Below are 144179 nucleotides of genomic sequence, written 5' to 3' on the forward strand. Positions count from 1 at the left end.
CAGCCTTCATGCCTCACGCAAAAGCCTGGAAAAAGAGATTCTGTCCATTCTTTTCAGGTTCTTTTACTATTCCCATCACCCTGGTACTGGAGTGCCATTCAGAAGTGCATTAACTGATGTGACTAGGATCTGTCACCTGTTCTTCTTTCTTTTCCCTTTTTCTCCCTAGGAGGAAAATTATGAGAATTTTAAAGTTATTTTTTATTTTATGTCTAATGTGTTACATGTTTTATTGTTGAAGACCAAGTCATAGAAATGCACCTAACAGTATAAACAGAATGCAACAAGATCTTTGGTGGTTCTTAGTTCCTGTAGGAGCTCCTGTGGGAGTTTACTCTTGGACCAGCACTGACTTAACTCTGTCTCTGGCATACATGATCTTTTCCCTAGAGTAAGCTCCACAATGCTTGAGAAGCGGAGTTGTTGATCATGGTCATTGTCCTTGATCTTTAGGCAATCTTTTAGGGAACTTGGGTTTGGGCCATTAACAGCCTTAAAGATAAAGGCTGGGGCCTTAAATTTGACTTGATATTCTCTGGGAAGTGAATGTAGTGAATGGAGGACAGGTTTGATGTGCTCATGGTAACCATGCTGCACAATTATATACTAGTTGGTATTTTCTAAGGGATGATGGCTTCACTACCAGGTGGCTAGTATTCCTGCTGTCCAGCTGGAAGCTGATGAAAACATGTATAATTTAGACCAGATAGAATAGTTACTTTGTGAGAGCTCAGCATCAACAGAGCATCCAATAGTACTTCTAGACTACTGACTCAACTGCCCAGTTGTGGATATGTATTCTCAACCAAAAGAGACTACACTGTAGCTGCAGACTCCTCCACTAACACAACCTCAATCATGCTTGGGTTCAGATCTGACTAGTCGTGCTCCATCTACGCATTGGTCTTAGCCAAGCACTGGGTGAGCTTGACGACAGGGAATCTGATCATGACATTAACACTTGATAAGCAAGTACTATGTCCCCCTTTTATGGTGTTTTTATTTTTTTTTTCATGGATGGGGAGTGAGACAGGGCCAAGTTCATTCCTGGTGTAATTTAATTGCAGTAGAACTACAGCAGAGATGAACAGAGTCAAGAACAAATTCATCTTTGATGTAACCCCACTGGCTTTAGTGGAATTGCGCTAGGGATGAATTTGGCCAGTGAATTTAACGAAGGTGAGGAAACAGTTTGTGAACATGTCTATTCTGCAATCTCATAGGAATGACTGTGAACACATAGTTCATTAAATACCATACACAAAATACAATACAAAGAACAAGTCCTCGAGGAACATCCTTTCTAACAGTCCAGTGATGTCAACCAAAAGTCCTCTTTCAAATTGTTATTATTTATAGAGAGTACCTAGGCCATTGCTTTGAGGAGCTTACACACTAGACAAAACAAAAATGAAAACAAACAAAAACCCACATGATATTAACTTCAAATGAAAATAAGGAGTATGGAGACATCACTGATTAGATCACCTACAGAAAATATTGCAAAAGAATTTGACTACTAAAGTGCATCTGAGGGAGTAAGCCCAGCAGTCTTCAACATGTAGAGGTTGACATGAAAAAAGGCACAAAGCCAAAAGTGAGGGGAGAGGACTTCACTCTTTGTCATTTCGCCAATGAAGTCAATGGCAAAACTTCCATTGACTTTAATGGGCCAGGATTTCATCCATAGGGAGCAGAAAGGAGCAAGAATATGGAGAAGTTTAAGGAGAAAGAGAAGTAGTTAATTCTGATCATCCTAGGACAATACAATGATCGTAATACCAAACGTAACTTTCAAATATCCAATTTTGGAAAGAGTAGTCCATGGATGATTTTGGGTTCCATTCCTGCAACCCTCATTCAGATGTTTAAGGGCTGCAGGAGCAGGGCTTTATGTTGCTGTCACTGTGCCTCAGAGCTGAGGATGCCAAATTCAGGACAAACTGCTGAGAAATAAGGCAGACACACTCCAAACTGGTGGATATTCTTCCATAAAATATTCCAAGCCAGCAACACTGGTAACATACTGGTTACCAAGAAATCCAAACTGCAATCTCCTTAGGCATCCCAGCCCTTGTTTCACCACCCAGACACTAGCCTTTTGATGAGTGTTTATTTAAAACCAATTTTAATCAAATATAAGGTCCTTCTAATCCCAAGAGATCAGCCACCACCAGGTCAATATATAACTCAGATATTACCCAATAATTATACTATTGCTAATCCTTTAGTCTCTACTATCTAAAGGTTTATTTATAAAAGAAAAGAATAAGGAGAGAGTTAAAATGGTTAAGTATCAGAGGAGTAGCCATGTTAGTCTGGATCTGAAAAAGCAGCAGTCTCCCACAGAAGCTCATGCTCCAATAACATCTGTTAGTCTATAAGGTGCCACAGGACTCTTTGATGCTTTTACAAAATGGTTACGGAAATCATATACAGCGATCCGAACAGGAAAGAGGCAAAATGGGGATGCTTCCAGGGCCCTTTATATCTTTACCCATGTGGAGGGGACTCTCTCAGTCTTAGTTTGTGGAAAATTATATGCAGAAGATGGAGTCTAAGGTCACATGAGCTAGTCACATGCCTTTGTATGTTTTGATAACTCATAGAAGCATCAATTTCTCATATTCTGGCTAAAAAGTCCATAGGAAGGCTAACAGGGAGCGGACAAGTTTCGTCTATGGTCCATTGTGTTCTTCAATAGGCCATCAGCTTGAATGGTCCATTCACAGTGTGCTAGCTAGACTGGATGTAAATGACCTTGTGGATGTTACTCCACGAGCAAACACATTTGAAATAGTGGTATATAGTCAATATTCATAACTTTAGAAGATACATGCATATGAACAAGATAATCATATTTGATAGATTTCAACTTTTCCATTGTTACCTTACATGACATACTTTGTACAAGCTTTGTTGCAATTGTCTAGCAGTGGCAATATTAATGATATAAACAGGGCCGGCTCCAGGCACCAGCCGACCAAACATGTGCTTGGGGCGGCACCTTGGGGCGGGGCGATGCGACGCTTTGGGTTTTTTTTTTTGGTTCAGCCAGGCGGCGCTAGGAGTGGGGATGGGCTTCGGCGGCATGGCGCTTGGGGAGGGGCAAGGGGCTTTGGCAGTGCGGCACTCGGGGGGAGGGGAGTGGGGATTTGAGCGGTGCAGCGCTCACGGGGGGCGAGGCCTTGGGCAGCATAGCGTGGGGCTCGGCGGGTGGGGCCTTGGGGTGGCAGCTCTCAGGGGGGAGGGGCCTTGGGCAGCAGTGAGGCACTTGGAGGGGGCGGGGGGTGTTACGGCAGGGCGGCTCTCTTTTTTTTTTTTTCTTGAGGCAGCAAAAAGTTAGAGTCGGCCCTGGGGATAAATGGTCATATTTCAATCATATAGCATCGCAGTTGCTGTTTATTGTTCTATTCTTTTTCTGTATAATGCACAGAACTGAACCACTGTATAGTTCTGTAGCTTAGGAGTTGATTCTGTCATTTTATTTACATAAAATAGTTCTTTACTCCATCAGTAATTTCATTAAATTTGATGGGGATAGTCACACAATAAAATATTATTCTGTTAGTGTAAGGTAGGTAGAATATGGCCTTTAGTGAGCAAATTGTCGGCTACATAGAATGTACAGAATGGATTACACTTCAGAAATGCAACAGCTAAATGTGATAGTTTGAAAGCTCTGTATGATAAATCTTGTAAAAGAAAAAACAGGCTTGCCATAGTCAAAGACACACAGTGAATCTTTTTTCAACAGTGCAAAGGAGTCACATAGGTTATGTTTTTAATTTTGTTTAGGGAAGTCTTTATAAAGAAGTTTCATCGTTGTTAATGTTTATAACCTGTTATATGAAAATAATTGATTGGCAAAGAGTAGAGAAGATTACTGGCTCCACATGGAGTGTAGATAAGGATATATGAACATTGTTATAACTCTGATTTCAGGCCCCTAATTTCTGTCCTGGATTCAATGGGCTTAGGAGAGATGGCCAGTCACAGGATTTTAATTGCTCACAAATCCACAGTAGATGACTTTTTGTAGAAGCATACCTCTGGTAGTATAAGAAGTTACAAAAAACAATCACTCAACAGTTGGAGGATTTGATATATTTTCCTTTATGTATTTAAAACAAAACAAAAATCACAATGGTTGTCAATATGTATGTCTTGGAAAATCAGAACCATACTGAGTTAATTAAAAATCTGTAGTTTAAATTCAAAGTACAATAGCCCAGAATTGAAAGGGTTAATAACACATAGTAAAAGGCACCTTATTGTAATAGTTTAACGTCAATAACACTGCTCTACAAGTGTGTATTCTCTAGTCCTTACAGTATAACCTCCTTATAACAAAACTACAAACATTTGAAAATAAAACTATCATATGATAAAAGTGAGAATTTTCTATTTCTACTGTCATCATGCAAGCCGTTCATTAAAAACACCATCCCATTTTAAACTTTATGAGGATACTTCCAGTTCTGCAATATTGTCTCCTCCAACCACCAGTTTTGCCTAAAATATACTTTGTTATAATACGATGGAGGATGACTTCCAGATTTTTTTAAAATACCTCACTGCTACCTTGCCTTTGAAAAACACGTAAATAAACCCAGCAAGCATTATTACATCACCAACAATGAACAATGTTTGATCTCCCTCTGCTGGCTCTGGAGCAGCAGCTCACTAAGCAAACACTTTCCAGAGCTGTACTGGTATCACGAATGGGGCCTGTGCATAAATCAGAAAATACACATAAAAGGCCATGTTTATTTCAACTCTATTATAAATAAAGGGAAAAAAATAAAAGCTATATCAAATAAAAAGTGATAAAATGGCTTAAAAAATTACAAGCTTTGTTGAAGATATTTCAAACACCTGAAAGTAAAAGAATATAACAAAGTGGATCATAAATTAAATTTTAAATATTTTTGTATCATATCCAATGTAATGATTCTTAACAATTTTGAATGAACGTAACACAAGAACTAGAAGTTACCCAATGTAATTAACAGGCAGCAGGTTTAAAACAAACAAAAGGAAATACTTCTTCATGCAATGCACAGTTAACCTGTGGAATTTTTTGCCAGCGGATGTTATGAAGGCTAAAACTACTACAGAGTTCGAAAAAGAACTAGATACGTTCATGGAGGATAGGTCCATCAATCCCTATTAGCTAAGATGGAAAGCGATACATCACCATGATCTGAGTGTCCCTAGTCTCTGTTTGGCAGAAGCTGGGAGTGGATAATATGGGATGGAACACTCGATAATTACCCCATTCTGTTCATTCCCTCTGAAGCATCTTGTATTATCCACTGTTGGAAGACAGAATACTGGGCTAGATGGACCATTGGTCTGACCCAGTATGGCCGTTCTTATGTAAAAATTAATTGCAATAATAAAAATGTTTAGTACAGAAATTCCTCAAGAGAACGACCACTCAAGAAAGCAACAAAGAGAGCACGACCTTTGAAAATAATGTATTTTAAAAATCTTGGCCTCCTAGGAAATGTATATTTATATCAGTTTCCCAGTCACAAATCTAACATTCTGGAGCAAAGTCACTAAACATAGTCTAAGAAACAAATATTCCTTTAACATGCTCCCTCACTTCTCCCTCCACCACATCCCACTCATAGTAGTTGTCCTTGAGACCCAGAGTTCAGAGATGCTTTCATGTGAGTTCACCTTCCACCCTGGAGGGTGAAGGGGAAAAGGCATCTTGCTTGTTCCTCCAGCCACTCACCACTCACTCCGGTTGCTCGCTCACTCTGGCTGCTGTTGTTTGACATGCCACCATTCATTCCACTGTTCTGTTGTTGATGGCCCTGCGCCATCATCTTCTGCAGCCACCTACCACTGTGACCTCTGAGAATCAGTCTCTTGACGTTCCACCCAGCTGTCAGTGATTTCAGATCTCAGGAGGAAAACCTCACTGCTAGTGCATGCTGAGCTGTCTCTTCCACAGAAACACTATCCCGCATTTGACGCTGCACCCCATATTATTCAGTGATATTATTATATGATTATGATGTAAAGTGTAAAGCAAAATGAGAGGAAAACTCCTCATAAGCAGCAGAATTCTCACTACTCCTGGATGTCTGAAAGCTTGAGGAGGCATTCTGACTCCTAGGACCTGAATGCCTCTCAGTGATACCGTAATGCAGTGCAGCTACACATTACCCCTTACTTGACTGCCTCAAAGTCAAATCTAGCTGTGTGTGTATGTGCATTCCCATGCTTCTCTTTCTCTGGCTGTACATCTTGGCACCTATGTGTAAGTCACTTGGCCAGAACCACCTAGCTCAAGTTGTTGGGCTAGATGCAGTTATCACTCACTGGGTGAAATCTGTGGTCTCTATTATGCAGGAGGTCAGACCAGGTGATCCCTTCTGGCCTTAAAAATCTATTAATCTATGAATCCTCAATTGTGGTGCAGTTAAGGGATGTTAACTGCAGCAAGGGTGATTCGATTCCCAAGCAGTGTTGGACACAGGGGATTCTGTGCTATTTACGCTCTCTACTGCTGGAGTAAAAGAAGAAAGGTGCATGGCTGGAGAAATAGGGGTGTGGTCAGAATGCTTCTTTGCCAGGCTGATATCAGGCTGCAATTCAGCTCCTGTGAGGCATACTTAAAGGGACCTTTCTCTTCCTACCCCTCTATGGGACCCAAGCACATATGTGTTCCCTGAGATAGCCCCAGCAAATGGGGGAGAGTGGGGTAGAAAGGAGGTGAACCACGACCCTGCCCCTATCCCATAGGTAAGGGGCTGGCTTTCAGCACCCCCACTATTAAAAATGTTCCAGCACCACTGCCCATACTCCTCTGTGCAGTCTGTCTTTGACACAAGTGACAGCAATTGAGGGAGAGCACTCTCTACAAGGCTGTTATACCCCAAACCAGCCAGATAAAAGTGCCAGGCTGGGGAGTGGGCAAGGCCTGGATTCTGCCTTCCCTCTCTCCCATCCAAAATGCCATCATACCAGCTGAGCTGGTGCAGAGGGAGAAATCTTTAAAAGGTGGGTGATGCAGATTATGTCCCCCTAGAAACAAGAGGGATACTCTGAGTTACAGTATGGTCCCTGGTCTGCTTCTGCGACATCGCAACTATGTAAAGCCATAATCTAGCCCCATTAAAACAAACAAACAAAAATCCAGGAGCTATCACAAACTGTACTTTGTTCATTTATTTCAAAGTTATTATGTTACTTTTAAATATTGATTTTGTAAGTAATTGTTTAGTTGAAATGCAATACAGAGAAATCAGCAATCTTAAGTGACCAATCAGAAGAACAACATAAATCACTTACTAGTGGATGCAACCAAGATATCCTACTATAGATGGAGGAGAACTATACCCAATACATTTAGGGATACTTTGGAAGGTTCTCCATACCAGTCAAGATTTTATAGACCTCAGTCATATTCCCTCTAATTTTCTCTTTTCCAAGCTGAAAAGTCCCAGTCCTTTTAATACCTTCTTATCTGTTCCATACTCCTAATCGTTTTAGATATCCTTCTCTGTACCTTTCCCATTTCCAATATATCTGATTTCAGTTGGGGTGACCAGAACTGCATGCAGTATTCAAGATGTGGGCATACTATGGATTTATATAGTAAAACTGGAGGAAACTGGTTTGCCAGACCAATCAGCAAAGCCAATGATGACAACCTATGTGAAAAGGCTGCAAAACACCAAGCCTCTGAACTGCACTGACATGCAGAAAGCCTTATAAGACAGTCACTGTCAAAGCCAATTTTAGAAGTACTTAATGAGACTATTAAGAATGCTGAAAACACAACAGAGTTTATGGAACAAACATGGCTGTGGCATCATACTGTCTATTTAAGCAAGAGATATCATACACTACAAGCTGGAGGCCAATGTTAAGTCCATTGTCACTTGTTAATCCTGAAGTTCAACATTGGTTCCCAACAAGACCAACAAATGCTCGCTATCTTTCTGCAAGAAACTTAGCTAACTGATTAGAAGCATGCAGTGCAACAGTAAAGGACTCAGCAGTTGAAAAAGTGAAGAACTCTCTCATCACATTAAAAAAAATGTGCCTACCTGGACTGATGAATGCATCGATGCAAATGGACATCCAGTATTAACTCATTGTGTACATTATCTTAATGTCAGTGGCAGGCCAGAAGATGCATTTCTAGATGTTCAGGTATTAGAAAACATATCAGAAGCATCTGTAACAACTCACATCATAGAACAGTTAAATGCTTGTAAACTTGACCCCAAAGAGGGCTACCTGTGCATTTGATGGAGCTGCAAACTTCTCTAGAAGACCTAGTAGAGTACAAGCTTTGCTCAGAGAAAAGTGTAACCCTAATCTCTCCTATACACACCACAGAAGCCAACTACACCAACTAGCACTAGTATGAGCTGCAGAATCTTCAAAAGACATTAAAAAAGCCATAGATTTATCATCTTTGTTACACTTTTTTTTTCCAGCAAGAGTCCTAAGGAACTAAAAGTCTTGGAAAAAAATAGACGATACACTGGCAAGTTCAAATTAGTCCAACTTGCCAAAACGTGCTGGCTTTTTCATGAGTGACCCTTGATTGTTGTCTTAAAATTACTGCAACCATTATTACTGGCTTTGCAAAGTATCTATCAAGATGGGACGGATCTAAGTAGTGAGGCTGGTGGACTACTTTTGCTACTAAGTTCAGAGAAGACTGTCACCATTCTGCCTCTTGTAACTCTACTGTTGAAACCACTTGCGTCATTAAACAATGCATCTGCTACAACAGTAGTAGATCTTTCTCCAGCAATAGAAACCAACACTTGGATCAATCAAAGAGATGTCCATTGAAAATATATTGAAAGATGCAATGACTTGGTTCAGAAGTTGATTAAGTAAGGCTCTTATATTGACTCCTTAAGTGAAGAGAAAAAGAAGTGTTTGTTAAGCCATTGGAAAAGGCAAACATACTTGATTCTTCCAAATCTACAACAGCAGCTTCTGGATTCTATTCGACCTCTACATAGCTTTTACAGATGACGGTCATAAAACACGGCTACCCCTCTTAAACTTACAAAACATTGACAGTTGAGCAGAGTGAGGGCTCCTATGTGATCAGGGTAGAATAGAGAATTTGAACATAGAATGGAATATCATATGAGGAACAAATGAAGATTTGACTTCACCAACTTCTTTATCATCACTAGTGGGTGGACCCAATCTTTGTGCTATGTTTCCTGGGATGAAAGATGTAGGGATTAATCTCTTGCTACTTCCCATCACAACAGCTACAGTAGAGTGCTCTTTGTCCTCACTGAATATTATTTCATATTCTGAAAAAAGTCACTTTCTGCCTGATCATGAGCATGTCATGAAAGACTTGAAACATCGGCGACCCGAGAAGCCACCAAAGATGAAGGCACTGCACCTGTGAAGTTCGTTAACAAAGTTGTGCAAAATTACAAGAAGAAACCAAGAAGGATGTAGCTGTAGTGCTTCACAACAGTCTGCTCGAGTAGACAATTTCAATTCATGTGATGGTTTTAAAACATGAACTAAAACTAATAAAACGGCCGCAAAACATACCAGGGAGCTACACGGCTCCCCTTCACCCTGATGAGCTCACCCCTCCTTGGCCCTCACCCCTCTGTATATTCACCCCCGCCCCATTTCAATCGCTGGAGGGTCCCACCAAGACCCAGTCCCCCCCAGAGCCTAAGAACAACGCTCCGCCAGCAGCAGCATCTGGGGCTGGGCAGCGAGACCCCAGCGGCAGCGCATAACACCAATGAAATTCAGCCCCCCGGCAGCCGCTCTCGCTCCACTTGTCTCCCTCACTCTCACCCCGCCCCTCTGCAATCCCAGCTCCCTCTCCTTCCTCGCGAGGTTTTTATATTCTCGCGACATTTCAGGGCCGCCATCTTACCTGTTCGTGTTGCGGCTACGGGGGAGGGGCGGGGGCCGCGCGTTTGAGATTCACGATCTGCGCTCGGGTCCTTCGTTTGTCCGGGATTTTCCCCGTGTGGTCGGGATCTTCGGGGCTGTTGCGCCGGGCTCCCCGGGGAGGCTGCGGCGAGAGCGGGGGTCCGCAGAGCGCGGCCGTCGGGTTCCGAGCCCTCCGCGGCGTCGGGCCCCTGTCCCGTCCCCGGGGATCTAGACAGAGCCGGGCAGGCAGCTCGGGCAACGGGCGCGGAGGAGCCGGGACCCGGCCTGCGGGCGGGGCGGAACCGCCGCTGCTGCTGCCAGGGAGGCGCGGGGCCCGGGCCGCTCTGGATGGTGGCGAAAATGATCATAGAAAACTTCGAGGCGCTGAAATCCTGGCTCAGCAAAACCTTGGAGCCCATGTGAGTAACCGGGGTGACACCGCTCCCCCCAGTAGAGTCCGTGTGGGTAACTGAGGTAACCCTCTTCTCTCCCCTCTCCCCACCCGGGACCCCGCTCCCTGTCTAGAGCCTGTATGAGTAACCGGGGTACCCCCCGGGGTAATACTCTGCCTTTCTCCTCAGAGCCTATGTGAGTAACCAGGCTGACATCTCCTCTGTTACAGCCTGTGGGAGTAACTGGGTAAACCCGCATCTCTCGCCTGTGGGAATTACTGGGATAAACCTCCCAAAACACTCTCATCACCTTCTCTGTGCTTTTACAAATGGGCAGCTGGTTTTACGAATTCTAAGTATAAGAGATGTGGGCTGAAAGCTTTTAGATGGAGGATAGTTCTTTAGTAGGACATGTAGTTGTGTACCACAGGCAGCAACTTAAGCATAGAAAAAAATTAGAAACATATCACTGTGGTTAAGATTTGTTATTTTTATTTCTGAGTTACGTTTTTCAAGAAGCTTAATTTTTAATTTAGGATTGGTTAAAAACTAGCTTTGAGTTATTTTATGAGTGAACATTTCTAAAAAGGAGGCAAAAGGCTTTGCTGGAGGAATGGTGCATAATTATATTATAAGGCGCTGTATTATATTTCCTATATGCACATAGAAGGAATTGCTGGAAGTCCTCTGAGGACTAGTGGCACTCAAGTGGGGCTACTCTATGTCCACAACACAAATGTAGTCGTGGGAGCAGCTGCTGAATTGTGCTACTTCAAGCTTTAGCTTGTACTCACTGACAAACCCTCCAACCGGAACTGAAATCACCACCACATGGTAAGTAAGAGGTGGTGTATGGAAAGGACTCAAGTTAAAGGCAATCAAGTTATAATTCAAGTTAATGGCAATCAAGTTATAATTCAAGTTAATTTTGCGATGAAGACACTCTCTTAGACCTACAGGACTATCTAGTTATGCCAAAACTGTGGACCTGCCTGGAATTCAGATGGTGCAAATAAGTTTTTAGAGTCATACCAGCCCAAAAAAACCAAACTCATCCCTCATAGTCCTGTGCTGTGTTGTAGGCAATATGAAGGTGGAACTCTTAGGACATGTCTACACTACAGACTTATGTTGGTATAACTATGCTGCTCAGGTGTGTGAAAAATCCACACTCACTTCTTCCGTCAACATAGCTACCACTTCTCATGGTGGTGGATCAACTGCATTTACAGGAGAAGCTGTCCATCAGGGTAGCACATCTTCACTTAAACACTGCCCATACGAGTGAAAGTGACCCAATAAAATAAATATTAAAGCTAATTTTAAAATCATATAATGCACAGGTTGAGAAAAGAGTGTCTGTGCATCTGGATATAGTGCTTGGTTTATCCACAAATACAAAGGACTTCCAGCAATTCCCTCTTTGTGCCCAGAAAGGGCAGAAGTTCTCCCACAAGTCACTGGGGAAGAATTCATGGAGCATCTCGGCTTATTACAGTGCAAAAAATGTACCATGGAATATCCTCCTAGAAGTCTTAGTGCCACACATGAATGAGTGCTGTGCCAGTGTGGACACAGCAGCTCGTGTTGTTTCCTGGTGTGGCTGCTCTCACTCAAACTGGACTAATGAAGGGATTAACTTGGACATAGATAAATGGAGCTAACTGTAGTGCAGACATGCCCTGTGATTAATGTAACCTGTCTCCACCTGCTTATGAACTACAGCACCTCCTGTTCTCTGTAATGGAAATACTGTGTCCTGGTCCCTGGCATATCTCCTACACAGGGCTTGCAAAGCTGCCTTCAGAAGATAACCTTAGGTCAGACATTTGCAGTTCCTGTGGTTAGAGAGTCTCTTCCCTGACCATATCTCTGGCTTTTAGAGCACCTTTTTGCCACTCAAAACTATTCATTTTTTGTGAAGGGACTGAAGTGCGGGTGAGGATCTCATCATTAGTGTTTAACATCCACTAGAACCAAGTTCTGGTTTAGCAAACGTCTAAGCAATTTTTATAGCATAAATATGTCCTGTTTTAATTACCTTCTTGTAAATCAAAATTAATTAAAAACTTCTGTTGGCACATTGACTTTCCTCCATACATGGTTTAAGACTCCCAGGTATTTAGTTTTTTTTTTTTTTTGGTTTTGGATCTTTTTGCAGGCTTATTTGGTTTGCTAATTCAGATTTATAGAAAAAGTTTATGGTTCAAAATGTGAATTAAAGTAGAGTTTATATGCCATAAGGGCATAGCCTCATAAAAATGGAAAGTGTTCCTTTCACTGTGCTATGGAATTTTGGTATTGTAACTACTTACTACAGAGAGAATAAAAAACAAATTGTTTAAACACCGTTTCTGACTAATATATATAATATTTTTATTTACATTTCATGGCAAAGAATCTGTCAAAGCACTCTGACCATTATTAGTCTCTAAACAGTCTTTCCTTCTTTCCATCATTTTACTCTCGTCCAATTTTATACTGTTAGCTTTTCTCAATTAACTGGACTCAAATTCTTGCTCAGTCCTAACTCTTTTCTAAATTTATAAATTAGGTGAGTGCTGTGGTCTGCCCTACTCTGTTCCTTAATAGAATTGGCAAGCCAACTGTTTAGTAACCGTTAAAGTTGTGGCAGGATACCACCCAAAACATTAAACGATTGGACAATCTTAAAATGAAAGACTTGTGCATCCTTTCTACCTTTGTATTACTTACTATGCTATTAATTAACACTATCAACTGACTGAAGAATGCCACAAAGCTTTCATTTCAATCTCTAATAGATACCAGAAAGCGATATGTACCCCATTTTCATCAAACTTACATTCTAACACGAGTCAGCAACCTTTCAGAGGTGGTGTGCCGAGTCTTCATTTGTTCACTCTAATTTAAGGTTTCACGTGCCAGTAACATTTTTAGAAGGTCTCTTTCGATAAACCTATAATATATAACTAAACTTTTGTTGTATGTACTGTAAATAAGGTTTTAAAAATGTTTAAGAAGGTTCATTTAAAATTAAATTAAAATGCAGAGCCCCCGCACACCGGTGGCCAGGACCTGGGCGGGCAGTGTGAGAGCCACTGAAAATCAGCATGTGTGCCATAGGTTGCCTACCCCTGTTCTAATGTAAACAGTGAATTTATATCAATACTAGCAACAGATCAGCACATCTGACTGTCTCAGGACTTGTTTATACTTGCTTCTGTAGTGCTTCAGTGTAGGTAATCCACCTGCCCAAGAGGCGGTCATCAGACAGGCAGAGAAATTTGTCTGTCGACCTAATGCTGGCACAGGGCCTTAGATTGTCTTAACTACATTGTTCAGGAGTGTGGATTTTTCACGCTGCTGAGTGATGTAGCAGGGTTGAGCTAACTTTTTAGTGTAGACCAGGCCTCATACCCTGTAATGTTGGAAAATTACTGTACATGAACACTGTTGAGGTAACTAGACATTACTGGAGTATGTCATGCTGCAATCTTAATTTCCATTAAACATAGTTTTTGTTGGCTAAATTCCTGGTTTTATATATCTCTTTTGTGCACCTCAATGGACAGCTCTCTAGAATCAGGAAAAAGGGAGCTGTACCTACTTGGGGATCAGGGAGAAACTGCTGCTGCTACTGCTAGTTTCCCCATTCTCTCACCAAGAGTGAGAGTGCCTGTGAAGTGATTTAGTAAATTCTTTGTTTATAACACTTTATCCCCATTTAAAAGTTTACTGAAAGTGAGTGCAACAAGAACAGCCCTGCACTTGAGCATTGACAACATATCTTGTCAGTTGGAGGGAACCTTTGTGAAGGAATCTATCATTGCTCTTATACCAAAACACACTCATGGATATCTTGAAATTGGATACAACGAAAAGTGGTTGCAGTAGCAGGTTGGGTGGTCCTGCATTACATCAGCAGGTCTACCAATATGCTGCAGCCCTCACACTTTTCCAATATGATGCATACCTCTCTTACATTCCAAAGTACCAGTGTGGGTCATCTGCAAGGGTCATCTTGGCTGAAACTGGGGCTTGAAACCATGATCGCCAAAAATAAAAGCATGCATCTTTACACTGTGTTAGAGCCAGACTCTTAAGCTGAAAGCCACCGCAGGAGTCTCATCCTCAGTGGACTAGGCACAGAGTGGTATGCATAACGCATACTCTGACAAGTGAGCCACTTTGTAGACCAGCCACTGTGGGAAGATTGACACACTTTCCCAGTGTGTTGCACACATATTTAGCAGTTAGCAGTAGAATATTGCTGGTCAGGAACTCCAGATTCTATCATGGGCTCTGGGAAAGTGTAGGACTTACAGTGGTTATAGAGGTGGGTTAACTGAAACTGCTTCAGTGACTTTGAAAGAAAATCTAGTGCACTGGGATAAAATTGGCTTTTTCATGTTAGGGGCCTGGGTTCTTATGTAACCTCTTTGATGGAGTATGAATCACCCATCAGTTCCTGGCCTGGGCCGCGGAAACTAATGATCCATCCAACAGACCAGTCCTGATCATGGGCCATCTTGAGGCACGTTGCGCCTACACTGAGAAGACTAATTTAAAACATAATGGGAACTGTTCAGTAGCTGTTCCTTTTGTTCCTGAGTTGAGGTTCTTGACCTTAGTCAATAATAAAGATAGTGAATTGCATTGGAATTTTTAAAAAGTTACCTCTAGAGTTCAGGGGTATTTGGTGAAGGAATCTGTCGGTCTCTTCCCCTACTTTTCTAAGTGAATGACTGTTCATGCTGTCTTGTCAAAAGAAAATTAGGTTCAGTTTGCAGATGTTTTCCATGATGGCTAAAAAGTTATAAAATATTTTGTAAACAAACATTACTTATGTATAACTAATTCTAGGAGTCGGCACAAGGAGCAACAGTTTTGCCAGATGCGCAGGTCCCAGAATATTAGATTTCTTGCAGAAGAGTACAAGAAAAGTGAGATAATCCAGTGAAAAATTGCCCCAAGAGGTGGCTTTCAAAGTCCTATTATTCTTGCTGTATCAGTTTGTTTTTGATCAAAACATCATAAATTCAAACAGTGTCCCAAATTTATATTCTGGTTTTAGTTTTTGCCATTTCCATGAGATCTTAACAAAATAAAGGTTGAGAGCGTCTGTTAAAAATGAACTTTGTACCAGCTACTGCTACACCTTAATAACAGGTTTCCCGAAGTGCTGCAAGAACAAAATCAGGTAGATGAAGTTAAGGGGAAAATGAGACTATGGAAATTTTGACCAACAGATGAAAACTATTGATCTTCATATATTCAAATTTTGGGCAAATGTGAGATTATATTAGGTATGAATAATTTAATGAAGTGATGCTCTCTAGTGCACACAGGCCGTGGAATTCAGAGGTGTTGACAGTTCTGTGATGATAAAGGCTGATGGTGACCCATTCCCCCTCTCCTTTACAGGTAGCAGCTGCAGTCTGAGATGGAAACTGAGAAAACATTCTTTCCACCTAAATGTTTCAGGCTTTTCTTCATGTAATGACTTAAATAGTAGCTTAAATGTTTCAGCTTGATACGTACATTGTCAGTGTCTGCGTCCGTGCCTCTCTCCAGTCCTTGCCAGGTTAGAAAAAATTTGCTTGAGAAATAAAATTACAAAGGAATTAGAACAGTGCATTGTTCATTCTGCGCAAGTACAGAATTCATCTCCCCTGCATAAAATAGATTCTGCTGTGGAGGTGCTGCAATTTACACCTTTCACCCATGAGGGGTTTCTGTGGCACCAGAAGAAAGGGGGTAGCAGGCTAAGAGTTGGAGCAGGCAGCTATGAAAAGGGAGGGGGCAGATGCTGCTTCCTCACAGCACCTTGTTTGCAGGACCAGGTGAGGATATGTGTGTGTGGAGGGGAATGGACAGAGTGGGACACATGGGGCTTCTGGAATGTGTGTGTCACATAGACTGGGGTTCAGAAGGGCTAGTGGGACGGGACAGAGAGGGGCAGAGGAGCTAGTGGGGTGACAGCTTTGTGCCAGGGGCTGAATGGGAGTGCAAAGACACATAGGGAGGGGAGAAGGAGGGGTGTAGGGACGCACAGGGACAGGAGCAGATGTTCCTGACTGAATGGGAGAGGCTAGGGGGTCTGCCAGGATCTGCATGAGGAGGGTCTCCAGCTCCCTAACAACCCCTGCTCAATCCTCCCTCCCCCCACCAAAAAAAAAGAACCCTAAACAAACAAACCTGTTCTATACTTCCGACCCACACTCAACCACCTTCCAGGTACACTCCCAGGCTCCTTCCAAACAATTACTTCCCTCTCCCTCAGCTCCTCCTTTACCCCTGACTCCCCCAAGCCTTTGCACTGCCGAGTGGTGCAGTAAATACTTTTCTGTATTGTAGTTTAAATGTATTATTACTCAGAGTTGTGTATTAATATGCTTAGTAAGGAATCTGTTTGTCAAGAATCATTTGTATGAATTCTTTTTGTAGTCTGTATTGTTACAGAGATACTTGCTGAAAGCTGTTTTGAAATAAATTATCAAAATAATTGAAACTAGTGTGATTATGTTGTATTAGTTTGACAAAATATGCAGAATTTTAAAATATTATGCACAATTTTAAAAATATTTTGGCAGTGAATTCCTCCAGGAATAGTTATTGTCTGTAACAACCTTAAACGTTCATCAACTGTATCCCCTTTTGTTGTAATAGTATAATCTAGACTTGGCACAACTGTTTTAATGGATGCATGTTCACAGAATTATAGAAATGTGGGGCTGGAAGGGACCTCAAGAGGTCATTATTCCAGCCACCTTCATTGAGGCAGGACCAAGTATACCTAGAACATCCCTGGCAGGTGTCCAACTTGTTCTTAAAAAACTCCAATGATGGAATTCTATAGCCTCCCTTATAAGCCTATTCCAGTGCTCTTTGTGGTTAGAAAGTTTTTCCTAATATCTAACCTAAATCTCTCTTGCTGCAGATTAAAGTGATTACTTCTTGTCCTATCATCTGTGGATGTGGAGAACAGTTGATCGCCGTCTTCTTTATAACAGTCCTTAATATATTTGAAGACTCTTATTAGTCTCACCTCAGTTTTCTTTTTTCAAGACTAAACATGCCCATATTTATTAAATGAATCTCTATAACAGAACCTTTTATTGCTCTTGACCCTTCCTGTGTCCTGGCCAGTCCTCTCTCATTCCCTGAATTGCTTCCCTCACTCCTTGCTCTAAGAATGCATCAACAGTCTGGTGGTCTTCCTATGGGGACTTGGTGTCTACATATTCATAGTTAGTTTGCTGTGGGGCTTAGATTCCTGAAAGTTAGCAGTTTGCTGTATCCAGTCCAACAGAGGATGCCAGACATGCTGGTCCCTTTCTGAGGTAAATCAAGATTAGATATCTTTATAAAAGTTTTATTTTAGTTCAGTGTTTCTCAACCTTTTTAGGGTTGATAGAGGGTTGTAAGAGTTTAACCGGTTAACCGATAAGCTTGATGCTTATTGGTTTCTGGTAACGGTTAAACTCCACCCAGGGTCTCCCACCTCCAGTTGCCAGTTATGATTTGAGAAACGATGGTCTAGTTTAGGGGTCGGCAACCTCTGGCACGCGGCTCGCCAGGGCACCCTGGTGGGCCCGGCCAGTTTGTTTATATGCCGCGTCAGCAGGTTCGGTGTACCAGGGCTCCCACTGGCCGCGGTTTGCCGTCCCAGGCCAATGGGGGCGGCGAGAGGTGCTGACTGCTGCTTCCTGCCACCCCCATTGGCCTGGGACAGCGAACTGCGGCCTGTGGGAGCCGCGATCGGCCGGACCTGCGGACGGGGCAGGTAAACAAACCAGCCCAGCCCGCCAGGGGCTTTACACAAGTGGTGTCCCAAGTTTGGGAAACACTGGACTAGATGATCATAATGCTCCCTTCTGGCCTTGAAATTTTTATATTTGAGAACCTGTATTTTTGTTTTGGTGAACTAAGGCAGGATCATTTGAATCCTGTGGCATGTTGAATCCAAATTTTGTGGTAAGAGTCTGGATTCCATAACAGTTTGTTAAAAATTGAGTATTAGTGAAAGTAATATGAAAATGAATAATGCAGTCCAGCGTCCTGTATTTTGGTAACTGAATGTATTTCACATTTTCCCCAAATTTTTAGTTGTTGGTATGCTGCAGCAAGTTCTGTACTAGTAGTGTTTAACTGCAATGTAGGAACTATCAGAGGAAACCTGGAGATTTTGGTAAATGAGTAAGGGACAGGTGAGGCTTTTGTCACCTGGAAGGACAGAGGAAGTATTTTGGTGTTGTGGTTAAACATGTTACTTGGATGCTTCTGAATTGATTAGCAGTGAAATAGTTAAGTGCTGACATGAAATAGTCTTTTTTTTAGGTTTCAGAGTTAACAGTCCAGTGAAATCAATGGAACAGTTACATCTTTTAGAGCTATTGCTCCATGCTGTCTGCAGACTTGGGGAGAGATTACTGCATGGTTTATGCTTGGTTCAGATTTTCATAGTAACTTAGCTTTGTACCCATAAGGGCTAGAAATATAATTAAAAAAAAATTAGGCCTGGGTGATTCCTGAAACTTTTGCCAGTATAGCAGTGTTGGTTAGGGGTGGTGGTGGTTTGGCGACATTTCTATACAGGTAAAAACCCTTAGTGTAGATGCGGTAATACTAACATAAAAGTGCTTTCACTGGTATAATTTATTTCACTTGCTGAGCTGGTATATGTTCTGGCAAAAGAACTTGCTTGCTGGAGTAAGCTTTCTCTCCGCTAGGAAGGTTGGCTGGTTGTCTGACAGGGTGGACCCGCACCTGAAACAGGAAGCGAGGTCCAGGGCACCTGTAACGGATTACCTGCTGGCTATTTCATGTCTTGAACAGTACTGCCAAAACCAAGTATTCAAAAACAGTGCGTCTCGTCCCCAAAAATCGTGACTAAATTAAAATATTTTTAAACCTTGGGCTTTTTATTTACCTTTGGTTTCTGAGTCTTTAGGGTACACTTGAGACACATTTTTCAGCTTTTCACTGCCACTATGAGAGCTAGAAAGTTACTTTAAAAAAAAAAAATTGAAGCTGAGGTGCTCACATTATGTCTTTGCTCCAGAAGTTGGAGCTTTAAGAAAAAAAATCTCAAGACTTACGATAAAATTTGCAGGAAGTCAGAGACAGCAGAGCTTTTAAGCCTATTAGACTGAACATAAGAATGGCCATACTGGGCCAAACCAAAGTTCCATCCATCCCAGTATCCAGTCTACCGACAGTGACCAATACCAGGTGTCCCAAAGGAAGTGAACTTAACAGGTAATGATCAAGTGATCTTTCTCCTGCCAACCATATCCACCCTCTGACAAACAGAGGAATGGAATTCCTAGCCCATCTTGGCTAACAGCCATTAATGGACTTAACCTCCATGAATTTATTTCTCTTTTAAATCCTGTTATGGTCCTAGCCTTCGTAACCTCTACAGGCAAGGAGTTCCAAAGGTTGTCTGTGCGCTGAACTTCCTTTTATTTGTTTTAAACCTGCTGCCCGTGGATTTCATTTCATGGCCCCTGGTTCTTATATTATGGGAACAAGTAAATAACTTTTCCTTATTCACTTTCTCCACACCACTCGTGATTTTATATACCTCTATCATATCCCCCCTTAGTCTCCTCTTTTCCAAGCAGAAAAATCCTAGCTTCTTTAATCTCTCCTCATATGGAACCCATTCCAAACCCCTAATCATTTTAGTTGCCCTTTTCTGAACCTTTTCTAATGCCAGTATATCTTTTTTGAGATGAGACCACATCTGTACGCACTATTCAAGATATGAGCGTACCATGGATTTATATACGGGCAATAAAATATTCTCCATCTTATTCTCTATCCCTTTTTAATAATTTCTCACCTCCTGTTTTGCTTTTTTTGACTGCCGCTGCACACTGCGTGGACGTCTTCAGAGAACTATCCACAATGACTCCAAGATCTCTTTCCTTAGTAGTTGTAGCTAAATTAGCCCCCATCATATTATATTTATACTTGGGGTTATTTTTCCACTGTGCATTGCTTTACATTTATCCACATTAAATTTCATTTGCCATTCTGTTGCCCAATCTCTTAGTTTTGTGCAATCTTTTTGAAGTTCTTCACAGTCTGCTTTGATCTTAACTATCTTGAACAGTTTAGTATCATCTGCAAACTTTGCCACCTTACTGTTTACCCCTTTTTCCAGATCATCTATGAGTAAGTTGAATAGGTTTGGTCCTAGGACTGACCCTTGGGGAACACCACCTGTTGCCCCTCTCCACTCTGAAAATTTACCATTTATTCCTACCCTTTGTTCCCTGTCTTTTAACCAGTTCTCAATCCATGAAAGGATCTTCCCTCTTATCTCATGACAAGTTACATAAGAGCCTTTGGTGAGAGATCTTGTCAAAGGCTTTCTGGAAATCTAAGTACACTATGTCCACTGGATACCCCTTGTCCCCATGTTTGTTGACCCTTTCAAAAAACTCTTAACGGATTAGTAAGACATGATTTCCCTTTGCAGAAATCATGTTGACTTTTGCCCAACAGGTTACGTTTTTCTGTGTGTCTGACAATTTTATTCTTTACTATTGTTTCAACTGATTTGCTCGGTGCTGACATTAGACTTACTGGTCTGTAACTGCTGGGATCACCTCTAGAGCCCTTTTTAAATATTGGCGTTACATTAGCTATCTTCCAGTCATTGGGTGCAGAATCTGATTTAAATGACAGAGTACAAACCATAGTTAATAGTTCCACAGTTTCACATTTGTGTTTTCTTTCAAAACTCTTGGGTGAATGCCATCTGATCCCGGTGACTTGTTACTGTTAAGTTTATCAATTAATTCTAAAACCTCCTCTAGTGACACTTCAAACTGTGACAATTCCTCAGGTTTGTCTCCTACAAAGGATGGCTCGGGTTTGGGAATCTCCGTAACATTCTCAGCCTTGAAGACTGAAGCAAAGAATTCATTTAGCTTCTCTGCAATGACTTTATCGTCTTTAAGTGCTCCTTTTGTATCTCGATTGTCCCGGGGCCCCGCTGGTTATTTAGCAGGCTTCCTGCTTCTGATGTACTTAAAAAACACTGAGTTTCTAGTTTTGCTGTATTCCCCTTTAAGCTTCTTCTTTTGGTGCATGTGTATTTTATTTATTTAAATAAAACCAAGAAAATTTAATAAACAAAACTAATAAAAAAGTTAGTTGCGTAGTGAAACACTGAAGTCAGCAATATAACAGTTAATTGGGACTGTAGTCGTAACGCTCCTCATGTATGTACAGTGCATTACATTCTGTACATTCTAATTATGTGATCATATACTATTTCTCATAGGTTGTTTTGCATCCTAAAACATATTCTTGTATTTTAAAAAAAGTATGTAAGAATTGCCATACTGGGTCAGACAGGTAGCCTAATATCCTATCTTCCAGCAGTGTCCGGTACCAGATGGTTCAGAGGGAATGAACAGAATGGCAGTTATTGAGTGAGCCACCTCTTGCATCCAGTCCCAGCTTCTGGCATTCAAGAAGGGACATCCAGACTATGGGGTTGCGTCCCTGACCATCTTGACTAATAGCCATTGATGGACCCATCTTCTATGAACTTATCTAACTCTTTTTCAAACCCAGTTATATTTTTGGCCTTCACAGCATTCCCTGGCTATTAGTTCCATAGGCTGACTGTATGTTGTGTGAAGAAGTACTTCCTTATGTTTGTTTTAAACCTGTTGCCTATTAATTTCATTGGAGACCTGTTTTTTGTGTGTTTTGTGAAGAGGTAAATAGCACGTTCCTATTCACTTTCTTCACACCATGATTGTCTAAGGTTTTCTGGAAGCCCAAGTACCCTATGTTGACTGGGTCACCCTTGTCCATATGCTTGTTGACACCTTCAGAGGATTGTAATAGATTAGTGAGGCATGATTTCCCTTTACAAAAGCTGTGTTGATTCTTTCACAACCTACTCTGATAATTCTCCTCTTTACTATTGTTTCAACTTGTTGCCTGGTGCAGAAGTTAGGCATACCAGCTTGTACTTACCAGGATCGCCTCTGGAGACTTTTTAAAAAAATCAGTGTTACATTGAGTATCCACCAGTCATCTGGTACAGAGGCTGTTTTAAAGAACAGGTTACATACCACTGTCAGTAGTTTTGCAATTTCATATTTGAGTTCCTTCAGAACTTTTAGGTGAATAACATCTGGTCTGGGTGACTTATTACTGATTAATTTATCAGTTTGTTCCAGAACCACCTCTATTGACACCTCAGTCTGGGACAGTTCCTCAGCTCTATCTCCTAAAAAGAATGGCTCGGGTCTGGGAATCTCCCTCACATCCTCTACAGTGGATGTGAGGATCCAAAGAATTAATTAACTTCTCCACAGTGTTCTTGTTTTCCTTGAGTGGTCCTGTCATAAGCAGATTGTTAAGGGTTAATGTCTCTTGTACCTGTAAAGGGTTATAAGCAGGGAACTGGACACCTGACCAGAAGACCAATCAGAAGACGACACTTTTAAATTTGGGCGGAGGGAAACTTTTGTGTGTGTTCTTTGTGTGTTGTGTGTTCTTCTCTCAGAGGGTCTGAGAGAGACCAGACCTTACTACAGGCTCTCTAAGTTTCTTTTCATATAGTAAGTAAAAACAGGCGGTTTAGGCTTTTTGATTGTTTTTACTCTATTTGCAATTGTGGATCTGGCTGGTTAACTTTTATATGTGTAGTTGCTGGGAATATTCTGATTTGATTGGTACTGGTGGGAAAATCTCTTTCTGGTGTCTGAAAGCTATAGGACCCTGTAAGATTTACATCTTGAAGTTACAAAGATAATTCTTTACTTTTTCCTTCCTTTTATTAAAATATTTCTTTTTTATTTTAGAGAACCTGATTGATTTTTTTCTTCCTTGTTTCCCTTGTGTTATTCCAGGGGATTGGGATAACTCACTAGGACGGGTGGGGGGGGAGATGGGAGGGGGAGAGATAGAATCTCTCTTTGTTTTGCTTGAATCTGTTTGCCTCTTTGTGGAAGGGAAGGGAGGTGCTTCTCTGTATGGTAATTTAGAGGTTAGATCAGTATCTCTCAGGATAGCCCAGGGAGGGAAATTCTGAGAGGGGGAAAGGTGGGGGGAATGGTTTATTTCTCCTTGTTCTAAGAACCGAAGGGATCTGGGTTCTTGGGGTCCCCAAGGAAGGTTGGGTAGGTCAGAGTGGCCCAAAACACTATATTTTTGGGTGGTGGCAGTGCTATCAGATCTAAGCTGGTAATTAAGCTTAGAGGATTCAGGTGCTAGTATCTCATTTTCTGAACTCTAAGGTTCAGATCTGAGAAGGAATGCTATGATAGGTCCTTTAGCAACTCAGTTGTTCAGTGGCCCCACTGATTGTTTGGCAAGCTTTCTGTGCTGTTGTTTTTTGTGTCTTTTGCTAGTTGCTCTTCAAATTTTAATTGCTAAGTCACTCAATTTATATGCCATTTTTGGAAAAATGTCTGTCTTGTAAAACTAAAAATATAAACATTAAAGCTATTTCATCTTCTCTAATTCTATGTAAAAATTGTTGTAACTTTATTAAGACTAGTGAGGATAGGTACTGTTTTTAAAAAAATATATTGTGGTGTGTTCCATATAATTGCTAGACAGTTATTTCTCTTAGGAGTAAGTGCTATACACCTTTTGAAGAGGGAAGGACAAGAATCTTGCTTATATGTGAAGTGACATTATAATTAAAATTGCATTAAGGAGCATTAAAATATTAATCTTGCAAAGTCAAGCACTCCAAAGGTAGGAAGTACTAGAATTAAGATTGCTTAGGGAAACCACATCTCTACCACTAGACTCCTCATTTGTGTAGGCCCACAAAGATCAGTTCTCCCTTTGGCCCTGTTCTACATATGGATGCAGCCACTAGGTGAATTGGTCAGGTGATGTGGACTCAAGTGTCAGCAATGTGCAAATGAGATACAGCTCTACTTATTTCTCACCGTTACTCCTGAGAGCCCTGCCTCTCCATGCCAGGTTTGTGCAAGCAGGCGCAGCAAAGCAGGATCCAAATGTGGGGAGAATCCAGATGTGGGTTGAGAGGGTTCTGTGTGGGGCAGTCTGGGTGTAGGCAGTTCAGTGGGAGATTTGGGCACGGGGGGATCTAGATGCACAGGGGCTTGTTGGGGAGGTTCTGGGTGCAACGGTAATGGAACTCTGCGGGGGGGGTCCACGTGAAGGTTGTTAGAGCTCAGCGAGGGGGTCTGAGTGTGGGTGGGGATAGAGCTCAGCAGGGGGGTCTGGATGTGGGGAGTTCAGTGGGGGGTCCAGATGGCGGGGGGGCGGAGCTCACTAGGGTTGGGATCCAGGTGCAGCTGTTTGGGCCTCAGTAGGGTGGGGATCTGGGTGTGGGTTGCTCATCGGGGTGGTGCAGTGGGAGGGGGGCTTGTCAGGGGGTACACCATGCCACTACAACCAAGCTGGCCCAATGCTTGGATCAGATCTGCTTATGAATGAAGAAGAGCTGGTTGAAGCTGAATTGAAGCAAGATAGAAGTGATGCTGGTGCACAGGGTTGAAATTTGCAGCTACTATGCAGTTTCCTTTGGCTGAAGGTACATAGCCACAATTAGTCAATTCAGTCTGTAGTTTGGGAATGATCTGATTTCTCGCTGACACACGTTCTTAAGTATTAATATCCTTCAGTAATACTTTCTGCCATCTTTGGCTTTTCAGGAGACTGTCCCGTCCTGGGAGACCATGATCTGGTCTCAGTTTTTCATTCCTTTGTTGCCTGAGGGCTGGACTACAGCAATACAGTGTACCTAGGCATGAAGCCTTCAGCCCTTAGGAAGCTCCAACTAGCATATAACACTGAAGCATGTCTTTTGAGCAACACAGGTTACTGTGAACACATCAGACCTGTCCTCCGCTCCCTACACTGGCTTCCTATATAATACTGAGTCAAGTTCAAGGACTTGGTCCTTATTTTGAAGGCACTCAGTGCCCCGGGCCCAGCATATCTAAAAGTTTGCCTGATGCCTCAGGATGAAGACTGGAGTTGACATCTTCCTCTTCTGGCACAATGAGGGTAAGCTTATTCTGTGTGGGAGAAAGAATTTTCTTGTGGGGAAGCGTGAAACAGTGAAACAAACTCCCCCAGTAACTAAGGACCACTACAAATCTCTCCATTATCCACTGCAAGTGCAAGGCACATTTTTTTTGACCTTGCCTTCTAAAATATGAGTAAAGAGAAATGTTTTTTCTCATATGTAAACAAAAAAACAAACAAACCCAAAAATCCAACAGCAACAAAATACAGTGCTCCACTGCAGTGGTTTTCAACCTGTGGTCTGCAGACCCCTGGGAGTCTGTAGATGATGACTAAGGAGTCTGTGAAAGTTGGTCATTACCATAGAACAGTGGTTTTCAGTCTGTGGACCCATCGGGGTTTGCAGACTGTGTCTGATTTCCAGAGGTGTTTGCACCGCTGTTAGAAACTTTTTAGGTGTCTGCAAATGAAAAGAGGTTGAAAACCACTGCTTTACTGTATACGTGTTTCCCCTTGGTGAAAGGATGAGAGAGCAAACAATAAATCACAGATGTTGGTCAACTCACTTAATACAATACTAGACAATGCTCATATCCTACAGTGATGTGTGGTGTAAGAATCTACATATCTTAGAGTCTTAATTCAGCCCCATTTTACATATGCATTATGATAGCTTTACCCAACATCATATAGAAAGTCTATGGACAGGCCTGGAAAACGATTAAACTCTCCCAAATGCCAAGCCAGATGTTTAACACAAGAGTATCTCTTCTTAATCACTGTCTATCCATTGAATGAAGACGAGTTTTGTAGGACAAATAGTATGTGATAATGTAAATAAAGACTGCATCGTTATGCATATGCATTGAGAGTACTGAATTAAATTTGCAGGAGCATCTTTAATTTTTGCATTTCCCAATTTTTGAGTGCTTGATCATGCAACTATAGCATCATTTTAGCTTAAGCTTTATTTATTTCCTTGGTTTTTTAAAAAATTAAAAAACAGAACACAGATTTCATCATGTGGAACCATATTGACATCTCTTCTTCCACAGGTCATCCCTCTTGCCAAATTTCAAATCCTTGCTCTAAAACATGGGGGCGCTAGAACATCTCAAAGAAACAGCTGAAATACATTTGTAATACAATTTATTTTTCTCTAACTTCCTTCTTGGAAACAGATTAGCTCCCCCCCCCCCCCCCCCGAGTCTTTAAAATATGTATATAAAATCCACCTGATGTAGAGACTTGTCTGGGCTGGACATTGTGATCAGATATCACAAGCTGGGAGGAGCAAGCCAGCAACCAACCACACTGGCACCACATCCTCCCATGAGGCAATGGCCCGCTGTGAGGAGAAGTGTCCTGCCCTCGAAGCTGAAAAGAGAGAAGGAAGGAAAAAGAAACAACTTTCTCCCAGCAGGCAGCTGGCGGACCAGGAAATGTCTGTACCTACGGTGGGCGGATCTGTTTTTTCCAGGATTGGACTCCTGAGTCGTCTCAGGACCCATATGTAAATCTGTGGTAGAGATCATCCTCAAACTGAGGGATCGTTGCTACTGCTGATCTACCTTGGAGTTTAGGTCGGCTTACCAACATTGCTCGGGGTATGAATCTTTCAACGTAGCTGTGTCAATCTAACATATTTAGTATAGACCTGGCCTTTGAGTGCTTTGCTTGAAGGCCTGAGCTTTTATCCTTTGTAGCCTTTGCATTAATGTTTTTGATTATTTTTGCCTCAGTGCTTCAATGCTTTTCCTTGAAATCTCCTCCCCTCCCGCCACCACGCGGCATTTTGAGCTTTCATTGAAACTTGAACACACTTGAACAAACTTCAACACCTCATTTCTCCCATGTGTTGGTGCACTTGCCTTTATGTAGTAATGATGTATGAAAGCTGTTTCCAGGGGTTTTGAAAAGAGATTTTTAGCCAACTCAATGTTACCAAATACATGACAAAATAAGACTAGTTAAAGTGCTAGTAAATATAGAGTAGGGGTTCTCAAATTTATTTATAATGTAGATAATTTTAATACCATCTTGTGGTGCCCCATTCTACCCATTTGTGATTATGCAGATCATCTCTCTTCCCATTCACTATTTGATTTTCCGTGTGGCAACTCCAGGAATTCCTACATGAAAAAGTAGGGAAGTTTATTGTGTTTTTAGTTTCTTTTAAGGCCATTTAGCAGCTGGAAACAAAGATCTGATACAATGTTAACTGACTAACTCTGCACATTGCTACCAAAAGCTTTGTGGTCTACAGTTTGAGAATCTCTGCTCTAGGAAATCCTCCTTTGGCAATGTGATGAAACTCAAGGATGTTAGAATACAGAGAATCTCTCCTGCTTTACACGTGCTACTCAAGACAACATTTCTGTCTTCCTTACATTTGAAGAGGAGTGAATAGAACTTTTTTCACAGTGCCACTACTTAACTGACGCAAGGTCTCAGTTGGGTAGGAGGTGTTCTCTCTGGTATAGGGATCAAGAAGAGGATACTAGATATCAAGAGTGAAATCCTGTCACTATTGACGTCAATGGCAAAATTTCCTATAACTTCAATAGCATCCATATTTCACCCCAAAATTAACCTTTACTTGTCATTACAATTCATGTTGCCTTCCTAATTATGCATAAGTTTTTCACTTTAGTAACGCTTCAACACTGATGTCTAGATGGCAACAGGTCGAAAATAATGTTTGTGGTCAATGCTGAGGGGCAGTCTATGTTTTGTAGAGCAGGTAGAAATAGCAGCTATTGTTCATATCAGCATACTTCAGAAAAGATTACACTAACCAGGTGTAAATTATTATCCCCTGCTGTAATCTTATGTTTTGAGATGAACTACAACATGGTGGTTAATGTGTTATCTACTGTGCATCAGTACAAGCGTGGCAGAGATGTAATATACATTCACTTCATTTTTCTGTGAAGGAGGTTAAATGACATTATCTTCTTGTGTAACATAGGTAGATGAAGATGAATTGCTAATATCCAAAAGGTTAGATATTTTAACATGACTTTGGGGTTTTTTGGTGGCCCAATCTTATCATTTCCTATTGAAATTGATTGGAAGTTTAATTGACTTTAACAGCAGGAGAATTGAGCCCTAGACGTGTGTATTGTGCCAGATTCAGGCAGTCTTGAGCTTTTCATTACTGAATTCTGTATTTTTATCAATTATTTACAGATGTGATGCAGATCCATCAGCCCTAGCTAAATACGTTCTTGCTCTGGTAAAGAAGGATAAAAGTGAGAAAGAGCTGAAAGCATTATGTGTTGATCAGCTGGATGTATTTCTTCAAAAGGGTAAGAAGTCTTTGCTGTGACTATAAAACTTCAATGATTTGCTTTGCTTATTAATGTTCGTGTACTCAGCTTAATTTAGGATTAACTGCTATTTATCTTTTTTATGAGCCTTCGTTAAGTGCAGTTAATTCAATTGCGTGAAGAAAATAATTTATGAAATTTAACAAAAAACAGCGGTATTGTACGATATCAGGATAATATATATCCTGGGTACAGCTTAAATTTCCACCAACAATGTAAATAAGGACACTGAAGTTTTTTATTATAATAGATATACTGGAACTGAGTACATATTTGGGAGTGTGAAATATATGTCCCTTTACCTTCCCCCAAAAATTAAACTTGAGATAAGATTGAGAGCATACATCACTAATTTTAGGGTAAATTGAGGTAAGGTTGTAGTAATTAAAACAGTTTGGAAATACAAGAAAGTCATTAAGTTTAAATTTAAAAGGAACACAAACTTTTTTTGATTATGGCAGGGCCGTTATAAGACATGCCAATAACCTTCATTCTGTTCTTTCTTAGGACATGACTGCAGAGGGCAACTCTGAGACAGTCTTATCCACTCATTTCAGTTTTTTTAATTTGTCCAAGTTTTCATCCTTTGTACTGCTTATGTGCCAACCTTTTAGCCTCCGTTAAAGTCTCTCCTTAAACCAGACTTCCGTTTACTCATTCTTTTGTCAGTATGCTGTATGAGTTAGAAGGTAAAATCTTTGGGGCAGGGACTACGTCTTCCTCTTCAGTATACAATATGAGGGCATATTGTACTTACTGTACAATAAACAATAAGCCTTCAATTATTGCTTCCAAGTAGGCTCTTTGATCACTAAGATTACATCATTTTGGGGATCATATTTGCATTGTGTGTTTGGCAGCGTAAGCACACTGCTGACTCCCACTCTTATTAAAATACTTCTGATTTGGGAAAAAAAATAGCAGGAATACAAGGCTAGCTGTGTTAGTTGACAAGTCATCTTTAAAACCCCATTCCAAAAGGTGTGTACCATGGGCCATCTTACATGGAGATGGACTTGCTAACTTTTGGTAATAATTTAACCATGTTGACTCATAAACTTCAATGTTATGATCACCTAGTCTGATGACCTGCACATTGCAGGCCACAGAACCTCACTCACTTCTGAAATGAACTCCTAACCTCAGGCTGAGTTACTGAAGTCCTCAAATCATGGTTTAAAGACTCCAAGTTACAGAGAATTCACCATTTACACTAGTTTAAACCTTCAAGTTTGATCTGTGCCCCGTGCTGCAGAGGAAGGCAAAAAAACACCAGGGTCTCTTCTAATCTGACCTTGGGGAAAATTTCTTCCTGACCCCAAATATAGCTGTCAGTTAGAATCTGAGCATGTGAGCAAGACCTGCCAGACACATATCTGGGAAAGAATTCTCTGAAGTAACTCAGAGCCCTTCACATCTGATATTCCGTCTCCAGCAGTTCGGGATTTTTGTTACTGACAGTCAGCAGTGGACCACATGCCACTGTAGACAATCTCGTCATTCCCCTCCATAAATTTATCAAGCTGAGTCTTGAAGCCAGTTAAGTTTTTTGCCCCCACTGCTCCAGAACTTCATTCCTCTGATGGCTTGTCTAATTTCAAGCCTAAACTTGTTGAAGGCCAGTTTATAGAAGTTAGTTCTTGTGTCCACATTGTCATCTAACTGAAATAACTCCTCTCCCTCCCTGGTATTTATCCCTCTGATGTATTTATAGAGAGCAATCATATCTACCCATAGCCTTTTTTTGGTTGGGCTAAACAAGCCAAGCTCTTTGAGTCTCCTTTTGTAAGGTAGGTTTTCCATTCCTTGGATCATCCTAGTAGTCCTTCTCTGTGCCTGTTCCAGTTTGAATTCATCTTTCTTAAACATGGGAGATCATAGCTGCACACAGTATTCCAGATGAGGTCTCATCAGTGCCTTGTGTAACGGTACTAACACTTCCCTGTCTCTACTGGAAATACCTCACCAGACGCATCCTCAGACCATATTAGCCTTTTTCATAGCCTTGTCACTTTGACGGTTTATAGTCATCCTGTGATGAACCAATATACCTCCTCCTCTCTTACTTCCAACTGATAAGTTCCTAGCTTATAGCAAAAATTCCTGTTAGTCCATAAATGCACTTTGCATTATTAAACTTCATCCCATTTCTATTATGCCAGTTTACAAGATCATCCAGATCTCCTTGTAAGATATTCCAGTCCTCCTCTTCATTGGCTATACCTCCCAGTTTTGTCTCATCCACAAATTTTATTTGCACACTCACTTTTTGTGCGAAGATCAGTAATAAAAATGCTAAATAAGATTGGTCCCAAGACTGATCTCTGAGGAACTCCACCAGTAACCTCCCTCCAGCCTGACAGTTCATTTTTCTGTATGACTCTTTGTAGTTGCCCCTTTAACCATTTCCTTACCCACTTTTCAGTTCTCATAGTTATGACCCTACCAAATTCACGGTCCATTTTGGTTAATTTCACAGTCATAGTATCAGAGGGGTAGCCATGTTAGTCTGGATCTGTAAAAGCAGCAAAGAGTCCTGTGGCACCTTATAGACTAACAGATGTTTTGGAGCATGAGCTTTCGTGGGTGAATACCCACTTCGTCAGATGCATGTAGTGGAAATTTCCAGGGGCAGGTATATATATATATATGCAGGCAAGCTAGAAATAATGAGGTAGTTCAATCAGGGAGGATGAGGCCCTGTTCTAGCAATTGAGGTGTGAAAACCAAGGGAGGAGAAACTGGGTGTAATTGGCAAGCCATTCACAGTCTTTGTTTAATCCTGAGCTGATGGTGTCAAATTTGCAGATGAACTGAAGCTCAGCAGTTTCTCTTTGAAGTCTGGTCCTGAAGTTTTTTTGCTGCAGGATGGCCACTTTAAGGTCTGCTATAGTGTGGCCTGGGAGGTTGAAGTGTTCTCCTACAGGTTTTTGTATATTGCCATTCCTAATATCTGATTTGTGTCTGTTTTATCCTTTTCCGTAGCGACTGTCCAGTTTGGCCGATGTACATAGCAGAGGCGCACTGCTGGCATATGATGGCATATATTACATTGGTGGACGTGCAGGTGAATGAACCGCTGATGGTGTGGCTGATCTGGTTAGGTCCTGTGATGGTGTCGCTGGTGTAGATATGTGGGCAGAGTTGGCATCGAGGTTTGTTGCATGGATTGGTTCCTGAGCTAGAGTTCCTATGGTGCGGTGTGCAGTTACTGGTGAGAATATGTTTCAGGTTGGCAGGTTGCCTGTGGGCGAGGACTGACCTGCCACCCAAGGCCTGTGAAAGTGTGGGATCATTGTCCAGGATGGGTTGTAGATCACTGATGCGTTGGAGAGGTTTTATCTGGGGACTGTATGTGATGGCCAGTGGAGTCCTTTTGGTTTCTTTCTTGGGTTTGTCTTGCAGTAGGAGGCTTCTGGGTACACGTCTGGCTCTGTTGATCTGTTTCCTTATTTCCTCGTGCGGGTATTGTAATTTTGAGAATGCTTGGTGGAGATTTTATAGGTGTTGGTCTCTGTCTGAGGGGTTAGAGCAAATGCAGTTGTACCTCAGTGCTTGGCTGTAGACAATGGATCGTGTGATGTGCCCAGGATGGAAGCTGGAGGCATGAAGGTAGGCATAGCGGTCGGTAGGTTTTCGGTATAGGGTGGTGTTAATGTGACCATCACTTATTTGCACCGTGGTGTCTAGGAAGTGGACCTCCTGTGTAGATTGGTCCAGGCTGAGGTTGATGGTGGGGTGGCAGCTGTTGAAATCGTGGTGGAATTTTTCCAGAGTCTCCTTCCAGTGGGTCCAGGTGATGAAGATGTCATCAATGTAGCGTAGGTAGAGAAGGGGCGTGAGTGGACGAGAGCTGAGGAAGCGTTGTTCCAGGTCGGCCATAAAAATATTGGCATATTGTGGGGTCATGTGGGTGCCCATAGTGGTACCACTGATCTGGAGATATATATTGTCATTAAATTTGAAATAGTTGTGCGTGAGGATAAAGGCACAGAGCTCAGCAGCCAGTTGTGCTGTAGCATCATCAGGAATACGGTTCCTGACAGCTTGTATTCCACCTATGTGTGGGATGTTTGTGTAGAGAGCCTCTACATCCATAGTGGCTAGGGGGTGTTTTCTGGGAGGTCACCAATGCATTGTAGTTTCCTCAGGAAATCAGTGGTGTCACGAAGATAGCTGGGAGTGCTGGTTGCAAAAGGTCTGAGTAGAGAGTCCACATATCCAGACAGTCCTTCAGTGAGAGTGCCAATGCCTGAGATGATGGGGCGTCCAGGATTTCTGGGTTTGTGTATCTTGGATAGTAGATAGAATAACCCTGGTCGGGGCTCTGAGGGTATGTTGATTTGTTCTGGTGTTAGCGCAGGGAGTGTCCTGAGTAGATGTTGCAGTTTCTTAGGACAGTCGCTACGGAAAAGGATAAACGGACACAAATCAGATATTAGGAATGGCAATATACAAAAACCTGTAGGAGAACACTTCAACCTCCCTGGCCACACTATAGCAAATCTTAAGGTGGCCATGCTGCAGCAAAAAAACTTCAGGACCAGACTTCAAAGAGAAACTGCTGAGCTTCAGTTCATCTGCAAATTTGACACCATCAGCTCAGGATTAAACAAAGACTGTGAATGGCTTGCCAATTACAGAACCAGTTTCTCCTCCCTTGGTTTTCACACCTCAACTGCTAGAACAGGGCCTCATCCTCCCTGATTGAACTACCTCATTATTTCTAGCTTGCCTGCATATATATATACCTGCCCCTGGAAATTTCCACTACATGCATCTGACGAAGTTGGTATTCACCCACGAAAGCTCATGCTCCAAAACATCTGTTAGTCTATAAGGTGCCACAGGACTCTTTGCTGCTTTCACGGTCATAGGATTTTAAAAATCGTAAATTTTCATTATTTCAGCTATTTAAGTCTGAAATTCCATAATGGTGTAATTGTGGTGGTCCTGACCTAAAAAGGATTGTGTGGGGGGGGAGGGGAAGAGGAGGAGAATTTGCAGTACAGCAATACTTACTTCTGCGCAGCCGCTGCTCGCAGCACTGCCTTCAGAGCAGGGCAGCTGGAGTGTGGCACCTGCTAGCTGGAAGCCCAGCTCTGAAGGCAGAGCTGCCACCAGCAGCAGCACAGATATAAGGATGGCACTGCTGCCTGCAGAGCTGTGCCCTCAGTTAGCAGCTACCACTTTCTGGCCACCCAACTCTGAAGGCGGCAGTGCAGAAGTAAGTGTGGCATGGTATGGTATTGTCACCCTTACTTCTGTGCTGCTGCTGTTGGGGCGGTGCCTTCAGAGCTGGGCGTCTGGCCAATAACTGCTGCTCTCCAGCCTCCCTTCCCCCTCAAGCTCTGATGGCAGTGCAGAAGTAAGAGTGGCAGTAGCGTGACTCTCTCTCTCTTAAAATAACCTTGTGACCACCTTCAACTCCCTATTGGGTCAGGACCCCCAATTTGAGAAACGCTTGTCTCGCCTGTAAAATCTCTATAGTATAGGGTAAAAGCACACAAAAGACCAGATTTCACGGTCTGTGATGTGTTTTTTCATGGCTGTGAATTTGATCGGACTCTCTGCTCATAGAAATCCCCATCTTCTCCAATTTTATAATTTCCCATGTGGAACTGTATCAGATGCCATACTGAAATCCAGGTAGATTAGCTCTACTGTATTTCTTTTGTCTAAAAAATCAGTTATCTTCTTAAAGAAGGAGATCAGGTTGGTCTGGCATGATCTACCTTTTGTAAAACCATGTTATATTTTATCCGAATTACCTTTCACCTCTGTGTCCTTAAATACTTACTTTCTCTTTAAAAATTTGTTCCAAGACCTTGCATACAATTGAGGTCAAAGTAACAGGCCTGTAATTTTCTATATAACCTTTTTTTTTCCTTTCTTAAAAATAGGAACTGTACTAGTAATTCTCCAGTCATAAGTTATGATCCCTGAGTTTACAGATTCATGAAAAATCTTTGCTATTATGTTTACAATTTCATGTGCCAGTTCCTTTAATATTCTAGAACGGAGATTATCTGTGCCCCCTGATTTAGACCCATTAAACTGTGGTAATTTCTAACTCCATATCCTTGTTGCCATTAGCTGCAATGCCACTAATCCTAAACTCTTCATTAGCCTCATTAAAAACTAAGGCAAAGTATTGGTTTAGATGTTGGGCCATCCTCAGTGGTTAGTGGTCCCACTTCTTCTTTCCTTGATTTCTTCGTAGTTATATGGCAATAGAACTTTTTGCAATTGGTTTTAATTCCCTTTGCCAGAACGCACTTTGCTTGGCTTTTGGCAATTCTCACTTTATCCCTACATTTTCAGACCTCCAAGAAATAGCTTTCTTTGCTGATCCCTCCCATTTTCCAGTCCTTGTAGGCTCTTTGCTTTCACCTGTTTGAGATGCTTGCTCATCCAGCTTGGTCTGCAACCCTTCCCTGTTAATTTTTTTCCTCTTGCTTGGCATGAAGGCTTCACGTACCTTCTGCATCTTTGACTTACAGTAATGCTAAGCCTCCTTCACGTTCAGATCCTTGAGTTCTTCAGTCTACTTTCCTAAACATTTCCTTAATTTTTTCAAGTTAGCTCTTTTGAAATCAAGGAGCCTTGCTGCAGATCTATTTTTGTTTATCCTTGCGTATTGTTTAAACTGAATTAACTCATGATCACTCAAACCAAGGTTGTCCTCTACTCACCAATACCACATCTAAAAAGGCATCACCTCTTGTTGCTTCAGCACTAGTTTGTGGAAGAAATCTGTTAACTATCACTTCCAGGAAAATCTGGGCCTTGCTATTATTAGAAGCACTTGTCCAGTCTATATCTAAGAAGTTAAAGTGTCCCATAATCACATAATTCCCAGTAGTATTTATTTCATTCAGAATGTTGGAGGTGTCTCTGTCCTTATCCAAATCAGATCCTGCTGGTCTGTAACACTCCTGTATCAGGGGAACCTTTAGTAGCTTTCTTCCCCAAAGTGATTTTGGCCGAAACAGACTCCATTATCCATTCCACCACTTCTGATTTCTTTATTGTCAACCTCATTGTTAATATACAATGCTGCTCCAGCACCTTTGCCTTTATTTCTGTCATTCCTGAACAGCACATACCCTTCAATACCTGCACTCCAGTCATGACTACTATTCCACCATATTTTTGTTGTCTCTGTAATATATGGTTTCACTTCTTGCAGGAGTAGTTCTAGTTCCTCCATTTTATTACCCAGGCTCTTTTCACTGGTGTACAAATATCTTAACTGTTTCTGCTTGGCTTCTCTCATGTTCCTCACCCAACTGGGTGCAGTCATTCTACTGCCAGTATTGCCTATCTGACTGGTATCAGCACTATCCTTCTTCTTAATGTCCATTTTCATACCCACTGCTGTTCCTTTCTCCATTGCTGCATCCATTCTTACTTGATTTTCCTCCCGTTCAGTGTTAAAATTGGGTGTGGAGATTACATGAGCCTCTCCCAACAGTCTCCTCTGAGTTCCTAGTGTAAAGCTCTTTGCATGAATTGTGCCAACCTCCATCCCAGAAGTCCATTTCCCTCCCTACTTATATGGAGTCCATCCCACGAGTACCGTCCTCTATCCATGAATGCCTCCTGGTGGTCAAACATCCAAAAGCCCTCCTTAGAGCATAACTGCCCGAGCCATCTGTTGATCATCATAATCTTGTCTCACCTTCGTTTTCCTCCTCTAGGGACAGGCAGAATCTCACTGAAGATTATGTGAGCCTCCATTTCCTTAAGCGTCTTCCCCAGCCTGGCATAGTCTCACATGAAGGGTAATCAGTGGATTCTTTCCTATTCCTGTTAGGCTTCTCTTCGTCCTCAGGTCCATATCCGGAATCTAAGCTCCTGGTAGACAGCGTACCCTTTTGTTCTTTGGATCAGCTCTGGTGACAAGCCTGTCTGTTCTTAGTAGGGAGTCCGCAATCACATACACCGGGGATTGGCAGCCTTTGGCATGCGGCCCTTCAGGAAAATCCGCTCGCAGGCCGGGACAGTTTGTTTACCTGCAGCGTCTGCTGGTTCGGCCAGTCGCAGCTCCCATTGGCCATGGTTCTCCATTCGGCGCGGGCTCAGGGATGTGCCGCTTCTTGCAGCCCCCATTGGCCTGGAATGGCGAACCATGACCAGTGAGAGCTGCGATTGGCCGAACCTGCGGACACTGCAGGTAAACAAAACGTCCTGGCCCACCAGCACATTTCCCTGATAGGCCATGTGCCAGAGGTTGCCAATCCCTGACATAGTGATGGTATGATTTGCTGGCCTTCCTCCTGTTCTTTGTGTCTGCAAGTCTTCTTGTCTTTTATTCTCCCTTGTAATCTTCTGCAAGTCATCCTGTATCGTCCTGCGGCTCTGAACTCTGGGTATCTCCACTCAATACATCCAGGCAATCAGAGCAAAGGATTCAAACATCAAGCAACATTTTTCCCTTTGTTACCTTGACCTATGGAATCGTAACATACAAAATGTAGTTGACAGCTCAAGCAAAGATTCGGAAAAGAGGCTCAACCATTGATGCCTTGTTGCTACAATTCCAAAAGCTGTTCAAAGACTTTTTCTGTAGTACTTGGCCAAATATGCAAGAAATTCATAATTGTAGAAAGAGGTACATGAAAACTGAAAACATGCTCCCCTCCCTCCCCTCGATCATTAAGTTTGGCTCTTCCCTTCTTCTCACAGGACTAGCTGTTCTACTCTTTTTCCTTGCCCTCCTTCCTTCAGTTGCAACCTGCTGTGCTGCTCCTTCATTATCCAACTCAGCAAATCTGTTCCTGAGCTCTTTTGCTCCTTCACTAACCTTTTCCTCTGTCTGGTTCTTGTAGCCACATGCTTCCACTGTCCAATTTCCTCACCCAGTAGTCTCCCCTCTGAGTTCTTCAGTCCAGTTTGCATCTGCTAGTCTTTACTTTTCCTCTTGCCTTTGCTCCATCGTTACTCAAAACTCTTTCAAAACTCAGCCATGCTTTCCACCTGCATCTCCAAGCCTTGAGTCTTCTCTTCCATGAGCTCTATCAAGCAGCGCTTCATACAAACTAAGCTTTTTTCAGGTACCTGCTCTAGGATCGTGTACATCCTCCAGCTTCCGCATCCAGTCGTATTCATTGTCTCTTCCATGGCTTCAGTCACTACCACTGCTGCCACTGTACCTTTCATAGTCTTCCTTACTAAATTCCTGCAATGGGGGAAAAATAAAAACCCCCAAAGACCAGAACAAAACCAGAACACCACATACACCTCATTCCCAAACTCCCACTCAGAGTCCCCTGTTTACAGATCTGTTTGCTGCTCCTGAGCCACTGGCTGACTATTTGGTTGCCTTTGTAAGGCCCCTAACCATAGAAGCCTTGCCCCCTAATCAGGGCTCTGCTTCTCTCACAGCACACTGGCTCCTACCAGCCTCTATAAAATGAAGAGGAGGAGGAGAGGAAGCCACCCACACAAAGCAGAAAAAGACACACTACACCCAGAAAAAACTCACTCACTGCCCCTAAAGACCAGAAGCTTGTTTCCTCCCTTCTCCAACAGAACTACCATTCAAACTCCCCTGTTTATAGCTCTGTTTGCTATACCTGTGCCACTGCTCTTAAACCAGTTGTATTTAAGATGCACTTTTTAAAGTCTTTAATTGGAGTAAATGCCCTGATGCAAAAATCCATCTCTAAATGTTTTGCAGTGGCTTATTTAAAGTACCATGTGTATCTATGGTTCTATTAAAACCATATTTATGATCTTGATTCTATTTTCCTTGCCCCTTAGTTGTCCAGGAATGGAAGATATCCAAAACTGATCTTTAAATACATTTGCACTGCCTAAATTGTTCAGAATTTTAGAGTAATATGTTCTCTAGCAATTAAATACAGGGGAGAAAAGCTGTCTGCTACATAATTATCTTCATTTAAGTTAAATAACTTTCAACAATGCAGTTTATACTGTTATGAAAGAATTCCTGGTGAGTTATATATTTGGAAGATTATTCAGTATCCATTGTTTTCATTGCCAATAAAAGCATAATATTTTTAAGTAGTATTCAGTGGTTTGTAAATGTAAGCAAAGGGGAAAAGTTGCATTATATTTAAACGGACTGCAGAGGTTTGAAATAGCCAGATATTAGAGGAATTCATTCATGAATTCTTGGTATCTTTGATTTCCCTTAATGTTTAGAGACCCAGATATTTGTTGAAAAACTTTTTGATGCTGTGAATACAAAGAGCTATCTACCTCCGCCAGAGCAGCCATCATCAGGAAACCTAAAAGTTGAGTTTTTTCAACACCAAGAAAGAGACACAAAAAAGGAAGAGGTAAGAATTTAAATCATACTTTGCAGTGCAGTCTCTATCTCTGAACCTGTAGCAGTTTTACAGGATACGCCACTCTACACTGCTTCTCCTCATCAGTTTCTTATCAACAACTTCCCCTTATCAGTACTAATTGGTGCTGTAGGCAGAGGAGCCTGAGCAGTAGCGTTGTGACATCAAAGTTAGGTCAGTCCTCACTAGAGCTGTGTTAATTGGTTTTTTGGTCTGCTGTTAATTCCGTAATGAAACCAAAATTCATTTTGGGTTGACCTGAAAATGAACTTTTACAAATTATAGCAAGTCAAAAGGGGACGGGGACACACTCACACACACACACACACACGTGTGTTTTGACCTGGAACACAACCTTAAGCTCTAACACTCCTGCCTGCCTTGCTGTCTCTCCCTTAGACAGTACCCATTTTATAACAGTTTTGAGTAGGCAAAACTTTGCTACTCCTGAGTCAGACATACTGTGGACACAGTCAAAGGGCAGATCTCCTAAACCTGTTCAATATAAGCATCTGATCTGAAGCAGTTCCTGCTATTCCAGTCCCAAACCCTGTGCCTCCCAGCTCTGTCCAACCACCTCAGTCCCCTGACCTGCAGTGTTATTTCCGGACTCATTTCAAGCAATGGGATTAAAATATGCAGATAAACTGGAGGGAGTGTCACATTGTTCCGCTAAATGACCATTGTGGGAGTCAGGCTTTTCTGTTGATTTTCCAGTTTTCAGCTGTTATCAAAATAATAGAGTTCTCCTATTGATGCTCAGAATAGTCCCTGAAATTTTTGGAATTGGTCGGGCACAGTCTTAAAAAGTTACCATGTTTCAGAGATGCCATCAAGTTGAGTGTTAGGCCTCGCTTCACTTAGCCAAAACTGAATTTCAGATTCTTTTATTCTAGTTATGTCTGTTTAAAAAAGCCTTGTGTGTTGTGCTTATCTTTGATTTGCTGTTTACACTTTAAAATCCAGATAATTAAAGAGGAAGAGCGAGAAAAAAAGTTTTCTAGAAGACTAAATCACAGTCCTCCTCAGTCAAGCTCTCGGTACCGAGAAACTAGGTAATTATAAACTTAGTTTGACTCTTGCATTATATCAAGAACCAATTATATTGGCTTAAATTTTGAAAGGTTTTTTTCTTTTGCAGTGTGACATATCAAATGTTTCATTCTTCTGTAGTGATATGCTTCTAAATGTTAACAGAGTACTTGTGAAGCAAGCTCTTTTGTGGATTGCTTTTTTATACGCAATCTTGAGATAAGTACAGTTTACAAGCAACAATGAAGACTGTTCAGATTTTTATTAACTAAAAATAATCAGAACTCAATTTAAGAAATGTTTACAAAGCAGATTTGAGTGTAAATGATTGGTTATATTACAACACAAAACCCGTCTAATTTTGAAATTTAATCTGAATGCTTTGTTTAATACAGCACTATCATTCTCTTCAGTAACTCTCAGTTTTTGTGATGCTGTTACCTTGGTGAAAATGCCCTACTGGGAAAATAAGTCCTGGCACAAAAGCAATATTTTACCCACATTTTCTTGATATGGTGGTAGGCTTTTATACAACAAAAAATTACACAATCAGATGATTGAACAGGTTTTTTTGGAGGAAAGGAGGACTGATACTTAAAGATTTCATACTCTGTTAGAGGCATGCATTCAGAATGAATCAGAACTGCACAAAAGTCAATAACAAACATAGCATCAGCTTCAGATGTGTATGTGCCAGTATTCTCTAGGAACAGGGCTTTTCAATACCTGCACTTATTACAAGTTTACGTTACAGTGCAGAAAATTTCAATGTTTCATTTTCCTGTTTTAAGCACTTACAAATACTGGAAAAATTTTGTTCTTCGAGTATGATTTTGATGAGATTTTAGTAGCCATTACAAGGTTTGAGTTTACATTTTAAGTTATCTTTTCAAATTGTTCTTATTTTTAAATAACGATTAACTTCCCAAACATTTAGAAGCCGCGAGGAAAGAAAAAAAGATGAACGTTCTCGCAAGAGAGATTATGACCGTAACCCCCCTAGACGGGATTCATATAGAGACAGGTACAACAGAAGAAGAGGACGGAGTCGGAGCTACAGCAGGAGTCGAAGCAGAAGTTGGAGTAAGGAGCGATTGCGGGACCGGGATAGGGACAGGACAAGGAGCAGAAGTAGAAGCAGAACACGAAGCAGAGGTAGGTGTTTGTTAGTCTTTAAAAATATGGGTTGATGATCTATATGAAAAACAATATTTATCTTGAAGTACAACAGCTTTTTACTGAATAAACTTATCTACAAGACTGTAGGTCAAAATGTTAAAACTTGGGTGCCTAAAGTTAGGTTTAATAATCCTTATTTTAGACACGAAATATCCTGATTTTTTTCAGAGCTCTGATGTACTTCAGCAAATACACTATAAGTGAATGAGAGCTAGAGGTGTTCAGCACCTTTGAAATTCAAGTTTCTTTTATTTATGTGCTTAAATGGATTTAGGAACCTAATTTTTATGCACTAGGTTTGGGAATTTTGGCCAGAGCACAGGCATCCATTTTTCTGGGAGCCCCTAAATTGGCCAGGGCCTCTGCGTTTATCTATCAGGGGACTAGCAGCTAGGAGCCTCCAGCTGAGGTGCTTCCAGCATCTTGGACCCACCTCCATCTCTGGGAACTTCCTATAGCTTCAAGAAGCTTGGTGGCTGCTGCCTTCAGACCTGGGTTCTGAAGGCAGCACAGAATTGAGGGTAGCAATCCTGTGTCATCCCCTCACCCCCCCAACAACAACTTTCAGTTCCCCTCACCCATTATCCCATTTTGGGTTGGGACCCCCACAGTTATAACACTCTGAAATTTCAGATGTAAACATCTGAAATTGTGAAACTGACGAATTTTAAAACCCTCTGGGCGTGAAATTGACCAAAATAATCCGTGAATTTGTTAGAGCCCTACACTTTATAAAGCTCTACGTGAAGTTCTGCCTTACAGTATTTGTGCACAAAACTCCTACTCCAACTGACAATTAAATTTTCCATTTAATGGTGTGTATCCTCATCACTTTATATAATGATCTTAGATCTAAAGCACCCTAACAAGGTACTTTGATAACTTTAAAAATTTTTCTGATTGATAATTCTTTGAAAGTACTATGTAGTTACCTTCCATATTTATTTTCTCTAGCATCATATACAGGTTAGAGTTGCTCATGAGTGCTGGACTGTTGGTGGTGCATTTATTCCCTGACTACGAAAGTACATTGAGATTGTTCCTTCCTCTTTCTTCCTCTTCTCCCCCTCACCTCAAGGGTAGGGAAGAAAAAAACAGTATATAAAGAATTGTATATATTTTAGGACTGGTCTGCACTGGGGGGGTGGGGGGGGGAAGAGGGGAGGGATCGATCTAAGATACGCAACTTTAGCTATGAGAATAGCATAGCTGAAGTCGACATCTGTTACATCAACTTACTTCACGTCCTCGCGGCGTGGGCTTGACGGCCGCCGCTCCCCCATCAACTTCGCTTCTGCCTCTCACCTTGGTGGAATTCCGGAGTTGACGGGGAGCGTGTTTGGGGATCAATGTGTCGTGTCTAGACGAGACATGATACATCCATCCCCAATGGATCGATCACTACCTGCCGATCCGCTGGGTTGTGTAGACATACCCTTACAAACACATACAAATCCAACAGTTGGTCTAATTTTGGAGCTTACAATCTTTGACACATTTTTACCTTTTAAACAAGTATATTATTTTCTTACAGAAAGAGATTTGGGAAAGCCAAAATATGATTTGGATAGAACAGATCCATTAGAAAACAATTATACTCCAGTTCCGTCTGTAACAAACATTTCATCTGGCCATTACCCTGTCCCCACACTGAGTAGCACTATTACAGTTATTGCTCCTACTCATCATGGTAATAACACTACTGAAAGTTGGTCAGAGTTCCATGAAGAACAGTTGGACCACAACTCATATGGAAGACCTCCACTGCCAAAGAAACGCTGCAGAGACTATGATGGTAAGTTCAGGTACTTAAACATATATGTAACAATGGTGTCCAGTCACTGATGTAATTTTGCCCTTCCAAGCTACACTGTCCCCTTCTTTTAGCACTCCCACCCCAAAAGCAGTCTCCTTCTATATCTCATTTTCAATCTTTTTTTCTAGCAAAATTCTTAAAAGCTAAACTTGCCTTTATAATCACTTATCTTTAACCAACCTCATTGATTGTTTCTGTCCCTGTCATATTTCTGGCATTGCTCTTTTACATGAACTTATTGGTGGTGATCTCTTGTTTTACCTTATTTCTCTTACTCCGTATCACCCTCAAACCCAGTTCTATATTTAATAGTTTTGAGTAGAATCACCACCTTATGGTATGATCCTGTTCAGGGAACTCTTGTACATTTATTCTCTTGGTTTTACTCTTACCTATCTGCTTAATTTTTTCACTGGCAGTGACCTTGAACCTCACATTTTAGGCTCTTCTTCTCGGTGCACCACTTTACTGTCTTTTTTTTTCTAAAACTTACTAAGTGCTGTGTTTATACAGGCAATACTTGAAATCTTCTACACTATTGAATCATTTTGCACACTTCCTGCCTGTATCAAACCATGTTTCTGCCACAGTTGGCATTTGTCTCAGTGAGTCAGATTGATCCAAAGCAGATACCCTCTTAACCAGTAAGAACTGCATTTTTAGCCAGAGTTCCACTAGTCCCAGCTATTTTCTCATGTCAGATCTCATACTGGCAGTAGCTGTTGAGGATGTAGGTCAGGTTTACACTTAAATCTTTTCCCAATATAGTAGTGTCTGTTATAGGTGCGAGTCTTTTTTGCAACTTTTTTTATATTGGCAAAAGCCTTAGTGTAGATGCAGTTATGGCAAAGAATTGCTTTTGTAACTCTAAGCTGCTTCTAAACTAGGAGGGTTTGTCAGTGTAGCTGTTTTCTAGTGTGGACTATGCCCTAGAAGTTTGATTTGATCCCCTACTCAACATCCACATTTCTCAGGTGCATGAAATTTTGTACTTTTATTTCTGAAGTATTTTCATGAGTTGCGATTGCTGAAACCTGATTTTTTCTCTTTTCTTTTTCTATGGTCACCTAGATAACACTTTACAAAGTTCAGTCTTCTGAAAATATAGTAGATAGTAGCCTAATCATTGTCTGAAAACTATTCTTAAAATCATCCTGTATTTTGTCCATTTCAAAACCTGATACTAAGATCTCTGTCTTCAGAATCTTCCTTGGAGTTGTCTCCCTCTCTGTTCTAATGCTTGTTACCTACATTTCTCTCTCCTCCTTCAGTTGTTAGATTGTTCTGCTGTACTGTCCTTACCACCTGGAGCAGCTTTTCTGCCTCTTTGAATCTAATTGACACCCTTATTAACTTTTCCAGACACATTTCTTCTCCCTAAACTACTTCAGTAAAACAGTGAAATCCTACTAACTTAGTTTTCCAGTTTCTGTTCTATCATTCTCCCTAAAGCTAGGCTTGGCCACTGTATCCTTTTCTACCCTTATCTGGAAATGGTAAAGAATGAGAAGAATTAAAGCTTGTATCTCTTATTTTACCTGTGGATATTAACTGTTTTAGCAGGTGTTCTTATAGTACTTATGGAGAATATTGCTAGACCCAGTAACATTGTACCTCCTAGTAAAAAGAGAAGAAAATTGCTTTAACTGTACTATTTAAAACAAAAACAAACCAAACTTTTATTACTCTCTAGCATGTACACTGGAAAGTGCAACAAAGAATGTTGATACTTTTGGATAAATATTGCAATACAGAAATATTTTTATACTTGGACTATTGACTAGTGCTGAGTAGTGAATGATTAGATACTAAATGTTTTCAAAAGGAGATGTTTTGTCAGTACCAGTTGCTTCTGCACTTAGCTTAAAAAAAAAACAAACCCACTATGTTTGCATTTTACTTGCTGATCATGGAAAAATCCATGATTATACTTCAAAAATCTAGAACTTGCTCATTCCTGACACAATTTTATAACATCCAGGTTCCCCTCTTTTGCCTCTTTGTTAGAAATAGGCTGTGTTGGAGAAAGAGCCAATTTGTAAATAGAGTAGGTAGAAGTGCTAAATGACCAGATGTTCACTTCCTAATTTTTAAGTAATTTATATTGTTATACAAAGGTCTTACCTTTCTAACTGTTACGTTATGTGCAGGATATTTAGTATCTGCTTAAAGATCAAACATCAGCTGTTAAATGCTGGTAATATTTAATTATGCTTTTCATTTCTCAGAAAAGGGTTTCTGTATGAGAGGAGACATGTGTCCCTTTGATCATGGAAGTGACCCAGTTGTTGTAGAAGATGTGAATATTCCTGGCATCCTGCCTTTTCCAGCACAGCCCCCTGTTGTTGAAGGACCACCTCCGCCTGGACTTCCTCCCCCACCACCAATTTTAAGTCCTCCACCAGTTAATCTTAGACCGCCAGTGCCACCTCCAGGCCCTTTACCACCTAGTCTTCCACCTGTTACAGGTAAAATAAATAAATATATAAAATTTCTTAAGGATTTCAAATACCTTTATGATGCTTGAATTGTATTCAGTATTGAATAGATTAAAATGGCCTTCAGTAGCTTTTTTTTTTTTTTTTTTTTTCCCCCTAAAATGCTTTTAGGACTCTGGTTTGCACATCTTAACCTGTGAGTCCTGCAGTATATGTGTGTTAATATTGGTAAAATGGATTCTCTTAATGGCAAATTGTTTTAATCTCAAAATGTCTCTAGTGATACTATCTCTGAAACATTTGATCTCCAAAGCTCAAGTGGCCAACTTCTGAGAAAACATTTAAATCCACAACACGTGGAGCTAACTCCTTTGAACTATCAAAGTTAAAGGAACACAGGCAACTTCAAAAATTAAACTTCTGTCTGAAAAACTTTGAACCTGTATTTTGTAGGGATGCCCAACATTATAGAATGGGAAAGGGAGTAGGGAGGAGGTGTGCATTTGGAAGTGCTTTGGCTGAGATTTTCAAAGCTGCCTAAGATTTTGACGCTTGTTTGTCTTTAATTTTAGTGGGAATTGGATGTCCAAAGTATTTAGGCAGCTTTGAAATATTCAGCTTTGGCTTATTGTTGGTTTTGTGACTTGCCCTCTGTTGATGAATAAGAAAAAAACAGAACGAAGTACAAATCACAGTAATTTGGTAGAACTATTCAAGAACAATTAGTACCTGAAATTATTTTAAACTCTTAAAATGTCTCAATTTTAAATTGATGGTGTAATTTTTAATGATAAATAAGCTTACTATTCTACTTTTTTTCAGATACCTTTTTTGGTGAATGTCTCTTTGCCAGATCCAATTTTTAATACTAAAAGTGTATGGATGGGCCAACATCATGTTACAACCATCCTCATTGGCGCCTTAAACTGTTAGAATCCACCTAGCAGAGAAAAGAATGTGAATAGTTTAATAAACTTTCAAATTTTGTTCCTCTGCATGTGTTCATAAGCCCAAACATTCATTGCCAACCCAGTATTACTTCATGTACTGAATCTTCCTAACATTATGTTGTATAAAATAGGGGAAAGACAAGTTAGATATTACAAATTCAGTAAAATAAAGCTTCTGTAGTCTGTATGGAACATAACAATTTGACTGGTCAAAAATTATTTTGACAGATATGAGGTACTGATTACAGTTTAGGTTACTACATGCAATTTAATAGAATGTTTGAACTTTTCTTAACCCCTTCTTCGAAACACATTTCTTTGCAGATGTAGTTGTGATCTTGGATAGCTAAGTCCATTGTCAAGCACATAAAAATATTAATGCAATATTTTTCTTTATTTCTGGTTTGACAGGACCACCTCCTCCACTTCCACCTTTACAGCCTGCTGGCATGGATGCTCCTCCAAACTCAGCAACCAGTTCCGTTCCCACTGTTGTTACAACTGGTATTCATCACCAGCCACCTCCTGCTCCACCATCACTGTTTGCAGCAGGTGTAGTACTGATACTTCGCCCACAATCAGAAATAACTTTGTAAATTTACTGCATTCAGTGTTTGCAAAATAGAATAACGTTCATTGTTAATATAATCGTATGGTGATGCTAGATATTATACTTTTGTTTGGGAGGATAGGTTCTTACCTCTGAAGGTCATGTGACATCAATTTGAACCCCCTGCTTTTTATGTTAATTCTGTCCTGAAACTTTGCATTCAGGTTGTCAGGGTGGGAAGGATTTTTTTAAATCTATTTTACAAAATTTTGACTTGGGTATTTGCTGGAGTGCTATAATTATACAATTGACTGTTCCATTTCTCATATTAATCTTAGCAAGCAGTAAGCCATTGAGAACTTGGATTTTTATATCTGCAGGTAATTTTAACTAAACAATTTCTTTATTACCAGAAACATATGACACAGATGCCTATAATCCTGAAGCTCCAAGTATAACGAACACTTCAAGGCCCATGTACAGGCACAGAGTGCATGCCCAAAGGCCTAATTTGATAGGACTTACATCAGGTGATATGGATCTGCCCCCCAGAGGTATTGCAAAAGATTTTCTTACTAGTGTTCTTGGTATTCTTGTGTTACTACAAATAGTGATCACTAAATAGAGTTATAATGTTAGAAATCATAGCAATATTATAAAGCTCTTCCTGTTTTTCTACTAAAAAACAGTTTATAAATAGGTCAACAGTGGATAATCTAGACTTCAGTATTACTAATCCATTATTCTGAAGGTTCAAGAAAGCTAGTACAGTGAAACCTATTAAGATAATGTAGAGGTTTAACGTCTTTTGGCTGTTTATAAGTGTTCGCTTAATAAATGATGAGACACATTCAGATAATTTTCTGGCATTTTACAACAAAAACAAACAAATAAACTGTTACGTACCTGGCCACACATAGGAATGCACAGTTCTGGCCCTAAAGATCTTACAGTTCAGTAACACAAGGGAATACAAAGAATGGGAGGTGATGGATACAATCCAAATTTAGATCTGTACATTTGGGGTGGGGTTTAGGTTGGGGCTTCCCAGTCTGGCTCCTCTTCCATAGTCGCAAGTTCCACTCCCTTGGTAGTGCCTAGTTTTTTGGTGCTCAGTAGTGCCCCATTCACCATTAGCCCCTTCTCCAATCATCTGCTATCTCATGGTGTAATGTAGGCTTCTGCAGAAATAGTGGCAGGATCAGAGCAGTACACAGAATGCTGTGAACAGGATGGGTCCTGTCTGTGCCAGATGCCTTCTGCGTCACTTAGCCTTCATACAAAAATGTCTCTAATAGTGGCGATATAGATGAGATTAGGTTCCTTATGATACAGTGATAAACTGAGATTAGGAGGAAACTTCCTGTATGGGCAGGATGAAATCTTTCTTTAATTGTCAGTATGGAAATTAAACAGAATGCTGGATTAGTTGAGATCACTAGTTAGAACAAATACAGCATTTATGATGTTCTAAAAATCAAAAGGCATCTTGTAATATCAAGGTGAAGTCAAGTAATAGTTAGGAACAGCAAAAATCTTACTATAACAAAATGCACAGAAAATATAAATGAAAAATTAATTCAGTCTCCCATTTGCATACAGAAAAACCTCCAAATAAAAATAGTATGAGGATAGTGGTGGATTCTGAGTCCAGGAAAAGATCAATTGGCGCAGGCGATGGAGGAATTCCTGCAAAGAAGGCTTGGTTTGAAAAGTGAGTGCTCGTCATTAATACTATGTTTAGTTTAATAATTCTGTTGGACTTTAGGGGTGTTCTTGTTTCCTGTTCTGAAATGAACTGCTTGGAATGTTCTTGGGCCTCTGAGGTAGCCATGTACTCAGTAGGCCCTCGAACTTGTACGGGTGGTGTAGAGGGTCAAAAAATGAGGTGATCTAACGTGACTCATGTTAGGGCTGGTCTACACTACAGGGGAAAATCGATCTCAGATACGCAACTTCAGCTACGTGAATAACGTAGCTGAAGTCGAAGTATCTAAGATCGAATTACTCACCGTCCTCACGGCGCGGGATCGATGTCGGCAGCTCCCCGTGTCGATTCCGCAACTCTGTTCGGGTTGCTGGAGTTCCGGAATCGATATAAGCGCGTTCGGGGATCGATATATTGCGTCTAGATGAGACGCGATATATCGGTCCCCGAGCAATCGATTGCTACCCGCCGATACGGCGAGTAGTGAAGACGTAGCCTTAGAGGCATGAGACGCTAAGTGTGATAACCCAGCATGAGTTTTCATTTTATTTCCTTTAAGAATAACTGGCCTTTTAAAGGTGAGATAAAGTTGAGAGGTCTGAAAAGTGGGATGCTCTTATTTACATATGTGATTTACATATCTAATTGATTATTGTTGTTTTGACTTCAATATTGACTTGGGATGACAGGAGTGTAATAGTGTGAGATTCTTCATACATCAGTAAGGATTTTGATTTTACAAACTTGGGAGTTAAAGAATTAGACTAAAATATTTTGCATCTAGCCAATGATTCAAATTTTTTTAAACCATTTGTTGCTTAAAAGTCTATAAAATGTCTTGAATTCTGGCTGACTTGATTTTTAATTTTATTGCAGGCAAAACTTCAACAGAACAAACAATCCTGGTTTTCAAAAGAAGGTGCAGTTTGGAAATGAGAATACGAAGCTTGAATTGAGGAAAGTTCCACCAGAACTTAACAATATCAGCAAACTTAACGAACACTTCAGCAAATTTGGAAACTTAGTCAATTTACAGGTAAAAGCCACAAAATTCAGTGTTCTTTGATCTCTTCTTGTATTAAAGGGACTCACAAATGGGAAAAAAAGTAAGTACGGGCTCTTTTTTGCTGCTTTATAATTAATGAAGGCCTGAAAGCTTTTGCATTTTTTTCTGCCTATTTTTTTTTTTTACTTTCAAATTATTATTAATATAAAATCTTGTCTTTTGTTTTTGATGGAAATCTCCTTGAAAGTTCACAGATCTGAAATGAGAGCTTTCTCAGTCCTTAAATGAAGGTTTCAGGGATTAATGTTTTAACTAAGATCTTCCCCACAGCTATTTTGTCTGGCACTTACGATAAATAATTTAGAACTCTGTAAATCAATCTGACCAAACATTTCCTTCCCTCCTCAACTGTTCAAGTTTCATACATGTTGTAATCCAGCTATTTTTCCAACCTTCCACAGTTATTCAGGATAAACAGCGAGTATACAAGACCTGGATTTCTCAACTTCCATTATTAAGTTATGGTTTCTTCTTGACATTGGCACGTACAGAGGACTGGTAGACTTTTTAGCCAACCATATTTAAAAATTGAAAATATGAACCGTGGAGTTTAGATATGTGATGAATATTCAAGTACTGTCACATCAATTGCTGCTTAGAAATATATATGTGAAGTTCAATCTTAACTTTGCTCTTGTACCCAATCTCAAAAGCTAGATCAGAGATGTGCTTACTGTTGCCCTCCATCGTGTTTGACTGCACATCCAATGCATGGTAAACAGACAATCCTCCAGTTAACCTGAGTTGCCAGATCTTTGTATGTACAGACACGCCCTTGCCCCAACTTCACATTGTGAAGAGACCACAGCATACTCTATCTTTTTATATATTAGTACCATTTAGAAAAAATAGTTTGCATCTATCTGTCTGCTATGAGGACAGCCTAGTCTACCCTCTCTATCCTTCCAGTACGTACAGGAAACTCCACTGTAACATGCAGCTGCCTTTACCCTAACCCTCTCTTCCTTACATCTTATACATCAGAGTACCATAGTTTAAGCAAGTAGTATGATTCAGCAAGATGAATAACCAAAGTCTTTCTGGCTGCCCATGTTACTCTTGAAGGCTTTGGCTTTTATTCTTCAAGGTGTGCAAAATGTATTTATTACTAAGAACTAAAATCAAACTGGTCTTACCTAGCCAGACATCAAAACCAGGTAAAGAGATTAAGTTTCCACAAAATTCTTGTAATGACTGTGTATAGACTCATAGACTCATAGGACTGGAAGGGACCTCGAGAGGTCCTCGAGTCCAGTCCCCTGCCCTCATGGCAGGACCAAATACTGTCTAGACCATCCCAGAGAGACATTTATCTAACCTACTCTTAAATATCTCCAGAGATGGAGATTCCACAACTTCCCTAGACAATCTATTCCAGTGTTTAACTACCCTGACAGTTAGGAACTTTTTCCTAATGTCCAACCTAAATCTCCCTTGCTGCAGTTTAAGCCCATTGCTTCTTGTTTTATCATTGGAGGCTAAGGTGAACAAGTTTTCTCCCTCTTCCTGATGACACCCTTTTAGATACCTGAAAACTGCTATCATGTCCCCTCTCAGTCTTCTCTTTTCCAAACTAAACAAACCCAATTCCTTCAGCCTTCCTTCATAGGTCATGTTCTCAAGACCTTTAATCATTCTTGTTGCTCTTCTCTGGACCCTCTCCAATTTTTCCACATCTTTCTTGAAATGCGGTGCCCAGAACTGGACACAATACTCCAGCTGAGGCCTGACCAGTGCAGAGTAAAGCGGAAGAATGACCTCTCATGTCTTGTTTACAACACACCTGTTAATGCATCCCAGAATCACGTTTGCTTTTTTTGCAACAGTATCACACTGTTGACTCATATTAAGCTTGTGGTCTACTATGACCCCTAGATCTCTTTCTGCCATACTCCTTCCTAGACAGTCTCTTCCCATTCTGTATGTGTGAAACTGATTGTTCCTTCCTAAGTGGAGCACTTTGCATTTATCTTTATTGAACTTCATCCTGTTTACCGCAGACCATTTCTCCAATTTGTCCAGATCATTTTGAATTTTCACCCTGTCCTCCAAAGCAGTTGCAATCCCTCCCAGTTTGGTATCGTCCGCAAACTTAATAAGCGTACTTTCTATGCCAACATCTAAATCGTTGATGAAGATATTGAACAGAACCGGTCCCAGAACAGACCCCTGCGGAACCCCACTTGTTATACCTTTCCAGCAGGATTGGGAGCCATTAACAACTACTCTCTGAGTACGGTTATCCAGCCAGTTATGCACCCACCTTATAGTAGCCCCATCTAAATTGTACTTTCCTAGTTTATCTATAAGAATATCATGCGAGACTGTATCAAATGCCTTACTACAGAATCTTCCTTACTCTGACATAACCTCCCCGCAGCCTTTCCAGTGGCTATGCTTTGTTTTGTACATTTATTTCAAACTGTGTGAAATATTAGGATATTTGACTATTTAGCAACCTTCTCTGTTTTGTTCAGTTTTTTTTTTAAACAGTCTGTGATATGCATACATTTACTTCAGCTTTCAGGTAAAGTTGCTTTTTGACATTAAGGATGTTTATCTGTTGATTTCCTTTTGGCTTTCAAAACATTGTGCTGGAGTAGAGTTCTGAACTTCTGCAGTGTCCACATCTGTCCTTGGCCTGAAGTATGTAGGAGCTCTGAATAGTTGCTGGGTCCCCACACTTCTCCTTTCCACGGGATGCTTAGAAACTCTTATGTACATGCTTTGCTGGCTTTGTCTGGCCTCTGGAAGCTTGTACAGTTCTTCAGGTTTTCTCAGGAGCCTGAATTCCACCATCATTACAAGGATTCCACTTCTCCTTGCCCTGTATAGTATTTATAAAATATAGCTAGGCCTAATGCACATCATTATGCTGGTCAAGGCAGACTTTTAAAACGTTTGTTTGTTAAAATTGGCGTATGCATTACATTTTAACTGTGTTTAGTTGTATACATTTTTCCAAATAAGCTGTTTTTAGCTAGACAGCAAAAACTTCTAACATTTCAAAATGTAACTTTAAACTAACTAATGTAAATTGTTTGAGCTGTTAATTGCTTTCTTATTTTAGTGACTTAGACTTATAAAATCTCCTGTGCCTAGTGGCACATAAGGCAACCCAGTATTCCCACTCCTGTCTGTCCAGCGCAAGATGTTTGATTCCATCGTAAGCTATCTCCATGATGTCAGCATCATTTCTGATTTGTCCTGTATTAGTCATTCTTTGTCCTGCATGCTCTCTCTTCCATCCAGGTGGAATCCAATGTAAGACTTGCGTTGTATTTCTGCCACAAAGTAGCCTGATGACATAGCTGTCTAAGTATTCAGAAGGCAGCCTACTGACATATGCAGCACAGCACTTCCACTTTGGTTTCACAGTCTCTCCAATAAATTCCCAAGATTCTTCTTAAATGAAGCTGATGGAATATATTAAGCTTTCTGTTGTGTACTTTCACTATCTGCCATGTTTTTGAGGCATACTGTAGTGTCAAAAGGACAGTAACTTTGTACAATATCATTTTAATGTGTAGATGTATCATCTTACTCTCCAGATCTTTGACAGATGAGAAGATGATCCAGTACTTTACCAGTTCTTGCCTTTGCTTCTTTACTGAGCTGGCCATTAGCAGATATTGTACTTCCAGGATAGACAAAAGTCATCAACTCTTTTGTAGTCTTCTCCATCAGTCACATATCCACCAGCGCTGACAGTGTTCTCTCTTATCTTTGTGGTCTTGGTCTTCTGCATACTGAATGAAGTCCCACTTTAGCAGCTTCTGCTTTTATGCTCATTAACAATTCTTTTTATTCCATCCAAGTTTGTATCCAATTTGACTCTATAATCTGTAAAACCTGAGTCTTGCAGTTTATCTCTCATCCAAACAATACCAGTGTGCTTGGTAGCAGCTGTTGTTCTTTTCATCGCTAAGTCTATGACAGTGCACAGTAGAAACAGGGATAGTATGCAGCCTTGCTATCAGTAACAAATTTAAACTGTTCTGTCTCCATTTGTCACACAAAGGTTTTACTGAATTAATGATCTTTGCTGAAATTCCTTAGTGTGTCAGTGTGCTCTAGAGGGCTTTTCTATGGACATTATCAAATGCTTTCGTAAAATCAAAAGTTTAAAATCTTCTGGTATTCTAAATCTTTCTCAGTAGCTCTTCTCAAGGTGAAAATCTGGTCTGAACTCAACCTACCAGATTGAAATCTAGCCTGTCCCTGAGTACTTTTCAACGGCAGTTTTCATCGTATTCAAAATGGTAGTGCAAAACAATTCTTCGGATGCTGGTAGGACTGTCATCTCACCACAGTTACCAAAAATAAGCTAGTCCCCCTTTTAAAGGATTTTATAGATGACATATCTTCTCCAGTCTTCAGGACACATCTCCTTTTCCCAGACTATTCTATACAACCTATACATGTAATTCACCATAATTTTCTTGCCTGCTTTTAACATTTGATCATCTATCTTATCATAACCTGATGTTTTACCACTCTTCAGCTGGTTTATGACCTCAGTTACTTCCTCAAAGGCAATTCTAGTGATATAAGTAAGGCCTTGGCTACACTGGTGCTTTATAGCTCTGCAACTTTCTCTTTCAAGGGTTTGAAAAAATCACCCCTCTGAGCGCTGCAAGATACAGCGCTGTAAAGCGCCAGTGTAAACAGTGCCCCGGTGCTGGGAGCACGGCTCCCAGCGCTGTAAGCTAATCCCCATGAGGAGGTGGAGTATGTGCAGCGCTGGGAGAGCTCTCTCCCAACGCTGGCACTGCGACCACACTCACACTTCAAAGCGCTGCCGCGGCAGCGCTCCTGCGGCAGCGCTTTGAAGTTTCGAGTGTAGCCAAGCCCTCAGTCTGCTATTTCTTCACGTCTCTGAGTGTGTTAATGGTTCTACCTGGGTGGGCACAAACTGGAAATATTCTATTCAATGGGTTCACAGTCCTTCTGCTCCAGTTAAAATTGTACCATCTCAAGCTTTCATGATGCCACAACAGTTTGAGAATTGTGATGTTGGCTGTTTATCTATTAGAAAAAGATTTTTAGAATACCCTAAAATATTCTATTTTTATACCACCTTGGCTTCTTTTGCTTCATTTTCCATCCATTTTCTTCTCTGTTCTGGCTGATCTTTTAACTTTCTTGTCTTCATCTGCATGCTTTTATTTCAGCATAGCACTTTTACTGCTGTCTCATTTGTGTTGAATTCTCTTCTTTAGTTCTTTCATCTCTTAAACTAGCCTCCATGTGTTTGGTTGGAGCCATTCTGCTTTCTTCGATCTTCTCATCTCCACTGTAGTCGAGACTGCATCCGCACTTGATTTTTTGAAAATTTGCCTGTATAGTTTTCCACACACAGTTTTCTGTTTATAACCATAATTATGAAGTTGCTACTGAATAAACTCTATTATGCCAGAAGAGGGAATAATTAATAATTTCTCTCAGCTGTTTGGAAGATATAGGATTTTTTCTAAGTGTCTGCTCACTGGTCTACATGTTTCTGTAGTCTGTGACCAATATATTAGTTTACTTTTATATTGCGATGTTGTGTATATATCTTGGGCATTACTAAGCTATATATACCATAGAAACTTGGAATATTTCAATTTAATGTGCTGGATATTTCAATTTAAAATACAAAAAATCAATCTTGGGAGACGTGATGCTGCTGAAATTTAAAGATACATTGGGAAGATACTAATAAAATTTCTCTTAGACTTGATTTGTTGCACATAGGTTTGTAATTGACTGAAATGAGAACAGGCTTGTTATCTCTGGGTGTCCACACATACAAATATGTATACAGAAACCACATTAAATTAGAGTTCTGATCTATATGAACCCCATACTATTGTGTCCCATAAGTTTAGTTTGTACTTTTTTTGAAAAAAAAAAATATTTCAATAGCAAGAAGCACTAATTTTCAGTAAGGACTATTTATATATAAAGGTGTCTGCTTTAAAACTGGTGTTTTAATTTACAGGAATATAAGTGATCTCATCTTTTTTTTGTCTCCCTATTTTTAATAATAGCCAAATTGACATCTGAAAACTGTAATATTAAAAATAAATCTTTTTCGTTTAAAGTCACAAATACCAAATACCTAACTGATAGTACATTTAAATTGGAAGCTTTTGAGTTCCTGAAAATAGTAGTTTAATGTTTATAGCGACTGACATGTCAGCTTGAGTATGTGTTGTAGGAACTGCTGTGTAAGTTTGACTTTTCAATATGAAATCTTAGGTTGCATATCATGGTGATCCAGAAGGTGCCCTTATCCAGTTTTCCACCCACGAAGAAGCAAAGAAAGCTATATCAAGCACAGAAGCAGTATTAAATAATCGCTTTATTAAAGTCTATTGGCATCGAGAAGGCAGTGCTCCACAAATGTCAGCTCCCATGCAGAAGGTAAAGGAGTTAAGTCTGTGTACTGGAATTTTATCTAAAAGTTGTTAAAATTGGTCATTGTAATTAAATTTACTGGAATATAGACAAGTCAGTTTAATAGTATAAATTTTAAAAGAACAATAACTAATACTAGTTGTAACTGATTTTATTCAGAAGTTTTATAATAGAGCCTTGCTTTCGTGTCTCAGGTATAAGGTTCAAGAGCTGATTAGCAAAATATGAATAAAGGCTCACATGATGGTTTTACCCAAGTGCTATTATGTGACTTGCTGGAGGGTAGGGATAGCTCAGTGGTTTGAGCATTGGCCTGCTAAACCCAGGGTTGTGAGTTCAATCCTTCAGGGGGCCATTTAGGGATCTGGTGCAAAAATCTGTCTGGGGATTGGTCCTGCTTTGAGCAGGAGGTTGGACTAGATGACTTCCTGAGGTCCCTTCCAACCCTGATAGTCTATCATTCTATGCTGCTTTTGGTAGCAAGGATAACATTTTATAATGGTAGAAAGGAAATAGAATAAATTTAAAAGGAGACAATAACAGTTTCATTGTACCTTTATTAGTCTACAAAGGCAGCAGTCCCCTATTGTTAGTATGTTAGTGTCTTTGTTTTAAACATTTTTTTTCTTCTTTTGAAGGTAATACAGCCTTTAGTTCAGCAACCCAGTTTACCAGTAGTGAAGCAGTCGGTCAAAGAGCGATTAGGTCCTGTACCAGCAAGTAATATTGAGCCTGCAGAGGCTCAGAGTGCTAGTACAGAAGTTGCTCAGGTATGTATAGCTTGACTAGAGAAATATCTGTGATAAATAATTTAAAATAATAATATCTTTCCTCATGATATGTTTGTAATGTTTTCATAGCTCAAAAATGTATGCATAGAGATAATGTAGTTGTGGAGAACGCCATATAAAAATGTGCATTTATCACATGAATGTATCTGTCATTTTGTACGAGTAACATTTCTGGAGAGTCTTTCTAAATCTAATGATATTTGGCTAGTTCTATTGTTTGGGTTTGCAACACTGCAAAGGAATAGTTCCTAGCTTTTCAATTAAATTTTCAAAAAACTTGAAAATATTTCTATCCATGTTAAATCTTTAATAAAGAAACTAGTTTTTTCAGCTTTTTGAAATTAGCTTTTATTTTTTTGATAAAAACCTAACTCTCTCTCTTGCATCACCCTGAGTGGTTGGTATGGCGGTGCCTCTGAACTCATTTTGAAGATCACTTTTTAGATGCTGAATGCCTAATTTTTGTTATATGTTGCTATGTTGGACAGAGTAAATCTTGTCACAGTTCTGGGGCATGGATTAAATTTATTGAGCTATTTGTACCTTCCCATTGCTAAAGCACTCAGGCACATCATGAAAAATAATCTTTCACAGAATAATAAAATAATAATATAAAGATTCCTCAACAGAATAGTTCGCATATTATCAGGAAAACCCCTCTACTTCTGTTAAAATAGGTTAACCAAAAGCTTGACCCAATAAAGCTGTCACCTTTAAATTTCTAATGTTTTGGAGCAAACATAGGTCATCCAATTGATATCCTTTTATTTTGTTGCATGTAATCCTGTTCTGATTGTACAAATATTTTAATATTTGCATTAAATTGTGAAACAGTTAATACTTGCACAGTGTAGCATTTATTAAGAAGTGTCACTTTAAACACTTTTACTTCAATAGTCACTAATTTATTTTAGATGTCAAAATATGTGTTAGAAATCAAGATAAATAGGAAACCAAATTTACTTGTCCAGTCCATCTCCTAAATGTCAGTCCACTGCAGTAAAAACTGTGGAAACTATTGAATTCCATTTCTTGGAATTCATTGTACCTTCATAGAGCCCCGTTGACTTGCAGGGTTGGAGCCGAACTGTTTGCATGAGCAAAATTTTAAAAATATTAGTAAGGCTATGTCTACACTATACAAGTGCGGTTTAGGATGACTTTACTGTGTTGCATGGGACATGAAATTTTTCACAGCCCTGAGTTAAATAGTTAGCCTGATCTAATTTTCAAGTGTTGAACGGGTCTGGGACAGCTACTTTCTCATTAAATAAGAGAACACAGTCTTTTGAACCACATACATGGTACTCATACCTGTGCAGGTTGGAAAAGGATGGGGCATCTAAATGTAAGATCTTTGTTCCCTAATTTGAGTGATAATGCAGAATATTCTTAGCGGAGAAAGCTTTCCTAATGAAGATGGACTATTAGTGTTGCCAACTTTCTTCAGTAACCATTATCTTTGATTTTAACTGTCTCCTCCTTCTGAAGTCACATACTTAGATTCTTGATGATGATGGTTGTCAGTAATTGCGCCTGTTGAACCTGCATTGTAAGTGGTCTGAGGCGCTATCCTGCGATGTGTTTTGTCCTGTCTACCTTCACAGTTACTGTTTGGAGCACTGTTTCAGGGGACCAGTCATTAAGAGGTGGCAAAAATAGGTCAGATCCTAGTTCATATGATGCTTAACTTGTCTGCAGAAGCAGTTAGAATCTTCACCTGCCAAAAATCAACAGATCTTTAATAGATGTTTCAGGCTTTTGACAGCTCTGCCAGCTCACCAGCAGCATTATGAACAGATGGTCAGCTTGTGGTTTGGAAAGGTTTCCAAGAATTTTGCCTCACTCCTTAATACAAGGAGGCAAAGCACCATAGTGCACACTATGATTCCTGAGAGATTTCAAGAGGAATTTCTACCTTTAAATACTCTTCAGGTATTGAATCATGTCTATAAGTAGACATTTTCAGATTCGGACAATTACTTTAACCCTCTGGGTACTCCAAAAGAGGAAGAAAACCTGAGTTTAGAATTCACAAAATGCATAAGTCCTGAAAGTGCCTCTTTTGCAATTGATATCTGGAATCTGCAGCTTATAATGTTCTGTCTTTAGCGGGATTTCCTTTTAAATTGTGATTTATTTGTAAATAGTACAGAGATACTCCTTGGTCTGCTAGTGTGAAACATACTTTTTCCACAATAAGGCCTCTGATGCTACAGTTGGATGTGTTTGGGCAGATCTTCATGCCATGTCAATTCAATTTTGGAATCAGTGCCTATCTTACAAGACAGCTCTTATATTCAAGCATCTGATACCATTTTACCTAGATTGTCACACTTAAAATCTGGTAATTTTTAGATCTTAAAAAAAAAAATCCTCCAGACTTTGCTGACCCCTTTTGTTATAGTCTGCATTCAGCATTTTACAGTTAAAACTTTAGTACTTAGTTTTAATCTTATACAATTACACAGGATTAGAAAAGAACTAATTTTTTCTTCTTGTTGTTAGAATGTGACTAAATTATCTGTGAAAGATAGGCTGGGTTTTGTGTCAAAACTGCCTGCTCCAGCAACAGAGAAGGTAAGAAAATGCATGTCACTTTATTCCTTCTGCTCACATTTGTGTATCAGCCGTATCCTTGATACAAAATTAATTTTGTTTGGACTTTTCCCTTATCATAAACATCTAATTGAAATCACAATTTACTGCCAAAAATAGTCTCAGAGAAAGTATACAGCAAGTATACTTTGCTTAATGAATGGTTAAATTGCAATAGGAGTAAAATGCAATGGGGCATGTATTACTATTTCACATTTTGAACTTCAGATATTGGGTTGTATGCTTTCTACCACCAAAAATTTGTCTGAACTGAAATGCTTTTAGAGGATCTATTCTAGAGCCTAAATTGTTAGCACATTGCTAGATTGAACTTTTATTGCAAATACATTTTAAGTAATATTTAAGTAGTTTAGCTGATTTCTCCTTTATTGTTAAATGGCTGCTGATTTATCTTTTTTTCTGTGTATCATGGCAGTAGTAGCCAGAAACTTCAGGAGATAAGACTGTATTTAAGGCGAATATCAACATTTTCTTTTCTTTCATGGGTTTCCTGCCTGTTTATGAAGCACACTGTCCTGAAGGCATTTGTAGAAGGACAGTTTAGAGGAGTGTGGAATTTTTAGTAATTTGTTAAAGCAACATTTCAGCTCATCTCTAATTAGCCCACTAAGGCACTTCTTATGGGCTTTTACAATTTGACATTGATAATAACACTTGGATTTTTTTCTACTCTCAACTCATCCACTCTAGAAAATACTCTTCTAGAGGAAGGAGTAGAGGTAATAGTAGAATAAAGTTGTAAAGCCCTTTTTGTGATACATTTCAATTGTAAATCCCTCTTTGTAAGGGATTCATTCTAATTCATTTCTTTCTGCGGTTTCCTTCCTGTCACTTTTCTCTTGGTATCATTTTTTTATGGAGTACATGGCTGACCAGTGGATTCACCAGCAAGCTGCATGCAGCTTTTAATTTTAACTTTCTCCTAAGTTATATTGAAGCTATTTAAATGCCCATTATAGAAATGCAGTGGCCTCCTAATGAGGCAAGTAAGGTCATATCTTGATTTTTGTGCTATTTATTTAAACATGAGTGTGACAATCCAAAGTAGCCTAACAGGCTAAAGCAGATAGTTGATGTAATGCTGCATTTTTCTTTATCGTTTAACTCCAAGCTACTCCAAACTTGTTTGTTACTTTAATTTTGATAGGGTAATGAATTATACTCAAAGAAGGCAAAAGGTGTCTATATTGTTGTGACAGTGCTGCCCGTGGGAGCCAGCTGAGGTCACTCAATCAGGGTGAACTGCAAACAAAACGGGGCAGACAAACCCCAAACGCTGGTGGTTATTTCAATACTTAGATTTACCAAGCCAGCACAAAACAGCTTCTACAGTACCTCACTGGTTACTTAGAAGTCCAGACCATGCAGTTCCCTTAAAGTGCCCAGCCTCAGGCCTCCATCCAGGTACACCTGTCAGATATGATGATGATTCCTGAAAATCTTATCTCATCATATAAAAGAAAAGGTTCTTCCAGTCCCGAAGGACCAGCCCCATACCCAGGTTCAATTATAACTTAGATCTTACCCAAAATACATGCTATAGCCAATTCTTATTAACTAAGCTAAAATTTATTAGAAAAGAAAAGAGAGTGTTGGTTAAAAGATCAGTACACATACAGACTTGAATTCAATTCTTCAGGTTTAGATACATAGTAGAGGTGAGCTTGTAGTAGCCAAAAGTCCTTTTAGAAATAGTCCATAGGTTATAGTTCAATGTTTATATTCAGGGTGGCTCCAATCAAATACTGGGGATCTCAGTCCTTGTGGCTTAAGGTTTCCCCCTCTTGAAGCAGATCTGAGATGAAGAAGGATCGTGTCCCAGGCTTCTTATAGGTTTCCAGCCTGAGAAAACAATAGGCTTAACTCCTTCTCCCAAACATCCTGGCAATTAGCACAGAGTAATTTATCCATTAAACAGTTCAGATACAGGTTACCACAACCTTCAAAGAGACACATAGACAATAATACTATTTTACTCAAGTATCATCTTAAATGCTAATATTCCTTTTTTGATCTTTGAATTAAAACTATAGCAATAGACAAGACTTGTTTGCTTACATCACAAGACCTGAGCAAACACCTCCCCTTCTACCTGTAACAATGCAGACTTGCATTTCAAAGCTCTATTCATTTACATATCTTGCTAACCAGTTCTTAAGTTTCACCCATGGGTCAGGTGAGTCGATGAGGTGAGTTAATTAACTCTTTCTGGCCCTGTCACCTTTCAATGAGATATTATACTATACTCATAACATCACAATTGTGGAAAAGCCAATGCATTTTGAAGCACTCTTGCTGAAAAAAATCTAAAAACTGATATAATAAAATGGTTTCCTCTTATAGGTATTGTCCACGTCTACTGGCTTGACAAAAACTGTATACAATCCTGCTGCTTTGAAGGCAGCACAGAAATCTTTGCCTGTTGTTTCCACTTCCAGTCTAGATTCCAGTGAAGCACAGAAGAAAAAACAGGTAAAGTAAATATGCTTCTTTATAAAATGGGTATAGTACATTTAGGAGTTCTGTGTTTGATAGAGACAGTGTCAACATATTTCCTCAGAACAGCATAGATGGAACAAGTTAATCAAATTATCCTCACTAATAACAGTGTAGTTGGGATTGAAAGGACAAAAAAATGCTTTCAGAATTTGTTCCCACTGTTAACTTTTTTCAGTTTGTTTTCTAACAATATAAGTATATGGTTGACTTAAGATCCTATAGGAACTCAAAATCTGAAGCATCTTCATGGAAATAGAATCTCCAGTTTGAGACACAAATTGTCTCTTGGATAATTGTGAGAAGGGAGTACAGAACAACCCCAACTTTATTTTCCAAACCGTTTAGAACTGACTTGTGTTTTTGCTACATTCTGGATTCTTAATGACCAAGTATATTCTCAACAGAAAACTGTCCTGCTGTTCGTCCTACAGTTTCTTGACTGCACTTCAGTCCAGAATCTTTTTTATTTTTAAATCAAACTGAATTTTTTATGGTCCTCATAATTTTACTTTGAGATTATGGAAAATAAAGCAAAAAAGCATGCTGATCTCTGAATGGGTCAGACCATCTCAGCTAAAGTTAGGCTTAAAAAACGCTTTTGGTTCCTGTAGTTAACTTTTCTAATTTATGTCAACTAGATGTAGAATAAATGTTGTTCTTCAAGTGGTTGCTCATGTCCATTTAACTTAGGCGTGTGTGGTCACCACATGCACTGGTGCCGAAAGTTTTTTCCCTCAGCAGTATGTGTAGGGGACTGGCTCCAGCACCCCCTGGAGTGGTGCGCACATGCTGCGGTATAAAGTGCGCTGCCGGCTCCGCCCCACCCTCACTTCCTTCTTGCCCTCACTGACAGTGCTGGAACTGTTGCTGCTTGAGCTAGCACTGTTGCTTTCTCGTTCGTGTTATAGTGTATATAGTTTTCTGTTAGTGTTAGTAAATCCCTTAGCTATAGTTAGAGACTTCATAGGTCCTGAACGGGACTTAGCCTTGGGATGGGATATGCCCTGGCCCCCCGGCTTTAAGCCCTGTGATGGCTGTAAGAGACCTAGGCCCATTATTGATCAACCAAGCAGCCATCTATGTTGCTTGGGCGAAGGGCACATTAATGAAAAGTGCAAGATTTGGTAGACACTCAAGCCAAGAACTAAGAAGGAGTGCGATATTCGTTTAATAATGCTTGTTATGGAGTTGGGCCTCACCCCGGCACCGGAGTAACACTCTGACTCAGCGCCTAGCGCCGAGACCTTGGTACATTGGCTGGCACCGGTCCCCATCTGTGGCTCCGACCAAGAAGACAGTGCGAGGTTGGTCTTTAGCTTCCCACAAGGGAAAGGATAAGACGGCGTGTGAGCACGGTCCTGCGCTGGGCAACTCTTCACCCCTGTCAGTATCTCAGGCCCACTCTCTGGTTGAGTGGTTTAGCTCAACCTGCTCCCCACCGGCCAACCCGGATAGTATTCTCACATCGCCATCTTCAAGGGACACAGATGCTTCCTCGGGTTTACTGTAGGCCCAAACCACTATCAGTTTGCGGTCCTCCCGTTTGACCTAGCAACAGCACTGCTGATATTTACCAAGTGCATGTTGGTGGTGGCTGCTTACCTCAGACGTTGGGGTGTCCAGATCTACCTGTACCATTGGCTAGTCAAAGGCGGCTCCAGGTCCCAGGTCCAAAGAGATGTTGCGATGCTGTTAGCCACTTGCAGTCACCTCAGCCTGTTGGTAAATGACAAAAAACCCACATTAGTTCTGGTACAGAAGATAGAGTTCATCAAAGTGGTGCTCGACTTTACCTGTGCCAGGGTGTTTCTGCCACTGGAGAGATTCAGGGTATTGACGGACCTCGTCACGGAAGTCTCAGTGTTTCCCCTGACCACAGCCAAGGTTTGCCTGAGCCTCCTAGGTCACATGGCCGCGTGTACATATGCAGTGCGCCACACCAGGCTCCAGATGTGACCCCTGCAGCAGTCTATCTACTCCCAGTCCAGGGACCACCTGGAAATGTTACCATCCCCGCAACGGTGCTTACTTCGCTGGAATAGTGGACCAACTCCAGGAAAGTCCTGGAAGGAGTTCCCTTCGTCAGCACTCCTCACTCAGTCGAGTTGGTTTTGGACATCTTGGGGGGGAGCGGGCACCTCAGCACTCTCCAGACCCAGGATATATGATCCCCAGAGGAAATGATGCTACACATAAATGTCAAAGAGCTCAGGGCAGTGCGCAGTCTTCCTACCTCACCTGTCAGGCAGAGTGGTCAGAGTCTTGACAGACAACACAGCTTCAGTGTTCTACATCAACAGACAAGGGGGAGCATGATCCTCGACCCTCTGCCAAGAAGTACTCCATCTCTGGGACTTCTGCATCAACCATGGAATCCACCTAGAAGTGTTTCACCTTCCGGGTGCCAAGAACACTCTAGCAAATCCCCTAAGCAGGGACTTCTCCTCTTACCACAAGTGGGTGCTCCACCCAGAGCTGCGAAACTCACCAAGTGGATTTGATCGCCCCTAGGCAGAACAGGAGTGCCACAGGTTTTGCTCCAGATGGGGTCTGGGCAAGGGCTCCCTCTCTGATGCCTTCCTCTCCAAGGTGGTGTCTACTTTCCATATGAGTCAGGACATCTTCCTTCTGATCTTCTGCCCCAAGCCCCATGAGACTAGTGAAGAGAGGCACCTTCACGCTTTGGACGTAAGCAAGGCCCTGGCTTTCTTACTAGTTTGGATAAAGCCTTTCCATAAGTCGACTCAGCTTTTCATTTCTACAGCTGATAGGATGAAGGGCCTCCCGGTGTCCACACAGAAGATTTCTAAGTGGATCACCTCTTGCATTCGGACTTGCTATGAGTTGGCTGGAGTCCCTCGACTGCCAGTCGTCGGAGCCCACTCGACAGAGTGCAGGCATCCTTGGTGAACTTCCTGGCACACTTCCAGATCCAGGACATCTGTCACACTGCAACATGGTCTTTGGTGCACACGTTCTCAGCCTGTTAAGCCATCACTCAGCAGGCCAGAGACAGCGCTGGGTTTGGCAGAGCTGTGTTGCAGTCTACATGTCTGTGAACTCCTACCCACCTCCACGGAGTACTGCTTAGGAATCACCTAAGTTGAATGGACATGAGCAAGCACTCAAGCCAGAGCTGGTTCCCTACCGATACTGCTGAGGGAAAAAATTCCAGTACCAGTGCATGTGGCGAGTGTACACACCTAAGCTAAATGGACATGAGCAGCACATCTTGAAGAACACCAGTTACGGAAAAAGGTAACTGTCTTTTTTCAGTTTATAACAAATTAGTTGACTCCATCCAATTTAGGTTCATAAAAAAACATTGAGGATGACATAACTTCTGTATATAGGGTTTAAGCTGTTAAATACTAGCTATAGAGATCTTCAAATTTAACACATACGCCTTTAACTGCATGTCACCTGTAATATGGGGTCAGATTTTCAAGTAGCCTCCAACATTATACAGCTATAACCTGATTTTTCAGAAGGCTTGAGCACCTGTAGCTTCCAGTGACTTCAGACTTATTGAATAAGTCTTAAAGAGAAACAAGAAGTTTTGCCCTGTCGCTGGTTCATTTTTTCTGCTGCTCTTTGCTGTCAGAAGAGATGTATACTTATTATAATACAATACCTGTGAGAAATTCATGGCTTGTTGGGACTGATGTCAAATGTAGCTCCCCTCTCCTCCTCCTGTTTTCCTTTTAGTTTTCCCTATCTCCCTTTCCTCTCCTCATTCCCCTGTGTTTATAATCCTCTGTGGACTGCAGCCACTGGAGAATAGGATCACACACTATAGCAAATCAGATATTCTGAGCAGGCAGAAGTCAGGTTGATGTTTGGGAGGAGAGAGAAACAACGTAGCTTAATAGTAACATTAGTGTTTTGTAGCTGTTGACATATTTGCATTCTGCATAAGGTAATTCGCTTTGCAGTCTGAGCCCAGCTGTTGGCTGACTTGGAAATACTGACTCAGAAATGCAGATAGATTTTTATGTTCCTTTTTCCCCCTCATCAACTATGTTTATATAAAATCCCTAAGCTCTTCTTGAAAAATATGCTGCATCATGAGCTTCTGCTCCCATTCTGTGCCTTAGAGCAGGAAGTGATTGTTTTCTTTCCAGCAGCAGAAGCTGAATAGAAGCTCTGGTATCTCTTCCGCTCCCTCCTCCAAGTATTTTAGAAATACAGTAATACAATTTTGAAATGGACAAATTTACATTTCATACTTCTGTATTCACAAATATGTGGCAAGATTCCACTTTTAAAACTTTGAGTTATGTTTCTTATAAGTTATTCTAGCCAGTCATCATAAGGTTACTTTCCAGGTAGCAAGCTTTTGGTGATGTTATAAAAGTTTTTTAAAAACTTCTATGAACTTCTGATTTTTGTGGCCTGAGACTGTACTATGAAATATAGCTAATCAATTGTAGGACTCAACATGTGGTTGCTTCTAGGATACTTCCTTTACATGTCTGAACTTGTACAATAAAATCATGATTGCATTATAAAGAATACCAAAATTCCTCTGGTAATGTGGTAATAAAATAGTCTGCTTTTCACACTGGAGTAGTGATCTGTAAAATGATTACCCTAGTCCTAGGGATAACAAAGTGTGAAGCTTTCCTGACATCTGTTTGAGTCTGGTATCAGATTTATCACTGACCCTGATGTTTGATGATACATCCCTAAGGATAGCTTTGATGACCCTCTTTTTGTACATCAGGTGAGCTTATTTCTATTACTAGAATTTATTTTTGTCAGAATTTAATTTTGTAATCACTTACTACAGTAGGCAAACTGATTATTCTAGTTTATTCAGTGACAGAAAATTCTCTTGATGAATTCTTCATTCAAAAATCTTAGGAACTTTCTGTAATTTAATTTTATGCCCGTAGGAAACACTAAGACTTCAACAAGATGTAAGAAAGAAAAAACAGGAGATCTTAGAAAAGCACATTGAAACACAAAAGGTAAAGTATTTAGATGCTCCCTGATTGGAGCTTTCTACAGCAATAATAAAAGTAACAGTTGACATTATGAGTTGTAAAATCATTACTATAGTTTGTCATAATCATAAATTGCAGTTATTGGTATGTACATATATAATAATACTGTGCTTTTCATCCATAAATCTCAGTGCAAAAGAGGTTAGTATCACACAGTGTTCTGGCTGCTGGTTCTCATGCTTCCCTCATTAGACACTGTGGGATTCTTTTATCTCTAAGATTTTTTGTTAGTGGGGGCCAGTGTTTGAGCTTCGCATGTTTTCCCTATCGTGCGCTGCTGATCCCTCAGTCTCTAGAACCATCTAACCAGTTCCTTCTTGATTGTGTTCAGCAAAGGAGCCACATGTGGACTTCCAGCTGTTGCTGCTTCTCACCATCTTGCCAGCCTAGTTCTCTAGGTATCTTATTCCTGGTGTCCTTCCTTGCAGTCAGCGCTGTAAAGAGAGAGAGGAAGAAATGCTGTTGTGCTTTTATTGTTGCTCTGGTTTACTTGTTTTTGAAGTGCCAAGTCTACTCTTTTTTGGGGTGGGGGTGGGGTGGGGGAGGTGTCTCCAGAGTTGTTTTGGCATTTTGTTCCAGTTGCTCAGTATATTGGAGTTCTGTATTTTATATGCTAAGTTTTTCTTTTTGGCACTTCCATGTTTCCTACTGCCTTGGTGCATTTTTGTTGGTACTCAAGTGCCCTGGCACTGCTCCTCAGCATTTTGGCACATTTTTCTAATGGTGTATTTTTGTTCAAGAAGGATCATTTTCTTTGCTTCCTTTCTTCAGCTTTGGAAATTTTAGGATAGTGATTCTGAGATACATGCTTGGGGCAAAAAGTTCTAATACGGTTTAACCTGATTGCTGCATCTTTTACCTCACAATTGATCATGGCATGCAAGGATGTCAAGTATGCCTGGAAACTTCACCCAGAGCAGTCTACTTTTGTACAGGCCTCATCAAATACCCCCTACAGGCACTCATGGGAAACATAAATTCGGCCAGCACCAGGCTTGGAATGCTTTAAAATGAAAGCCTGAGTACAGTCATTTTTCTGAGCCCTGGGACTTGGTGTTGACACCTCCTGCATCATCACACCATTTTCCATTGCTGTTGGGAAGGCTGAAAGGGAGTCTGTTTGTAAACCAGGGGTACATCTTTTTTTTTGTTTGTTTTTTAGCTATATTTACTGCAGACTAGACACTAGTGATCAAAGTTAAACTTGTTTTTATCTAAAATAGTTGTTTTCAAACACACAGAATCAGTAGATACAAACATGAGCTCTTGAGGTTACAATTTAAGGTGGTAGAAACTGGCATGTTCATTATAGATAGACCCTTGATCTACAGGAAAACTGAAGTAATAGGATATGTAATCTAAACCCTGATATTCACTAGTGATGTGCATGGCACTACATAGAAACCTATTTAACCCTTGTCTTCAGTATGAATAAAAGGTGTGTTCTTAACTTGAGTTAGCTAAGTCACGTTACAATCCTGGTAAAAATCTAAGTAGTTCATAGTTTTTACACGGGTTAGCTGGTTGAGTTAGATTAGTCTTCCCCATAGTCTTTAACTTGACCTACTATCTCATTTGCAAACTGTCTTGTCTTCACTAGGATTTTAACTTGAGTTAGATAACTCAAGTTAAGAAAACACCTATTTTTGTGCTAATGGCATGGCCAAAGACAGTTCCTGCCCCTAAGAGCTGTTGAGATGAGCTGTCAAGGCAGAATCCCCACTCCAAGTGCAGAAGTGGGGGCCTACAAGGATTGTAAAAATTAATACTTGCACTCCAGGCTTGTATTACACTCACAAGGTAACAACTTTTCTCTGACCTTGGCTTGGTAAATGCTGCCACCACCCAAATGCAAAAACCCCCCTTTGAACCCAGGAAGTAGCACTTGGGAACTCCTTCCTGTGGGTACCCACAAGCCATTTCACACACTCCTCCGGGAAGAGCTGAGAAAGCCACAGCTAATTTCCTTAGTTTTCTATCAGTTAATCAAACAACATGCACAAACCTCTTAGAACACCAAAAATCAATCCAATGGCTCTTTTGATCAGGTGCCCACTTGTTTTTCTTTACCCTGGGGGATTTTTTAACCCCTTACAGGTAAAGCAAGTAAAGAACAGCTACGAAGAGGGATTTTACAGCTAACTGTCTGGCTGGTGTCCATCAAAGGGAGCTATCCCCCCACTTTATTTATCACATGAGCACAAGAAAAGATACATAGAACAGTTGGGGTAGAAGGTGAAAGGCAAAATCATAATTTAGGTTGGGTAGAATGCCTGAAAAACTTTCTGGTCTGTTGAACTCTCTATTGCAGAATTTGAATTCCCTCTTAATAAGATTCTCTTTAATCAAAAGAGTAATAGTTAAATAGAGCCATTTACCTGAATATAAACTATATAAGCAACCATGTTGATCTTGAAAGCAAAGTCCGTTTTCTCTGTTATAGCATTTTAATCAACATGTCTAGAAAAATCCACAATTACATCTAGAATATTAGATACATTAATCCTCCCACCTTTAATAAAACATTTTTGAATTGGACAGATGCTGATTTCAAAGCTGGAGAGGAATAAACCCATGATGAAGTCAGAAGACAAAGCAGAAATAATGAAAACTCTGGAGACTTTGACTAATAGCATTACCAAGTTAAAGGATGAATTAAAAGGTGTCTCATCTGGAGGTGCTCCTCTGAAAAGCTTGAAAACTAAAGCTCAGGTACTCAATTTCTGTTTGTTTTTATTAATAAGTTATATAATTGCATCATATGCTGATGCCACTTAGCTAAAAAAAATCCCACCACTTTGAGTCTACCAGTAAGTAAGATTATTTTGTTTCCCTCACTTTAAAGGGATGCATTCAATTTAAAATCCAGGTAGCTGTCTGAAATTGCTTTTTACCTTGTATTGTTACTTGTATACCTAAATTTAGTACATCTGAAATATATCAGAAGAAAAATATTTTTCACTTTTTTTTCTTTTCTCTTACCTTTGACAACACTTCGTTAGTTTCACTGCTTCTCTTGAATAATCAATCATGTTCTCCTTTTCATTGTGGGTCTTTCAAACAGCAGGAGGGGGGGATTAATATTTTTTTAAACAAAAGGATCCTCACACTGTGAGGGTTGGATTTAGAATAAGAAACAACTACTTAAACTCACTAGATTTAAGTTGGTGTCCCCTCATGTTTTGATTGTGTTATACAGTGCTATCAACTGAATTGTCATTTGGGTGGACCATTATAGTACTGCATTGATCTCTCACTGTGAACTTGTCTCATATGCCATACTTTTTAGGTTGGAGACTATGTCAGTGTATTTATTGTCAGTCTTTTGAATTCACTGGTCGTAATAAGGTTTTTGCTGGGAGAGAAGTTTCTCTTCAGTGGTTTCTCTTTTTGCTGCTACAGAAGGCTAATTATTCCCTTTGGTTGTTTCCAGAATTAGACTTGATCTGTAAACCTTTGCTTTCTGACCCAATTACATGATCTTTTTATGACCCTGATATTTTGTTGTCTCTAGGACGATCTTCAGCCCCAGATTGGAGTGAATGAACAATTTTAAAAGCCCTGGAAAAGTAACAACATTAAGGAATTAAAATGATCCTCTAAACATGTCATTCTAAACAAATAAGTCACACATTTTCTGTTCTACCCTACTAACAGACACAAAAACATAAAAAAAAAAAAATCCCAGGGAAGGTTTTTTTTTAAAAAAAATACCTTGGTGAAGTGCAGAGTGTTTTACCAGATACTTCTCTGGAAGATCACAGCTAGTCTTTATCTGTTCCAGTTTATGTTCAGAATGCCAGTCCCTTCGAATGTTTATTTCTCCCTTCTGAAGTTTTAGTTTTGGGATGTTACTTCAAAGACTTCATGACTTCACCTCAGACCGAATTTTAGGAAGGATCATCAGCTTTAAATTTGCAATCATGTTTGAGAAAATACAAGGCAGCCTTACTTAATAGGCAGATTATAATGAAAAATAGTAACTATAAAATAATACACCGCTACCCCCAATATAACGCCACCTGATATAACACGAATTTGGATATAATGCAGTAAAGCAGTGCTTCAGGGGGGGAGGGGGGCTGTGCACTCCAGTGGATCAAAGCAAGTTCAATATAACACTGTTTCACCTGTAACGCGGTAAGATTTTTTGGCTCCCAAGGACAGCCTTATATCGAGGTAGAGGTGTAATTGGAACTGGCAGTTGGACTTATGCTTCTGTGTGACTACTTCTAAAACACATCTTAGTTCTCACTCTGAGTTCTATTAAACTCCTGAGATTGCTATATTAAGAAAAGGATTAATTAGTGCCTCTAGTTCTTGGATAGAAATTGTAGAACAGGGTTTTCTTAATCTTTTTCGAGCTGATAACCCCTTTCAGATCAAGAAATGTTTTATGACCTCTCTCCCCTAAAACCTCCTACCCCAACCATAGGATGAACTTTTTCATACCAGAAATAACTAAGGTTTTGGACAGTGATCTCAGTTATGGAGATAAATTACAAGAATATTTGTCAGATTGAATTGTATTGCTGATGAAAGATGTTCAATGAAGTTGAATTGCAGAAATAGTCTTGAATATTTTTTGTTGTGGTTGATACAGGTAAGTATGCCCAGTGGTCTGTGATGGGATGTTAGATGGGATAGGATCTCAGTTACTACAGAGAATTCTTTCCTGGGTGCTGGCTGGTGAGTCTTGCCCCACATGCTCAGGGTTTAGCTGATCGCCGTATTTGGGGTCGGGAAGGATTTTCCTCCAGGACAGATTGGCAGAGGCCCTGGAAGTTTTTTGCCTTCCTCTGCAGCATGGGGCACGGGTCACTTGCTGGAGGATTCTCTGCAGCTTGAGGTCTTCAAACCACAATTTGAGGACTTCAATAACTCAAACATAGATTAGGGGTTTGTTATGGAAGTGGATGGGTGAGATTCTGTGTCCTGCATTGTGCAGGAGGTCAGACTAGATGATCATAATGGTCCCTTCTGACAAAGTCTGTGAGTCTATACCAGCACTGCTGGGGATTTTTTTTGTTACTGCAACTGAAAAATAATTTGACTAAACCTTTAGAAAACAGCCAAAATCTGCTGAATTCCTGGCTATAAAATATCCTGTAAAATTATAATATACTATAGTGTAATAACTATATACTATCATATAACTTATTGTAATATCATAATATACTTTACTATATTACTGTAATCTGACAGGAGAACTGTTAGTTTTTCTTGCATTGATTCAGTGAGTTCTGCAAGGAGTTAAGAAGCTAGTCTTGCAATAGCGGGGAGGGGTAGCTCAGTGGTTTGAGCATTGGCCTGCCAAACCTAGGGTTGTGAGTTTAATCCTCGAGGGGGCCATTTTGGGAACTGAGATGTAAAAAACAAATGAACAAAAAAACAACACTGTCTTGGGATTTGTCCTGCTTTGAGCAGGAGGTTGGACTAGATGATCTCCTGAGGTCCCTTCCAACCCTAATATTCTATGAAGTAGGTCTGAAATAAGATTGGATACTGAATTATCAGTTTCTGATAGTGCTTGACTGGCTCCTCATTTCCCTTGAAGACTAAAATAAGATGAAGCAGCTCAAGAAGACTTATTTCCAAGTTTTTTGCTGAATGTTTTTACTCTGCTTTGCATGGAGAGAACATTCGTATTCCACACCTGAAGAGAGTAGTTCAGTTTGTTAGGTGCCCAAAGATGTCTGCGAGGTAGGTTAAGCTTTGTCACACAAGACAATTATTGAAGAAGTTAGCAAGGAGAGACTGCATCTTGAAGGAAAATGTGCACTTCCACTCTTCTGTCAGAGAGAGAAGTTAGCAGTCTGCCTTGTAAGAATGCTATAATGTGAACAAGATGGTGAAAGAAACCTGTTATCTGAGTGATTGGAGGTGGGGCGAAGGGAGAACCAGCATTCATTGTGTAGTCTTATGTGAAGTTAACTACTTTGGCTGCTTCATGAGGTCCTGGCCACAGGTTTTTAGGCATTTTTTGAACAATTAAAGCTTGGTAATATATGAAGTCCTGAAAGCATAATGCATCGCATATATGTGACCAGGCCATTAGTTTTACTTGTTCTTGCCTTGGTGCAATCTAAGCAGATTATAATACACTACTCCCATTGAAATCTTTGTCTCCTGATATGTCGAGTAATAATTTTCTTCTTGAGGAAGTTGCACAGCTTTACAAAAGAATCTTCAATAGAAGCATCAGCAATATACCTAAGAAACTCCAGAAGTTATGAAACACCAGAGTTTCTGACTAAGGAATATGAATTGCTAAATAATCACTTTTCATGAGTTTTGAAAGCAGTTGTTTTCAGACATCCACAGCCATGTTGCTGATACACCTGCAAAACAATATTTATCAAAAGCACTGCTTTTCAATTTGGTAATCACTGCATGACATTTAACTTTGGAAACTATTTTAATTATTTGTGCATTTTATTTTTTCTTTGAGGCATGATTTGGAACATGTGGGTATGGTCCTCTTCACAAAACCAGTCCATGTTTCAAAATCACCCCTTAATCAGAACCAAACTCCAGTGAAGATTGACGTATGCAACGTGATCATATGAAGCTCAGTCGTGCTGTCAGACCTTAGAAATTGCAGCCAATATGTGTGGATTTCAGTTCAGTGACACATTTTGTCATGATTTGTGTGCATGGGTACTTGCAATTGGTGTTGTATATAACATTTTTTTAATAGTTCATATACTGTGTTCTGGAAGGAAAAGCTACGTATACAAAGAGGCTGACTTTTATTAGCAGAGGTGCTAGTAGTCTACTGCACATACCTGTGTCTTGCCTTAGTCTGCAGTGAACTACCATTTGACGTTCTCACATTACAAAAATATTTTGGTGTTAAAAGAACTTGCCATTTAGAGTGTGAATTGTGTATTCATTGTCATTTAAAGTGTATTGAATTGTGTTTTGCAGAACTTTTTAGATTTTTGGGGCTCTTCCCACCATCACACAAGTTGCAACCCATTACTGGGGTAACTCCTGCTTTAAAAGAAGAAACGCCAAATTTCACTATCATGGTTGGCTGTTAAATCAGTACTGGAGGCAATGACAACATAAAGTTTTTGGAGACTTCCCGTTATTAAACACTGAGTTTAACCTTCCAGTCTTAACCTCCTAACCTCATGCATAGTTCTTTGGAGGCTGCTCACAATACCCAACATAGTAGCAAGTACTCCTACTAAGTAACAACAATAATATAATTTAATAAGCCAAAAATGAAAAGCCCATCATCTTGATTCTCAACCCTTTTCTTCTGTGCTTGGTTGCTGCATTTCCATTTTCCAGGTACAGAGAGAAAGGGGAAACTTTCTGTTGCCTTAAGAGTCATCTAACTCACTTGGAGGCCCTGCTTATTTTTAAAATAGCCAGTCACGACTTCCCACTATTAGCAGTGTTGTTCTGGGCCATCAAAACCTTGGTCATTATCAGCGGAGTATTCTCCCCATTAGGGAGTAAGGAATGTATAAACTAGTAACTTCACCTTGACAATTTCTTAGATGCAGAAAGAATTACTGGATACTGAGCTTGATTTGTACAAGAAGATGCAGGCTGGTGAAGAAGTGGCTGAACTAAGAAGAAAGTACACAGAACTGCAGCTTGAAGTATGTTTGTTTTTTATTTCTTCAGTTAACCACATGTTTCAAAAACTTTCATTTAGTATATTTTGCTTAACTTGCATGTTACTTTACAGTGTAATCTGTTGTGCAATTAAAATAGTTTTAAAAAAAATCATGTTTTGGTAAGTAGTACACAACCCTTTTCTCGTAGAGTCAAGGTGAATGAAGTAGTATTTTTCATTGGAATAGCTTCTGTTGTTGGATGAGACAAGCTTTTGAGCTACGCAGGGCTCCTCAAATCTGCAAAACGTAATCAGTGTTGCAGATAAATCCAAGATGGGACAGATTGTTTAGGAGGAGACCAGTTAAAGGACAGTGGGCAATTAACACTTCTGCAGTCATGGGGCAAAGGAAAATTAGTGGGTTGCGCACTGGTGTAATGAGTCCTAAAACCAGTGTGTCTCAGCCTCTGATTTTAGGTATCTAGCAAAGTTAAATTCATAACTTCCCAGGCTTATCTTTTGATGATGTTGTGCAGGTTTCGTTTGAGGACGAGAACTGAGAGTTCCAGTGTAGAGTGATCCCTTTGTGAAAAGTGTTTGCCCACAGATAACAGGGTGTTTTTGTCTTTTATCATTTTTCTCTGAAAGTTTAATTATAGACAACTATATCCAAGAAACTCAGGGATCACCATGCTTACTTCCCTGGATCCAGGAACCACTCCAGACACTAAAATAATCTGTTATCTACAGCCAGGCACTTAGTTACTGCAGCATATGCTCTGAGGAAAAAGCCCAGGATACACACCCTTAACACCTTCACCAGACAAGGACACTCCACCAGAGAAATAGATCATATCATGGAACTGGCCACCCAAGTACCTCAATGGAGCTGGCTTCAGTACGGAAAAAAGGAACCCAACCACCACACAGTGAAACCCGTATGGGATATCATCAAACAATTGTTGATTGTCTGTTTCACTTTAACTGGTCTCCTGCAACATGTTGATGCTTATGTTTAACAATCTGTCCCACCTTGCATTTATCTGTGACACTCTGGTTACTTTTTCCAGCCCTGAGGACAATCGCTTTGTCTCTTCAAAGCTTGTCTGTTCCACCAACAGAAGTTGGTCTAATAAAACATATTACCCACCTTGTGTGTCTCATGTCCTGGGAGCAATGTGGCTACAACAACACTGCAAATGTTTCCTCTTAGGGCATTTAGTAGGGATGCTTCACCTCTTCAGTCTCTGGACAGTACTCAGAAATATGCCATTCTGGCTGGCTTCCATTTTGATCATTCAGCTGTTGATAACGCTGTAAAGATTTTTAAAGGGTATTATCACCTGATATTTTATAGATTTGCAATAGGTAACTTTTGTTAGCAAGCATTTTTTAAATTTTGTCTGTAGATGGTGCTGTGGGTGTTTATAAAGAAAGGCTAAAGCTGTCCTTACTTTTCTTTAAAGGAACATCAGCCTGTTAAAAATAGCCTAATATTAACAAAAGTGTTAAATGTATTAGAGATAAACAAAGTTCTTCTCTAATAGTTGTTTTAAAAGGTTGTAGATTAAGTCTTGTGCTGAGATTAAAATTCCATTACAAAAACTATATGTAAACAGAATTTGTTCAAGTAATGTGCCATGTACAAAAATGTATGCCTGCATTTTTTTTAGAAAGTCTTGTTTGAAAAATAGTCATACCTGCTTTAAAAAAAGAGTCTATGACTTTCATATCACTTACTTCTAAGCAATTTTATGTGCCATTCAGGATTACTAATTAATAATTATTAAAATGCTCTGAAATGTGTAACATATATTTATTGAATATATTTATAAGATACTGTAATATTTTCTTTACTATAAATTTATGGGGCCTAATTGTCTTCAATTAAAAATTAATGGAAAGTTTTGCTGATAGTGTGTGTATCGAGATGGAATATAGCTTGCTCTTTAACTACAGTTGCTGGGCAGTGCTGACAATTGATATGTCTTTCTGTAGTTACACTGAGCAGACCACATGGAAATGGTATACATTTTCAACCAATACGTTTTTAAGTGTTAAGGAAAATAAATGTACTTTCATAAATGTACTAGAAGTGTACATAAAAGCTGTGAAAGAAATTTCACATAACTCAACTGCTTACCAATATTCAAAATACTAGATTTTCAGCAAACTGAAGGAGAAGTTTTTGTGCTTAACTTGCATCTTAATTATTACTTCCTTGCTGACTAACATATGCTTTCCTGTTGGTGCTTTCATTTGTACTGTGTAAATTATTTTGGTAATTCCCTTTTGTTAAAATAATTTCTGTAACCACAAAGAAAATTTGCATTTGTAGGCCCCTTTTTAACTAGTGCTGAGACAATACTGTTAATTCCTTACAGCATTTTTCTTTTCCAAATGGCCTTGTAATGCCTTGATGATAAATTGTAAAACTTATACTTCTGAAATACTTACTGCGGCAAAAATACCGTCACTTTTATTTACATTTCATATGAGAGATATGTGTTGATCTTATACTGCGAGATTTTGAGAGGCTTTTCATATGAATTTCAACAGGAAGGTAGTATTAGGGAACAAAAATTATTTGCAATCTATAAAAAGAAACTTTCCCAAATAAGTTAGCTTGAGGGCAGACGCCTGGCATGGGAAATATCATCTTGACCATTTAAAAATTGGCAAAGTTAAAAGCTACTGAAAACAGGTTCTTTATAATATAAAGTGTCAGACCACCTTTAGTGTTTGCAGTGCAACCAACTGCACATATAATACACTTCTAAATTGCAGAGACCAGTAAGATACACATTATGTCAAATATGTGCCTGTGTGCTTAATTACATGGCTATTTAACTGTTGATCTACTCCAAATATTTGGATTCACAAGCATGATTGGAATTTCTGGAAAAGAAAACTGCACCTTTTGGCATCTCAATCATTGAGTGGTTCTGAAGTCTTTCCTCCTTCAGGCAAAAGGAGGATATGTGATGCAGTTAACAATATTCCAGTATTATATGAGGAAACAAGGAATCACGTTGTCTTCCTTGCTCAGCAGTGATATTTTAGACTGGTGTATTAAGTTCAGGTTTATCAAATAGCCCTCAAGTTATCAGGGAAAGGCATTCTTATAGCCTGAGTCACAAGCAGCCTTGTGATCCCTAAAAAACTTGGTAGTGTAGTCTCTATTCAGAAAGTTTAGTGATTGGTAAAGAGACTTGTGTTTCAAGAAACACTCGGCGTATATCCTCTTCATGGCTTAAGTGAAGAGAGGTCCAGATTTCCTGAAGGATATCTTCCTGTTTGATTTGGTTCAAGACTTTCTATAAAGTTTATCTTCCATTATCTCTATTTCCACAAAGTCTGCAAGATGCTTGAAGCAATGGCTGTGTCTACTTCTGCATTTGCATAGTGCCTAGTAAAGTGAGGCTCCAATGCTGATAAGGGTCCTCTGTGCTCTATTGAAATATAAATATTAACAATGAGAGATACTTTACTGGATTCTCTGGGTGTATTAGTTCTGGTATTCAGATCTTCTGGGCCTGTCATCAGTCTCTGATTCTTCCTATACTTCTGAATCTTCTAAGAGTAAGATCAAATTCTCTGTCATCATTGGGCTGCTTGGATCATGGTACCTTGTTAGAAATTAAGATGTTCTCAGGAAGCGCACAACATATTTTTACACTCTCAAAAGGCATTTACAAGAAAATGTAGTATTCTAAAATGAATGCGCTTTTCACTATGGATCTTGGCTGTCAAATTGTCACCTTTTGTCAACATCAATTCCTACATTCTTGGACTGCCAAAAAAAAAGAAAAAGCGAAGACAGTCTTGCTGTTGTTAAGTGCACTTGGCAGCCATTTCTGCTTACCATCCATTAGTACAAAGCTTTTCTGCCTTCAGTCATTGTAGGATTACAAGATATTTGAAAGTGCTGATGTGTATACACCAGCTTCAGAATCTCCTCCATCTTGGGACTTCCGTGTGGTGCTTATAAGATCTGTGTAAATTCTTACTCTGGCACCCATCACTGTGCTATGAGTACTTTACAAAATTATAAATTATACACAAATGTATTGTTAATTCTGTCAATCTCTCCCTTTATGTCTCCAGAAATTGGACTCTATTTTGCGGGTTCAAGAGAAGAGATTAGTGCTTAATACAGGAAGGCTAAAGTTGTCTGTTGCATCCTAATCTAAAGACAATGGTGTTCATATGGTCATGACTTCTGGCTCATAGAGTTGTACTTCCCATTTGTAAATTTCTACATACACGAGTTTCACCCTTGAATTTGATAATTCTGTTGTCTCAGTGGAACACAGCTGTTTCGGGAGGTCATGGTCATAGAAGGCCAGACCATGGAGGGATTTGAAGATAAGGACCGGAACTTTGAATTTCACCCTGTTTTCAATGGGGAAGCCACTAAGGAGAGTGGAGGACTTTTTCTAGTGTCCTGGGTTTATCTTGAGTTTTTTTTAGAGTCAAGGTTTCATTCTTAGGTGCAAGGAGTTACAATAATCATGCCTAGAGGCCATGGGTGAATGAATCATTGTGGCTAAGTTTAAAATTGACTGGCATGGGCATTTGTCTTGATATTCATGAATAGACTAGGGAATTTTGTATGACTGTGACAAGATGTATAGAAATGAGGAATTGAGGTAAACACCAAAGCAGAAAAGTAGGGTGGAAGGTGATGTTATAGCGGTGGCAAGTTTTTTGGAGTGCTTCCTTCATCTCATCAGTACCTTAATTTAAGATCTTCTGGATTCAGTTCTAGGCAGTTGTTAAGTCACTTGCTGATTGCAGACAGGCCCTTTCCCTGGAAAACTCGTGTGGAGAGATGTTGCTTGCATCTTATGTGCACGTGGAGTAGAACTGGATATCTTCTGCATATTACTCACATTTTAGTCCTTGCTATTTCTTGATCTCCCTTAGTGACTTAGGGACCCACAGGTGAGGGTTCTGGAGGCTGGGGAATAGAATTCCCCCTTATTCTCAGGGTGAGTGACATAAAAGGAGCACATTTCATAGTCAGCTGTATCAGATACTGTAGATGTCCAGCAAAGAGTTGTTTGACCTATGCCCGTGACCAGGAGATCATTCTGTAGAGTCACCAGTATGCTCTGTTCCATGTCTTGGCCTGACTCCTGATTAACAGGGCTGTAGCATATTGACGGTATCTAAGACCATGTCTACACTACAAACTGTGGTTGACACAAGTTACATCAGCGTACAGCTACCAAAGTTAGTGTGTCACTTGTGTATGTGCATATTTGGCTGCTTGCATCAGCCCTGCATGTACAAGTTAGGAGTGCTTGTGTTGATGCAAAGAACGGTGCACCATGGGTAGGTAACCCAGTATGCCATATGCTGCCATCTGGATTCAGAGTGTGGAATAGAAATGAGTCATGCAGGCATCTCTGGGAGCTAGTGGTCAAGTTCCCAGCATGCAACTTTCTCCATCCCATAATGTCATCCAATATACCATAATATTTGTGCTTTTTTTTTTTTTGTATTCCACAAACCTGCATGGTTCTTCTCAGTGTCTAGTATCTTTGACAAGGAACCTGGAGCCTGCAGAGTTATAAATTCTCATGAGCATTGCAAATACAGGACTCTTGCTTCTCCTGTACTTGCAGACCTGCAGGAAATTCTCCGACAATGGGGGAACATAACAATTAAAAACAATTCAAGTCTGTTGTGTTGATGGAGCAGTTGTAGGTGGAGTGTGCCACTTCTGTGCCCAAGAAATGATCATTAACTGGTGGGATCACATTGTAAGACAAGTTTGTGACAATAAGCACTGGCTGCAGAACTTCTAGATGCGAAAGAGATGCATTGACAGTGGAGAAGCGAGTGGCCATGATACTCTGGAACCTTGCAATGTTGGGTTGCTACTAGTCAGTGGGAAATCATTTTGGAGTTGGAAAATCCACAGCAGTGGTCATTGTCATGCAAGTGTGTAAGGCCATTAATCGTTTCCCTCAGCAATGTGTAGGACATAGTTGATGGATTTTCAGCAACAAGGTTCCCAAACTATGGTAGGGTGATAGATGACATGCACCTCCCTACTTTGGCACCAGCCCACCTTGCCACAAACTACAACAGCAAACTCTCAAGTTTCCTTCTTTCTTGTGGTTATCAAAAAATTATGAGGATCTATATGATTAGTAAAGAAGCAGTAGATGTTTCAGGGCCAGAATCTCTATGGCTTTCCTTGCGTGGTCAGTGACTCACTAAATTAACTTGCCATGAGGAGGATTAACTTGTAAGTATTCACTGGCATTTACTGGGGACTGAAATGGATTACTGTGTTTGATGCTTCTTATCTGAAGTCAGAGTGGATTCTAATCTTAGTTTTGATATGATAGTAGAAAACCCAATATGGGGGAATGTTTCATTTTTTCATTTCCAATGTGTGATCAGCTGAGTGTGTTTAGTTCCTGAGATTGAGCAACCGAGAGTGCAAAGTGTGAAGCCATGGTTAAACGCCATTATACTAAAGATATTGTCACAATAGTAGCTGAGGTGTCCTAAGGCAATAAGTCTTGGAAACTTTCTAGATAAGTTCATGGAGGATAGGACAATCAATGGCTATTAGCCTGGGTGGGCAGGGATGCAAAACCATGCTATGAAGTGTCCCTAGCCTCTGTTTGCCAGAAGGTGGGAATGGGCAACATGGGATGGATCACCTGATGGTTACCTGTTCTGTTCCTTCCCTCTGAAGAACCTGGCCTTGGCTGCTGTCAGAAGACCCAGCTGACCCAGTATGGCCATTCTTATGTTCTTGTGTTTTTATGTTCAATGACATACTAAGAACATAAGAACGGCCATACTGAGTCAGACCTAAGGTCCATCTAGCCCAGTATCTGTCTGCCGACAGTGGCCAATGCCAGGTGCCCCAGAGAGAGTGAACCTAACAGGCAATGATCAAGTGATTTCTCTCCTGCCATCCATCTCCATCCTCTGACAAACAGAGGCTAGGGACACCATTCCTTACCCATCGTGGCTAATATCCATTTATGGGCTTAACCACCATGAATTTATCCAGTTTTCTTTTAAACGTTGTTATAGTCCTAGCCTTCACAACCTCCTCAGCTAAGGAGTTCCACAAGTTGACTGTGCACTGTGTGAAGAACTTCCTTTTGTTTGTTTAAAATCTGCTGCCTATTAATTTCATTTGGTGACCCCTAGTTCTTGTATTATGGGAATAAGTAAATAACTTTTCCTTATCCACTTTCTCCACATCACTCATGATTTTATATACCTCTATCATATCCCCCCTTAGTCTCCTCTTTTCCAAGCTGAAGAGTCCTAGCCTCTTTAATCTTTCCTCATATGGGACCCTCTCCAAATCCCTAATCATTTTAGTTGCCCTTTTCTGAACCTTTTCTAGTGCCAGTATATCTTTTTTGAGGTGAGGAGACCACATCTGTACACAGTATTCAAGATGTGGGCGTACCATGGATTTATATAAGGGCAATAATATATTCTCAGTCTTATTCTCTATCCCCTTTTTAATGATTCCTAACATCCTGTTTGTTTTTTTGACCGCCTCTGCACACTGCGTGGACATCTTCAGAGAACTGTCCACGATGACTCCAAGATCTTTTTCCTAACTTCTTGTAGCTAAATTAGCCCCCATCATATTATACTCTCTCAGCTTATCTAGGAAACTGGATTAAAAGGCTGCAAACTACTTGTCTCTGGGTTCATGGAATAATTAGAACATCTTGTATTTTGCCCTATTCATCAGTCTATACTCCACTGACATATTTAGAGACAGAAGGCCAGGGGTCAAAGTAATATTAAACACTCACTGGTAAGGGGGCCCGACTCTGGGTCCCTAAAGGGGCGGGGACTTGAGTGGAAGGAGTGGGGCTTGGGGTCAGCCTCCTCCCGCCAGCCCATCCATGCTGCCTGGCATGTGCCATCTGGGGCACTGGCCGCTGTGGCGGCCTGGAGCCCCAGGTCCTTTTAAAATGCTGACCCTGGGGCAGCTGCTCCTCCCCACTCCCATCAGCAGCAGGGGCGGGGGAAAAAAGGGCAAAGACGTTAAAGCGCTACCCCCCTGTTCTGTTCCTAACACTGCTATTTGTTGTGTTTATGTGAAGGTCACATTAGGAAAAGGTGTGACATCTGTTCCTTTAAAAAAAGGACTCAAAAATTGAAAGAGCTTTGCCTGAGGGAGTATATGATGGACCAGTGTCTGACTCTGAATATATCTGGGATGATCCCTCCCTTACCAGCTCCAGAAAATCTTATTGGCCTACTTAATCTTTGGCGAGATGGTCGAGATCACCTAGCAGGTGGGCTTCTTGTTGTGTTTACTGCAAGAGTTCTCCTGGGGACTCATCTCACTAGCCACCTATGCCTTACTCTGTGGCCCTATTGGGCACTCTGAGGAGTCCATCAAAAGTGCACTACTTGTCCCATCTTAGCATAGATCTTCTCCACCCCATCCTGCTCCGGGGGCTTCTACAATTTCTCAGGCCTCTCAACAGCTAGACCTTCCTGAGTTTGTCCTTGTCCAACCTGCAGACTAAAGTTCGCATAGGAATCCATCCCATCAAGTAGAAGAGCTGTCCCCTCTTAATACTTTCTCTTTTCCTGATGAGGTGCTACTTTGAGTCCTTGTCACCAGCACTGGATGACTTTAAGACTTACCAAGATCTTATGAGAGAGAGTGGAAGCAGCTGTGGGAGTGAAAGCCAAGTTTGTGCTGGAGTCTATCCTCAGCTTTGTGAGATTTTGCAGTCCTCAGGTCCAGGTGGAGTAGACTGCCTATTAATGAGACACTAAGATTTTGCAGGCCCCTTTGGCAGACTGCAGCCACCCTTACCCTGACAACAAACAGATGCTGTTAGGTACCTGTTCAGGGTTATGAGCCATTGTATTCACATCCAACCTTGGGCTCCCTGGTACTCAGCTGCAAATGAATGTTAGTGCCACCGTCATTTTCACACTACACCATAAGAAAAAATGCTAATGAAACTAGATTTATTTGGCAGGAAAATATAGTTCTACTCAAATCTACAGTTGCACATTTCTAACTATGAGGTCTTTCTAAATATGATAATATGTATTGGGACTCCATGAGAAAATTCACCATAAGAAGATTGTTGTGGCTTCAGAACTTGGGCATACGTGCAGAAGTGCAACAGATCATTGAGGACTTGCCCTTTGAGGGATCTCTGGTCTTTTTTGTCAGATGAAAGAGGAGATAAGGCCTGACATTGCCTCAGGGACTCACTTGCCACACTGTTCACTAGGGATCTACATGCCAGCTCCCTGAAAGAAGCAATCCAGACCACAGCAGCAACTATGACAACCTTTCTGCCAACCCAGATCTTCTTATTCTGTCAAATGGGGTCTCATGTCACAGAGGAGGCATCATTTGCCTCTTAGTCATTGACTAAACAGCAACTAGCAGGATTGGACCAGTCAATTTGACTGCCCACCAAACAGAAGAATACCAGTAATGTAAGTTCTTCCTTTTTCTTCCCCTCCCTTTGGGGACAGATTCTGCCATTTTGTGGTGCTTGGATATCCATCACCTCACACCACTGGGTCCTGAGTTCCATGAGGTTGGGGGCTTATGTACACAAACACCTAGTTCACAGTAAACTTGGTTGTAAATCTACCCCTCACTAGCCAGCTGTGCACTGTGTGCATGTGGCCCCTGCTGCCATGCACTAAAATTCCATAGAACTTGTTAATCTACTCTTGTTTCAAAACAGAGTAGATTGACATCACTACAGAGCATTTAGTGTCAGCATCAAGGTCCACACAGGCCTGTAGTGCTTGAAAGGCTAGTTCAGGATAGATGTATACCCCAGGACTGACCCCTGGGGCACGCCGCTTGATACCGGCTGCCAACTAGACATCGAGCCGTTGATCACTACATGTTGAGCCCGGCAATCTAGCCAGCTTTCTATCCACCTTATAGTCCATTCATCCAATCCATACTTCTTTAACTTGCTGGCAAGAATACAGCGGGAAACTGTATTAAAAGCTTTCCTAAAGTGAAGATATATCATGTCCACTACTTTCCCCATATCCACAGAGCGAGTTATCTCATCATATAAGGAAGTCAGGTTGGTCAGGCATGACTTGCCCTGGGTGAATCCACGTTGACTGTTCCTGATCACCTTCTTCTCCTCCAAGTGCTTCAAAATGGATTCCTTGAGGTCCTGCTCCATGATTTTGCCGGGGACTAAAGTGAGGCTGACTGGTCTGTAGTTCCCCGGGTTCTCTTTCTTCCCTTTTTAAAATATGAGCACTACATTTGCCTTTTTCCAATTGTCCGGGACCTTCCCGAATCTCCACGAATTTTCAAAGATAGTGGCCAATGGCTCTACAATCACATCAGCCACCTCCCTCAGCACCCTCGATTGTATTAGATCTGGACCCATGGACTTGTGCATGTCCAGCTTTTCTAAATGGTCCTTAACCTGTTCTTTCACCACTGAGGGCTGCTCACCTCCTCCCCATACTGTGTTGCTCAGTGCAGTAGTCTGGGAGCTGACCTTGTTTGTGAAGACTGAGGCAAAAAAAGCATTGAGTACTTCAGCTTTTTCCACATCATCTGTCACTATGTTGCCTTCCCCATTCAGTAAGGGTCCCACACTTTTTCTGACCACCTCTTGTTGCCAACATACCTGTAGAAACCCTTCTTGTTACCCTTCACATCTCTTGCTAGCTGCAACTCCAATTATGCCTTGGCCTTCCTGATTACACCCCTGCATGCTCTAGCAATATTTTTATATTCCTCCGTAGTCATCTATCCAAATTTCCACTTCTTGTAAGCTTGCTTTTTGAGTTGAAGCTCACCGAAGATTTCACTGTTAAGCCAAACTTGTCACCTGCCATATTCTTTACATCGGGATGGTTTGTTCTTGTACCCTCAATAAGGCTTCTTCAAAATACAGCTAGTTCTCCTGGCTGTATTTTAATTTGATTTAATTATAATATAATTTAATTAAAACTGCCGGGGTGTTTGCAGAATCCCACTAGTTTGAAGAATCCTACTAGTGATTTATAGACCAGTGCCACCCTACTCAACTTCTCTTCCATCCATGACTTTGACTACTGATGCTTCCTTTCTAGGGTAGGGAGCTCATTTAGAGAGGCCTCAAACACAAACTATATGTCGAAGGAAGAACCATCACTCCACATCAGTATATCGGAGCTACGAGCCATACACAAAGCCTGTCAAGTCTTTCTACCCTGAATCAAATACCAAACTATCCAAGTCCTCCAGGACAACATGGTACCAGTGTTTTATGTCAACAGGCAGGGAAGTGCCATATCCATACTGTTATGTCACAAGGCCATCCACCTATATAACTCTTGCATCCAGAATGAAATCACTCTGTCAGCATTTCACCTGGGAACTCAGAATGTCCTTGCAGACCACCTCAGCAGGACTTTTCAGGACGATCATGACTTATATTGAAGTTCAGTATACTCAGATTTATTTTTTTGCAAGTGCGGGATTATCAATATGAACCTGTTCGCAACAAGACAGAACAGAAAGTGCCATCAGTTCTGTTTCAGAGTAAGGCTGAACCCAGGCTCTCTTTCAGATGCTTTCCTCCTCCCCTGGAGGTCAGCTCTGATGTATGAGTTTCCTTGAGTACCACTCATACACAAGGTCATACTCAAGCTCTAACAGGATTGGGAGAGATTATACTGATAGCCCATTCTTGTTTGAGGCAATATTTTTTCTCAGACTTGCACAGACCATTCAATCAACATTAACATTTTGTCCAGACAGGGAAGGGAACATTCTCTATCCTCATTATGGTCAAGTACTTCACTCAAACCCCAACTGAGTACCTTCAGCTGCTTTCTTTGCTATCCACCCTCCTATACAAAAGTGTTTGGTATTCTCTAACTATGGTGGTTAGATTCTCTAAACGGATAAACAGAATTTACTCTCCCCTTACCTCTCAGTTAAGCAGATGGTTCCTCCTTGATACTTGAACCTTGTATTGTCAGCTTTTAATCAGACCTCTGTCTGAGCCTTTAACAACCTGCTCTTTAGCCTACCCGTCGGCCAGTTTCTTTCTCTTTGTCTATTACATCTGCACGAAGAGTAGGTGAGCTGCAGGCTTTAATGGTGGGACATCCCTGTACACTGTTTTCTTTAAAGTCTCCATGAGAGCACATCCAAAATTTATTCCGAAAGTGGTGTCCAGCTTCCACCTTAATCAGGCTGTCTGTTTACTCACCTTTTTTCCTAAGCCTCATAGGCATACGGGCAAGGAAAGGCTCCATACATTAGACATCTGATGTGCCCCGTCCTTCTATATGGACAGGGCTAAATCGTTTAGCTAATCTCCATGTCTTTTTGTGCAGATGTAATGAAAGGGCAGATGACGTCAGCTCAGAGACTTTGTTACTGGATAACTGTGTATAACAAGAAGTTATGAGGTACAAACACTTTAGCTCCTTCAAAGCTGTGACCTCATTCCACCATAGCTCAAACAACTTTCTTTGCCTTCTTGAGAGATCTGCTTATAGCAGACATCCGTAAAACGGCAACCTGGAATTAGTGCATGCTTTTGCCAAGTATTATACGATTATTGCTACCTGCAGAACTGACTCAAACTTTGGAAGAACAGTCCTGTAGTCTCTCTTCAAACAGACTCCTTGTTATACCACCACGGTGGGAGTCACTTAAGAGGAATAGACATATGCAAGCACTCAAAGAAGAAAACATAGTTACTTATCTGTATTGTAAGTGTTGTTCGAGATGCATTGCACATGTCTATTTCACAACCTTCCCTCCTCCATCTCTGCTTCACAATGTATTCATCACGATGCCACTGTGAAGGAACTGAAGGAGTATCAGGGCAGCTCTACTCTTTATACCTTCGGCATGAAGCAGTGCAGGGAGCATGCTCTGCCCTGACAGGTACTGCTACATAGAACTCTCTGGCTCAAATGCACTAAGCGCGTGCACACACTTAAGTGATTTGCCACGCATCTCGTATAACAAAGGTAACATTTTTTTTCAGAATCATAAAGGCATTCACAATGGTTCCTGAGGACAAGTCTGAGAGTTAGTTTACTTGAATTTTGAAGGTAATCATCTTGAAATGCTTAATTTTATTTGAAACAAAACCCACATCCACTTCTCTTGCTAGGAGTAGGTCTCAAAATTTGACATTAACAAAGATTGTGATTGGAACATGATTGTATTTTAATTCGGTGAAAATAATGTTTAGTCCATGTGTTGTGGACTGAAGTTATGTTTAAACTTTTTAGGCTGCCAAACGAGGGATTCTTTCTTCAGGTCGTGGTAGAGGAATTAATGCACGAGGTCGAGGTGCATCACGTAGCAGAGGCAGAGGAATACGAGGCCGAGGTCGCGGAAGAGGGGTTCCAGTTCATGCAGTAGTGGATCATCGACCGAGGGCACTGGAGATTTCTGCATTCACAGAAAGTGATAGAGAAGATCTTCTTCCTCATTTTGCGGTATGTAGTAACTTCAACATTTCTTCTCTTTGAATTTAGTAGTTTTGTGGTAATGCAGGGAAAAACTTCCAAGGGGTGATTCTGATCAACTCGAATCCACTATTTAATTAACCAAGGAGTTCTAAAGTAGGTTCTCTACCTTTGAAGAGAGCTTTCTGTTTCTAAACTATGGAAGGACTTCAGACAAGGTCGGGAAAGGAAAAAGGTGAACTTTTACTGAACTCAAGTGCCATTCTTTAGAAACAGCGGAATAAAGTATTAATATATGACAGACAGAAACTAATACAGATCAAGGTGCACCAATGCCCGATGTCTCTTCAATGGCAGGGAACTGATTAAGTGAGATGTATCAAGATGATCTTGCAAAATGACTAATACCCCATGCTATAGAATAGAGGTGGGCAAACTACAGCCCGCACGCCACATCTGGCCTGCGGGACCGTCCTGCCTGGCCCTGAGATCCTGGCCTGGGAGGTTAGTCCCTACCCCCTCCCCTGCTATCCTCCTTCCCTGCAGCCTCAGCTCGCTCACTCCACTGCCAGCGCAATGCTCTGGACGACGGGCCTGTGAGCTGGGGCAGCGCAGCTGCAGAGCCCAACCTGAACCAGTGCTCTGTGCTGCGTGGTGGCAGCGGCGTGGTCTGGCTGCAGCCAGGTGGCACGACTAGTGCTGCCAGCCACCGGTGCTCCAGGCAGCGTGGTAAGGGGGCAAGGAGCAGCGGGGGTTGGATAGAGGGCAAGGGAGTTTGGGGGGAGTGGTCAGGAGGTGGGGGTGTAGATAAGGGTCGGGGGGGGAGAACAGGAGGTTGAATGGAGGAAGGGGTTCCGGAGTGGGGCAGTCAGGAAGGGGGCGGAGGGGCTGGATACAGTGGCAGGGGTAGTCGGGAAGAAGTTCCGGGGGCAGTCAGGGGACAGGGAGAAGGGGTGGTTGAAAGGGGTCCCGGCGGGGCTGTCAGGAATGAGAGGAGGGGTAGGATGGGGTGGCGGGGGTCCAGGAGTGGGGGTGTGTGGATGGGGCAGGGTTCCCAGAGGGGCCGTCAGAGAACAGGGGGGTTGGATGGGGCAGGAGTCTTGGGGGGTGGGGGGGAGGGAGAGGGAATGGGAGATGAGGGCCTGGCCATGACACCCTCCCCTAACCGACCCTCCATACAATTTATGAAACCCGATGTGGCCCTCAGGCCAAAAAGTTTGCCTGCCCCTGCTGTAGAAGGAGAAAAATCATCCAAAGTCACTACCAAAGAAAAGGAGCATAGGAAAAGAGTGAAAGAATCATAAGTGATGCTAAGTTGTTCCCTGTTTGTTTACGTGGGTTTTGTGTACACCAGGGAGAGAATCTGGAGGTAAAATTTTCTATTGTCAATTATTCAATATTCTAGCATTCTACTGTTAGAGTGGTGGTGGTAGTAAGTCCTGAGGTAAAAATCATGCAGAACAACAACTGGTAATGGACTCTTGCCGGAACTGGAGGAGTATAAGAATGAAAAGAAATCTTGGACCACTCCTCTAAATGACAGAATACCATATTCAAAAGAGATTAACAGACATCTGTGTTGTAACAAAACAAGATAATATGCAAACAAACTGCCTTTTTGGAGATACACTTTCTTCAACTTTATTTATGCCTGACAGTCCTGTCTCAGTGAGTTATACTCACTTGTTTGAGTTTGAGAGTAGAGACCAGAACTGTACAACAACTACAAGATCTTAGTACCACTCCCAGAAGTCTTTGTGTCCCCAGAATGGCACACAGACAAAGCCAGAATTCCCTTTTCTTAACTTCTTAATTTTAGAGCTGCAGTTCAAAATTTGATACTGGGTTTATATTTGTCAGCAGTCCGTTATATTAGCGTATAGAAAATCAAACGAGGCAAAAATTGCCTGATCTATATCTCTTCTCTTCAAGCCTGCAATGAAAGAGAAGGCTATTCATTTTGCAGAGTGGATATTGGTGATGTTACAGAGCTCTCAAAAATAAGTTCAGGCTGTGTCGCAATCAATTCTCTTGAGATTTAGCTCTTGTGGTTCTTACTAGTGGCTGAGAGTCCTGCACTGAGATTGTGGAGCAGTCAGTCAGGTCTGCCTTCTGTTTGCCTTTGAACATTCGCCACAACAGGAGCAGCCTGTGTACCAGTAACAGGAATCAGTTGTAGCCCAACAGCTCTCAAGATGTAGTTGACTTAGAGGATAAGACATATAATCTTATGTCAATTTTTATTCTTCTGTAGCAGTCACATTTCCAGCAGCAGCGTATGGCTATACAAATAGATGTGTTGAAATGACTTTTTATTATTATTGGGAAACTTAACTAGTTATTATAAGGACATTAGTAAGACTCTTCAGCCAACATTACATTTAGATTTTCAGTTAAAACAATATTTTAAATCCTCTACTAGGCATTAAAATAAATGTAAATCAGAATTCATAATAATTATACCACTTTTAGTCTAAAAAGTTAATTTTCTGGTAAGTCAGAGCTCACATTTAACATGTGCATGTATGTCAAGTCTGAAAATTTGCTGATATTACTGAAGTTGTAATTAAAGTTGACCTCTGAAGCTTTTTTGAGTTTACTTTTTCAACTAATTTATGATCCATGAAGAGCTGCTTTTGCCTTTGCTTTTGACAATCTCTGTTTTCATCATAGTTTAAAAAAAAAACTAAATAGTGGCTCTGTCCCCTTCCTGTGAAGAAACCAGAGTGGGAGGAACTTGTGCTCCAACCCTTCTTACATCAGTGCTATTTGCATAGCAAGCAGATTCAAATAATAATCTCTCTTAACTTGCACGCTGCTAGATTGTATTGTTAACATAGCTGAATTGCTGTCTCTTTGTACAGAGAGACTGAGAGGGGGCGAACTCAGACTGTAGTCAGTAATTAACATGTCTTTAAACATGGGTTTGGCATGTCACTTTCACAGAAAATAGATACACAAATTGCAGAAGCAAAGGTGTGTGTTCAAAAACACCAACTTCAAGGCAAAATAAGAGCTGGAAAAAAAGACTTTGGGGTTTTTTGTAAATATCTAGTAGGATTTTAAAACATGAGCTCACACTACTGCCATTAAAAATTTTTTCCCAAAAACTTTGCAAGGTCACGTTTAAGATTTTGCATTCTACTATGAGGGAGGTTAATGTACTCTTATTGTCTCCTTATCTGGAGACAGAAGGAAGCTCCTTGTGAAGGCGGAGTCTGCATCTGTCAGTGGAAACTTGCTGTGTGGGGATAGGTTTATGGTTATAATATCTCCCATAACTTGGCTTTTCCCTGTTTCAGAAGGTTTAATTGTGGATAGTGTTGCATTTAACTAATTTTGTCTTCTTTATAAAAGTGTTTGGGAACTTTGCGGGGTTGAGGAGGAATTTTCTCCCACATCAGATTGTCAGTGACTTTGGATGTTTTTTTTCCTTCTGCAGCATGGGGTCTGAGTCACTTGCCAAGATCATCTTGATATATCTCACTTAATCAGTTCCCTGCCATTACAGAGGCCTCGGGTATTGGTGCACCTTGGGCCCTACTATTTTCTTCCTGTCTCACACAATAGTTTAGTCTCCTGCAGACTATAATACTTTGGTCTAATTTTGGTTGTTGAGTTTAATGCGCAGGTGGCAGTGCTGGGTTGGTGGCCCATGATAACATACGATTGAAAGGATTCGTTTTTTATCTGTAAATGTTGGTAAATGCTGATTTCACCATACATGCACAAACCAATGGAAAAAATCACCTTCCCTCGATAATACTAAAAATGTACACATAGGCAAAGTAAGAAAAATACTGCTTGAGAATTTTTGATTTAAGGATATTTACTTGGTATATTTTGACAAGCCATGTTGACAGTTTGTCTTTTAAGTTTTATAATGTCTTAATTTTTTTGACCCTCAACATCCACTGTCAATAAATAATTTTCTGACCACCACCCCACCTGTAGTTTCCTGCAACTGTGACAATTTAAATTGATAAAAATTGGGGGGGGGGGGGGGGGGCGGAGCTTAAAATATATGCTTTTGTGCAACTAATTATTTACACGGATAAAAAATTTTAAAAAATCACACTTTAAACATAAACATCAATATTGTGACACTTATCAACAAATTGATGCAGAGACCTCTGGCACTTCATCATGTAGCCTACAGAGTTCTACATCAGTGTTTGTTTTTCGTAGCTTTGCTCTTACAGTGTTTGCAACTATATTTCAGACCAAAATACTTCCAGTGGAGAGAAAATATGGTGAGATCATATTTCTCTTGCACAGCAATTTGAAAAAAGTTTGTCTTGGTTTGTATTAATATGTATATTATCTGCTACAGTTTAAAATATTTTATGGTCCTCTTCTATAAAACCCTGAATGAGCTATAGCTCAGTTATGACCACATCTCTCTGCACTCTAACTACGCAGATGTGATTATCAGGGATGCTTGAGGTGATGGAGCCCAAGTATGCTCGATAGGGACCAGAGCAGAGCTTTCTTGATAGAGGACCTTCAGCTCTGGAACTTGCTGTTACTGGAGATAAGACTGAATTTGAGTCTTGTCACCTTTTGGGCACATTGCAAGATTAGTCTTTCTGCAGACATTTTCCTGACAATGATGGAGTCAGTGGCTCTGAAGGAGAAGAGGAGGAGAGCCATGATTCATCCTTATAGTATGCTCTAGTAAATTTTTGCAAATACTTCAGTGTTCAGTGTTTTAGAGTGCATATAAAAATTATATAGTATTTCTCACAAAGACATGTTAACCATTAAGGTCTCTTCAGTGTGTGTCATTTCCAGTTCTATCTAATTTTCAAGTCCATGTGATTTATTCTTTTAGGGCTTGTCTACGCTGTCAATTTACAGCACTGCAACTTTCTCGCTCAGGGGTGTGAAAAAGCACCCCTCAGAGCACAGCAAGTTTCAGCACTGTAAAGCATCAGTGTGGACCTGCACTAGGAGCCATGTCCCTCGTGGAGGTGTTTTTTTTAGAGTGCTGGGGGAGCTGCGCCGTGACCACACAAGCCATGTTAAAGCGCTGCCACTGCAGTGCTTTAGCATTGCCAGTGTAGACTAGCCCTTAGTACATAGAAGAGGAATCTTTCAATTAGTTTACATTTTTCTCTTATTGAAAGCAATATGGTGAAATTGAAGATTGCCAGATAGACGACTCTTCTCTCCATGCAGTGATTACTTTTAAGACTAGAGCAGAAGCTGAAGCTGTAAGTATATTCTTCATATTAAAAGTACTTTAAAATGATATCTCATATTAGCCATACTTAAACTGAACTAAATTTAAATGTAAGAATTAAGTGTAATTTCAGAACAGTTGAATCTTATGTTGACTGCTTTTGAGTTCATTATCAAAGAGGAATCCGATAAACACACAGGTTTGATTTTAGATGAAATTAGATTACTGAGTTACATATTTTTTTCAAAAAATCTTTCAGACCAGCATATTAACTGAATTCCTTAAGAGGGAGGAAATTCTGAGCTAGTTAAAAGTATAAAGTATAGCTTGCATGAGTCAAAGCAAGACATCTCCCCAGTGGTAATTCATGAATGGATGTCTTGCTTTGGCAGGAACCCACTACAAGTTTATTGTTCCTTATTTTTGCCCATGAAAGTTACCTTAGTTCCCCATGGCTTGATTGTTTTCCCTTTCGTTGTAGTTTACATCAGAAATGCAGAATCGTGTAACAAGTTGTTCAAAGGGTTTTCTTTATGTATTTTTTCATATCCCTTATTTTTATAGAAGTTTGATTTCTTGGGAATTTGTAGGGTATATCAAGTCCGAGAAATTTGGTTTGACTATGTATCTTTAATTTCTCAATTCACCAACATTTCTAAGAGATGATACAGGTTGTGATTACTGAAATTTAATTTGGGAACTAATTCATTATTCTTTGGGTTTACTATGCAGTTACATTTAATTCATCCAAATCATCAAGTTCACTTTGAAATAAAATTAGTGTGTTTGCTTATGATATAATGTATCAGTATGAAACTTTCCCTAAATATTACTGCTTTCTAAATATTTAGTGAAACTATTAAATGTTAATTAGTTAATTAAATGGGAGGAAGCATGCCAGTGGAGTGCTTTAATAAGTGGAACTCAGGGAAACTTGGGTTCAGTTCTCTTCTTTGTCACAAACTTCCTGTTTGACCTTGGACAAGTTGTCTGTGCCTCAGTTCCCCAGTGTAAAATGTGGATGGCACTTCCTTACCTAATAGGTATTGAAAATAAATACATTAACATTTGTGAGGCATTCAGAGGCTATAATGGATCCATATAAATACATAGGACAGGTAAGTATGTTAGAATGTAAAGGAAACTCACACTTAATCAGAGTAATGATCCCTGTATGGTTCTATGTGATGGAATTTAACTTTATTTTCTCAAAAATTTAGGAAATTGCCTACAGACTAACTTTAAGCAAAGTCAAGCACTCAAAAATTAGGAATTGCCAGGTTTAAGGTTGTCCTTGGATTTGGCCCCTTTGCTATATGCAAGTTGTGATGTTTTGGGAATCATTCAGACCAGTCCAGGGGCTCTCTTACCATCTGCTGTATAACTTTGTGTGCCTTAATGTTATGCTCTCAAGGCTCAGAACGTTAACACTAGTAGCCAACTTACAAGCATAAAGGTCTCATCTTGGCTTCCGCCAGCCTAAATACTCATTGCAGGATGACTTCAACAGCCTTTCCAGTCTCAGGTCTCCTCAAATCTATCTACCCCGAGCTCTTAAGTACCAGACACTGACTTTTTCCATTTGGTTGGTCAATCCCAAAGGCATGAAACCTGCACCTCAGTTATTACTTCATTTGGGGGACACACTACACACCATTTGCACAACAGAGCCCTTTTGGGGGTAAAAAATAAATAAAAGGTTTGTTTGAGGGAAAAATCACAGATTCAAAAATGAAGTAATAAGGAAAGCAAACACCATACAAATTATGGAGAAAATAAACAGAGACGCAACCTTATACTTGCACATTTGAATCCTTTTTAAGACAGGTTACCTATTGCCTCTGATCAGATTCCCAGTTTATACCATAGCCCTGAAGAGGCTCTGTAGGGTTTGCAGACAGCCCCCCACCTTTGAGACCATCACTTAATTCTGGATATATTTCACATCAAATTCCTTTTCTTTTCACAATGTTTGCAGGAGTAGTTTTGTGTGTGTATGTTTTTAAATTTCTCAGGCTATGGTGATTCATAGTGGGGGAAATTCCTTCCTTTCTTAGTTTTCAAGACTGGGGTTTTCTTTTCAGCTGCAAATTGTTTCAGTGTTTTCCCATTAATGTAATGGCCCATTACTTGTTTTTTCCTTGCTTTAAAAGATACTAGGTTCTTGGAGCTAACCCCTCCCTATTGAGAGGTGGAGCTGAATGTTGCAGCACAGCTTTATATATACATCATTAAGTAAATTCATACCACTTTCTGTGTATATGTATCTCATAATGACCACCAAAGTCAGAACATTACAAGCTTTCATAAAAGACCTTGGTATATATTTGTACACAATAACAGTGTGTACAACCACTTGATTCAATTGCTTATTGTTTAGGGTTCAGACTCCTTCTCACCTTGAGGGTAAAAGTAAATATTGAATAGTTATCTATATATTAAGTGCCATCCAAGCTGTCCACTGAACAAGGCAGGTGTTCTGTGGGGAAAAAAGCACTTCATTGGGTAATTAACGACTGTATCATAAAGCATACTCACAAGGGTACCAAAATGTTTGCAACCTTAATTTTGGCATTTCGTAACTTTTGAGTGCTTGACTTTGTAATGTTAATATTCTTTTAACACAATTTTTATATGTAAGCAATACAAAGTGTGTATAATGTTAATTGAAGAGAAACTCCACCTATACAGTAAATGTCATGAAAGTCTTTTTCACTGCAAGCTCATATGACAGTATTTTTTCATAATGATGGAGAGAAGACGTTTGGACTTATTATGAAACAGGAATTTGCTATTACGTAGTTTCCATCCCACATTCAGATATGACTTGTAAAACTAAATCTAGAACTTTCAAAGAAATCACATTCATTTTATAATTCAAAACATGTTGGATTATAAATTGTTTGGTGCCTGTTAGTAAATCAGATTTTAAGAGTAGTAATAGGTAATGAAGATTAGTTGCAGAACTAGTTGAATCATAAAAGCTTTCTTTGGGGCTTATTCAGAAGAAAATGTAATATTTTACCTTTGGCTGAAAAAAGCTGAAGTTTTATGGTGGTGGACATTTTAGTCTGGAAGGGAGAGGAGGATTCCCTAGCTATAAAATGTTGCATTTTTATGTAGCAGTAATTTCTTCAAAAGATTACAAGTTGTTTCTGAACCTAAATGTCATGTATAAGTACTTATAAAAATTCTAGTTGTGTGACATTGTGATGAGACCGTGAACAAAAAACTCCTGAGCTGCATTTTAATAGGCATGGAATCTTTTAAATTTATCATAAATTTATATGTACAGATTTAAAATTTATACCCCGGGACTTTAATATCACACAATTCATGTTCAGATGTCATTGAACATGTAATTGTTTCTACATTTCACATTATGCTGTACTTTCAGATTGTACTATAAATCTTTTGTGACCGTGACAGTTATTTCGAAATGTTGCTAACGCTGATTTATGCTAGTTCATGTTACTTTAATTTGAACATACTATTTCCAAAGCAGCCACTTAATGCATCTGGTACTTAGAAAGGCATGAATATCCCATAAGTTAAAATTTTTACATTTCAATTACAAAGGGTTTGCAGGAAGGGGAGCATTTTCCAATAGAATAAGTTATAATCACAGAGTTTAATTTTGGTTACATTGAATCATTTGTATTTGTGGGATGCTTGGGTTCTTGTAGCAAGTAAATGTATTAAGTGTTTTTTCAATTTGTGTCAATCTTTCAAGGGTGTGAAACACTGATCAAAATTCAGTAAGGTGTTCATGACAGTGTTATCCATGTCATGAATTGATCCATGACTTCCTAAGTTTATTTTCTTTACTTTCATTTTGATTAATACTGTATTTTTTACTTTTTGTAAACTCTTAGCTGAACAGCTGTGTAAATGCATTTGATTATCAAGTCCTGAACTATATACACTGTAATGGTATGTTTAGTAAATTTATTTAATTTTAAGCTGTCCATAATAGCTCATAAATCAGTTTTACAAATGTGTAAAAATCACCTCCTCCACACACACGCGACCAGTAAAAGCGTAGTGTCTGTTTACTTTTGGTATCTGATCAACTGTTGATTATTTTATTTCCCTTTCACAAAGAAATGTGAAACTAAGAACTTTCTAACTTGCTTCAGGCTGCTGTTCATGGATCTCGATTCAAAGGACAGGATTTGAAGTTGGCATGGAATAAGCCAGTTATTAATATGTCTGCTGTTGAAACAGAAGAAGCTGAACCAGATGAAGAGGAAGTAAGTTCCTTTTTCTTTTGATTTTCTGGCAAGATGAAAGAATATAGATTTTTTTCCCCATAAACATAGGTAATATCTGTTGATTCCCAATCTGTTCCTGTACCATATAGGGATTTGTAGTTTGATTACATAATCTATACTTTCTTGTCTGTGCTACTACTAAGCTTGCCTTCTCCCTTCTGCCACTATGAACTTATTGTTGGTTCAAATCTTCCATCATATCATATCAGGAGCATTGTATCTCTTTCACAGCAAAGAACAAAACTGTGATGGTCCATTTTAGTAATTTATCAAAATAGGAGTGTCTCATACAAAGGTTGGGGGGAGAGTGCGGAACCCAGAGGTCATGTCCAAGACAATCAACGGAGATAATTGTAAATCCACTGAATTATAAAATAAAGTAGTCTCTAGTAAGTTTCTTTCCCTTGGTTTTCTAATGTTTTGATTTTTTTTTAAACTGCAACATTTTTTTTTCCTTCAAATTGAGTCAATCTCAACATTTCCACCAACTCAGGTATTTTTGTCTTGGATATTTCCCATTTCTGTTCTTTAGTATTCTGATATTTTATAATTCAGTGTATTTACAATCACAACTAAAAATGACTAATTGAGACTTGACTAATTTCTTTCCTACAGAATTCGTTTATTGTGCAGAACTAGATTTTTTTTTCCTATTATAAAGGTGTACCTTTTTTTTTTTTTAACCTACAGAGGGACAGTCCCTTATAAGACTTTTTCTTATATAAGCACCTATTACCCCCACCCTCTGTCCTGTTTTTTCACAGTTGCTATCTGGTCACTCTACCAATAGCTAGCTCATTCCTTAATATTAATGTGATCTTTCTCCAGCTCTCCATACTCTAAGCATAAAGCACTTGTAACTATCAGTAAACTGTTTCCTAATTTCCTCTCTTCAGTCCAGTTGACAGTCTCACATATCCATACTTTGTGACCCTTCTTCCTTCTGCATTATGTACTTCTAGGTCTTCACAATTGCTGTGCAGCAGTTTTCACTGTAGTTGTAAAAGTTCTCTTTCCTTCTTAATTCCACTTAATTTCCAGGTTCAGTTTTAAATATAATCCAACTAATGTAAGGGATAAAAAGCACCTTCTTGACTCATGTGTTCTGTTTCATGGACCATAGAACCATTGATAGCAATAAACTTTTTGAGCAGTAGGTGTGCCCAAATGCATGTTGCCTCTGGAACCTAGAGGGTAAAAGAGAGATCCTGCTCCTTAGATATCAGCTGATTCCTTTTTCCATCAACCAGTACAATCACAGATTCAGCTCATGGTCGTTTTTTACGTTTAGATTCTTTTTCCATAGGCCTAAAGACATCTCTCTAAAAGATTCCCTAAGATCTGTTTTTTACAACTTTCCAAGTAAATTGAACTTAAGTTAGGACAGTCCAAGATGGAAGTTCTCATGGCGAGACTGTTTCACAGTTATAGCTGTACCCAACAGTTCTACTATTTTCATTTGATACTAATTCATTTCTCTCTCCTTTTCCAGGAAAAGTCAGATTTACATATCAGATTGCTGTCTCTACATGTACTCCTTACTTAAACAGATGAAATCTTTTGAGGTTTAGAAAAAGGGATAGGCCAGGCCACTTCAGTTCAGACTGTGCCGCCTTGGAGCCTCCAAATTTGAAATTTGCAAATTGCCACTTAGATTTCAATTTATATTTTAATGAAGCATTGGTTTTTTTAATTCTTAAAGCCAGATCAGATGCTTGAATATGGAAAGCAATGTTTCAGTCTTGGTTCTCTGTCTTCCTCCTGAAAGCAGTCACTGCTTGCCAGTTTCTTAGCGGGGATCTGCTGAGGAAACTTCTTGAAGAAGCAAAAGTGAATTCTGGAGTTGTCTGGCTATATTACCCTGTAGATCAAACAGTCATTTTATTCGCTTCTGAGAAAACGAATAAAAGCAAGTAAAGTAATCTACAGTTTACATAGTGAGGGAGTGTAATGTCCTTCAAAAACACTGGAACAGAGGCAGGAGATTGATTATCTCTTCTATAGATGGGCTGCAGTCAGTTTCATTCTACAACTCCTGCTGAAACATCAAGTCTGAAAATTGGAGCCTTCAGCTCTAGAGAGTGATGTGGGCTTGGGGGAAAACACAAGTTGGGAGCAAAGAAGCAGGTTTTTGGATGTGATGAATTTCTTGTTAGAGGGAAAACCTCTCAGTTCTGGAAAGAACTAGGTCCCAGAGACCAGAGAACCGCTGCCTGCCTGGAAAAGGGACCTCTGATGGGGTCTCCTTGAAGTGAAGAGAAACTCAGTGTACAGACTTTTATCCACATAATGAGTCAGGTTTTCTTAATGTAATGAGGGGAAAAGTTTAGGGACCAGCTAGCTACATGTTGGTGTTTTCTCTGTGAATGTAATTCACAAACTGTGTGAAACCCTGGTGAATGGGTGAGACTCCCCTGACTTTTCATAGTTAAAAATGCAGAGGGTGTGATGCAGGTTAGTTGTTTCTCTGGAACAAACTGAAGCTGTAGCTTGGGAGTTAACTTTTTGTTGATCCTTTGCATTATTGTTTTGATTAACTTTTTTTTTTTTTTCCTCCTACTAGTCATTTTGGGTCTGACTTTTGTTTTTGAGTCTTGTTGTGGCCATCAGTCCAATGTGGCTCTTGTGGGAGGGAGGGTAGCGGCAGATTTTGGATCAAATCTGTTCTTTCATAAACTCTAGCGGATCATTGCTTTTGTATGCTTTCTAAAATCTTCATATTATTGCTGAAATATTCTCTGAAATTTTACATTCAGTGTCTTCGATTCATAATTATTTTTCCAACTGGGTGGATCTTTTATAGATTTCCTAATTATCTCCTTACCAGGATGATTTTGGTATATGTATGTTCAAGCAATCTAAGTTCTTATGTCATTTTTTCCTATCATGTTCTTAATCATACAAGTTTATTTTTCCCTTTTATCTTGTTTACTTAACCAGGTTGCATTAATTTACATTCTCTTCAGTCATTACTGAACTAGTCCCTTCTTTCCTTCAGTAAATTCCCATACATAATGGATTTCCAATCAAAGTTCCTTAAGAGCATTTTGCATTTCTTAAATATCAGCTTTTGCTTTAAGAGAACTTCTGTATTAGTTCTAGACCATGCACTCATGAGTATTTGAAATATATACACTGATCTTAAGTAGACAAATTCTAGAACGGGTCAGCAGTCTTTGGCACGCGGCCCAGCAGGGTAATCTGCTGGCAGGCCATGAGACATTTTGTTTACTTTATCTGCAGGCATGGCCCCGCGCAGCTCCTAGTGGCCGCAGTTCGCTGTTCCTGGCCAGTGGAAGCGGTGGGCCACAGAGACGTGCTGACCACCGTTTCCTGCAGCTCCTATTGGCCAGGAACGGTGAAACATGGCCATTTGGAGCTGCGTGGGGCTGTGCCTTCGCCAGCGGATTACCCTGATGGGCTGTGTGCCAAAGGTTGCCGACCCCCAGTCTAGAATAACATTTCAGAAAATGCAGCGGTCATCCAATTGCATGAAAGAGAAATTCCACACTGCTTCTTCCTTTCAGTTTTGGTTTTATCCCAGCTAGTATAATTTTTTTCATTGTTTCTATAATAAATGGTTCTGACTTTCATGCACGCTTCTCTTATAAGCTGAAAATACCTGACTGCCTTAGTAGTGTATGTGGACACTCAATTCACCAAAGTATTTGACTTTTTGTTTACAAGTTCCATTATTCATAACAGACAGGTTGTGTGTTTGTATGGGCACAAATAGTACCCTAAGAGACAAAGAGAGTGGGCAGATAATTCAGTAGATTGCACTCTTTCCTCTGAGGCAGTACTAAACCAACACCCCAGAATGGCAATAGGCAATAATTTCCAATAGTCCTAATCTGTTGGCTGAGATTTAAGTACAGCTGAAGCAGGTTGTGGTACTAATAAAGATCATTTCTTCCCCTGCCAAGTTCCTGTCATTCAAAGTTGAAGGACTCTGAGGCAGAGGAAAATGGACATCAGCCACGACTGTTATCCTCTTCTGATCTGATGGTGGCACTTGGAACTGGAGCAGAGGATTGGCTCAGCGCCACAAACTTGGAAACTGACTGATTGGAGAAAACACTCCATTGCTCAACACTGGGCTTGAAAGAGTCTGGAACAGACTTGAGCTTACCATTGGAACTGTAGTAGCAACATCTGTTTTGGAGGGGTCTGACAAGTGGGATATGGTACTGCTAACAGTGGCTGCCTTCTCCCACAGCTTCTGCTTCTGTTCTCATGCAGCTAGAGCCAACGTAGCTTTATGTTCCTTGACTTTCCTAACAGGCGCTCTCCTGTGCCTTTGAAGCACTGGTAGCTTTCTCCAAAGGAGCAGAATTCTGCACAGATAGCGAGCGATCTGCACAACTTTGAGGTCTCCTTTCTTAAGGAAGCTACTGAAGCCAAGTCAGTCCTCTTCATTTGCAGGACCTCTGGAACTGGACAGTTTAGTGGCCAGAACTTCTTTGAGCTACAGTACCTAAAACCTGGTCTGCCTATCCTTACAAGTTCAGGAAGCTAGTCTGGCAAACGGAGCACCCAGAGGTGAATGTACCTCACTCATACATTTCAAAAGTCTCACATACTTGTCCAACACCCAGAAAACAGCAGGGCACCAAGCAAATCTCGAAGCTCAGGTTGTTTTTCTTCTGAGCTTCTGCCATAACGCAAAGGAATCTTACCTTAATAAGTGTATGCACTATATGTATTATAACACTATCTTATACTAACTGTACTAGGAGTAAACTACTATAAATCTAACAAGACACTTAGAATGCCCTATATCTGAAGGACCAGGGGAAGTAATTTCTGTTTTCCACGGTGGTTGGAGGGAACTGAGGTGCTTGAGGGCATGGTGCTGCTCATATAGCCTCCACCTCAGAACATTCCCAGACACTGAGGGAAGAGGTGGGATGGAGCACATGTGCACTCCAGCAGGCACTGTTTGGAGAAGGTTCTACCGTGAGGTGCCGCCAAGCAGCACAGTATCGATACATGGAAATGTGCAGAGCCACTTGAAGAACAAAAGCCCTTAAATATAAATTTTTTTTTTAAATGGGGGGGGGGGGAATGAAGCTGAACTTTCTTTATTGTAGAAAACATAAAAATGAGAGACTCTCTGAAGACCAGATAATGTGCATCTCATGTTTTAAGAGTTCTTATGATTCTTCAACATATTATACATGTCCAAGCTATTATGCTGCTATGAGCCTTAAAACAGTATACTGAAAATAGTCTAACTCATATGTTCATAGTCACTTTGTCTGTTTACAACCCAAGGTACTTAATCTATCCCATTTGATATTTTTCCTCTTGCAAATCATAGTGGATAAAATGAGAGGTTACACCTCAACATTTTACAATAGAGTTCAAAATTGAACTAGATAGGCATCGTGAATATGCCTGCGCCTAAAAATAATTACTAGAGTGTCTAAAAAGCTTTTCCTTTAAGAATCATGCATTTTTGCAGTTGAGACAAATGAATTCAACACTAGAGAAAAATTATGGGGAAGGAATGAACATATGTCCCAAACCACCTATTGTCTTTGTTTACCATAAGGTTACTTTCTTTCATTGTCTCTTCATTCTTCAACCCATTCTCTCAGTTTAAGGTGTCTAATTATCCCAAACTCATTTTTATTTTCTGTAGCACAAGTCTAACTTGACAAATATTTCAATTTCTGTACACTGTTCCAATCACCTTGCCAGAATGCATTTCACATGTTATGTTTTTTGATAAATTATCTATTAGAATCATAGATTATCTGAATTGGAAGGGACCTCAGAAGGTCATCTAGTCCAACCCCCTTCTTAAAGCAGGACCAATCCCCAGACAAGAGAATCTTCAGCTTTTTTTAAAAATCAGTTTGGTAACAGCAGGTAAGGCGAGCATTAAGCATAATACACTTAGATGAAGAGGAAAGGTAATTTAAATCTCCTAAAGTTTCTGTTCATGAACTATGCAGATGATGTCACATTAATGTTGCAGAATGGAGCTGCTGTACAGAGGCAAGGGGCTGATTTTTATATATTTCACAATATTTTAAAAATAAAATCTTTAGAGTACAAAGTGAAGAATATTAAACAACTTTACACACTATTAAAAGTTTTATTTATTTTCAGTGCTATAAGCTAACTCTGCTCTGAGGCAGAGCTTGTGGTGGTGAGGTATCATCTTCATGGGATCTGAAGAAGAGCTTTGTGTAAGCTTGAAAGCCTCTCTCTCTCCAACAGAAGTTGTTCCAATAAAAGATATTACCTCACCCACCTTTTCTCTCTAAAGTTCTGAGACCAACATGGCAGCAACCACACTTGTATATTTTCAGTACTTGAGACAGATGAGCTTTGGGAAAAATTGGAGGAGACTAGCTCTAGTGTTCGCTCTCTGGGTCTGGGTCTGACGACCAGGAAGAGACCACCTACTCCATCATTTAGGCACCAGAGACAGTATTACTCACAGTCATCAGTCTTATTTTGCCAGAGGTGTCAGCAGCAGCAGTCCCTGTCTTCATTTCAGACTGAGCATAAGAAGGTCTTTCAGATCTAAACCTAAGATGAGGCAACCAGCTCCCTTTTCTTCATCTTCACCTAACACCATGCCTTAGATTTGATATCAAGATTTGAGGATCAAGAGTTGTTGACCAATCAATGAGGATCATTCTCCTCTGTTATTCAGAGACAGAGTAGCCCGATTTATCAACTGAGAGAGGCTGATTACATTAGATTACTAGACATTATAGAAAAAGCCTATGTCATTCAATTCATAAAACTGCTCCCTTTCAATTCCACCTACCTTTCCATTTTCAGGGACCCTTTTCATGGGCTGATTTTGCTTACAGAAGTTCACAAGCTGCTCTAGGTAGGAGCTGTCAAAGAAGTATCCAAATATCTTTGGGGACAGAGGTTTTATTGAAGTTATTTTCTGATACAGAAAAAAGATGGGCTTAAGTCCAATTTTAGACTTAAGAAATGTGAATACGTACATTCGAAAATTCTGCTTTAGGATGTTAACCATGACATCTACAATTTCCTTGCGTACAGTTGTGGATTGGTTCACCACTCTTGATTTAAAGGACACACATTTTCATATTGCTATGTGGCACAGTCATCGAAAATACGTGTGGCTTTTGGTGGCAAGGTGCCATATCCGATATAAGGTGCTTGCATTCAGCCTGTCAGCAGCACCAAGAGTTGTTTTTTTTTCTCCCAAGCGCCTTTCTGTGATAGCAACACATCTGAGAAAACAGGGTATTTTTGTTTATCTGCATTTGAGCGATTGGCTACTGAAAGTGACTACATGCAAGATTCTCTTACTCGATATTGAGGTTAAAATCTTGCTCTTTTCAGATCTGGGTCTGCTTCTCAGTGTCAAGGAGTCAAATTTGTGCCCAACTCAGAATTCCCTTTATAGGTTGCTTACTGGACTTGGAGCTTGTCTACACTTAAAATGCTGCAGTCGCGTAGCAGTGGCTTAGGTAATCCGCCTTCCCAGGAGGTGGTAGTGGCTGGATCAACGGGGGAGTTCTCCTGTTGGCCTAGAACTGTCTGTGCCGGAATTTTGGTTGGTTTAACTGTATCATTCAGGGTTGTGGATTTTTCACACCTCGAGTGAGGTTATACTGACCTAATTTTCTAGTGTAGACAACACCTCAGTAGCAGGGAAAGATTTTCTTCCAGAAGACAGGTTTCTAAAAATAGAACAAGTGATTTTGTAAATTCAAGGCTATCAATACGAGAAGGTGATGGAGGAGCAAGTCTTTTCAGGGGTGCTCTGTTCAGTCCTCCTTCTCCTTCATTGACAAAAAAGTCAGATGCTTCCAACGCTGGATGGAGGAGCCCATCTATAGCTACCTTGGATTGTACACTGAGCTCTGTTTTTCAAGAGAAAAGTTTGTACATCAACATGTTGGAATTAAGGATCATTCATCTCTCAAGTCATTCCTTCTTCATATACAGGGGAAGGTAGTCTAGGTAGCAATGGACAGTACAACCACGTTGTCTTACGTGACCAAACGAGGGAACTCACTGCAGTTATGTGCTGAAGCAGTTAGGTTATGGGATTGATGCATTTGTCAAGAGCGCTATCCAGTAGCGCCGCATTTAGCAGGGGAAGGCTGTTTGTTAGCAGATCATCTCAGCAGGACAGCTCTCAGATTCACAATGGTCCCTGAAGGATCAGGTTGTCGTGACATCTTTTCCCATTAGGATCAACCTGAAATGGACGTATTTGTGACAGAAATCAACAAAAAGCCTTCCTTCTACATTGGGGAAAGGCCCTTCTGTATCCTTTTCTCTTTCCATTGATTCAGAAAGCAGTGACGATTAGACAGGACAGGGAAAAAATTACATTGATTGTTCCAGCTTGGCTGAGACAGTAGTGGTGTGTGGGCCTCCTTCAGCTGTCGAATGGTATGTAAATCTTCCTCTGTCTCCAGATACTTTGTCACAGCTGCAAGATGGGATTCTTCATCCAGATCCACAGCGTGGGCCGTCATACTATGACTACTCATAAGCAACTATGTTCTTCTTTGGTACAAAATGTATGGCTTAACAGTAGAAAACTGACTACGAGAAAGTGTTACTAGTTAAAATGAACTAGATTTGTCTGGATGAGGGGAAAATCTGAGTTGCCAGTAGTAGCTTCCATACCCTGTATTTTGGAATATTTAATGTATTTGAAGACTTAAGGATTGTCCTTTAAAAGTTCACTTGACTGCTATTTCAGCTTACCACATTTTGGTCAATGTTAGATCCCTTTTTGTATGATTCTGTGAAAAGGTTTGTGAAGGAGTTTGAGAGGATAACTGATATTTTAGACCAAGGAGATGCAGTAAATCTAATCTGCCTGGATTTCAGTAAGGCATTCGATACAATTCCGTATAGGAAATTATTAGTTAAACTGGAGAAGATGGGGATTAATATGAGAATTGAAAGGTGGATAAAAAACTGGCTAAAGGGGTGACTACAACAGGTCATACTAAAAGGTGAACTGTCAGACTGTGGGGAGGTTACTAGTGAAGTTCGTCAGGGATCAGTCTTCAGGGACCAAACTTGTTTAACATTTTTATTACTGACCTTGGCACAAAAAGTGGGAATGTGCCAATAAAATTTGCGGATGACACTAAGTTGGGAAAACAACGAGGAGTCCTTATGGCACTTTAGAGACCTAACCAATGAATTTGGGCATAAGCTTTTGTGGGCTAAAACCCACTTCATCAGTTCCACTCCATGCATCTGACGAAGTGGGTTTTAGCCCACGAAAGGTTATGCCCAAATAAATTGGTTAGTCTCTAAAAGTGCCACAAGGACTCCTCGTTGTTTTTGCTGACACAGACTAACATGGCTACCACTCACAAACTTGTCACAAAGTTGAGAGGCATAGCTAATATGGAGGAGGACCGGACTATTATAGAAGAAGATCTGGACAACCTTGTAAACTGGAGTAATAGAAATGAAATGGAATTTAATAGTGCAAAGTCATGCATTTAGGGACAAACTACAAGAATTTTTTCTACAAGGTGGGGACTTACTAGTTGGAAGTGAGAGAGGAGAAGAAAGACCTGGTGTACCGGTTGATCACAGGATGACTGTGAGCCATCAGTGTGATGGCAGCCACGAAAAAGCTAATGTGGTCAAAGGATGCATCAGGCGAGGTATTTCCAGTAGAGACCGGGACGTGTTGGTACCATTATACAAGGTATTGGTAGGACCTCTGGAATGCTGTGTGCAATTCTGGTCTCCCATGTTTGAGAAATGAATTGAAACTGGAACAGGTACAGAGAAGCACTACTCGGATGATCCGAGGAATGGAAAATTTATCTTATGAAACGAGACTCAAGGAATTGGGCTTGTTTAGCCTAACCAAAAAAAAGGCTGAGGGGAAATATGATTGCTTTCTATAAATATATCAGAGGAATAAATACCAAGGAGGGGAGAGTTGTTGTTTAAGTTAAGTGCCAGTATGGACACAAGAACTAACTTCTATAAACTGGTCATACATAAATTTAGGCTAGAAATTAGATGAAGATTTCTCTACACCAGAGATGTGATTCTGAAACAGTTTTCCAAGGAGACCACTGGGGGCAAAAAGCTGACTGAACTTGATAAGTTTATGGAGGGGATGGTGTGATAAGATAGCCTACTATGGCATGTGACTCATTGGCAACTGCTAGTAGCAAAAATACCCAGCTACTGGAAACAGGGTACTAGATGGGGAGGGCTCTGAGTTACTACAGAGAATTCTTTCCCAGCTGTCTGCCTGGTGGTGTTTGCCCACATGTTCTGGTCTAACTGATCACCATATTTGGGGTCGGGGAGTAAATGGTGAATTCTCTGTAACTTGAAGTCTTTAAACCATGATTTAGGGACTTCCGTAACTTAGCCAGATGTTTGAGTTGTATTTGAGGAGTCAATATATGAGGTTCTGTGGCCTGCAAATGTGCAGGTGGTCAGACTAGATGATCACGATGGTCCCTTCTGACATTAAAGTCTGAATTATATAATATATATCTTCCTCTACGGGATCCTGTCTATCTTGGGATATTAATTTGGCCTCATCTATGCTTGTGAGGTCATTCTTCTAACCATGACGAAATGTTCTTTATTTTACTTATCTATTAATGTGGTCTTCATCACTGATATCACAGCCAGAAGGTGAGTGAGTTGCATGCCCTGATAGCTGAGTTACCGTTTACAAATTTTCACAGATACAGCAGTTCTTAAACTTGCTCCAAGATTTTTATGAAAATGTCAGAGATCCATTTCAATGAGACAGTTCCTTTCTGAAACCTCATGCTAATACATGAGAGTCTGTTACATGCTTTATATCGGGGTTTCTCAAACAGGAGGTCGCTGCTTGTGTAGGGAAGGCCCCTGGCGGGCTGGGCCGGTGTGTTTACCTGCCCCGTCCACAGGTCCAGCCGATTGCAGCTCCCACTGGCCGTGGATCGCTGCTCCGAGCCAATGGGAGCTGCTGGAAGGTTCTATCCACCAGGTGGTACAGTACCATAAGTGTGAATATGAAGTCATCTTGAAGAACTGGAATTAGAAGTAACCTTCATTTTTTCTGTTTCAAATTAAAAAGAGAATGTCCACATATAATCTTTGCCCTCATTCAGGTCTGTGTAGCAGAAGTTTACTTTTTGTTTTTATCTTTTACATTCTCTGACCTTTTTTGAAATGGAGCCTAACACATTTTTCTTTTGAAGTTTCAGGAAGAATCCTTGGTGGATGACTCATTGCTTCAAGATGATGATGAAGAGGAAGAGGATAATGAATCTCGTTCATGGAGAAGATGATTCAACTGATCAGAGAAAGTGCTGGAACTGTACCTACATTGCATTAGTATTACCTAATGTACTTTTGCTTGTTTGTACTAAAAGGTTTTTTGGTAAATGTGATGAAGTTGGATTTCAGAAATAGACTAAAAAGCAGCTGATCAATCCTGTATTTTGCCAGATTCATGTTTGAGTTGTTTCAGTAAATGATTGCTAAAGACATCTTATTAGGAACATATGCAATGTTTTTATTACATACTTCTCCTGAAAGTTAGAGAATTCTTTGGATTCTTTGTAATTTAATGAATTGGTCGAAAAAAGACCAAGAGTTGTTATAACATAGATAATTTTTGTTCTATTCCAGATGTGGAATGAAAATTTGCATTTAAAATCTTTGTGAATGTTTTCAGAAATGAATAGATAACAGTACTAAACTGAAGTCTCTAAAGTTATGTATTCATAATATTGCATAGTAGTATGCTTAGGCTTTACTATGTACTAGCCTTTTGTTGGATTTGTGTACGTATTTTACGTATGGGTTTTAATGATACAGTGTATGACTGCTTTGCATATAAGTCCTTATGACTTTAAGATGTTTAAAAAAATAAATAAATGGAATGGTCTTTAAAAAAAAAAAAAAAAAGAAAGAAAAAAAAAGAAAAAAAGCAATAACCAAAAAAGCTAAGACAATGGTCCTTGAAAATGGAAAAAAATAAAAAAGGAAAGAAGAAAGACCATTCCAAATGGTGACCCCCACCCCCACCCCCATACTCACAAAAGGAGCTATAATCACTGTCTTTTTTTTTTTTTTTTTTACATCAACATCCTATTGAATATATAAAAAAACTAACAACTTGAAATGTGAAGTCTCATTTTTAGGTGATATATAATTGTATTTTAGTATATGATTTTGCAGCATAAAAGCCTTGGAAACATATTTTAAATTTTAAAACTGATAACGTAATTTAAATCAAACTGCTTCAAATAGAATAACATTTAATGAATAAGAAGAGCATTTGTATGCATATACTGTGGACCCACAGAAGATAACTTGATCCCGCAAAGATATATGCACTAAAGAAATGTAACAGAAGAATACATTAAGAAAAGTGAATGGTAGGTATTCTAGTCTTAAGAACTTTGAGCCTGTATATTAATATATCTCCTTTGTCCTCACAAAGATTTTTTTTTTTCCGTTTTAAAACTACATTTGGGAAAATGATCAGTCCATACTATCGTCTGTTAATTTAGTTGCTTTTTAAAACTTATAAATGTGAGAAATGCTAATAGAACTGAGAGCTTGCAGAAATACTAAATACACACTTTTTCCACAGGGCACTATCTTCTGCATTGGTTTCATAGGTTTGCAGTTCTTCTGTTTTTAGAAAAGCCCTAAGATTTAACCCTGTAGAAATAGAGAAACTCCTATACCCAAAAGAAAGTGTTTCACCTTCCTTAAAGTAGCATTCTGGCTCCTCCTCAGGTCTCTTGTAGGCATATCTGCTATTCGAGCCTTGTGTATCCATCAGCCCACAAATAAATGTAATATAAATCCAATACAGCTCTCATCAGACAGTGCAGAGTTGGTAGTTTGTTGTAATATTTTTCTCTTTGCAGTCTTTATTTAATTGGGAGCAAATTACTACCTGCCCTTAAGTCTTTTCTTGGAACATGATTACTCTGCAGGCAGCCCTTTTATTTGTAAAATAAGAGATGAAGGGAAATGGAAGTAGTATCATCCCTAAGATGAGAGGGTCCCTCAGACTAGCTTTCTAAATCTGTGGTCTGAAGGGTTTTTTGGTGTGTGTTCTGTAGTGTTCTAAATGAGCTATTCTGGTTCATTGAGTAAACACATACTTTTCAACTTTTTATTTTTTAATTATTTAGTACTTCTGAAGGGTGCCAGACTGAAATGTTCGAGACTGGAGACTGAAGATTTGAGATTTTCCACATATCAGGTACTGCAGATGAGGACTGTGCATGCTCCATAGATTGAGTAGTTTGTTAGGGTGTAGGTTTTTATATGGGTCCACATTCAAAGAAGCTGAAACTAAGTCATTTCACCTAGATGGTCACAACTTTTGGTGGTTGCTCAGTTGTACTGACTTCAAACTAGTGACACAGCTGTGTGAGATTCCAATTCATATTAATCCCTTTAGTCATGTGGTCTTCCTACAAAAAACTTAAAATTATGTGCCTCCAACATTAGGGTGAAAATGAAAAAATTGTTGCTATCTTGTATTTTGTACTCTTTCTTGTCCTATCTCTTCTAGTTACTGAAGAATACCAGGGTCACAATGCTTCAGCTCACTTTCTCACACATTAAAGAAACAAGCACAGCCATTTCCTCCCCCAACTAGAGTGTGCCACTGTTTGTGTTTAGTGCCCAGAGACCCCCCAGTTATAATTTCCTGAGGAAACTACAATGCATTGGTGACCTTCCAGAAAACGCCATCCTAGCTACCATGGATGTAGAGGCTCTCTACACGAACATCACACACACAGATGGAATACAAGCTGTCAGGAACAGTATCCCTGATGATGCCACAGCACAACTGGTTGCTGAGCTCTGTGCCTTTATCCTCACACACAACTATTCAAATTTGATGACAATATAGACCTCCAGATCAATGGCACCGCTATGGGCACCCGCATGGCCCCACAATATGCCAACATTTTTATGGCTCACCTGAAACAACGCTTCTTCAGCTCTCGTCCACTCACTCCCCTTCTCTGCCTACGCTACATTGATGACATCTTCATCATCGGGACCCATGGGAAGGAGACTGGAAAAATTCCACCATGATTTCAACAGCTTCCACCCCACCATCAACTTCAGCTTGGACCAATCTGCACAGGAGGTCCACTTCCTAGACCCCATGGTGCAAATAAGGGATGGTCACATTAACACCACGCTATACTGAAAACCTACTGACTGCTATGCCTACCTTCATGCTTCCATTCCGGGCACACCACACGATCCATTGTCTACAGCCAAGCACAGAGGTACAACTGCAGCTGCTCTAACCCCTCAGACAGAGACCAACACCTACAAAATCTCCACCAAGCATTCTCAAAACTACAATACCCACATGAGGAAATAAGGAAACTGATCAACAGAGCCAGACATGTACCCAGAAGCCTCCTCCTGCAAGACAAACTCAAGAAAGAAACCAAAAGGACTCCACTGGCCATCGCATACAGTCCCCAGCTAAAATCCCTCCAGCGCATCATCAGGGACCTACAACCCATCCTGGACAATGATCCCACACTTTCACAGGCCTTGGGTGGCAGGCCAGTCCTTGCCCACAGGCAACCTGCAAACCTGAAGCATATTCTCACCAGTAACTGCACACCACACCATAGTAACTCTAACTCAGGAACGAATCCATGCAACAAACCTCGATGCCAACTCTGCCCACATATCTACACCAGCGACACCATCACAGGACTAACCAGATAAGCCACACCATCACCAGTTCATTCACCTGCACGTCCACCAATGTAATATACGCCATCATATGCCAGCAATGCCCCTCTGCTACGTACATCGGCCAAACTGGACAGTTTCTACGGAAAGGGGTAAATGGACACAAATCAGGTATTAGGAATGGCATTATACAAAAACCTGTAGGAGAACACTTCAACCTCCCTGGCCACACAATAACAGATCTTAAGGTAACCATCCTGCAGCAGAAAAACTTCAGGACCAGACTTCAAGGAGAAACTGCTGAGCTTCAGTTCATCTGCAAATTTGACACCATCAGTTCAGGATTAAACAAAAACTGTGAATGGCTTGCAAACTACAAAACCAGTTTCTCCTCCCTTGGTTTTCACACCTCAGCTGCTAGAAGAGGGCCTCATTCTCCCTGATTGAACTAACCTCGTTATCTCTAGCCTGCTTCTTGCTTGCATATATATACCTGCCCCTGGAAATTTCCACTACATGCATCTGATGAAGTGGGTATTCACCCACGAAAGCTCATGCTCCAAAACATCTGTTAGTCTATAAGGTGCCACAGGACTCTTGGCTGCTTTTACAGATCCAGACTAACACAGCTACCCCTCTGATACCAGTTATAATAGTAATGATTGAGTTCTGTACAGCATATAGACCCTTCCACAATCTAAACTGGTTTCCCATTTACTTCTGAATCCTTTTCAAGCTGTCCTTTTTGGTTTTTAGACACCTTACGGTTTGCTCCAAACTACATGCCATGTATGTTTGCCATCTTCCTGGTTCCTTCCTATTGCCTAGCACCAGAGTCCTCTTTGTCCCTTCACACAGTCTGACCACTGTTGAAAGTCATCACTTGAAGTCTCTCTTGTGGAACAGCCTTCTTTTTTTATCTAACAGTCCATACATCTCACAACTTTCATTTCCCTACTGAGTTGATCCTCCTGAATGTGATTCTGCTCATGTATGCATGTGTGCTTAGCTAAATTGCTCTGTTTTGTATCCAACAGTTCTGCAAATGGATTTTGCTAATATGAAACACCAAGAATGGTTGCCTTGTTTTTTCCAGTGAACTTTCGCCGACTTCTAAGGAAAAAGGTAATTTTTTTCTTTAAGATGGTCTTTTGTCAGATGTTGGATGATGAAGGACTTAAGACAGAAAAATACAAAGCTGTAACTCATTGAAAATATTGAGTTAAAAGAAAATGATGAGAAATATCAAAGTTGTGGGGTAACAGGAAGAGAGTGTCAAAGAAATTGTAACTTGTCTTTGTCTCAAAAGCCATGTACAAAAGAGTGAGAATTTCTTTTAAATAACTCTTAAAGCCAGGGTTATAGAAATTGAGTCCAGAGGTGGGGGGTGTAAAATTAACAAGTGAAAACTTGGTTTAAAGAAACCGGGAGGAAACATAGTTTCTCTTTTAAGTGATTGTTCATGTCCATTACAAATTAGGTGTGCTCACGCCGCGTGCACGGACATCGGAAACTTTTTCCCTTAGCGGCTCCCATCGGGCCAGCAGGGGTGCCCTGCCAGAGCGGCACCCTGCTTTGGTGCATATATACCCCTGCCGGCCCGACCCTCGCTCAATTCCTTCTTACTGTCCGTGGCGGCGTTGGAACATTCTCCTGTCTCTCAACTGAGAGTGTCCCTTAGCATTGTTATCAGTTATCAATGTTAGTTAGCAGTATCTTAGTAGATAGATAAGCTTCATTTGTTCTAGGCTTTGGATAAATTCCGGCACCGGCCCTGGGCGGCGGGGCATGCCATACACCCAGGGCTTCAAGACTTGTGCCACGTGCCACAAGCCTATGCCAATTACCGATCCCCATGACTCGTGTCTCCGTTGCTTGGGGGAATCACATTAGACAGAGTGCTGCAAAATCTGTAAGGCCTTCAAGCCAAGAACTGAAAAAGAAAGAGACTTTTGACTTAAGCAGCTGCTCATGGAGGCTGCGTTACAGCCCCCAACTTTGGACCGTCTCATGGCTCCAGCGGCCTTGGTGCGGAGTGCTCCAGCATTGCTTCATGATCCAGTACCAGTGGGGCATATTAAGCCTACGGAACTGAGACAACACGACCGGCACCGGTCGACTTCACCGACCCAGTCGAAGGGCCAACCCAATGCCCGAGGGCGCTCCCCACGTAAGAGAGCAGCGCCCATGAAGGACTTGAGTGCCCAAAAGGGCAGTGCTGCCCTGGGACAGACCCCGGTACCGGTGGCTCCGGTGTCTAAAGGCCTGTCGAGCCCCGGGGTAAGCGCCTTGAGTGAGGAGGAGGGCTGGAGGAGATCCCAGAACAACCCTCCATGCCGGACACGTTTGAGGTGGCAAAGGACCTCATTGAATTGTCTGTGGCGAGCCCCCTCCTGGCCAAGGAGAAGCCTCCGGCACTGAGACTGCCATCCAGAGGCAAACCAGCAGTGGTGCACCCATTGAGGTCACCATCCTGGCACTGCTCTCGATGTCGGTCCCAGTCGAGCTCCGCCTCAGTAGACTCCTGGCTGCCCCTGACTCAGGAGGCCGCGAAGGTGTCTGGTCCCAGCCAGCACTCGGCACCGGCCCCCCCACCCCAGCGTTCCCCGGCTCCTTCTCCAAGCAGATACAGGAACATTTGAAGGCAGAGCCTGACCGCTGGCCCTCATTTCCGGTCTCCAGTGTACCGGTACCGATCCTGGTCCCAATCGGCAAGGCGCCATTCCTGATCCCGGTCAATACGAGACCACTCCCCAGTCTCTGACTGGCACCATTCCTCGGCACCGCCACAGCCCTCGAGGTCTCTGTCCATGGAATCCGAGGTGGACTTGGGCCACTGTAGCTGTGCCCTCAGGACACCAGCCAGCAGAGAGCACCAAGCCTCGTGGTACCCGCAGTGGGGCCCGCCAGGGCAGTGGCCCTTCTGGACACCATGGGCCTACCACCAGCAACAAGGGCCCCCCTCCAGAACCTCGAGGTCCAGCTTCTCAGGGCATCGGTCCCGCTCCCCGCATGGGCGCCCCTCCTCTCACAAGGAGGCCACAGTTTCCAGACTGCCATAAGCATCGGAGCGCGAAAGGGCTGGGACGGCACCGAGCCCGGTGCCGTCTCAAGTACGCTCGGTTGGGCAGACCCCAGAGGAGCCCCTAGCCTGTGACGAGTCACAGGAAGGACTGGAGGATGAAGCGCAAAAGGTCTTAACTTCTTTGTCCTCACCAGATGAAACCGTGGTGGGTACAGCGGTTTCAGGGCCTCCCCCGATTGATCACAGGGAATACCAAGAGCTGCTCCGCAGGGTAGCCCAAAATTTGGACTTGCAAGTGGAGGAGACAGTAGAGCAGGAGGATCTCATGGTGGACATCCTAAGCCCTGAAGGGCCCTCCAGAATCGCACTCCCGCTCATAAAAACAATACAATCTAATTATAAGACAATATGGCAAACGCCAGCCTCCAGTGCACCAACAGCAGAGGGCGTAAAGAGGAAGTACTTTGCTCCTTCCAAGGGGTTTGACTTCCTTTTCTGTCACCCGTCACCCTGTTCGTTGGTTGTATCTGCTGTCAATGAATGGGAATGGCATGGACAACAAGCCCCAGCCCCTAAGGCCAAAGAGGCGAAGCAGTTGGACTTGTTTGATAGAAAGATCTATTCATCTGGGGGCCTCCAACTGAGGATCATAAATCAGCAAGCGATCCTAAACAGACACAATTTTAATTCATGGGCTGCAGTCTCTAAGTTTAAGGACTCCTTGCCCCAGGGCTCACAGCGTGAGTTCACGGCCATCATGGACAAAGGGAAAGCAGTAGCCAAAACTTCCCTACAGACCTCGCTTGATTCAGTGGATGCGACTGCTAGGACAATAGCATCGGGAGTGATGATGAGACGCTCGGTGTGGCTGAAGGCTTCAGGCTTTCCATCAGAGATCCAAATCACCCTCCAAGACCTCCTATTTGAAGGGTCCGGCTTGTTCTCAGACCAAATGGACGCCAAGCTGCATAGCCTTAAAGACTCCCGGGCAACCCTCAAGTCGTTGGGGATGCACACCCCGGTAACATTGAGAGAGCCTTTTAAACCCCAGTCACCCAAACTAAGACAGTACAGTCATTGCCCCAGGCAGGAACCTTACCGCAGAAAGGGCAGTGAGAATAGGCGTAGGCGAAACAACACACCTAGCCGAGGCCAGGGCCAGGGGCAGGGCAAGTCACAACCCGGCAACAAGCAGGAATTTTGAAGGTGTGCCTGAGGACAGCGCACCAAGCCTCTCACCAGATCCTCCCCTCTGTTTCATGAACAGTTTGTCCCGTTTCTACTGTGCGTGGTCTAATATAACATCGGACCATTGGGTCCTGTGCACGGTGAAGGTGGGATACACACTTCAGTTCTCCTCATCCCCTCCCTTCCAACCCCCATCCCCATCCCTCTTCAGGGACCCCTCTTATGAGCAACTCCTGATGCAGGAGGTTCAGGCCCTTCTCAGGGAAGGGGCGGTGGAGGAGGTCCCTCCAGACCTAAGACGGAAAGGGTTCTACTCCAGGTACTTCCTTATGCTCAAAGCAAAAGGGGGTCTTCGACCCATTCTGGACCTATGCGGACTCAACGAATTCCTAGTCAAGGCCCGCTTCCGCATGGTCTCCCTTAGTTCTGTTATCCCATCCCTGGATCCGGGGGATCAGTACACTGCCCTCGATATGAAAGATACGTACTTTCATGTCGCCATTCATTCTGCTCACTGGTGGTTCCTGCAGTTCACCATAAACCAGCACCATTACGAGTTTACGGTCCTACTCTTCGGCCTGGCGACGGCCCCACGAGTGTTCATGAAATGCATGGCAGTGGTGGCAGCCTTTCTTTGAAAAAGGAAAATGTGGGTGTATCCATACTTGGACGATTGGCTCCTTGCAGGCTGGTCCAAGGACGAGGTTCATTCCCACGTGACGATGGCACTAGACTTGTTCAACAAGCTAGGTCTCCTAGTCAATCTGCCCAAGCCCTCGTTGATACCTACGCGAAGACTGGACTTCATTGGGGCAGTCCTGGACTCGGTAGAGGTGTGAGCAAGCCTTCCGGTTTCCAGGTTCCTAGCCATCCAGTGAACCGTAATCTGTATGCAACGGTTCCCCACAACTACAGTCAGATGCTGCATGCAGCTTCTGGGGCACATGGCAGAGTGCACCCATGTAGTCAAACATGCCCGACTGAGACTCAGACCGATGCAACTGTGGTTAGCCCAAACGTATCGTCCCGTCAGAGACCCCTTGGACCTTTCGTGACAATCCTGGCTTGAGTCTCAGACTACCTCCGCTGGTGGCTCGATCAGCAGGTAGTTTGCGAAGAGGTCCCCTTCGCTGCACCACAACCCACCTTGACTCTGGTAACAAACGCATCAGCCCTAGGATGGGGAGCACACTTGGGGGACATGCAAACGCAGGGGTTGTAGTCCAGGGAGGAAATGTCGCTCCACATCAACGTAAAGTAGCTAAGGGCGGTTCACCTCACCTGCCAGACCTTTCATGCTACCATAGAAGGCCACAGTGTGACAGTTCTGACAGACAACACTACCGCCATGTTCTACATAAACAAGCAGGGTGGTGCCCGTTCCTTTCCCCCTGCCATGAAGCGCTTCTCCTGTGGGAATTTTGTATAGCTCACTCAGTCCAACTAGTTGCTTCATACGTTCCGGGGGTACAAAAGAAGCTGGCGGACCAGCTCAGCAGATCGTATCAAGTGCATGAATGGATGTTAAGAACAGACATCTTGAGATCAATCTTCCAGAGGTGGGAATTTCCCCAAATAGATCTCTTTGCCACCAAGGACAACAGCCAATGCCCTCAGTTTTGTTCCTTACAGAACTACAGCCCAGGCTCGGTGGCAGATGTCTTTGCAATTCCGGGGGACGGGAGTCTGAAGTATACCTTCCCACCACTCCCGCTCATCCACAGAGTCCTGCTCAAGGTCCACAGGGACAAAGCGGTGATGGTTCTCATTGCAGAGGCTTGGCCACGCCAGCATTGGTTTATGACCCTGCTGGAACTGTCAGTGACTGCCCCGATTGCCCTGCCCCTGCACCGAGATCTCATCACACAAGACAGAGGTCACCTGCTCCACCTGAACCTACAGTCTCTACATCTCACGGCGTGGAATGTCTGTGGCTAAACGCTATGGAGAGGAGGTGCTCCTGCCAGGTCCAACAAATTCTTCTCGGTAGCAGAAAACTTTCCACAAGGGCGGCATACCTCCCCAAATGGAAGAGGTTCTCCTACTGGTGCAAACCTAAGCTCATGCAGCCTCTTCAGGTCTCCATCCCATCCATACCTACCGCACCTCAAACATCAGGGTCTTGCCTGCTCCTCAATCAGAGTACATCTGGCTGCTATATCAGCATTCCATCCTGGGGAGTCTGGGCATTCCATATTTTCCAACCCCATGGTAGTCCAATTTCTCAAGGGGCTGGGGAGGGTGTTTTCCTACTTGTGCCCACCGGTTCCCCCATGGAACCTTAACCTGGGCTTAACTAAGCTCACGGGACCACCTTTTGAACCCCTAGCCTCTTGCTCTCTCATGCACCTCTCATGGAAGGTGACGTTTTTGGTGGCCATTACGTCAGACTAGGGTGTCAGAGCTGAGGGCCCTCACTTTGGAACCCCCATATACATTTTTTTTTTTAAGGACAGGGTGCAGCTGAGACCACACCCTAAATTCCTCCCTAAAGTGGTCTCACAATTTCACATGGGTCAGGTCATTTGTTTACCAGTATTCTTTTCCAAGCCACACACGGACCCAAGTCACTGCATCCTGTATACCCTAGGTGTCCGTAGGGCTCTGGCGTTCTAACTGGAACGAACCGGGCCTTTCCGCAAGTCGACACAGTTGTTTGTTGCCATTGCAGAGAGAATGAAGAGCCTCCCTATCCCGGTGCAACGGATTCCATTGTGGTTCGTGGATTGCATCCACACACGCTATGAGCTTGCCGAAGTGCCAGCCCCAACGATCATGGCTCACTCGACTAGGGCTCGAGTGTCCTCGACAACTTTCCTGACGCAGGTTCCGCTCCAGGAGATCTGTAAAGCAGCCACCTGGTTGTTGGTGCACATATTCACAGCTGACTACACAGTCCATCATCAGGCCAGAGAGGATGCGGCAGTCGGCAGGGCTGTGCTTCATTCAGTTGTTTCTTGACTCCTACCCTCCTCCTATGGTAAGCTTGTGAGTCACCTAATGTGTAATGGATGTGAACAATCACTTGAAGAAGAAAAGATGGTTGCCTACCTTTTCATAACTGTTGTTTTTCGAGATGTGTTGTTCACGTCCATTACACTTCCCACTCTCCTTCCCCTCTGTCAGAGTCTCCGGCGAGAAGGAACTGAGGGAGGGTCAGGCGGGCAGGGGTATATATGCACCAGAGCGAGGTGCCACTCTGGCGGGGCCCCCCTGCCAGCCCTATGGGAGCCGCTAAGGGGAAAAGTTTCCGACGTCCATGCACGCAGCGCGCGCACACCTAATGTGTAATGGATGTGAACAACACATCTCGAACAACAGCTATGAAAAGGTAGGTAACCGTTTTTTATGTTGAAGAATGACATTTTGAAATCTTTTCAGTATTTAAACATTTTAAACTTTAATAGACATCTTTGTCCTCTAAGATCTTGTGTGTACATCATGAGCAACATCAGAGGGAAGCCTCCTTGTACAGATCTGCCAATATATCTTAACCCTGTTGTGAAGGACCCACTCTTAGAGAGATGAAGTGGTAGCTTAATCTTCATAGATTGGCTTTTCGCATCTTTGCTCTGATTGCAAACAATAATGCTCCTCTAGTCAGTTGTGATGTTGGTTTTGTAACATGGATATTTGTCCACTAGGCAAAGCACATCCAAACGCCATCAGATACCAAGAATTTTCATCCTCCACTGATATGGCCCTGATGTGAATCAGTGACCTGGAAATGAAATGTCACAGTTTATTACCAGTTCCCTGAGCCTTCTAATCCCACTGAGGATCTAATAAAAATTATTCCCAAACCTGTTGTTAATTTGCCTTTTTCTTTATAATGAGCTCACTTGATATCATTGACTGGGATTTTCAGATTTTCTACTGGTATTTTTTTGGCCACAAAGTGATCACAGGAACTGGCATAAGTTTTTTCATCAGTACACCTCATTTGCTGTATTACAGATTTGTCCAGGTACATTGATTTTTTTCACCTTCCACCATCAGCTGCTGGCCACTGGAGAAGATAGCATATTAGATGTAACCGAATACTGCAGATCCTATGTTACTCTTGTTAACCAGTTAAATTACTGTGTTTAAAACAAATGAAATAAATAGCACAAGAATTTGAAGTTTCTTCAGAAAATACTGGAGTTAATTTAGAGATAAGAGATCATTACCTTGATTTTGGTTAATATTTAGCCTTTCGTTTCTTGAGTTGGAATGGTGTTGATTTTTACAGTAAGCGTGCTGCTGCAGTAGCATTCCCATTATCATCTTCACATGCAGCTATTTTATTAAGACAAAAAAGATTTCTCCTAGAAATTCTTCAGAAGAAATTTCTCGATGAATATGGTTTACTAGCTTTTCTTTGAAAAATCAAACAGATTATCTGATTCTTGGAAATTAGCTCTTTAAGCATTGTGAACCCCTGGTAGAGCTTATGCATGTATCTTCTTAGGGTTTTTAATATGTTCAGCAGGATTGCTGCCCGGATACTATGTTTATTGGTTCTGTATAAGTATTATAGATCAGTTGTCAAGCAAACATTTTGCAAATCATTTATCTTTGTATATTTTCCCCAGTAGATAATTGCTTTGAAATTCATGCTGTCTGAGCTTTTAGCATTGTTATTAGATAATCAGAAATTATTTGAATGTTAATATTGCATTTTTTTTCTTTTCTTGGTCCAGATGAGTCAGGATTTCGTTTTCCAGTGGGCTTGTAATGCTGAGAGCCTATTGATGTCTTTGGAACTGCCTATTACCTGATCCTGTATTACTGTGTTACTGATGTGGTCATGTGTTCCTGACCTCCACCGTACGCCAGTAGAGTAATTCAGCTTTTTGCCTTTCTCTGACCAAGTTTATGCAAAATTACATCCTGCAATGTTAGCTGCACAGGTGTGTGAACAGTATATTACGCTTTCCTATCAGCAGGTGGAGAGACATACAATTGAGGAAGTCATTCTTAAGACTTCCTTCTTAAAATAGAAATCATGTATCTATTGCAGCAGTTTCCCTCATACTTCAACCTTTTTGCGATATATATTGGAACAATGTTTCTCATGAAGCCACTAATAATACTTATTTCATTTATTCAATACATTTTACAAAGACTAATTCTCAGAACACCCGTCTGTTGTAGGTGCTGACTCACATGTGAATTTTTGTTGGAAGCTTGTCAACAATTTATTTTCTTATAAAAAGCAGATCTGTTTATATCACCAAATCTGTTAAGAAAAAGGGGGATATTAAACTAGAGATATAACCACTCTTGATGAGCAATGGTAGGACTATCTTTAACAGCTCACTTTGAACATTAAATGTGAAATCCACTTCAGTCATTTGGAAGCTGGTTCTTTTCTGGTCTTGGATGGGCATCAAAGCAGTTCCTCTGTTTTATCAATAAATGGTGAATCATGCTTTTCATAGGCTTCCATGGTGCCCTTCTAACTGTAAAGGAAGAAGGAAGTACTATCAGATTTCTCCAAAATGTTTTCCTAATGATCTTCAGCTAGATGGAAGGTTGCTTTTCTCTGAGGCAAACTAAGCCTTCTCTCTATACAGCAATTTGCTCTCTACAATCTATGAAACTTGTCTTATCTCACTAAAGACCACAAATTATTCTTCAATTTATATAGACTTCTGTTTAATAAAAAATATTTGAGCCAAATTCTGTTTTCTGTGTGTGGAAATAGAAGACATTTGATAAATATTTATGTTGATATGCAGTCCATTCAATTGCATGTAAACGTCCATATTCTCATGCCAAGAGAATGCATCATCTTAATTCACATTTGCTATAGGTGGGATATAGAAAAGGGCTGAAATGACTTAAGGGCACAAGAATTCATCCTGCAGAGCTTCTAAGTTCTGTGCGACAGTACTATATAAAAACTGGGAAAGTATCATTTCCATTACAGCATCCTGTTTTTAACATGGGAAGAATGTCCTTTCAAAGCATTTTGAAGTCTCCTTCCTCTGAGGTTGCGAAACTTTTTTTTTAAGGCTCAGATAAGGCAGTGTTTTCTCATTTGAATGCTAGAGGGCACTATGGGTACACAAGAGAAACTGCCAAAAATTGGAAGTAATGTACTGCCATATCAAGCTTTTCCTGCTCATACAAATATTTGCAGTTCTTGCAGAAGATAGTATCCATCGCTACCAGGGCAACAGAAATTCTATTTTTGTGAATGGACACTGGTTACACCTGCTTGTATTTAAAAACCAATGATCAAATGTGGCCCTACACATTTAAATCTGGATGAGATTGAGAAGCATTCCCATCTTGCAGGATGCCTATTCTCCCCTCCCCCCTTCCTACTCCCTGCCCTCTTCCTTTTTATAAATGAATTTATTGTATTTTTCTGAAGAGACCGTGATGAAAACTGCAGTAAGTTAATAGGTTAGGCAATTGTTTCCAGTTAGTCAAGGCTTTTTGTAAAGTAATTATTTAATCTGCTGTAAGCCAGCCCTGGAATTAGGTACATATGCAGTGAGTGCAGAACTAAAAGTCACATCCCAACCAGAAGTACAATCTGTCTGTATGTGCAGTTTTGTTATAGCCATGTTGGTCTCAGGATATTAGAGAATCAAAGTGGATGAGGTAATATCTTTAATTGGACCAACTTCTGTTGGTGAGAGAGACAAGCTTTTGAGTTTACACAGAGCTCTTCATCAGCTCTGGGGAATGTGCTCTGAACCACAGCTAATATAAGGTGGAACAGATTGTTCAGCGTAAGTAGTTAACGCACATTTCAAGAGATCATTCCAGGTGAAGTGGCCAGTTAACATCTCTCCAGTCAGAGGGGAGAAAGGAGGTAAAGGATGCGAGGAAGGCTGGGAAGGGAGATTATAGATTGTAATAAACCATAAATCCAGCATTTTTATTCAGTCTATGATTTTTAATGGCTAGCAAAGTTATGAATTTAGGCTCCCTGGCTCATGTTTTGAAGGTGTGCAGGTTTATTTTGAGGATGAGCACTGAGAGGTCACATATATGGTGATTGCTTTGTGAAAAGTGTTTTTATAAACCACGCAGAAGAAACAAGAAGCCAGGTTACTAATATAGGTATAAGGGAAATTTCCATCAACGTGATCTCAGTTTTGTGGCAGATTGATATTTCTAATGCTTTGGTTTATTCTCTAGCTCCACCTGGTTTCAGGAACCCTGCATGCTGGGACTGGTACAAAGCAATTTACAGGAACCAAATTTTCAGGTATAAAATACCGATTTTTTGACCAGATGCAGCCTTGAATTCCACTTAGGGGTGTGCGTGCCCAGTGCACCAGAGCTGGAGGAGTTTGCTTAGCAGTACCTTTAAGAGGTGGTGCTTATGCATCATGCTCATATACCCTCCTCTGGCTATATGAGGTGGTACCACCTTGACCTCCCCTCAGTTCCTTACCCACTCATGGCTGGAGTGGGAGCTCTCTATAGTTCCTAACCTCCCAATCTCTATTCCTTAGTGCCTTTTTTTGAACTGTATATAGTTCATTAGTGTAGTATTAGTTAAATTTAGTTTAAGTATTTCCCTGGTGATGCCTCCACCAGGGTTTAAATATTGTCTGTCATGTAGAGGAGTGATCCCCAATAACAATCCCCACATCAAGAGCAGTGTTGGATTTGCAAATTGTTCATGAAATGGATTCAGGTAGTGAGGAATCTTCCATCTAAAGTAGCACCTTCTTGAACAGGCCATGCTGTCTGCTTTGGCACCTGCATAGGACTGGAGGTCACTCTCAAGTTCTGGGAGTGCTGCTGTTTTGTGCTCTGGATCCAGCAACTCTCCGAAGAGATGGAGTCATTCCCTGTTGCGTGTGTCAAGGAAAAAGTTTCATAAGACCAACTGAGGCCACCCAGATTGTGTGGGGACTTCTCTGCCTCCTCCAGAAGGAGTGTAGAATGGAACAATGTGAATGCTGACACACAGGCTGGAGCAGGTCCTGTTAACCGCTGCCCCAGTACTGGGGGGATGGGAAGGGGCAAGACCTTGTTTTGTCGATTCTGGTTATGGCCCTGGGGTGTCCGTCGAGTCCAGTACCAATGAGGGTGATGCCAGCACTGGCTATTTCTGTGCCAGTAGTGTATCAGGAGGCAATGGACCTGCTTTTCTGTCCTGACCCCTCCCTGGGTCCAGGACTTTTCCAGGGCAGTGTCGTTTGTAGTGCCATTGTCTCGAAGGACTGCTGAACCAGTGAGTCTGTCGGCACTGCACACTAGTGTTTCCTTTTCAGTCAGTCAAAGTGGCGCCGATACCAGGCCCAAGGGACCACCTTAGCACTGGGAACTTCCTGGCATCCTGCTCTTTGTGCTGCTGATGTTACTGTGACAGCACTCACCTGTCTCCATTTTGACATCAACAGTCACGTCAGTACCACTGCTGATTTCAGAGTCAACTGTTTCTGGCACCAAAAACAATGGACGTGTTCTTGGTGCTGGCAGTACCAGTTCCACCATCAGTGCCAGTTCTCTCCATTCTAGGCTATGGATGAGGCAGAACAGTTGCTCATAGCCTCAAAGCTGGTTCCATCTTTTATCCTCTGAAGCATGGGGCTCCTTGTGTCCAGGTTAGAATCTTCCTCCTCCTGCTCTCTCATCACCTGACTCGCATTGAGGGCTATTCATGGAGCTCTGTGAGTACCAGCACTGGCAGTCATCTAGCATTCCGGGCAGGGGTCCCTGGCCCAGTGCCTAATGGCCACTAATGCCCTATCCATTCTAGTGATTTCCATGGCATCTAGGGGACGCTCTTCGGTCATGGAAGTCCCACTGTTCAGCTTGCTCTTAGGCGGGATCTCAGAGTAGGTCTGTGACAGTGTCTGTCAATTTGCTGCAGGCCCAAGAACTGGTGAACCTTCTCTTGTAGAATCTTCAGAGTCTTCCTGTCCTGATCTGTCAGTCCTGGACCAGGATCCTGCTCTGGCACAGTAACCGCTTTGTCTTCATCCCTAGAAAATTCTTCAGTGCCTGGCTATTCCTCTCCTTCAGTACAGGAGGATTTCAAGGCATATGAAGACCATTTGCAGCATATGACTGCTTCGCTGAGTATTCAAGTGGAATTCCTGCAGGAGAATACCCATACATTATTGAATATCCTACAGCTATCTGTCCAGGAGAGTCATCCTCCCTATTAACAATATGCTCCTAGAGCCTGCTAAGGTTCTCTTGAGCACGCTGGCTTCAGTACCATCTACTGTAAAGCAGTTGGAGAAACACTACTTGGTTCTGGTGCACCCAACCCCAGATTCCTTGGTTGTAACAATGATGAACAATAGATCCCAGCAATGAAAATTTAAATCTACTCGTAAGTATAAAGCCTCTAAACAGATGAAACATGATCGGTTAGAAGATGTACACCTCCTCCTCTTTTCAGGTGCAGATTGTAAATAACCAGGCATTGCTATCCAAATACAACTTTGTGAACTGGACAGCAGTGTCTAACTTTGCAGACCAGCTGCCGAAAGCCTTGAGGGAGGAATATCAGGTGTTTATCGCCAGTGGCTGCTTGGTGGCTAACGTCATTGCAGTCCACGCTGGACACCATGTATACTTCGGCCAGAATGATGGCCTCAGCAGTGACCAAGAGAAGGGCACCCTGGCTGCAGAATTTGAGCATTGCTCCCGATGTGCAGCAAGATAGATAGGATTTGCCCTTTGATGTCAGAGTGCATTTTTTGGACAAGATAGATGAGATTCCGCATTGCTTCAGGGATTCTAGGGCTACCCTACAGTCCTTGGACGCGTCCATGCCGGGAGTGCAGAGGTGCCTCTGTAGTGATCAGCAGCATTATGGTCTGCAGTGTACATTTGGGCAGTCTTTCCCTCCCCCAAGACAATTGAACTGTCCTAGAAAGGTGCATAGGTCGCAGCTAAAGAGGCATTTGGGTACAGGGTTTGGCCAGTTGACATGCTTTCCCACCGGGTGCCCATTTTGATTCCCTGATCCAGAGCAGTGGTCTAGTCATGGCTCCCTTTTCCCCATCCCCTCCGTTTGGGGACAGGCTGGCTTGCCTGCTTTCACAGTGCTTGCGTCTCAACCATCCCAGACAGCTGGGTCCTAAATACCATCAGATTGGGCTATGCCATCCAGTTCCTTTCCTTCCCTCCCTGTCCCTCTTCAGGGCCCCTTCTCATAAGAGACTTCTCCTCAAGCAGGTCTGCTCTCTGTTGGCTTTGGGAGCAGTGGAGGAGGTTCTGCTGGAACACCAGGGTCAGGGCTTCTATTCCTGGTATTTTCTGGTGTCCAAATCCAAAGGAGGAGTAAGATCAATTCTTGACCTGCATGGCCTCAACAGATGTATCAGATACATCAGATTCTGAATGGTCACACTATTGACTGTCCTCCCCACCTCAGAATGACTTTTGCTTTTCTGGGCCTTCAGGACACCTATTTTCATCCAGCCCTTACCAACCAGGTCTGTTGTCATCAATGCCTCCTTGATGGGTTGGAGAGTACATGGGGGGTTGCTGAAAGTTCAGGGTCATGGTCAGAACAGGAGGCCTCACTGCATGTCAACATGCTGGAGATTCAGGGCATCCACAATGCCTGTCACATTTCTCTGGACCATATTGGGCCCAGTGGTTCACATACTTACAATCAATATCACCATGATGTATTATGAATAGGCAAAGGGGAGCATGCTACAGGGTGCTCTGCCAAGAGGCAATCAGGTTGTGACAGTTGTATGTCGAGGAAAGCATCGCTCTGATAACTGATCACTTGGTTGGGGTCTAGAATCATCTTACGGACCATCTCAGAAAGAACTTTTTCCCGAGTCATAAGTGGTCTCTGAAGCCAAGTGTCCCCTGGGTCATCTTGGGGTATTCCGATGATCGACCAGTTTGCTCCAAGGAACAGCAGGAAATGTCATCTGTTCTGCTCTTGGAGCGGGGGCCGTCTGTCACTTTCCACCTTAGTTGGTATGCTTTCCCCCCCAAACCCTATCATCCCACAAGTTGTTAAGATGGGGTGGATCTGGCTGAGCTCCTTGTCGTTGCCCTGGCATGATTGAGGCAGTTGAGGCATGGTTGATGTCTAGCCTTTTATCTGGGCAGGACTAAACTGTCGCATGCTTTGCCTTGCCTGTTTGTGTCATATGCAGATTGTATGAAGGCTCAGTTGATCTCTTCTCAGATCTCTAAATGGATAACATTCTGTATCAGGATTACATATAAAATCACTTTGGCTACACCTCAGCAGGTGCAAACTCCATTCTGTAAGAATGCAAGCAATGTTAATAGCATTCTTCAGTGGCGTCTCAATGTTGGACATTTGCAGGGCTGCTACGTGGCCATCCATACATACGTTACGAACCACTATGCCATTACTATATCTGCCAGAGCAGATGCAAATTTTGGTAGAATGGTCTTCCAATCCTTGTTTGGACTCTAAGCCCTGCTTCCTGGGGTGGGTACCACCTGTGCGTCCCCTACTTGGAATACATGGTTGCATCTACTTGAAAAAGAAGAAACCATGGTTACTTACTGTTGCTTTGATTATTCGAGTAGTGTCCCTATGAGTGCTCCACTCTAGGTGTGTTTGCATCCTATGCTCCTCAGATCAGAGATTTTAGGTAGCACTGTCCATTTGGCCCACGCATGCACTCTCCCCATCTCGTGCCCTTCACCAGGGCTATATAGCGTTTCATGGATGAATCACTGTCAGGTCCTCAACGACCTTAGCCTGAGACAGAGTTTGAGCAGCGGCCAAGTTGAGATTACATTGAGACTTCCCTCCTGCACAACGACCTCTGACTAGGTCCACCATGTCAGGTTCCTTGGCACAACATTTGCCTAGAGATTAAAAGATGAAATCACTGGAATCCTCTCAAAAATACTCTGGGAAGTGGACTTCAGATCTCTTGGGTAGAGAATTTGCCACAAAGAGACAGTCTCAGGCCAGATCTACCACCTCAGCACCCACTGGTCTCTGACTCCGTACCCACAAGGCTGAAGGTTTCTCAAGTACCTCTACCACCAGTAAGCCTAAGGACTCTGCGTTCAGGCTCTGGAAGATCAGTTAGCATCAGATGAACAGAGGTGATAGAGAGGAAACCACAGTTACACTAAGTAACCATTCCTTAACTCTAGTTACACTTCTATTAGTGTTGCATTATGCGGTAACATGACATAAATTCATTGAGATGTTGCTGTTCTATGTAACCTGGCTCTCCACTGATCTCTACGCTTGGAGTTCCAAATATCTACCATGCAATGTGAACTCGGAACCTTTGAAAACCTGTTTTAGATCGACAGCACAGAGACTGTCTTTAAAGGAGTCATGACTGATCTCACCTTTCAGCTCCTGTTTTCTTACCTCTTGCTGTTGGACTTGAAATTGTTAATGTATCACCAAGGTGATATTTCTTTTGATCCAAATAAATCAGGCACGTGGAGCGTGGTGTACACATTCATTGAGCATTAGCAGTTTTTCAACGTGGCCTCTGCGTTTCTCCATTTGTGGAATATATGTCCCCCAGGCTTCGCTCAGCTTCAGTAAACTTCTATAAACGCAGTGCCCTTTCTGGCAGTAAACAGCAAACAATGAATGCATAATACACCACTAGTGCAACTGCACTAGTGATAGTAGGGATAGAAGCTATAATATAAACAGGACTGAGGAGTTTTTTCCACAATTTAACTTCCCTGAGGGAATCTCTGAGCTACTAGTTAATGTTTTCAAACTAGTCAGACTACTGTGATCAGAGCAGTGTTAGATGATGTGGTAGAAGTACCCAGCCCTTGTCAGCCACTTTTCCTGCCGTATCCATCATTAATGAAACAGAATCTCCTCTTCCCCGCTTATCTCATTTACCAAAATACAGGGATAAAATCATCTGGTATTCTAGTTTATATTGTAAGACACTTTCAGTATGTTTTATCTCTTTTTTTTACAGCATCCAGCACAGTATTTGGGTGCCTCAGTAGTATGTTACTACTATTAATAAAGTTTGTGCTGCAAAAAGTTATCTCCATTTGGGTAGCAAAGAGGTGAATGTGTGGAATGTAACTGGATAGAAAATAGGGATATGAATAGACCTATCAGAAGGGAGGCCACAGAGGCAAAAAGCCATGGCCCACTTTTCTCTCTCTTCTGTGAGATGGCAGCTTCCATGATGCAAGGCAAAAGCTACTCAACCATGTAAAATTTAAACTTCCACAGATTTCTTAGCTATTTTTATTTCTAAACTTCTCTGATATCTTGTGTTCATATATACACTCGTGTGTCCTTTGCTTTAATGTTTAATGTATAATCTTTGCTCTCTTGAGAACATAATAGACAAAAATGATGTAGCTCTTTGAAGGCAGAATAAGGAGCTTCCCATGTAATTCTTATTTCTGCTTATAAAGCATTTCTGTTCACTACAATGATATGTATTGAGTTTTTTACCTTGCCCTAGTTGCTCCCAAAGACCCACCATAGATGATAAAATTAATCGTATGCAATGCAGCTGGAATTCTCTGAGGTCAATTCATTAGTTTCTCAATATTTTTTTTTCCCATTTTTGTGATTTTATGGTCTTTGCCATTTTAACTCTTACGTCTGGGATTCCTTATGATAGTGTTTGTGTTCCTGCTTAAGAGCCTCTTTCATGCAATGTAAATACCTTCTTGTACAATCTTCCACAGACAAAGGTTAGACTCTTCATGGTTCAGTAGTTGCAGTCTTGAGGATCTTGGGAATAAATTGCTCATGCACATACAGTTGAGGAGATTGTTGAGTCGTACTTGAAATCTTGCAGCCTTAATTTTTGCCAGATCAGGAAAAAATCAAGGTAGCACAGTGCCAAAATTCTGTGCTCAATGAGACTGTCTACTGACCTGATAACTTACTGTATGGATCTGATGCCCAGGGCCATGGGTTCTCAGCCTGGAGGCCATGAGAATAGGTCCATAGGGGTCATGACCATCTTTTTTTCTATGGCTAAATGGACAGAAGCCTTTTTCCTCCTTTGATATAGGATTACAATATGAAAAAAGTTGAGAATCACTGACCAAAGCAATATTATGCCATACTTTTACTGTGATCTTAAACACAATTGAGATTCTTGTTGGCAGTATCAGTAAGCAGGCCAAGGATTAAGTTAATATGGATTCTGAGCCTAGTCTTTAGACCTGCTGGTAGTCTTTCAAAGTTGGTAAGACATATTTATATGGAGAGAAGGAGGCTGGTACTGCCGTCTCCAGAGAGAGTAATTCATCTCATTTCTGAAAAATTAAAATTTGCATTAAAATGCTAAATAAATTCTTGACGAGTGTCTTTCTGCCGTAAAGGAACCTGAGCACAGGGCTATGAACTACTGAATCTTTGCTGCTTTTCGTCTCATAAAATTTCACTTTTGTCAATTGATAAAGCCCACCTGCATGGATTTTTAAATCTGATAACCTAGAAGTGGCACTTTTTTGCCTTGAAATTTGGATTTCCCAGTTTTTAGAATCTGAGCCTCATGTTATGTATTTACGCTTGTTTTTTTACTAATAGAAGAAATTTGTGCTACTATTTTTTCTAAAAATAAAGTGGGGTGAAAGAGATCAGAGCAGTAGATGTGGTGCTGATTTCTGTCTTTTGTGATGAAGGTGATGGGAAGCTGGCCACTTTGGTTGATTACCAGACTTAGTGGTAGGAAGAGATTTGTTGCCTGCTCTGAATTACTGAAAAACAATTTTTGTGTAAGAAGCTATACTCAACAGAATCTTAAACATGATAAAATGAGAGGTAATATTTTTATCCCAAAATGTAATTTACATAAGAAATCACCATTGCATTTTGTTACTATAATATGATTTACTTATACATTAGTATTTTCAACTTTGTATTAACAACTTTCTGCAAAAATGCTTGGCTTACTTTATTTTTATATTGGGATATTTGTTACTTTTTATATTAAAGAAATATTTAAAAGCTGTTCAACTATTTCCACTGCATATTTTTGAAGTATAACTCTGTCCCCATATAGTTTGTCCACATATGTCTTCGGTTTGTCACTACATCTTTCAAGACATTTTTTATTACTAGTACAGTTCCTTGCCTTCAGAAGATACTGATCGGTTTGTCTTCCTTTTTTCTCCCCTTCTCTTCCTCTTCTCTCCGCCGCCGCCCCCCAAACCACTGAACTATATACTGAGTTTTACAAGGTCTGCTTGTTATCTTAGCCCTCGTCCAGACTAACCCGCGGCATCGGCGGGTTAAAATCGATTGCTCGGGGATCGATATATCGCATCTAGTCTGGACGCGGTGTATCGATCCCCGAGCGCGCTTACATCGATTCCGGAACTCCATCAATCCGAACGGAGTTCCGGAATCGACACGGAGAGCCGCGGACATCGATGCAGCGCCGTCCAGACTGGTGAGTACCTCGATTTTAGAAATTCGACTTCAGCTACGTTATTCACGTAGCTGAAGTTGCGTATCTAAAATCGATTTTAATTTCTAGTCTGGACGTGGCCTTAGAGAAATAAAAGGACTTGGAGAGAAGTGCTAGGTGTAGATAAGCTTTTCAAAGTAATTCTAGTAGATAATTACTGGTGTTACAGTAGTCTGAGCCAGGTTTGATAGCAGTTTGATTGGCTGTAATAGTTACTAAAGTTCACATTTTATGACCTCCTTAAAAATATAAATGTAAAAGCTTGTGAATTGCTCTCTGGAGTCATCCTGAAGTAACACATACTGGGTGGTTATAGCGCCTTAAAATTTTTCCACTAGATTATTTCTGTGCACCACCATCAAACTTAATAGTTTTTGAAAGAATTCATGTGTGGTTAGTGCAGAGCCTTTCATAGCAGCATACTGGTTTGTCTCAAATTATTTTCAGGAAGTTGCTAGCTGCCATTCTGAACACACTGCTGGGATCCCTGACCTTTTTTGTTTTGGAAGGTTGGTTAGGCAAATTCCTCTCTTCATGCATGTCACTCAAGAGGTATCTTGTTGCCTTCAGTCCCAGTCGTTCTGCGTTGAACAGCAAAACTTGCAGCTCTCTGGATTTGTTCTTCCATTCTTTGTTTTTCTTCTCTGCTGTGGCTTCCCTCCTCCCTCTGACCTACAAGATCCAGCTGGTTGAGAAACAGACGTTTTGCCACCTCTTTCCTTTCTCTCAATCAAATGTGAGTCTCTATTGAGTTGAGCATGGGACTTGCTAATTATTAAAGGGCTAATGTGTGGTAGTAAAAATTATTATGGGTTTAGTGATTTTGCAAGGGACTTAGCCTAGTTGTAAGTTTAAAAAAAAAGATTTCTGTGAAGTTTAAATACATAAAAAATAAAGTTCAAGTATTTGACTATAATGAACTTGAATTTTGGAAAAATCCTTTTTTCATTTGCATGAAATTTTCTAATAGTTTCTTTTAATCACCCAAAGACACCAAATATGCTTTGTGGGGAAAAAGCCAGTTAAATACTGACTTTAATGACTTGTTCAAATTAATTCTGCTCTTAGGACAGCCCTGACACATTCACAGAATGAAAATGGGAAATAGAAAATTGGAAATTCTGTCTGTAGACAGGAAAAAATAGAGAATGAGGGGGAAATAAGATTCATGTGAAAAGGTAATCAGAAGCTAAAACTTTACATCTGAGAAATCACTTAAGATCCAGTAGTTTTGGTGGTCATGACCAGGCTTCCTGATCTTCTCCCACTAGTTTCTTTTTGGTCCATTTATGGTTTGGACCTAATGGAGAGCTCAGAGTTCCCTTATAATGTGTATAAAAGTTCCCAAAGCCCGTGGGCAAATACTTCTAGATACTCAAATGCCAAAGTTGTCTCCATGACACTGGGTACTTCTCTATGTAGCCTTGGAGGCAGTCCAGACCTGTCAATCAGAAGCAGATGATGTGTGACTGCACCACCAAGGAACTGCCAGATTTTGTCAACCTCTCCAGCTGCAGAGCAAATTTAAGGGAAGAGTTAAAAACAAGTTTAATCTCTAGGCTGTCAGGGTCTGCCTTTATCAGCAGAGAGGATTCCCTTTCACCTCAAAGTCATCAGGACTCTGTGTCCCTGTCTCATCAATGGGAATGTAGCATGGCAGAGAAGGTTGAGAGGGAAAACAAGACACTGTCTCTTGCACCTCCCCTGCTGATTAAGTGTCTGCATAGAGATCAAAGCCTGATCTGTAAAGAACTAGGCCTCTCTCAACTGCTCAGGCAAAGCAGTGTTTCCTGTGGCCTCCCTGCCTGAGCAGGATAGCTCCCAGGAAGTATTAGCATAGTCTCAGCAGCAAATACAGTATCAAAGGGCCGGGGAAGCTTCCTGCCCAGCCACTGGGACATGCGCTGTCAGCCATGACTGCTGACCACAGAGTGGCTGCTCAGCTCCTCCCCACACCCGCTGTGAGCCTGGAGCTACTGACAGGGCTCCAGAGACAGAGCAAGGTGAGACTGGTAAGGGGCTCTCAGGCCCAAACTCCCTCCACCCCCATCAAGCTCTGCAGAGGCTCAGTGCTACTTCCTGCCAGCAGTATCAACCCATTGTTGCCTCCCATTGCAGCAAGCATGCCCAGGACTCTCTTTGAACCTGCAGACTTGAAGCCTGGTGCCCTTGGAGTGGAATCAGAGTATCTCCAGGTCACATCCAAGAATCTCGTGAACAGAAATCCCTAGAAAGCCCCCTTCTGGAGTCTAGTCCAGTACAAACTCCACTCTGAATACCCTCTTTCTCAGAGCAAGAAAGCTTCCCAAAAGACTAACTACAAGATTTGTCTTCCTCCCCCCCACCCCCCAAATCTGCAGAAGGTCTTCAGTCTAAAATTTCTCTCTCCCAACCTCAGGAAGATGGGGATTAAGAAGAAGGGGGAGGTGTCTCACAGATGTTCAGACCCCTCTAGTCACCACAGTTTAATGCATTAAAAAAAATAGTTTTTGAAGAGTGTGATGCAGGGGATTCCTCTAGGAGGTGCTCTAAGGCCTGGTCTACACTACGGGGTTAGGTCAAATTTAACCACGTTAGGTTGATTTAAAAATGAATGCGTCCACACAAGCAACCTTGTTCCATCGACCTAAAGGGCTCTTAAAATTGACTTCTGTATTCCTCCCCGGCGAAGGGAGTAGCGCTAAAATCGACTTTGTTGGGTCAAATTTGGGGTCGTGTGGACGCAAATGGACAGTATTGGCCTCTGGGAGCTATCCCAGTTTTCCATTGTGACTGCTCTGGACAGCACTTTGAATGCCTGTGCACTAGCCAGGTACGCAGGAAAAGCATGGGAGGCTCTAGGCACCAGCAAAGCAAGCAGGTGCTTGGGGCAGCCCATTTGCAGGGGTGGCAGCCAGCCAGCCTGGGAGCTGAGAGCCAACAGGGGGCCCTAGGAGCTGTAGTTCCTTGGTTAGCTCCCTGCCTATAGAGCCAGCCCTGGAGCAAGGAAAGAACTACATTTCCCAGCATTCCTTTGGCCACTATCAACAGGAAAGGGATGAGGAGGGAGTACGGTAGCTGAAACCTCATGCAGCAGCTTGCTATGAATGGAAAGCTCACTGCTAGAACAGAGTGGCACTGTGAATGGGGAACAAGTGTGCCCAAGGAGTAGGTTTTGGCCCAGATATCCCCTTCAGAACACAGCCTCAGACTGGATTTGGGATACTGGTGTGACCTCACCTGGCAAGCCCCAAAGAAGGAATTGGGTGGACTAAATGGACAGTACCCCTCTCTATCTGAAGCCTAGCAAGGGAAGTGTGTGGATCCCACTAGAATTTAAAATGAAAACTAAGGGAGGGGAGACTCTACTGGACCTGGGCAGCTTTAGATACAGTACCAGGCACGTAAGAGGATTTCCACTTCTGAGCCATGGAAGCAGAAATTGACTTTTCCTTTCCAGATTTAGCTAATATTCAGAAAGGGAATCTAGCACTTGCCTTCCAGATTTGAACACCTCAAAATTCAGGAGTGCTCAAGCTCAATTTGGGTAGCTGTTACTTCATTTCTTCCAAATCAAATCCACTGTTCCACTGTAATTTGCTGTAGAAAAAGTAGGACAAAATTGAGCAAGAAATGCTTCCCAATGGTTCTTAGGATTGGAATTGCTATTTTCAATAGACAGTGACTTTTGAGTTTTATTTGTTTAAAAGGAAGACAGTGATATTGCATTGGCAAATTTCCCACAGAAACAGAGTGGAACAAAATAATAAAGGCACCTCAACTTTTCCTCATTTCTAGAGGACAGTCTTATAATATGCATCCAGATATCCTCCAATCACATAAGCTGAAAATTATTCCAGTTTACTGCAGTTCTGTAACCATATGGGAACCAATCCTGTCTTGTTCTGTGCACATTCAAAATTCCTGCTGAATGACCTGTCCTGGGAGCAAGTTACCAGTGACCCAGAACTGGGACAGCAGAAGGGTGCAGGTGTGTGTGGGGGAGAGCCCAGGGCTGGGGCAGCCGGGGGGTGGGGGAGTAAGGGAGCCCAGGGCTGAGGTGACAGGGGGTGTTGGTGGGGGGGGAGAGCCCAAGGCTGGGATGGCAGCGGGGTGCAGTGGGGAGCCCAGGGCTGGGGTCGGGGCAACCAAAATTTTTTTTGCTTGGGGAGGCAAAAAAACTAGAGTTGGCCTGAGGAAAAGCCCTGGGAACTTTGGTCAGCATGGTGAACTCAGCAGCACAGGTGACCATGCAGTCCCCCCAGAATCGTAGAGCATAGAATGTTTCTACGCTCCCCTTATCATCTCTGTCCCTGAGGTTATCCCAGATTAGAAGGCAAAAAAACCCGCCACTCATGATGACATGTTTTCTGAGCTCATGCAGTTCTCACACACTGATAGAGCACAGCTTAATACATGGAGGCATTCAGTGGCAGAGGCCAGGAAAGAATTAAGTGAGCGCGAACAGTGAGGCAGGATGTGATGCTGAGGCTAATGCGGGAGCAAATGGACATGATGAAGCGTCTGTTGGAGGGAGCAAAATAACTTGATGAAGCATCTGGAGCTGCAGGAAAGCCAACAAGAGCACAGACCTGCACTGCTGCATCCACTGTATAACTGCCTACCCTCCTCCCCATGTTCCATAGCCTCCTAACCCAGATGCTCAAGAACGCAAGGGGGAGGGAGGCTCCGGGCACCCAGCCACTCCACTCCAGAGGATGGCCCAGGCAACAGAAGGCTGTCATTCAAACAGTTTGATTTTTAGTGTGGCTACAATAAGCAATGTGGCCTTATCCTTCCTTCCTCTCCCACCCCACCCAGGCTACCTTCTCTGTTATGTCATTTTTTTTAATTAATAAAGAAAGAATGCATGGTTTCAAAACAATAGTTAGTTTCTTTCGAAGGGGGAGATGGTGGTTAGCTTAGAGGGAATTAAAATCAACAAAGGGGGTGGGTTTGCATGAAGGAGAAACACACACAGTTGTCACATGGAAGCCTGGCCAGTCATGAAACTGGTTTTCAAAGCCTCTCTGATGCGCAGTGAGCCTTGCTGTGCTCTTCTAATTGCCCTGGTGTCTGGCTGCTCAAAATCTGACACCAAACGATTTACCTCAACCTCCCACCCACCATAAACATCTTCCTTGTATTCTAACATATTATGGAGCACACAGCAAGCAGCAATAACAATGGGAATGTTGGTTGTGCTGAGATCTGACTAACTGCGCCAGCGCGCTTTTAAACGTCCAAAGGCACATTGTACCACCATTCTGCACTTGCTCAGCCTATAGTTGAACTGCTCCTTACTACTGTCCAGGCTTCATGAACAGATCTCCTGAGCTTGTCGCTGTAGAGCAGAGTTGCAGGGAAAGTGATGGAGCTGTACATCATGCTTTGGAGGTTGCTAGGAGCCAGGCAGGGAAGATGTTCCCAGAACTCCCAGCCAAGCTACATATCTGAGGATGGTTACCAGTCCTACTACACCGTCTGCTGCCAACAGCACCCAGGAGGACCAGAACAGATCCCCCGAACTTGTCGCTGGGGAGCAGGAGAGCAGAGTTGCAGCGGAAGCGGTGGATGATGACAATTAGCAGTCCTACTGCACCATCTGGACCAGAACAGATCCCCCGAGCTCATTGCTGGGGAGCGGAAGAGCAGAGTTGCAGCGGAAGTGGTGGATGATGACGGTTAGCAGTCTTACTGCACCGTCTGCTCCGAAGGCAAGGAGTTGCTGCTGTGTAGCGATGCCAGCTGCTGAAGGTTCTTCTGTGTCGAATGCTTGGAGGTCTGGGTAAGACAAGGTACCCTGGCCAAGGCAAAAGAGCAAGAGCCCTGGAGCTGTTACATGTGTCAACCACAGAAGTGCTATGGGGTGTTACAGCGCCGACCTGATTGGAACGTATGGCTGCAAGACTTCTTCACCAGCGACAAAGGACAGGAATATGATGCACCTAAAATCTAAAAAGGCCCGCACATTTCCCAGAGTCACTACCCTTGATAACAGAATGTCAATGATTGCATTGGCTACTTGGATCACAGGAGTCCCCGCAGTAGACTTGCCCACAACAGCATGGTGATCGTGAGCTGAGCAGGCTCCATGCTTGCCGTGGTATGGCAGCTGCACAGGTAACCCAGGAAAAAAGGCGTGAAACAATTGTCTGTCGTTGCTTTCATGGAGGGAGGGGCGACTGATGACATGTACCCAAAACCACCCGTGACAATGTTTTTGCTCCATCAGGCATTGGGAGCTTAACCTAGAATTCCAATGGACGGTGGAGACTGCAGGAACTGTGGGATAGCTACCCACAGTGCACCGCTCCATAAGTTGATGCTAGCCACAGTATTGAGGACGTACTCTGCTGACTTAATGAGCTTAGTTTGGACATATGCAATCAACTGTATAAAATTGATTTCTAATAATCGACTTCTATAAAATCGACCTAATTTTGTAGTGTAGAATACCCTCAGAGAGAGACAGTGAAATCTGTTTCCCTGCCTTCAGCTGCATAAATCTGCAGAGTGCAGCAGGGCAGATAATCCTTGGCGCCTGGTTTCCCTGTTCACCTTTGCTGAATGCAGCATGAGATAATTACCAGTACTGGGTTGTCTTGCTCACTCTCATAGAGTGCAGCATGGGAAATCAATGCAGAAAAGATCAGGTCAGAGACATTTGCTGTTTCCTTTAGGTGTGCAAACACAACTGGAATTCTCTCTGCATAGGGAAGGAAGGCCAAAGCTCCACATCAGAGCTCGAGGCGCAAATAGTAAAATATTAAAAAATAAAACTCACAGAGGACAGAGTTTCAGGCAAGCGTGTACTGAGTATTCTTAGTATTGAAACTACAATTTGTAGGTCTGCAGATGCCTTCAATAAGCTGTAGTGTCTATAATAGTGTGATAGGGATTTTCCTGCCTTACCTAAAAGACAGGAATTATTGGGCTGTTGTCCTCAGCTGCTGCTGTGGACTGCCGAGTCCTAACTATTGGTCTGTCATTCACAGCTGCTGCTCTAGGTCACCGAACCTTGATGTCTTGGTTATTACTCTCAGCTTCTCTTGCAGGTTGCCTTGCCTTGCTTCAACCTCCTTCTCCCATCTTGCCAACAAGAATGAATAAATAAACAAAACAGAACTGCCACCTGAGGTGCTTGGTAGGTTTTCAGAAGTAGTGCTAGCATGAGTGGATGGTAGTGCAAGTGTGGCCCCTCTCAACCTGTTCAAAAAAATGAATTGCTTAATGGGTTTTCTCAGAGGAAGAAGAGGTGTCAGGGCATGCAGACACTTGCAATGACACTCTTATCCAAGATCCATCCTAGATCTCCTGTGATGGGAGTAATAGAACTTGTTCCTCCTCTTCAGATAAAACAGAGCCTTTACTCCATATTGTTCCTATTCTCCCCCACCATTCCCAAAAGTCAGAAGGCTAAAAAGCAGTTCTTGTCATCAAATATTTCAACAGATCTGTTAAATCAAAATTCAAGATGGAAACCTCAAAATCCAGAGTAGCTTCCATCAGCAGAGGGAATGGGATAACATCAATAGATGTGAAAGATGCTGTGACAGATGGCAATTTCCTGCAATATCTTGCACAAACCTTACTGAATTAAGTTATGTATCTTAGGAGCTCTTGTATTAAAAATGAAGATGTTTGTGGTATGTAATATGGTATGACTAATGTAAACCATGGTAAGTGTTATGCCTTCAAAGGACTCTTAAACAATGGGCCTAAGACAAGAAAGAACTGTTAGTTGAGTAGGATTCCTAGAAAATGCTTGTGAGGAGTGGAATGCAAATGACTATCCTTTTGAAGCTGTACCTTGAGTGGAAACCCATTGTCGGAAATCTATTTGCACTCTCTTTGAAGACCCAAACTAGATAAAAACAACAAGGAGTCCACTGGCACCTTAAAGACTAACCTATTTATTCAGGCATAAGCTTCCATTGGTAAAAAAAAATCCAACTTTTCAGATGCATGGAGTGAAAATTACAGATACAGGCATAAGTGTATATTGGCACATAAAGAGAAGGGAGTTACATTACAAGTGGAGAACCAATATTGAAGGCCAGTTCAGTCAGAGTGGATGTGGTCTACTCCCAATAATTGATGAGGAAGTGTCAATACTAAGAGAGGGGAAATTCCTTTTGTAGTGAGCCAGCCCAGGAGCGGCACCAAGGTTTTTGGCGCCCTAGGCGCAGGGTTGGCTCGTCTGTCCCGCGGCTCCGGTGGACCTCCCGCAGGTGTTCCTGCGGACGGTCCGCTAGTCCCGCTGCTCCAGTGGACCTGCCACAGGCCTGCTTGCGGATGCTCCACGGGACCAGCGGACCGTCCGCAGGAACGCCTGCGGGAGGTCCACCGGAGCCACGGGACCAGCGGACCGTCTGCAGGCACGCCTGCGAGAGGTCCACCGGAGCAGTCTGCCGACCTCCCAAACCCTGGCGCCCTAGGCGACTGCCTAGGTCGCCTAAATGGAAGCGCCGGCCCTGAGCCAGCCACACCCAGTTCCTATTCACACCCAAATTGATGATGTTAAATTTGCAAATAAATTGTAGTTCTCCAATTTCTCTTTTAAGTCTGTTTTTGAAGTTTTTTGTTGAAGAATGGCTACTTTTAAATCTGTTATTAAATGTTCAGGGAGATTGAGGTGTTGTCCTCCTGGCTTTTGTTGTCTGATTTGTGTCCATTTATCCTTTTATGTAGAGACTGGCCAGTGTACATGGCAGAGGAGCATTGCTGGCACATGATGGCATATATCACATTAGTAGATGTGCAGGTGAATGAGTCCCTGGTGGTGTGGTTGATGTGGTTGGGTCCTATGATGGTGTCACAAAAATAGATATGGGGACAGAGAAGAAAACGGTGTCTGTTACAGGGATTGGTTCCTGGGTTAGTGCTTCTGTGGTGTGGTGTGTAGTTGCTGGTGAGTATTTGCTTCAGGTTCTGGGGCTGTCTGTAAGCGAGGATTGGCCTGCCTCCCAAGGCCTGTGAAAGTGAGGGATTGTTTTTCAGGATAGATTGTAGATCGTTATTGATGCACTGGAGAGGTTTTAGCTGGGGGCTGTACGTCATGGTCAGTGGTGTTCTGCTATTTTCCTTGTTGGGCCTGTCCTGTAGTAGGTGACTTCTGGGTACCCGTCTCACTCTATCGATCTGTTTCCTCACTTCCCCAGGTGGGTATCGTAGTTTTAAGAATGCTTGATAGAGATCCCGTAAGTGTTTGTCTCTGTCTGAGGGATTGGAGCAAATGTGGTTGTATCTTAGGGCTTGGCTATAGACAATGGATCGTGTGATGTGTCCTGGATGGAAGCTGGAGGCATGTAGGTAAGTATAGCGGTTAGTAAGTTTCTGGTATAGGGTGGTGTTTATGTGACGATCACCTATTTGTACTGTAGTGTCCAGGAAGTGGAGCTCTTGTGTGGACTGGTGCAGGCTGAGGTTGATGGTGAGGTGGAAATTGTTGAAATCCAGGTGGATTAGCATGCGTGTAGGTTCTTTCAATGTTTTTAAATGTTCTCTCTGTAGTACTTTAACCTTAAGAATAAACGTGCTTACCTATAGAGAGCTGTGTGCTAGTTAACTGTGGCAATTACGGTATGTACCGCAAAGCAGGCCCCCTCAGGCAGTCTTTGCTGGGAAGTTCTCAGTGTAGATAGGGAGCTGTGCAGCCTGGAAATACCCCAGTCAGGAGGGAGAGAGACAAATGTCTGTGCCCAAGAGATGTGACAGCTGGGGAGCCAGAAGCCTAAGAGTGGGTGCCCTTGGTGGACCATAGAGGGCGAATACAGGTGCAGTTGCTCTGCACAGTGACAGATGGCGCTCTCCACACCCCAATTCAGCAGTCTTGCAGATGCTTCCTAAGCTTTGCTCTCAGAAGACAACACTACGGTACAGGTCCTTGCCCTTTGATTTAGCAGCAGCATCATAAGAGTTACAAAAGTGCTGGAAGTGTTAATAGCAGCTCTCCAACAGGAAGGGGTCTATGATTACCCCTTCCTTGTGAGACCTCCGTATCCAAGTCTCATCTAGAGTTAGTCATAGACACTGTACCACTCCAGCAGTAAGGATGTTGCAGAGCCACAGTTTTATGAAAGTCAGTTAAGCGTCCATTCTTGGATTAAGAACTGTCACTATCCATTACAAAGTTCCTTGCTTCAGGAAAAAACGGAGAAGCTGAGAAATGGTTTCTAAATTCCAAGTAGCGAAGATACTGTATCTCAGACATGTGCAAGTAAAAAACAGTATAACTCCATCTTCCAATATCAGTGTTCACTCCCACAGAGCTGTGGCAGCTTGGTGGTCAGAAAGATCAAGCCTTTCATAAGAGGAAAACTGTAAAGCAGCCCCCTCACTACCTGTTCATACCACTTCATATTCTACAAGGTGGACATCCAATCCCAGTAACTGAGGAGAGGGTTATCCCCTTTCACATCTGCACATAACTGTATGTGTGTCCCTGTCACTTCCTGCTCCCCTTCCCCTCCCCTTGAGGGGACATTGCTATGAAAATCCCAATGTCATGGATCTGTGGACCTCATTAGAAATAACAGGAAAAATTATCCATGCCTTACTTCAACATTACCTTTCTTGGAATAGTGAGGTTCACAGATCCAACCCACCTTGAATGATCTGTTAATTGGTAAAGGATAAGCAGGAGAATTGTTCTATTTAGTCTTAATACATAATTTTCCTATCTGATGTAGAGTAGTTAGCTCTTCTTAGGCTATGGAAGCATCTCAACTAGTGGTTTCTAAGAGGTGGAGCCATCACCACTCCACCTCCAGTTGACAGGTTTACTTTACTTGGAATCTCCTGCACCTAGTGGCATGTGAGGCAAACCCTTTTTCTCGCTGCTGTCTCTCAGAAGCAAGATTTTGACTCCATCATAAGTTGTCTCCATGATGGCAATATCATTTTCAATCATCCTCTGATAGGTAAGTCTTTTGTCCTCCACATTTTCTCTTCTCTCCAGATGGAATTGAATTTAAGCCTTAGCTTGGTCTTCTGCCATGGAGTATCCTGATCTAATTGCCAAACCACCGAAGCTGTCTCTAATTTTTGAATCCTCAGTTTGCTCACCCATGTGGTGCAACACTTCCATGTTGGTTACATGATCTCTCCAGTGAATCCCGAAGATTCTTCTTAATACTGGTGGAATGCATTCAGCTTCCTTTGGTGTACCTCCACCATCTATCACATTTTCAAGGCATACAGTAGTGTTGGGAGAACAATAGCATTGCACAACTTTATTTTAGTGTGTAGATGTATCTTCTTACTCTTCCAGGTGTTTGACAGATGGGAAAATTATCCACTAGTGTTACCAGTTCTTACCTTCACTTCTTTAGTGAGTTGGCATATTATACTTCCAAGATAGTCAATTGATATGTTTGGTCTGCCTTCTTGGCTGCATGTCATGGATCTGTGGACTTTGTTGCTCCAAGGAAGGAAATTTACAGGTAAGGCATGGATAAATTTTCCTATTCCATTTTCAAGGAGAATGCTGTATTACAGCAGTACCCCAAAAGGGAGGAGTCAACAGTCATTTCCCCAGCAAATATCCTATCAAAATTTGATTTGTACCTCCAAATACTAGTGTACCCTTATATTTCAAGACTTTTATAGACTAACGTAGCAGCTACTAACATTTTTAATGTCTTGGTTGCCATCATTGCTTGTCGTCTCTGAATGGGACATGTTCAGTGGAAACCAGTTAGCAGTGATTGTGATAATTTCTGACTCCATTCTGTGCTTGTTTTCACCAACATCTAGTCATAATGGGTGAAATTTTCAAAAGTGCCTAAGTGATTTAGGCCTCAGCCACATTATAAGTCAATGAGACTTAGGTGCTTCTGAATTTCACTCAGTGAATTTATAGGACAAAATTACCACTGATAACTTTCTCATTATACCCCCAAAATTAAAATACTGTGCAGCTAAACTTTCAGTGTTCCAGCAGCCATGTTTCTGCTCCTGCCTGCCACAGCTTGCATATGGACTTTGCAAGGTGAGAGCAATTGTCTGCAGCTGCTTTTATATCTTGGTTTGATATTGTGTCTAATCTGCTGCCTGACCACTGCAAACATTTTTCCAATGTGTCCTTTCAGCTTCTGCTTTCTGCAGAATTCTTTGGCCACACAGATTCTTCCAATATCTCATGCCTAGACTGAATGTCTGTATTCAGCCAGCCATTTGTGCTGTGTCTTCATAAGAGCTTCCTGTATGTCTTCCTGTCACTCTCTCTAGTAGCAGAGTTCAGGAGAGACAAAGGTTTATTCATCCTAATAGCCTCACTGGTTCAGACAAGTATGGTTTTTCAAGTGCCAGTCCCCATGTGTATTCTACACGAGTGTATGCTTGCTCTCTGTGCGCCTGAGACTAGAGATTTCTAGCAAGTAGTGTCCACTGGTCTACACTTAAGCAGTTACTCTTTTAGTAAACAGTGTTCCTGTTTACACACCCA

At 41.4% G+C, this 144179-nt stretch overlaps 1 protein-coding gene across 2 annotated transcripts; it reads left to right on the forward strand.

The window, feature by feature from the left end:
* Window positions 1–9928: 9928 nt before the first annotated feature.
* On the forward strand, window positions 9929–109511 carry RBM26 (RNA binding motif protein 26). Of its 2 annotated transcripts, XM_050947832.1 has the most exons (22): window positions 9933–10328; window positions 28467–28585; window positions 38780–38916; window positions 39892–39980; window positions 40895–41112; window positions 42671–42931; window positions 45181–45420; window positions 46752–46892; window positions 47304–47444; window positions 48493–48604; window positions 49475–49634; window positions 55911–56075; window positions 56708–56839; window positions 59369–59440; window positions 61823–61951; window positions 66877–66951; window positions 69529–69699; window positions 74502–74606; window positions 87833–88042; window positions 93142–93228; window positions 97337–97450; window positions 108676–109511. In XM_050947832.1, exons 1-22 carry the CDS (start codon window positions 10258–10260, stop codon window positions 108763–108765), a joined length of 3039 nt encoding a protein of 1012 aa, XP_050803789.1. In that variant the 5' UTR covers window positions 9933–10257; the 3' UTR covers window positions 108766–109511. The 2 variants fall into 2 exon arrangements, with proteins under 2 accessions (XP_050803799.1, XP_050803789.1); XM_050947842.1 differs by lacking the exons at window positions 74502–74606; window positions 87833–88042; window positions 93142–93228; window positions 97337–97450; window positions 108676–109511 and adding an exon at window positions 70502–71558 and having other exon boundaries at window positions 9929–10328.
* The last annotated feature ends 34668 nt before the right edge of the window (window positions 109512–144179 follow it).

The sequence above is a fragment of the Gopherus flavomarginatus genome, chromosome 1 (genome assembly GCF_025201925.1).
Source record: "Gopherus flavomarginatus isolate rGopFla2 chromosome 1, rGopFla2.mat.asm, whole genome shotgun sequence".
NCBI classification, from domain to species: domain Eukaryota; kingdom Metazoa; phylum Chordata; order Testudines; family Testudinidae; genus Gopherus; species Gopherus flavomarginatus.

Excerpts from the sequence above, each read along its gene's own strand:
- RBM26 (XM_050947832.1), top strand. The coding sequence starts at position 10,258 with ATGGTGGCGAAAATGATCATAGAAAACTTCGAGGCGCTGAAATCCTGG. Across the intron at positions 45,421-46,751 it reads TAGTCTTCCACCTGTTACAG|GACCACCTCCTCCACTTCCA; the intron begins GTAAAATAAATA and ends CTGGTTTGACAG. Across the intron at positions 97,451-108,675 it reads CTGAACCAGATGAAGAGGAA|TTTCAGGAAGAATCCTTGGT; the intron begins GTAAGTTCCTTT and ends TTTCTTTTGAAG.